General features: G+C 38.7%; 5 protein-coding genes across 10 annotated transcripts; 3 read left to right on the top strand and 2 right to left on the bottom strand.

Moving 5' to 3' along the window:
• Window positions 1-2,041: 2,041 nt before the first annotated feature.
• LOC120107223 (ATP12 protein-like protein) lies at window positions 2,042-26,968 on the top strand. Its single transcript, XM_039120409.3, has 4 exons — window positions 2,042-2,687; window positions 23,457-23,631; window positions 26,294-26,571; window positions 26,681-26,968. Exons 1-4 carry the CDS (start codon window positions 2,244-2,246, stop codon window positions 26,786-26,788), a joined length of 1,005 nt encoding a protein of 334 aa, XP_038976337.2. The 5' UTR covers window positions 2,042-2,243; the 3' UTR covers window positions 26,789-26,968.
• A 64,062-nt stretch (window positions 26,969-91,030) lies between these two features.
• LOC120107220 (glutathione transferase GST 23-like) lies at window positions 91,031-93,216 on the top strand. The gene is made up of 2 exons (XM_039120402.3): window positions 91,031-91,445; window positions 91,542-93,216. The coding sequence occupies exons 1-2, from the start codon at window positions 91,125-91,127 to the stop codon at window positions 92,016-92,018; spliced, it is 798 nt and encodes a 265-aa protein (XP_038976330.2). The 5' UTR covers window positions 91,031-91,124; the 3' UTR covers window positions 92,019-93,216.
• A 5,120-nt stretch (window positions 93,217-98,336) lies between these two features.
• LOC120107221 (glutathione S-transferase U7-like) lies at window positions 98,337-99,684 on the top strand. Its single transcript, XM_039120403.3, has 2 exons — window positions 98,337-98,711; window positions 99,159-99,684. The coding sequence occupies exons 1-2, from the start codon at window positions 98,397-98,399 to the stop codon at window positions 99,519-99,521; spliced, it is 678 nt and encodes a 225-aa protein (XP_038976331.2). The 5' UTR covers window positions 98,337-98,396; the 3' UTR covers window positions 99,522-99,684.
• A 2,341-nt stretch (window positions 99,685-102,025) lies between these two features.
• LOC103721794 (G2/mitotic-specific cyclin S13-7-like) lies at window positions 102,026-105,390 on the bottom strand. 2 transcript variants are annotated; one of them, XM_008812131.6, is made up of 10 exons: window positions 105,049-105,390; window positions 104,253-104,364; window positions 104,128-104,163; window positions 103,980-104,040; window positions 103,670-103,885; window positions 103,445-103,570; window positions 103,104-103,352; window positions 102,851-103,009; window positions 102,583-102,761; window positions 102,026-102,477 (listed from the first exon to the last, which is right to left on the bottom strand). In XM_008812131.6, exons 1-10 carry the CDS (start codon window positions 105,083-105,085, stop codon window positions 102,321-102,323), a joined length of 1,332 nt encoding a protein of 443 aa, XP_008810353.3. In that variant the 5' UTR covers window positions 105,086-105,390; the 3' UTR covers window positions 102,026-102,320. The 2 variants fall into 2 exon arrangements, with proteins under 2 accessions (XP_008810353.3, XP_089784282.1); XM_089928156.1 differs by having other exon boundaries at window positions 103,980-104,163; window positions 105,049-105,340.
• A 3,181-nt stretch (window positions 105,391-108,571) lies between these two features.
• On the bottom strand, window positions 108,572-131,142 carry LOC103721795 (stomatal closure-related actin-binding protein 1-like). Of its 5 annotated transcripts, none has more exons than XR_015974276.1 (13): window positions 130,829-131,142; window positions 130,005-130,296; window positions 129,634-129,756; window positions 128,756-128,848; window positions 124,169-124,309; window positions 120,456-120,527; window positions 120,123-120,206; window positions 118,082-118,262; window positions 115,069-115,185; window positions 114,273-114,331; window positions 113,826-113,960; window positions 109,649-109,812; window positions 108,572-109,036 (listed from the first exon to the last, which is right to left on the bottom strand). XR_015974276.1 is itself a non-coding variant. In XM_008812132.5 (13 exons), exons 2-13 carry the CDS (start codon window positions 130,275-130,277, stop codon window positions 108,992-108,994), a joined length of 1,473 nt encoding a protein of 490 aa, XP_008810354.1. In that variant the 5' UTR covers window positions 130,278-130,296; window positions 130,829-131,142; the 3' UTR covers window positions 108,572-108,991. The 5 variants fall into 5 exon arrangements, 4 of the variants coding, with proteins under 4 accessions (XP_008810354.1, XP_008810356.1, XP_088569287.1 ...); XM_008812132.5 differs by having other exon boundaries at window positions 109,649-109,798; XM_008812134.5 differs by having other exon boundaries at window positions 109,649-109,798; window positions 120,456-120,524.
• Between the last annotated feature and the right edge of the window lie 13,037 nt (window positions 131,143-144,179).

Genomic DNA, 144,179 nt, shown 5'->3' with positions numbered 1-144,179 from the left:
ATCCAAATAGCATTTTATATTGAAACGTAGACAGTTTTCTCTTACCGTGTGTTTTGCTATGGCTATTAATAAGAGTTAAGGTCAATCACTAAAATAAATTGGGATATACTTGCCAAGGCTGTATTTAGGCTCCGTTTGGGGGAGCTTTTGGAGGGCCAAAAAGCACTTCTGGCCCTCCAAAAGTACTTTTGGATGAAAAAAGGATATTTGGTAAAAATTTCGAGAAGATGTTTTAGTTTTTTCAGAAAGCTGAAAATAGATTTTTAGGAGAAGCTCCATTTTGGAGCTTTCTAACAAAGTTGTTTTCAGTTTTGTCGGAAAGCTTTTTTTACCAAAATATCCCTATTTAAAAGTCTCCCTTTTTTCCTCCCAAAACCCTCTATCCGACCGCCTCTTCCTTTCTCACCCTTCCCTCTCTCTCTTCCTCTCTATCTCCTTCTTCTTAACAATGCCGTCGGCTGTCTTTTTTTTTTTTTGGTGAACCCATGGCTTTTTTTGGTGAACCCATGGCTGCCCACAATGGCAGCCACTATGCCGGCCACCACTCTCTCTCTCTCCCTCTCTATCTCCTTCTTCTTCTCAACGCCGCCGGCAATTTCTTTGTTTTTTCTTGGTGAACCCATGGCTGCCCACGGTAGCAGCCACCACACCGACCACCACTCGTGGCCAGCGACCCCTCCGCAGGTCGTCGCGACGCCACCCGTGGCGCGCGGCCGGCCCATGGAGCGGCCGGGCTCGACCGTGGAGTGGCCAGGCCTCCACCAGCCACAGGACTGGAGAGGCGAGTCGCAGCGAAGCCCCCACGGTGGCCGGTCGTGGGGTGCTCTTTTGGGCGGTAGCGTCCGCCCGCGGCGACGTGTGCCCGTGGTGGAGCTGTGGGGCGGCAATGTCCGTTCATGGTGGGGGCGGGCAAGCTGCCTCGACTCTCTTCCACCGAGATTGCCGCTGGCCATGGCCCGACCCCCTCTCGCGGCCGCTGCGGCCTGGCCCCTTTCCGGCGCCGCCGACCTTGCGAGAGGAGAAGAAAGGAGAAGAAGGGAAGAGAGGAAGGAAGGAGAAGAAGGGAAGAAAAAAGAAAAGAAAAAAAAGAAAAAAAGAAGAAGAAAAAGAAAGAAAAAGAAGGAAAGGAAAGAAAAAAAAAGAGAAGAAACGAAAAAGAAAAAAAAAGAAAAAAATAAATAAAGGCATAAATAAGGGGAAGAAGAGAAGAGAAAAGAAAAGAAAAAAAAAAGAGTTTCTGGAAGTTTCTATTATGTTTGTTTCGACCAATGCTATTTAAACAATTTGACTTTATATTTCAATTGAGAATACTTAGTACCTCCAATTACACCTTATTTTCTTATTCAAACAAAATTTATAAATTTTATATTACGTGAATTGAGTAGTCTTTTATATCATGTTATCTTTCAATCTATAAATTTTTTAACAATAGATGCATGTGAGATTAAACAACAGAATTCCATTATGTACATTTTCCTCGAAAAAGAGTACTTAATTTGAAATATTTTATATACAATAAAATTAAAAAAAAGGAATACCCAGTGCATTGATATGCTAATTTCTTGATTTACTTTTAAAACTTCCTACCTGTAGTGTGGGTGCAGGAGGGAGCACTAGTGGCGTAAGTTTCATCATCAGAAACCATAAGGTCAGGTTGATAGCGGTCGGAGACCGGAGGATATTCGACACTTCTGTTCTTGGTGTTGAGATCAGAGCAGCATAGGAGGGAGTCACCTTTACAAGACGGATGCTGGAAGCGGACTGCATCCTCCTTGAGATGACTCATCCATGGTGGTCAAGTGGATCCGAAGCCGGAGTCGTGACGCCGGCTTCAGACCGCCACTACGGGACATTCACAGGCTCTTAGCTAAGTGTGAACCTTTAGAAGCTATACATGTCTATAGAGAGGCGAACAACGCGACTGACTAAGTGGCTTTATTCGCAACTTATTACACTAGATGCTTCATGTGGGCCGACCACGTGGCGGTGCCTCACGCTTGGTGTTATGTTTTACTTTGGTTTTGCTGGCTGCTCTCGTGCCCGACATATGTGGGCTGCGTTGAAAAAAAAAAAAAAAAAAAAAAAAGAGCTCTCTTCCGATCTTGATCGGGCCAGAGCGAAACCCTAACCAAACCGGCGTCTTGGCCCCAGCTGCTCTCCCTCCCTCCTCCTGCCTAAACCCCAGCTTTCTCGAACGTCTAATCGGAGAGCAGCCGCGGCAATCCCGAGAGCGACCGATCGAAATGGCTTCTTCCGCCAATCGAATCCTCACATCCCTCCACTCTCTTCTCTCCTGCCGACCGTCTATCTCCTCCTACCGTCTTCCCTCCGCCGCCCGCCGCCGCCTCGCCGCCGTTGCCGCACCGAATCCCGACCTGGAACGCCCCTCCTTCGCCTCGCCGGCGGAGGAAGAGAAGAAGAAGAAGGAAGACACCATATACTTGAAGAAGCCCAGCTCGGAGGCAGCCACCCGGGACGCGACCTCGGTGACGATGCCCATGTCCTTCGTGACGGGATCCATCGTGGGGAAGCGCTTCTACAAGGAGGTGACCACCCGGCTGGCCGATGACGGCAATGGTTGGACGGTGATGCTCGACTACAGGACCCTCAAGAGCCCTTCCAAGAGGCCCCTCAAGTTCCAGAACCTCGCCCTCGCCAAGGCCATCGCCGCGGAGTGGGAGTACCAGGTTCGCGTCGTCTCTGCTCCTTTGTTCTTTTGCCTTGCTTTTCTGAATTCTACGTTTCCGTTTTTCTTTTGTTCATTGGACCTCGTAAGATTGTTCAAAATGCCTTCTTTTTGGTCAATTTTGGTTATAAGTTAATTTAATTAATTTATTTATTTTTACTCAGAGAAGAATGATGACTAATTTTATTGGTACCTCGATATTTGTATTAAATGGGGGGAGGTGGCACTAATTTTGAGGTCTGATGTTTGTGGATCAATTCTAATATTCTAATTTGTTTGACATTTAAACCATTCCATTAGCTCATTATCCTTGCAGATTGTATTTTAGAAGAATTCTAATTGGAATGGTAATCAGAGATAGTTTTATGATGCATCTTCCATTAATCAAAATATGGTTTTGCTTACTTCTTGCTTGGCCAAATTATAGTCATATACATGACTTTGATGGTAAATGGCCTTTCAGGATGCCTGAGTGAGTGGGCAAATGCGTTGTTAGGATCATTAGCAGGTAGGGCTTCCTCATCATGTTTAAACTTTGTTTGGTTATATTCTGATCCTTAAGACAAAGATGCCTAGATGGGACAAGTTGTTGGTAATGTTTGATTGTTATAGAAAATAATTTACATGTGGTCATTTGACAGAGGGTGTAACCATTATATCATGCATTCAACGATAATGAATTAATATTTTGAACAAGTAACAATGCATCAAAATCTTATAGTGGTCAATAATTTTTGGTGCAAAAACCTCATGCATGTTGTGAGAATCAGTAGTTTTAAATAAAGGGGCTAGGGTGGCTAATTATTAGTAGTAGCACACTGCAACAACTTAGAGGTTTCTGACACCATTCTTTCAAAAATAAAAGGTGCTTATTGCACTTCGAATGAAAGACAAAACAAGCAATATTTTTTGAAGCTTGATTGCATGAAGAGCCACCCTAAATGGCAGAGAAACCAGCTTGAGAGATCCTTGTACTGTAATAACTTCATGATGTCTAATTAGTTCAACAGTGTGTTTAACTTCTTTCAGACGACTACCATTGGGTATTGGTAGGTGGAGGGACTAGATGATATGAGATCATTGTGCACAAAAGTACTTGATACTAAACTCTCTTCTCTAGGAATTTTCCAATAAGATATATCACGTTCCTATAACATAATGATTAGGATCTTACCCAAAAAGGGGTAGCCAAAAGTGTGGAGTGATTGATTATAACCCTATTTGATTTTGATGAGCTCAAAGCATTTGAGTATATCTTATGTTATACTAATGAATTCAATCTAGTGTTTCAGCCAAATATTTGTGAATTTATGCTTAATTGTCTCTAGCTTTGGTTCAATACATTTTGGCTAAGCATGGAACTCAGTTTGAACCAAAGTCTGGAACTCAAGTCGACTCCGGAAGATTTCGAGTCGACTCCAAGTGTTTCAGACGTTCTGGCACAGGCTCGAGTCGACTCCGGCACATTACGAGTCGACTCCGACTGAGAACAGACAGCAGGACAGAAAGATGAATCTCAGACCCTGTCACCGAGTCGACTCCTGAAGAATTCGAGTCGACTCCGATGCTTGCCGAGTCGACCCCCGATAGTTCCGAGTCGACTCCAAGGGGTAACAGACCGAAAGACAGAGAAGTTGTTTTGGACTCTGAGAACCGAGTCGACTCCAGAAGAACTCGAGTCGACTCCGACGGTTGGCGAGTCGACTCCTAAAGAAGCAAGAGTCGACTCTCAGAGGAATGCAAGCCTAAAAGTCAGAGAGCCAACTTCGGTGTCTGAGAGCTGAGTCGACTCCAGCAAAGTCCGAGTCGACTCTGAGGCAGTTCAACTCCAAAGACAGAAGACCAGTTCTTCGGTGTCTGAGAGCCGAGTCGACTCCAGCAAAGTGCGAGTCGACTCCGAGGCAGTTCAACTCCAAAGACAGAAAACCAGTTTTTCGGTGTCTGAGAGCCGAGTCGACTCCAGCAAAGTGCGAGTCGACTCCGAGGCAGTTCAACTCCAAAGACAGAAGACCAGTTTTTCTGGCTCTGAGAGCCGAGTCGACTCCAAGAGAATCCGAGTCGACTCGAGGAAGTAAACCCGAAAGAAAGATCTTTGGATTCCTGAAGAACGAGTCGTCTCCAGAAGGGAGAGTCATCTCCGGACATTGGCGAGTCGACTCCAGAACGGGACGGCACTTTATTTCAAATTTTGAACAGTGGGCGAGTCGTCTCTAGTAAAGCATGAGTCGACTCCAGCAACAGCCGAGTCGACTCCAGATCGAGCGAGTCGACTCCGATCCCGACGGACACTTTGTCAGGAGTTGCAGATTGTGCAGAACGGCTCTAAAAGTGTGTCTAACGGCTAGTTTTCGATGGGGATTGCTTAAATAGCCAGAGTGAACAGTAATAGTGGAAAAAAGAGAGACTCCATTCAAAGCAAAAGGGATTTCCACCTACCAAAGCCTCTCAAGAGTTAATACAAGAAAAAGAAGGAAGAAGTGAATTGAAGTCCATCCTCCAAACGTCTTCCTCACATTAAAGGCTCTCCTCTGACATCAGATCACAAGTGCATTCAAAGAGGAGATACAGAGTTCGAGAAGCCCCTTCTTCCTCTTCCAAAATCTGTTTGAGGGCTTCTAACTCTACATTATTTATATTGTTCATATGTGCTTGTTAAGAAGCTTTTCCTGTACTCTTTACAAACTGTTTTCTTGTTACTTGATTCAATCAGGGGATTGAATCAAGGTTGTAGAGGTTAGTTGGTGAGCCGAGGTTAAAACCAACGGTGTAAGGGTTCGATTGTGATCCCGGGAAAACAATCGGGTGGTTCTAGTCGGTGAGCCTGTGAAAACCGACCGAGTTCGTTGTAATCTCGTAAAACAAGTTGGGTTGTGAGCTTGTAAAACAACCGGCTGTAATCCGAGGGATTATAGTGAACTCCCAAGTGAAGCTTGGGGAGTGGACGTAGGAGCAAGGGTTAGCTCCGAACCACTATAAAATCACTTGTGTTTGTGATTGTTTAATTGTCTCTCCCATTCCCCTCATCCACTGCATATAGTAAACTAATTAATCCACTTGCAATAAAGTTTAATTAGTTACTCATTAAGTTTTTAATTTGCAACTATTACTTAAAACCCAATTGACCCCCCCTCTTGGGTTGTCTTCTTGGGCAACAAGTGGTATCAGAGCCGGAACTCTTCTACCAAAAGAGTAAAAGATCAAAATGACAACCCCATTTGGATCTTCTCATATTGAGGGGCAGTCCACCCATAGACCTCCATTCTTCAATGGAACCGACTACTCCTATTGGAAGGCTAGGATGAGGATATTTATCCAAGCTCAAGACTATGAGATTTGGACCACCATACTTAATGGACCATACATTCCATCAATTTTTGTAGAGGGTGTTACTATACCCAAACTTGAAAAAGATTGGGATGACAATGATATTAGGAAGGCACAACTAAATGCCAAAGCAATGAATGTGCTTTATTGTGCTTTAGACCGTAATGAATTCAATAGAGTCTCTACTTGCAATTCTGCAAAAGAGATATGGGATAGACTTGAAGTGACCCACGAGGGCACGAATTCTTCAATGGAACCGACTACTCCTATTGGAAGGCTAGGATGAGGATATTTATCCAAGCTCAAGACTATGAGATTTGGACCACCATACTTAATGGACCATACATTCCATCAATTTTTGTAGAGGGTGTTACTATACCCAAACTTGAAAAAGATTGGGATGACAATGATATTAGGAAGGCACAACTAAATGCCAAAGCAATGAATGTGCTTTATTGTGCTTTAGACCGTAATGAATTCAATAGAGTCTCTACTTGCAATTCTGCAAAAGAGATATGGGATAGACTTGAAGTGACCCACGAGGGCACGAATCAAGTAAAAGAATCTAAAATAAATATACTAGTTCATAAATATGAACTATTTAAGATGGAATCCAATGAAACTATCACTTGCATGTTTACTAGATTTACTGATATTGTCAATGACCTAAAAAGCCTTGGCAAAAATTATACTAACAGTGACCTTGTCAGGAAAATTCTTCGATGTTTACCAAGGTCATGGGAGGCCAAGGTAACGACAATCCAAGAAGCCAAGGACTTGAACAAGCTTCCACTTGAGGAGCTTCTTGGATCCCTAATGACGCACGAGCTTACAATGAAACAACACAGCGAAGAAGAATCCTCTCATAAGAAAAAGGTAATAGCCCTCAAATCTACTTCCTCTAACAAGGATTTATCTTGCAGTAGCAGCAGCGAAGAAGAAGATAATGAGGGAGATGATGATGAGGCTCTTCTCGTGCGAAAGTTCAGAAAGTTCATCAACCGGAAGAAGTCCTTTCATCAAAGGAGAGGTCCCTCAAGTTCCTACAACAAGGATAAAGGTAAGGAACGAGAAAATGAAGGAATCGGATGCTATGAATGCAAGAAGACGGGACATTTCAGAGTTGACTGTCCCTTGCTGAAGAAGGGCAGCAAATATAAGAAAAAGAAAGTCCTCGTCTCCACTCTGTCGGACTCCGATTCATCATCATCATCATCAGATGAGGAACAAGAGGAAAAGGCCAACTTCTGCTTCATAGCGAATGAAAATGAGGTAACATCTGAAACGCATTTAGATTTTACCTTTGATGAATTGTATGATGCGTTTAATGAACTAATGGATGAATATAAGACAATAAATCTTAAGAATAAAGAACTAAAACTAACTAATCAATCTCACTTCCATAAGTATGATAAATTAATTAAGGACAAGGATTTTATCATTAAAGAAAATTTAGAACTTAAAACAAGCAACCAAAAATTAATTCAAAAAACTAATACCTTAATTAAAGATAACGAAAAACTAACCAAGGAAATTTCAGAACTTAAAAACGGTAAACAAACTTTAAAAGATAATCTCACAAAAGACATAAACATACTAATAACAGAAAAACAAAAGCTAACACAAGAGCTTGAAAAATACAAACTTATTGTTGAAAAGTTTACATATGGTTCTGAAAAATTGGAAATGATACTTAACAATCAACGAGCTGTGTTTAATAGAGCTAGTTTAGGATACAAACCTAAGAATAAGCAAAAGCTCCTTAGTAACTTTTTTGTGAAAGCAGGGGAAAGTAAAATTAAGAATATAACCTGTTTTTGCTGTGGAAAGGTAGGACATAAAGCTAATGTGTGTGACCATAGGAAGATAGGAGCTAAAAGAAAAAATAAAAAGGTTTGGTTTCCAAAAGAAACCAACTTTACTAATCTTGAAGGACCCAAGAAAATTTGGGTACCTAAAATTATATGATTCCCTTTTGTAGGAGTGTCTTGCAGCCAAAGTCGACAAAAACTGTTGCTACTTGGATAGTGGCTGCTCAAGACACATGACGGGTGACAAGGAGCAATTCTTCACCCTAGAGCCTAAAAAGGGAGGTGCAGTGACATTTGGAGACAATAATCAAGGTCACATCATTGGTATAGGTAAAATACAAATCACCTCCTCAACCTTTGTTGATAATGTACGATTGGTAGATGGTCTTAAACATAACTTACTTAGCATAAGTCAATTATGTGATAAGGACTTTGATGTTCTGTTTAAACCATCCCTATGCATCATAACCAACTCAATTGACAATAGCTTAGTATTCAAAGGAATAAGACGTGGAAATGTCTATGTAGTAGATCTTGAAGATCTTGCTAAAAACAGTCCTTGCTTAGTAGCTAGTGATACTAAGGTTGATGATGCAAGTTAGTTATGGCACCGTAAATTAGGTCATGCAAGTATGGATACAATATCTAAGTTAGTTAAAAGAGATTCTGTAATAGGTTTGCCAAAACTAAAATTTGAGAAAAATAAAATTTGTGAAGCATGTCAATATGGCAAACAATCGAGGAGCTCTTTTAAATCCATAAATTGTGTCTCTACCTCTAGACCTCTTGAACTACTACACATGGATCTATTGGGACCAACTAGAACCACAAGTCTTGGTGGAAACAAATATGGTCTTGTTATTGTAGATGATTTTTCTAGATATACTTGGGTCATGTTCTTAGCTCATAAAGATGAAGCATTTTCTGTATATAAGAAATTTCATAAGGAAGTAACTAATGTAAGAAATGCTTCAGTCATAGCTATTAGAAGTGATCATGGAACGGAATTTGAAAATCATCTATTTGGTGAATTCTGTAGTAAAAAGGGGATAACTCATAATTTCTCTGCACCTAGGACACCACAACAAAATGGAGTTGTAGAAAGAAAGAATAGAACCCTAGAGGAAATGGCTAGAACCATGTTGTGTGAAAGTAACCTCCCTAAGTACTTTTGGGGAGAAGCCATTAATACATCATGTCATATACTAAATAGAGTTTTATTGAGACCCATTATAAAGAAAACACCTTATGAACTTTGGAGAAATAGAAAGCCCAAAGTAAACTATTTTCATGTGTTTGGATGTAGGTGTTTCATTCATAATAATGGCAAGGATAACTTAGGTAAATTTGATTCTAAATCTGATGAAGGTATCTTTTTGGGATATTCTACATCAAGTAAAGCTTATAGAGTATTTAACAAAAGAAACCTTGTTATTGAAGAGTCTATACATGTTGTTTTTGATGATACTAATGATATCTCTTCTAGCAAGAAAGTAGCTCTTGATGATGATGCAGAAATTCTTGAAGAAAAGATTGATGAGATGACATTACAAGAAGATGAACCAAAGCTAATTGGAGATGCATCAACAAGCCAAGAGGTAATTGTGGATCATGGGCTGACTAAGGCTTGGAGGTATGCTCATGGGCATCCTAAGGAATTAATAGATGATCCATCTCAACCTGTTAGAACTAGAGCATCTCTTAGGAACTTAAATAATCATCTAGCATTTGTCTCACACTTTGAATCTAAAAACATAGAAGAAGCTGAAAATGATGTAAATTGGATAAATGCAATGCAAGAAGAGCTAAACCAATTCACTAGAAACAAGGTATGGAACCTAGTTGAACGACCCACTGAATACTCAATAATAGGAACTAAATGGATATATAAAAATAAACTTGATGAAAATGGAATCGTGATTAGGAACAAGGCTAGACTAGTAGCAAAGGGCTATAATCAAGAAGAAGGTATAGACTTTGATGAAACTTTTGCTCCTGTAGCTAGACTTGAAGCAATTAGATTGTTACTAGCATTTGCATGCTCTAAAGATTTCAAATTATTTCAAATGGATGTAAAAAGTGCCTTTTTGAATGGGTATATTAATGAGGAGGTGTATGTAGAACAACCTCCTGGTTTTGAAAATCATCAATACCCCAATCATGTGTATAAATTAAACAAAGCACTTTATGGTTTGAAACAAGCTCCTAGAGCATGGTATGAAAGACTTAGCAAATTTCTGTTAGACCATGAATTCTCTAGAGGGAACGTTGATACAACATTGTTTTTAAAGAAGAAAAACAAAGATATGTTAATAGTTCAGATTTATGTAGATGATATTATTTTCGGTGCTACTAACAATCGCCTCTGCGAAGAATTTGCTGACCTAATGCAGAGTGAATTTGAAATGAGCATGATGGGAGAGCTGAACTATTTCCTCGGGCTCCAAATCAAACAATCTGAAGAAGGGATCTTCGTCAATCAAGCTAAATACATCAAGGAGATGCTTAAGAAGTTTGATATGGAAGGAAACAAGTCAATCAGCACACCCATGAGTTCATCATGCAAACTAGACCAAGATGAATCAGGTAAATCAGTAGATCAAAAGATGTATAGAGGTATGATAGGATCTTTATTATATCTCACTGCAAGTAGACCTGATATCATGTTTAGTGTATGCATGTGTGCTAGATATCAATCTAATCCTAAGGAATCACACTTAATTGCTGTTAAGAGAATCTTTAAATACCTAATAGGAACAAAAACCATAGGCTTATGGTACTCTAAAGATTCGAGCATAAACTTAATAGGGTACACTGATTCAGACTTCGCTGGTTGCAAACTTGATAGAAAAAGCACCAGCGGGTCATGTCAATTCTTAGGAGAAAACTTAATCTCTTGGTTTAGCAAGAAACAAAACTCAGTTGCACTATCTACGGCTGAAGCCGAATATGTTGCTGCAGGGAGTTGTTGTGCTCAAATCTTGTGGATTAAACAACAACTTGAAGATTATGGCATTAAACAAGATAAAATTCCCATTAACTGTGATAATACAAGTGCCATTAATCTAACTAAAAATCCAATTCAGCACTCAAGAACTAAACACATTGAGATAAGACATCACTTCATAAGAGATCATGTACTGAATGGTGATGTGACACTTCAATTTGTTTGTACTGATGATCAACTTGCTGATATCTTCACAAAACCTTTGAGTGAAGATCGATTTTGCATACTTAGAAGAGGGTTAGGAGTGTTTGATCCATTCTAGTGATACTCTCCTCTAGTTCATAGATTTTGAGGATTAGTTTATGTTGGACATAGGATTTCTTATCTATGATCATCAAATCAGGTCTTAAATCCTAGATAAGCTCATAACTCTCTCTTTTGGCACGAGAATAACAAAATTTTTGGTTGTGTGCCAGAGTTCGAGTCGACTCGGACATATCTTAGAGTCGGCTCATGGGGGAGTCGACTCGCGCATATTTGGGAGTCGGCTCATGGGGGAGTCGACTCGCGCATATTTGGGAGTCGACTCGGGACTTACCGGAGTCGACTCGAGGTCGGGAATCCGATTTTTAACCCTAATCGAAACGTTTATTCCTCACTTCTATTCACAGCCGACACTGTTCCAAAACCCTAGAGCCGTCTCCGAACTCGTCTCCGACCCAGTCTAGGTCTTCTCCGTCGAGTTTTTCCTCCTAGTTTCCGTGTCCTTCCCCGTCCTTAGGTCAAAATGCCTAGGAAGGTCATTGTACCGAGCCGAAAGAGACCCGTCTCCGCAAGCGGGGCCGAGCGACGGTCCAAGGCTCGGAACGAACCGGCGAGGCCAACACCTCCGGTTCCTTTCCCGCCTAGGCCGGTTCCCTCGCGCTCATGCGCCGGGAAGGTTGTCTCTACCGGGAGGCAAGTCAACTTTGACTTCCTCTCCCGGGAAGGGTTCAACCTAGGGCATCACCTTAGAGCCCAGGGTTTAGAGTTTTTCTGCACTCTTGACCTCCCTACCTATCCAGGGCTAGTTAGGGAGTTCTATGGTACAGTCGCACGGGTTAGCGGGGGTATCCAGGGAACTGTTATGGGTGTCCCTGTTTTCATCTCGGAGGACTTCATTGCTCGAGTCCTCCATCTCTCGAGTGAGGGGATTGTTCCCACACACCCCTCTGATAGGACAGAGGCCCTTACGGCCATCTTAGGGAGTCCACCCTTGTCCCCCATAGAGGAGGTGTTCGCAAATCAGCTTTCGGCTGAAATGCGGCTTCTCCTTAGTATCATCTCTAGGACTCTCTTCCCAAAGACTGGTAGGTTTGACTTCATTTTCGAGAGAGACCTGGCCTTGATGTTCTACCTCCTCCAAGACACTCCCATCAACTTTTCAAAACTCATCTACAAATACCTTTGTGAACCCCTAGATAAACCTAGGCTCAGCCTCCCTTATGGCATGTTATTCACCCTTATATTTAGGGAGTTAGAGGTCCCCATTCCTGAGGGGGAACCCTCTCGCTCACTGCGGTTTACAGATCGCATGGGTGAGGGGACCTTTCATAGGATGGGATTCCACAAGGTAGGGGGAGTCTGGGTTAGGAAATCATCCACATCTTCTGACCCTACCACTCATCACTCACCCAGTCCTGACCATGACCAGGACCACTATACAGATCCTCCCACCTATCCTTCCACCTCTGCTCCTACCTATACTGAGCCTTCCACCTCCACTGCCCCACCTTCTCAACAGCAGCCTCTGGAAATCCGTATATCTTCTGAGCAGCTCCGAGAGTTGCGGCAGGAGATAGTGAGGGATCTGAGAGATGACTTACTGAGGGAGCTCCGAGGTCCTTCGAGTGCTCCCTCCACCGAGCTAGTTCCCACCCTGGCAGCAGTAGCCGAGATGACTGCGCACTTGAGGGATGAGATATCCAATGTGCGCAGCCTGGTCCAAGCTCAATACTGGAACATGAGTGACGTCAAGGACGACACGAAGAAGATGCGAGACGGCATCAGACATGAGCTAGGGAGCCAGAGCCAGGGTGCAGAGAGACTAGCCCATGCACTGCTCTCCAGGTTGGACACCCTTCAGGCGAGTGTGACCGAGCTTACCACGACACAGTCTAGGGCTACCTCGGAGATCATCAAGCAACTAGGGAACGTCTCGGAGGGGATAAGCTTAGTCTTGCAAGTGACTAGGCTTAGAGGAGAAGCTTCATCCTCCACTGCAAAGAAACCCTAGTGTAGCTTTGTTTTCAATCTTATGATGTATTTGTTTTCTATACTTGTATTTTTTTTTACAATTGTACTCAATTCAGCATCAATACAATGAGTAGACACTTTTTTACAAACTGTGCAATACTTTTCTATGTTCTGCACTTCTTTTTGCTATGATGACAAAAAGGGGGAGAAAATATATTGAATTGAAATGTAAAGGAAATCACTAAAAAGAAAATTCTTAAAGCAAAAAGTAATTTGTTCTTAGTGGATTCGATACCTCGAGGCTCATTATCTCTCTGTTGGGGCTCCTAAAGGAGTAATCTCCAGAATCTATTCAAGGGATATTCGGAGATTAGTTGAATCATACTCAAGAACAAATTGTCAGATTTTCCCTCTAAAACAAAAATTTAAGCTCAAAAGCTTCAAGACATTAAAAGAAAATTCAGAGAATCTAAACAAAATTGAATGCATATGTTGAGGGGGAGAATCTGAAATTTTAAGAAAGCAAATTCATTAAACACATATAAGCCAAACAATTGATTGCATGACATGAAGGCTTATATAATTCCAAATGAAAGGGGGAGCTTTAACTTCAGGATTTACTGTTTCACACCTTTCAATTTTGGATAAATTAAATGACTAGACACTTGAATTCATTTCAAAACTTTATTATAAATCTCCTTTTGGTTGAGCAATTCACTTTACAAATACTCAATATTTTGTCATCATCAAAAAGGGGGAGATTGTGGAGTGATTGATTATAACCCTATTTGATTTTGATGAGCTCAAAGCATTTGAGTATATCTTATGTTATACTAATGAATTCAATCTGGTGTTTCAGCCAAATATTTGTGAATTTATGCTTAATTGTCTCTAGCTTTGGTTCAATACATTTTGGCTAAGCATGGAACTCAGTTTGAACCAAAGTCTGGAACTCGAGTCGACTTCGGAAGATTTCGAGTCGACTCCAAGTGTTTCAGACGTTCTGGCACAGGCTCGAGTCGACTCCGGCACATTACGAGTCGACTCCGACTGAGAACAGACAGCAGGACAGAAAGATGAATCTCAGACCCTGTCACCGAGTCGACTCCTGAAGAATTCGAGTCGACTCCGATGCTTGCCGAGTCGACCTCCGATAGTTCCGAGTTGACTCCAAGGGGTAACAGACAGAAAGACAGAGAAGTTGTTTTGGACTCTGAGAACCGAGTCGACTCCAGAAGAACTCGAGTCGACTCCGACGGTTGGCGAGTCGACTCCTAAAGAAGCAAGAGTCGACTCTCAGAGGAATGCAAGCCTAAAAGTCAGAGAGCCAACTTCGGTGTCTAAGAGCCGAGTCGACTCCAGCAAAGTGCGAGTCGACTCCGAGGCAGTTCAACTCCAAAGACAGAAGACCAGTTCTTCGGTGTCTGAGAGCCGAGTCGACTCCAGCAAAGTGCGAGTCGACTCCGAGGCAGTTCAACTCCAAAGACAGAAGACCAGTTTTTCGGTGTCTGAGAGCCGAGTCGACTCCAGCAAAGTGCGAGTCGACTCCGAGGCAGTTCAACTCCAAAGACAGAAGACCAGTTTTTCTGGCTTTGAGAGCCGAGTCGACTCCAAGAGAATCCGAGTCGACTCGAGGAAGTAAACCCGAAAGAAAGATCTTTGGATTCCTGAAGAACGAGTCGTCTCCAGAAGGGAGAGTCATTTCCGGACATTGCCGAGTCGACTCCAGGTTTAGCCGAGTCGACTCCAGAACGGGACGATATTTTATTTCAAATTTTGAACAGTGGGCGAGTCGTCTCCAGTAAAGCATGAGTCGACTCCAGCAACAGCCGAGTCGACTTCAGATCGAGCGAGTCGACTCCGATCCCAACGGACACTTTGTCAGGAGTTGCAGATTGTGCAGAACGGCTCTAAAAGTGTGTCTAACGGCTAGTTTTCGATGGGGATTGCTTAAATAGCCAGAGTGAACAGTAATAGTGGAAAAAAGAGAGACTCCATTCAAAGCAAAAGGGATTTCCACCTACCAAAGCCTCTCAAGAGTTAATACAAGAAAAAGAAGGAAGAAGTGAATTGAAGTCCATCCTCCAAACGTCTTCCTCACATTAAAGGCTCTCCTCTGACATCAGATCACAAGTGCATTCAAAGAGGAGACTCAGAGTTCGAGAAGCCCCTTCTTCCTCTTCTAAAATCTGTTTGAGGGCTTCTAACTCTACATTATTTATATTGTTCATATATGCTTGTTAAGAAGCTTTTCCTATACTCTTTACAAATTGTTTTCTTGTTACTTGATTCAATCAGGGGATTGAATCAAGGTTGTAGAGGTTAGTTGGTGAGCCGAGGTTAAAACCAACGGTGTAAGGGTTCGATTGTGATCCCGGAAAAACAATCGGGTGGTTCTAGTCGGTGAGCATGTGAAAACCGACCGAGTTCGTTGTGATCTCGTAAAACAACAAGTTGGGTTGTGAGCTTGTAAAACAACCGGCTGTAATCCGAGGGATTATAGTGAACTCCCAAGTAAAGCTTGGGGAGTGGACGTAGGAGTAAGGGTTAGCTCCGAACCACTATAAAATCACTTGTGTTTGTGATTGTTTAATTGTCTCTCCCATTCCCCTCATCCACTGCATATAGTAAACTAATTAATCCACTTGCAATAAAGTTTAATTAGTTACTCATTAAGTTTTTAATTTGCAACTATTACTTAAAACCCAATTCACCCCCCCCTCTTGGGTTGTCTTCTTGGGCAACAAAAAGGTTATAATTGGGCCCCCCTGCTGAAGTACCCAAGACCTTCCCAAAACACTCTTATTGGGGGATTCCACACACATGCCTATGCTAGTCCTCACATACTCCCCCTATGTTAGCTTTGATGCTATGGGAATATCTAATCACAAACACCACAAATGGCTTATGATTAGCCTCAAAAGGGCCTGTGTCGTGGTATCCCCTCGTCACATAAGCTATGGGCTGGGTCAGATCTTATACCATTTATAATGATCTAAGATCTTATCCAAAAAGACTAGATAGAAGGTCATTAATTGAGATTCCTGGACCTGCTTAAGTATTCAAGACCTCCCAACGCACACTTGATATGAGACTAAATACATACCTATGTGAGTTCTCATATACTCCACTCTTTTAAGCCTTGACATCTTCAGAGGAAAAGTCCAATACCAGTTCGTGGTCATCCCAAAAGGGCTCTTGATGTAGCACCCCTAGCCACATATGCCTTGGATGGGTCGTCTCTGATACCATTTGTAACAAGCTAGACCTAATCCAAACAAAGGCTATCCGAAAACAATATTACCCGAGATCTTTGGCTTTACATATATACCCAAGACTTTCCCAACCTATTAGATGTAGGATTCAATGCACCTGCAAGGATCAAGGTTCACCGTCTCGATACCGGACTATGTATTGATGTCGTACTAGCAGTGTCTGTATGGTATGATACAGAATTATTTTGGCGTATCGAGTGTCGGTATGTCACCTATACCGGGTACCGGTACTGAACTGGTACAGTATGGCCCGTACTATTCGGTTTGGGCCGGTACAACATACCTTGGCAAGGATCCTCCTTACTAACGAGCAGTACTAGTTTATGAAATTATGACTTTGGTTAAGTGTATCAAATTGGGGTGTCTATATACATTTATGCTAAACCTAATTTTTGAGGGAATATCTCAATCTACCATGATGAAGCTTGAGGTTTGGATAACCTTGTAGTTTGCCCCCTTCTTGAAAAGAAAGTTAGAGGAAGAGAGAGTGACAAACACATAGGAAGAAGACTTTGCTAAGTGGTGCACCAAGAAGCTTTAGAATCTTGGTTGTTAGACATGTATGATAGTTATTTGGGCTTGAGTTTTCTTAGGTGGTATAATCCTTGAATTTTCATAATCTGATCTTGCTTTTTATGTTGTTTATCATGCATTGATGCTTTATTGTTGGCAACAAAAATACGAAGTTTCCATTCTACTGCATTTGGTTTGTCTTCAACAGTAAACAAATAATGGTCTAAGAATAATTCAAATTTGAAAATAGGACACATTTTCCAATAGATCTTTTGGTTTTATTATATATTTGTAGTTTTTAGTAGATCTTATTTTCAGCTTTGGAGAATAGCTTTCAATGTTTTAAAAGGTGGTTGCGTTATGCAGGCAATCAAGAGACCGCATAGTGCACATAAGGTATGCGGGCTGCATATGTAGGTGCATATGCGATTACTATTTTTTACCTATTTAAAAGTAAATCTAATACATTAAATATAATAACAAGAACAATAATGACAGTATTATTGTACCTAATAGCACTAGCTATTACATTGTCAACATTTAACATTATCGATACCCATATAAGGCCCACCTAAAACCCACAGAAAACCTTCTTCAGCTTGAATATGCTTCATCTGCATGAGCGCATAAGAATTGGTTATTTATGTGGCTTGACATTGCTAAGAGGGCTCATATATGCTGTGGTACAATGCTAAGCAAGTTACATATGTGACTGTACAATGTTATGTGGGCTGCTTTTTTAATCCATGTGCAGTATGATTGCATATCATAACTGTATATAAGCATTCGGTGCAGTCAATGGACCATATCTGCATATGCAGGTACCTGTGCAGCCACATGCACAGCATTTTTTAAAGCACTGATAGATATGCATGGATCTATGCTTGTTACAATATGGGCATTTGGTTTGACTTCAACCAGTAGTGATATAATAATAATTTAGGTTTGGAAATAAGACATACTTTTGCAATAGATCTTTTGGTTTTGTTATATGTTTATAGTAGATCTGGTTTTGTGCTTTGGAATTTAGATATGCATGGATCTATCCTGGTTACCATATGGGCATTTGGTTTGGCTTCAACCAACAATGGTATGAGAATACTTTAGGTTTGGAAATAAGACATATTTTTCCAACTAGATCTTTTGGTTTTATTGTGGATTTGTACTTTGTAGTAGATCTGACTTTTGGCTTTGGAGTGTAGGTATGCATGGATCTATCCTCTTCACCTTTGAATTTGGTGGCAGCCCTACCATTATGGCTATTTTGAGTTTGGCTAGACCTAGCCTATCTACATGAATTTGATGACATGAGGAGGTATCTTGATGGGCTGAGTCTAGGTAAAACATATTTAAAATTTTGAATAGGCTCGTGGGTGAGCCCATTGATTCCTCTAAGTAATCATATTTGGATTTTGGGATTAGGATTAGGATTGAGAATGTGATGGATTATGGATTTTTTTTTTAAAAAAATTAATAGGTAAAATAATCTTATAATGGCCTCTAATTTAGTAGTGTTTCCAAACTAAATCATGAAAATCAACCACATGAATGGACCTTTGGTGGTTGACAGCTTATGAGGCTTTGCACATTTAAACAAAAGTGAAATTTACTGCACTTTTTAGGAGAAATAGAGGTTGCATGGATACTTTAGGGGAAAATAAAGGAAGCAATTAATGTTTGCAGGGGCCATCATATGTGGATTTTTTTAAAAATTCTAACCTCAAAACATATAAAATTAACTTTTATTTTTCTTTATAAGGAAAATGTACCAGGGGATAATTCCTACTACTTAAGGTACTGAAGTAGTTTACTAAGATATAAGAGCGTAAGCCAGGCTTAGACATGCAAAGGCCAGCTTAAACTTGGTTTGATTTTCAAAAAGGCTAGCCCGTGCTTGGCACAAGCTGACTATGTCAGGCACAAGTTTGTTCATTAACACTTGAACCAGCGCAAGCTTGGCTCGTTAAGCTTGGATCAGATGGCGATAGGAGTTAGAGAACCATGGTTTGATTGTGGTGAGTGGTGACTATGTGGGAGTGATGGTTGAGAGATTGTTGAGTTGGAGAAATAAACAAAGAAGCATATGGAGGGGCTGGCTTCAATGTTGAACAGGAGAGGCGAATGAGGGTGAACTGCAGAGTTACCAATGGTGCAGGTTGTTAAGATCAACAGCTGGAGCTGGAATTAGGGAGCACTATGTGGTGCAAGGGAGGGAGGAGGTGAACATGGATCTAATGATGGAGGTGGATGTCAAGATCGATCAATTAAGGCAGCAAAATTAAGGAGGATGCGATCTAGATACAGAGAAAGGTAGTGGAATCAAAGAGGATCACTACTTTAGAGGGGAGGAAAGACAATAGAGAAGGTTGGGGAGGCCACTTTGGTGAGGAGCAAGGGAGGACTTAGAGGAGTTCACTCCATAATTCTAAGAAGGATTATGATTGAAGGAGAAAAATATGTTTTATAAATAAATATAAGATTGACATGGTTATGTTTATCTTGAATTTAATTAAGTTGAATACGATTAAGCAAAGTGCAACTCATTATCCAGTCGTTTGTATTTGAAAATAAGAGTCATGGCTCAGGCTTGGCTATGTTTACTACTAGAGGAAGCCCATACTGAGCTGAATTTTGATGCAAAGTTGATTTGTTATAGCTAGTTCATTTGATTGCACCACTTGGCTATGGGGTTGAGGGGTTCCTATGGAATATTTGTAGAAGAAACATAATTTCCTTTTTCTAGTTTATTTTTGAATTCTTGGTGAAATTTTTCTAGGTCTAGGCCTAAAAATAGCTATCTACACCTTGTGGAATCAAACTTAGTTTTAAACTCTAGGATGCTATGTGTACAAACATGTATTATTTATGGCTATGCATTTGTATATATATACATATATATATATATGTGTATATATATCTGTATATATATATATGTATATATATATATGTGTATATATATATATATGTATATATATATATATATCTGTATATATATATATGTATATATATGTGTATATATATATATGTGTATATATATATATATATGTATATATATAGATATGTATATATGTATATATATGTGTATATATATATATATATATGTATATGTGTATATATATGTGTGTATATATATATATATGTATATGTGTATATATATGTGTGTATATATATATATATATATGTATATGTGTATCTATATGTGTGTATATATATATATATGTATATGTATATGTATATATGTATATATATATATATGTATATATGTATACATATATATATATATATATATATGTATGTATATATGTATATATACATACATATATATATATATATATATGTATGTATATATATATATATATATTACATGTAGTTGTGTTATTGGATGAAAAAAGAGAGTATTAAATGATTATTGGATCTTAGTGCCCACGAAAATACACTCACCTCCATGTTCTACTCCATCTACCATTTTCCCTCGTTTTGATGCACCTTCTTGCTGTACTTTCTCCTCACCCATACCCAATGCTTGAACCACTTACTGTATATGACTGCTGCCTTCTCTTGGCCCATCTCAACATCTTGGTTGAGGGGCAATTAGAAAGGACAATGGTTTGGAGGAAAGGGAACTAAGATGGAGAGATGGAGGGAAATGGGATGTTGGAGGGACTTAGGGGTGTTTCAGTGATTTATCCAACTCAATTTGACAATGGATGCAATCTTCCAATCTGGACTAATGAAATTCTCAACCAAAACAGGATTTTGGTTGGATCAGGTTAGATGAGATCAAAGTCGGGTTTTAATTTGAGGAAGGTTAAATTTGGTTCAATTAAGAAGTCTATCATTACTATGATTTTGGTTGGATCAGGTTAGATGAGATCAAAGTCGGGCTTTTCAAAACTCTTTGGGTTGTGGCAGTGGTGCTGCTGCTTGTGATGTATTTGTAGTGGGGTTCGTTTTCTGTCTGCCTGTGTGTCTGTGGGGCAGAATGGAGTGAGGGGAGGATAGGGGAAAACAAATGATGGCTGTGGCTATAACAAAAAGAAGCGAGGTGGAGAACAAAAACAAGGGCAAAGGAGGGTCTAGCTGCCAAGGTGGGCTACCTGTAGCGTGACTATGCCTTGTAAAAATTAGGCAAGGGGAGAAAGAGAGAAGAGAGAAGGGCATTCTATGGTGAAGGGCATCCTATGACTTTCTGGCTTTAGTTCTTGATCATTGGGTAGGTTGATTGTTAGTGCTGGGGTGGGTTGGCTGCATGGTTGGGTGGGGCTAACTGTTCAAGTGATAGGCAGCAAGAGAGGTGTGCAGCAAGGGGGCGGATGGCATGTAACATAGAGGAGGGTTGGGATGGAGCTTTTACAGTGCGATAAAGCCATGACGCAGCGAGAAAGGATGAAGGGAAATTTGATCGTTGGGATTTGACTTCGAAGACTAACATACAAATAGACGCAAATTGGATTGTAGAACCTTTTGTTTGGTGAAGGAAATTCTCTCAAAGAAATTTTATTAATATCTCAAAAGGCTACCCTATACAATGTATTATATGCATATATTTGGGACATGACCGCTAATCCTAATTTAGGTATTAAACCCAATATAGAATTATTCTTTAAATAGGCTTTAAATAGGACTCAGTAACAAGGAAACATCCTGGAATTATTCTACTACAAATATAGAATCCACTAGTTCCTCCGAAGCTTGGCATGGTCCCGCTAGTTATAGTACGTATTGGTTTCATCCTGTGCTGCATCAAGCCATCTCTAACTTTAAATATGAAATCCACTTACTTATTTGCGGTTAACAAGTGAGATCCTTGTTGAGTTGGTAGAACTTAAAAATTGGTGGATACTTTTATAGTCCTAAACTTAGCTGAGTCACTTGATTTGATCTAAGTTTCAAGTTATTTGATCAGTCACTCAATCTAGAAACAAACCTAGGGGTGAGTTTAACATAAACTAGGCAATGTTTCAGGTTGACTCGAAAACCTGCTAAATCAAGTTAACTAGGCTGAGTTTCGGTCGACTTTTTCTAGCTGCAAAGTTGATCCAAAACTAAATTTTTATTTCTGCTGAAACCTAAATAGCTAAATTATATTGCACTAGGGAAAAGCAAAACAAGCTAACATCTAAAATGCAATTTACCCCTGCTTATCCTCTTCAATGATTTTGCTAAGTTCAAGGGGAATAGCACTATTACAAGATATTTCTAATAATCCGTCTTTGGGCCAACCACTAGGGATTATCTTTGCAAGTAATTCAGATGCTCTGTTTCCTTCATGCCAATGTGAGCCTCTGAAGTCATCTAAAAAAATACAGGCATTCCAAATTCAAGAACAATTGCTTCAATGTTCCGAGATGGCCTAAACTTTTTTACCATCCATCCAATAAAAAATATTGACCTACTTCAACCAAATGTTAAGATTATGCCCCTGAGTTGGGTAAAAGGCCTGATATCAACTATAACACCTTTCAATTCAATGACTAATTTGATTATTCCATGAATGGGTACAGAGTAAGACAAAAGGGGACTGCAAAGGTTGTCTAAAAGTAATTTGCAGATTTGGATCCATCTGAATTAACTATTAGCCAATCCTCAAGCAGGTTTTCCCAAATCATCTTATTAGTTTCTGTTGCAGCTAAATTGATGCACCTCCCCAAATATCTGAAACCAAACTTTGGCACTGAGTAGATTTTTGAGGGGGTTTACCCAGAGTCAATTAGTTTTGGCTTATGATTTGGTTTTGATGAAAATTAAAACCATAGATGTCTTCTTTCGTGAAGAACTGAATGGTCAAATACGTGTCCAATATTTGCATGGGTTGGGTCTGAACATGGTTGTTTAGGCCTATGGTTCTTTCTGGACTTTAAGGCTTAACAAGTTGTGCTCTAGCTTTACTCCACAACACTTCTACAATCACTGATGTACTTCACTCATCCATAAAAAATGCAGCATGTTTAGGTGAGATAGAATTGATCTTATAATCTTTTTTTTTATTTATAAAGATTTATTTGAACATGCTTTGCAAATTTCTGAAGTAATAGGTTAGAAATCTTTGGGTTATTTAAGAAAAAAGTACTTCTTTGAAAGATACATGTCATTCTCAGCTTGTAAAGACAAGGAGAAAAAGAACGGAAAAAAACTAGAATGAGAGAGAAACTCTTCAGATATTTGGCCTAATGCTAGATAAACCATTCTCCTATATGCAGAGTGCAGGGTTTTGGTAACAGTTGTGTCCACTATTATAGCATCAGGGACGGAATGAAAGGCTATGCTATTGTTCACTTAAATAACTGTAGGTCTTATCTATGTTAGCTTTAGTTTTATGATCCTTGGAGCATTATTTGAATATCTATTATCACTTTTGGTTGGAAGCTTTGTTTGATGTTGTCAAAATTGAAGCCATTTCCATTGAAACAATCCCTACCTTAGTGACTGTTTGATGAGTAAAAATTTATTATTTAGTTGGAGGGTTTAGAACTTTAGAAACATTACAAATAGTATTTCATGTACTGATCTTGTAAAATTGTACTTGTTTCTATTATTTTCTCTCTTGAACTCGCTGTAACGTTAAGTTTTCCTGAAACCAGCTACAAATATTTTTCATTTTTTTCTCTTCTTAGTCTTCCTTATTATTCATAGATTCAGTTTTAATAAACTATTTATTTTTATAGCAAACAGATGGAATCCGACCTTTCACAATGCCTCTCATGAAGCTTGCTTGTACTGCATTGGAAAGAGTTCCATTAACACGTGTGAAAATTATTAAAAATTTAATGAAGAAGTTTCATCAAGATTTAGTATTTTGCCGTTTCCCGGGTGATAGTGATTTGACAAGAGGAGTTCTCAGTAAGTTTATTTCATTTTACTTGCTTTCTTTTACCTGCCATTATTTTTTTTAACTATGTTGGGGCAACTGTATTTTTTTCTTTTTTTTTTGAAGAATTTCATCATCACTCAGGCTTGAACTTGAGACCTCTTAGATGGGTGCCAACCAACTAAGATATTGGCTATTGGCAACTTATAAAAGATAATGCATAAAATACGAGAAAATCCTTCCATGTGAGATGGCAAATAGGTTCTAAACAGCAATTCATGGTAAGATTTTTTTAGAAGGGCTACCGAACCATCCTAAATTGGGTGGTTTGGGGTGTACCAAACCGAACCAGCTGGAAACTAGGATGGTTTGGCCACCTGAAATGGAATACCATGGAATTGGTTAGAACCAGACAAAATCGAGCCCAACTGACTAGTTCTGTCCTGTTTTGGATGGTTTTGAGCTGGTTCACCCATGCCAAACCGGCTCTTTTATAAATAAAATCTTGACAGCAAACCGAGTCTTTTATAAATAAAACATTGACCGCTTTCTTGTGTTTGATACTTCGATCTCTCTCTCTCTCTCTCTCTCGCTTATCTCCTTTTCAAACCCTAGCCATTGTTGAGATCTCTCGCTCTCTTCCCGATCCAGCTACATCACCATCCATCTAATCTCCTCTCTTCCAGAGACGTCATGGGGGACCTCGTATATGGCTCTTGCCTCGATCGACGACGTCCGACCCTGATCGACAATGTTTGGCTCTGATCAACGATGTCCGGCCTTGATCGATGACCTTCAGCCTCGGATCGACAACCTCCAAACCCAATCTATGAGATCCAGCTACAATTGATGGTCTCCAGCCTTCAATCAATGGCTCCCCTTCTTTTGTAGGATCTTCATCCCCTTCTCTGTCTCTGCCTTCTCTCTTTCTTCCTCGTTTGCTCTCACTAGTACTTGATCGGCACCAATGTGCGCACCATGTATAGTATAAGATGGTATGATGCCGACTTGGTACTTGATCGACATGAGTCACGATGCTAATTTTGTGAAACTTGTTTTTTAGTTTTCATATGCCATGATCAACATTTAAGTTACTATGTAATACTACATTAAAAGACATATAGGGCACAAACACATCTTTATTTAATTTAACTTCTTATTTAATATGCAATAATGTATTCTTATTGATGGTGTAAATTTGTAAATCAGCTTGGCTCCTTATGATATACACGTGTCGTTGTAGATATTTTCTAAGTGGACCCCATAAATTGGCTCCTTTTTCTATTAAGTTATCAAAGTAATACTTAAGATATAAAACATAAAAATTTGGAAAGAATGGGTATTATGGTTCGTAATGACTGAAAATCACAAAGAAATCTGTTTGAATTATACTATTCATAATTGAGCTGATCAAAAGAAAATGAATGCAATGCGCCTAGGAAAACGATAATCAAAGGGGCAGGGAATGATGAAGGGGATTAAACTGTCATGTAATGGGAACCCCAGTCTATTTGGTCTTTATCGATTTATGTAGGTAAAATGCTAATTTAAATTAAGTTGTTTTAATTAATGTTAAACTTTCAAGCCACTAAGAAAAGTAAAACATGTAGAAGATATAATTCTATATGACAACATACTATAAAATTTCAAGCATTTATTAAGTTATTTAACCTCTGAAAATATCATAGGCATGTACTTTCTATATACACCAAATAAGAAGCTAGTAGACGAAAACAAAGAAAATTAGTTGACGTGAAAAATGTCCATGATCTATAAAAACAAGTCAACGTTATAAAGCCAACTTGTTAATATTTATTATCTCTAAGGCTTGGCTACCTGTATCAAAAATTGGTGTCGGACGTGAATCTTCGAAAAGGGAAAGGACCTTAGTAAGCAGGTCTGGAGCAAGTTTTCAAAGAGGTTTCAAATGAGTGTAATCCCTAAGTGTAAGTTTCCTTAATGAAGTTCCAAAGTTCTAATAGGCTGCTGAAATCTACAAGCAGTTTGGTTATTGAACAGATCCTAGGCAGTATGCAGCTTCATAGGCCAATGAGTAGGTAGCTTGTCTTTGAGAATATTTAAAACTAAATAAAATTTATGAGAAGCTGAAATAGAAAATCAGGAAGAAATTAATAATATTTAGAAAAACTAAGAATTATTATAGAGAAAGTGGAGAAGGTGGAGAGGTGGAGAGCAACAAGAGGAGGGGAAGGAGGAGTAGAGGTGGGAAAAAATTATCTAGAATGGTGTCTGCTGCCATCTCTAGTCCAGTCTTCTAAATCTACATAACAGCTGCCACACACCCTTCGCTCAATTGGCACACGGCCTGATCCAGACCACTAAATTCACAAACTAGTCACCATGTGCAACCTGCATCCACCTGGGCATTTCTATGTTATACAACTACTTTTCTTATTTCTAATTTATATAACTTGAGAATAGATGCATCTTTAATTGTTTAAACGTGCATTGCACCAGTATCAGCTGTTTCTCTTCGGAAAATTATAGTATGCGGATGAGTTTTTCTTTATGATGTATTGATTTACTAAAAATGAATCCTGTAAAGTTCTGAATAATTGTTTTATCAGTGCTTCAGACGACAACTAGACAGGTCAGCATAAAATGTACTGAGATTAGTGAAGACTAATGATAATTCTGACCTTTTGACTCCTATTATTGCGAAATAATTTGCAGGAAGACAAGAAGAGAAAATTGACCCTATACTTGATTGGGTACAATCTGAATTTGGGTTTAAGCCAGTAGTATACTCCAGCTTTTTTGGGGGCAAGCAGGATGATGGTCTAACTAAGGCTATTAAAAACGTTCTGGAGAAAACAAGTGACTCTGAATTAGCAGCAATTGATGCAATGGCTGCTGCTGCACATTCTTTGATCATTCCTCTAGGAATTTTTTACGGAAGGCTGGGGATTGAGGAGGCCATTGAGTTGATCAGGCTTGAAGAAGACTTGCAGGTTTGCATTGAATATTGATTTCTCATGTTTTTTCTTGTGAGTGTGTAATCCATTTTTGTTCCTTGTCACTTGTCAGTTTTCACTTTTCCCATGTTGTTTATCTGTTCAGGTTGACAGATGGGGCCTGGTTGAAGGAGGTCATGATATTGATATTGCTGATCTGCATGTGCAAATGTCATCTGCTGCTGTGTTTCTTGGACTTTCACGGATACCATGATCTATCCCAAATTTTCTGTTGTAGTGCTGATTGATTTATCACTCTTGAATAGTTTCTTCATTTTGTTTCAAGCTTCATATGATGTTGGTAGCTGCTTATCATGGGTCCTTGCTACATGTCCTGATATCTGAGATAAATCAATATAAGCAAAATTTAAATGCCATGAGATTCCAAGTGAAAGTTCGAACTGTGTTATTTTGTGATTGATAATAAAATATAAGGTGTGCTTGATCTTCATCTACAGAATTAGATCTGTCCTAGTTATATATATGAGAAAATATCTGACAATGGTCCTCGGTAGCTTAAAATTATGGAAAAGTTTGAAACTTCAGTGACTTTGATACAAATGTAAAAATGAGGATCCATAGAGTGAATGCCAAATAGACAAATATAGGGGATAAAGATTGATAGTTATGATTATGTCCCTCCCATGGCTTCACTAGTTAAGATATCATAAGCTTATCATCTGATGATTATTTCAAGGATTGCATATTAACTTATTCTCTATCTTAACTCTTAAGCCTCCAAAATGCTTACCCATCAACTTGTAGCCTCTTTGGGTGGTCTCATACCCATGTCCGCGGAATAAGGTTCCCAAAGAGTTTAGGTTGTGAAGGTAAAGGTGCTGAAAGGAGTATCCCTTGCTCTTCACAATTTACACTTCACGTTGCTGCTATCGTCTCACTTAAAACCCAACCCATATTCTTTATTCCTAGAACAGAGCATGCAGTCATCCAAACAGGCCATTAATGTGCATGAAAAGTTGAATTAGAAGGCTACATATTGGCAACTTTTGTATCTGTCATTCAGGTAGTGATATGGATCAACAACAGGGACGACCCCCAAAATTTTCTGGTTCTCGGCTCTTGCTGGTTCTTTCCCAACGGTGATGAATTCTTTTTTCAATGTGTAAGATGTCCTCTTCTCTTATATCATGTGCGTATATAGCAACAAATACTTTTGTTTTCATCGAGAGCAGATTGTTAAAACAGATTCCAAACATGTTGATTTTTCTTGCATGTCATGGAAAACTTTATTAAACCAAAGTTTGTATGTATCAAATGAAAAAATTGGTAAATGCATAAAGAATTATATCTTTATGAAAGATTTTGTACATTTATAATTATTCATCGCATGACCATGATAATTTATTAAATTTCAAAAATAGTTTGCGGTATTATAATCACATATTTATAACAAAGAATACTTACTGTAAATTAGTAACATTTTATGTAACACTTAAATATTTGAAAAGAAAAGAAAACATAGATATTTGATATTTATGATGATGACAAGTTATCAGCTCGCCTATTCATCATATTGGGTTATCACAACTCTATATCATCAAGAAAGAAAAGCTACTTGGTGAGTTGAATAACCAACTTAGATAGCTAGCCATCGAAGGTCACTAATTATGCATGAGAAATCTTGCAACTTTGAACTGACAATAGATTACCTGTTCACCATGCTGAAAGAAAGCTAGCACATATAAATTGACGCAGAGAAAAAACAACAACGTTTTAGATATTTAAAATTTGTGCTGCACTCGTATTGTATTTGATAATTCGTCATCCTCACTTTTCCATCTTTTCTGGTAATTTACTTTCCAATCATCCCTGGGATGCTAAAGCTGGGGTTAGTTAATTGTAATTCTGGTCTTTCCAAGGCTTGGAAGTTTCTTCATTACTCTAGGCTTGCGATATTGTCATTGCACAACAAAGCATAGTCTGAAAGAGTTCTGTGATTCAAGAATATGTCTTACACTATAGTACCCAACAAGTTGACACTGTGCTCAGCAAAATTGTTCTCTTGCACAACTCAGTAATATCACATTGATGGGCATGAGGTCAAAAATTAGGTAAGTGCAGTGATTAATCACCTCAACCTTTTTAAACTATATATTTAGAACCAGATAATTTTCCTGTTAGTGGGAAAGTATGAAGGTGGGATCATATGCTATATTTTTGCATTTACTTCAATTGCTAAGGTTTATTACTGATTAGTTTCTTAAGTCAGGGATTGCTGAAATAGACCTTAGGCTATATGTGATCAATTTTACTGTATATAAAAGCATTCATGAACTTAATATCTGTACTGTTTTTGCTTTATGTTCACAAATACTTTTTTGTCTGCAATATTTATCTTTCTTCATTGACATGCCCATTGAAGTTGTTTTGTGTTGAGTTGTTTTCAACATGATATCTAGCAAAAATAAACTACCTGCAAACTATATGTTAACCAACCTCTCGTTCATCACGAAATCGCGTTGTACTTTTTATTCAGTCTCCAATTCTATCTGATAGATAAACTGTTGTATCGCTTGGCTTGTCCTGCAGTTATAAGCTTCAATTGTTCATAATACTTGAATCCTGACATGCCAAGAGAGTTGTTTACCCTAGTAAAGAGAAGATCTCGGGCATGTGATATGGATGTGAGCAGAAGAATGGATAGCTGTGAAAATTTTCAGTTGTTTATATAACCTGACAAATGCACTACTATTGCAATGCTCCTATTTCTCTTTTAAAAGGAGAAGAGAGTTCAAGCAAGACACGTACATCTAGCCAAAAAAGATTACAGAAGCACTGGGTAAAAGATGAGGATGGTGAAGTACCAGTTGGTTGACTGTCACTCGGGAGTTTGCTTTATATCGCATTTGAGATTTGAGATCCCGTGTACAACTACAGCATTTCTGCCACGTTTTCTCTAGCTGCCAATCCTGCCTAGAAGTTGCTAAGGCCGTCACCGAATAGGATTTGGAGAAGAGATGCAGATTTCATCATTTAATGGTATGTTTATAGGAGTTTTTTTTTGTGAAACCGGCCGGTTCGATGCCGACTTGGTACGAACTAGTTGGTTCGCACTGAGTCGACTCAGTTTCGAACTAGATTGACTATGGGCACTGGGGCATTATTGTTCTAACTGTACTGATTCTGGTTCGGTATCAAACCATACCGACCACCGATTGGTACGGATTCGCGGTTCGCGGTCCTTGGATACAAGTTAGTGGTGTATTAGATATCACATACTACTGCTGCATTGTTAGTTCGAGAACATCATTTATGTTCAAGAATTTATGTTGTCATATTTACATACATCTACGCATACCATAAAAGTTATATTACAAGTTATCTGGCTGTTGAGATTGAAATTATGGAGGAGAATTATTTAACACTCCCATTACGTTTACCAAGCTGTTATCTAGGTTTCTGTTACATTTTACTTGACCACATAATTTTCAGTGTCATAGTTTTCGGCTGTTTTCCAGCTTCATTCTTCTCTTCTCGTATACTCTTGGGGCATAGTTTTTGTCCTTTCGTATGCAGTAAGCTAACTTGGTGTTCAAGTCTTTGTGTTTTTTTTTTCCCCTAGGAGCTGCTGGCTTTTGGTCAAGGCTCAGTCTGTCCTGGATTCTGTCTCCCATGCAGCCAAAGGTCCAAATTCTGATGAATTAATAAAGGATATGGGATGGGGGGCCGATGGCATCTCTTTAGTCGAACAGTGTGCCGTGTCTGGCGGAGCACCGGCCTCCTGGCGTCCTTAAATTGAAGCACTACTATTCTGCCTGTCAACTTGGAGCCACACCCACCGCCCAGCACTGTTCAGCCTGTGCCCACTTGCTAATGATATAACAGAGGGAAGTGGCTAATTGCTAAGTGTGGATATTGATAGAGGGATGTCTTAAGGAAGCAGAATGATACCGCTTGGATCAATTTGCAATCCAATGGAAGTGGGAGAAAAGACAAGATAAATTTCTTGTGCAAGGAGGAAGATAACTTTCATTCAAATACTTGGATGCCTTCTCATTACAATTCATGACTATTTATAGGCAAGTCATGGGTAACATGAAAAGACAAAAGAAAATGAAAGATCAAAAGTCACCTTAATATGGGTAACTCACACAATAAAAGACATCAAACCCAACTAAATTCTCTTAGGGAATTTAAAAGGTCAAAAGACACCTGCCTCTTGAAATACCTATAACTTTCCAACCATAACTCGGATTTTAATGTTCTTAGGCTTGTTGGAAAGAAGAGAAAGAGACCTGAAATCTTTATGTTAATAACTTTTCTAAATTCGGCCATTTAATACTCTGAAAATGGCATGCAAGTTGTCTGACGTTCATGCACCTGCATCATACTCCCCCGGTTGAAGCTCAACTCGTCTTCGAGTTGTCCAATGCCTCTTCTTTATCATGATATGGAATTAGATCAGAAATATTGAAGGTAGCAGAAACTCCATAGTCACCAGGAAGTTCAATTTGATAGGCATTTTCTCCAATACGCTTAAGAACTCGAAATGGTCCATCAGCACGATCTTGTAATTTGCTATATCTTCCATGGGGGAATCGTTCTTTACGAAGATGAATCCATACAAGGTCGCCTTCTTTAAATGATGCCGAGCGTCGATACTTATCAGCTCTCTCCTTAAACTTTTGATTGTTCTTCTCAATCTTGGATCGAACTTGCTCATGCATCTTTTTGATTTCATTAGCTCTTGCTTCTGCATCACCGCTAAATCGAACAACATGAGGAAGGGGAGCTAGATCAAGGGGGCCATTAGGATTGCACCCATAGACGATCTCAAAAGGACTAGCACCGGTAGTAGAACTACTTGAGCGGTTGTATGCAAACTCCGCTTGAGGAAGAATTAAGTCCCATTGCTTCTTGTTATTGCCCAAATAACTTCGAATAAGATTGCCAAGGCTTCGATTCACCACTTCCGTTGGACCATCGGTTTGTGGATGATGAGAAGAACTGAACTGAAGTTTGGTGCCCAATTTCGCCCATAAAGTCCGCCAAAAGTGTCCTACAAATTTTGGATCTCGGTCCGAAGTGAAAGTCTTTGGAATGCCATGAAGTTTGACAATCTCTCGAAAATAAAGATCAGCAATTTTAGATGCATCATAGGTCTTCTCGCAAGGTACAAAATGTGCCATTTTAGAGAATCGATCAACAACCACCATGACCGAATCCTTTCCACGTTGAGTGCGAGGAAGACCAAGAACGAAATCAATACTTACATCCTCCCATGGAGCTTGAGGTATAGGAAGAGGAGTATAAAGGCCGGTGTTTTGAGCTCGGCTTTTGGCAATATGGCATGTTCGACATAAGTTGACATGTCTCTCTACATCCTTTCTCATCTTCGGCCAAAAGAAATTTTCTTTGACAAGGATTAAAGTCTTGTCTCGGCCAAAGTGTCCTCCAAGTCCTCCATTATGGGCTTCTTTGATGATTGCTTGGCGAAGAGAGCAATTAGGAATACATAATTGGTTACCTTTAAATAAGTAACCTTCTTGAATTGAATAATCTTCATGAGGAGCATCACTGCATCGAGCCCAAATCTCGCCAAAATAATCATCATTAGAATAGAGATCTTTGATGAAATCAAAACCGATTACCTTAATCTCCAAGGTTGACAACAAAGCATGTCTTCGACTAAGAGCATCCGCAACTTGATTGAGACTTCCGGCTTTATGACGGATGGTGAAGGTAAAAGATTGCAAAAATTCAATCCACTTGGCATGCCTTGCACTAAGCTTGTGTTGAGTATTGAGGAATCGCAAGGCTTCATGATCGGAGTAGAGAACAAATTCCTTAGTCACAAGATAGTGCCGCCAATGACGAAGAGCCTCAACAATAGCATAAAATTCTTTATCATATGTTGAATAGTTCTTTCGCCCATCTCCAAGTTTGGCACTAAAGAAGGCAATAGGGCGTCCTTCTTGACTAAGCACTGCGCCAATGCCCACATTAGAGGCATCACAATCCACCTCGAAAACTTTTTCAAAATCTGGCAAGGCAAGGATAGGGGCCGTTGTCATTAATACCTTAAGCTTCTCAAAACTTTTTTGAGCCTCCATAGTCCATTGATAGGATCCACCTTTCAAACAATTTGTGATGGGGGCCATAATAGAACTAAAATGTCGTATAAACCTTCGATAAAATGTGGCCAACCCATGAAAGCTCCGGATCTCGTGAATGGTACGAGGTACCGGCCAACTAGAGATAGCTTCAATCTTCTTAGGATCAACTTTGATGCCGTTGGCGGTGACCATATAACCCAAAAATATTAGGCTATCGGTCAAGAAGTCGCATTTGCGAAGGTTGACATAGAGCTTCTCCTTTCGCAACATCATAAAAATTTGTCTAAGATGCTCCAAGTGTTGCTCTTGATCCCTGCTATAGACCAAAATGTCGTCAAAGTAAACAACGACAAATTTACCTATATAAGGCTTGAAGATTTGATTCATGAGGCGCATGAATGTGCTTGGTGCATTAGAGAGCCCAAATGGCATCACAAGCCATTCATATAGTCCATCTCTTGTCTTGAATGCCGTCTTCCATTCGTCACCCGGTCTCATGCAAATTTGATGATAGCCACTTCGAAGATCAAGCTTGGAGAAGATGCAAGCGCCGGCAAGTTGATCTAACATGTCGTCTAGCCGAGGGATAGGAAAACGGTATTTGATGGTGATCTTGTTAACAGCTCGGCTATCAATACACATGCGCCATGTTCCATCCTTTTTGGGGACAAGTAAGGCAGGAACCGCACATGGACTCATGCTTTCACGTACCAAGCCTTTGGCCACCAACTCGTTCACTTGTCTTTGCAATTCTTCATGCTCCTTGGGACTCATTCTATATGCCGCCTTGTTTGGTAAAGTTGCACCTGGCATAAGATCAATGCAATGTTGAATTTCTCTCATTGGTGGAAGACCAGAAGGAATTTCATTGGGAGTCACATCTTGGAATTCCTGCAAAAAAGAAGTAATCTTGGGTGGCAATAAATTGCCCTCCGGATTAGATTCCACCACTATAAGAGCATATGCTTGGGAGGCTTCTCGAATTTCAACTTCAAACTCTGCCATGGACAAAAAGGTACTTCCCTCTCCCTTAATGGGTTTGGGTGTGTTGTCCATTTTTGAAGGCCCAAGGGTTATTTTGACACCATCCTTCAAGAATGCATAAGTATTTTTGTGTCCATCATGAACAACCCTTCTATCAAATAACCATGGCCTCCCCAAAAGTAAATGGCAAGCATCCATAGGAACCACGTCACACCATATTTCATCACGGTAATTTTTCCCAATTGAAAATTGAACAAGGCAACGTTGGGAAATTTTTACCTCATTTCCTTTCTTGAGCCAAGAAAGAGAATATGGGTGGTGGTGAGGTTTTGTCTTGAGTTTCAACTTTTCCACCATCTCCATTGAGACGCAATTCTCGCAACTTCCTCCATCGATAATAACATTGCAAATTTTGCCATGAGCCGTACATCGAGTATGAAAGATGTTGTGCCGGAGCCACATGTGATTATCTTCGCTTCGTATTGAATTCAGGGTTCGACAGACCACAAGAGCTTCACCATGATCACTATATGTGATGTCTCCTTCAATTTCATCATATATAGAATCTGACTCATTTTCTTCACTATCACCTTCTTCGGCAAGAGAAACCACTCTTCTATTTGGACACTCAGAAGCAATGTGCCCATAGCCAGAACACTTGAAACATTGAGGTCGAGATGATGTTGGCCGAGAAAAAGATGAAGCATCTTTTTTCACCATCGTGGTTGGCTTAGATGTAGAAGATGAATGAGATTGCGATGCACTCCCCCGGTTAGGAATGCCCTCACGCTTGAAATTTCGGCCTCCAGGAGCATTTGTTAAACCCTTTTCTCGCCGTTGTTGAAGTTGGCGTTCCACCTTAGTAGCAAGTTTAATAACATCATTAAGAGAAATAAAAGAATGGAGGTGTACCATATCATGAATGTCACGCCTCAATCCGCTAAGGTAACGAGCTATTGTTTGCTCTTCGGCCTCTGCTACACCACAACGAACCATAAGATTGTCGAACTCTTCAGTGTACTCCTCCACGGTTCGCATCCCTTGAGTGAATTGATACATAGTGAGAAATGCATCTTGAAGGTAATTTTCGGGAAGGTACTTTTTGCGAAGCTCTTTCTTCATTTTCTCCCAAGTACGAATCTTGGTTTTGCCCTCCTTTGCTCTTTGCAACTTGAGGCGCTCCCACCATATTGATGCATGCTTTCGAAGCTTGATGGCTACAATCTTCACTTTAAGCTCATCGGGGACCTCTTTGTAGTCAAAGATCCGCTCAACAGTGTTAAGCCAATCTAGAAAGATGTCGGGTTGCATTTTTTCTTCAAACTCAGGAATGTCTACCCTGATATCTGGAAATCGAAATTGATGACGATGTTGGTGAGATGAAGAAGAGTTGCTCCTCCTACCACGACGTAAACTTTGGTCACGGAAGGTGTTGCGATCTTCTTCAGTGGTGCCGCCCTCCTCTTCACTCGGGTTTTGCTCATAACGAGCCAACCTTTCGGTAAGATTTTGGACTTGCCGCCGCAACTCATCATTCTCTATGTCGCGAAGATCTCGCTCTCTATGAGGTTCTTCATCGCTAGAACGACTTTGGTTGCCTCGGCTTGCCATGGTTGGTTGAAGCTTGCGTCAACACCACCACGAGAAATGCGATAGGATTCCTCTCGAAACGTCAAGAGATGATAACCTCGCTCTGATACCACTTGATACCGCTTGGATCAATTTGCAATCCAATGGAAGTGGGAGAAAAGACAAGATAAATTTCTTGTCCAAGGAGGAAGATAACTTTCATTCAAATACTTGGATGCCTTCTCATTACAATTCATGACTATTTATAGGCAAGTCATGGGTAACATGAAAAGACAAAAGAAAATGAAAGATCAAAAGTCACCTTAATATGGGTAACTCACACAATAAAAGACATCAAAACCAACTAAATTCTCTTAGGGAATTTAAAAGGTCAAAAGACACCTGCCTCTTGAAATACCTATAACTTTCCAACCATAACTCGGATTTTAATGTTCTTAGGCTTGTTGGAAAGAAGAGAAAGAGACCTGAAATCTTTATGTTAATAACGTTTCTAAATTCGGCCATTTAATACTCTGAAAATGGCATGCAAGTTGTCTGACGTTCATGCACCTGCATCACAGAAGGTGGATTAGATTGTTAATTTAGGCCAGTTATTATGTATCTGATCCATTAGCTCTTGTTTCAACTATGATATGGAGCTAAAGATATCCCCTCTGAGAGGGGTATCAAAGCCCCTGCAATCTTAGTTGAGATTGCTTGACCTTAATTTATTTTTCAGGTATAGGATTGAGAGAGAGAGAGAGAGAGAGAATACAGAATCATATAAACTGGAAATAAAGCCAAACTGGCTAGCATTTTGACTGAAGTTAGCAAACCATGCTTGTGGAGCTTGCTTGAGACCATACAAAGCTCTTCGAAGTCGATGGACTTTGTTTAGAAAATGATCAAGACTAGAAGGAGACTGCATGTATAACTCTTCAGCAATACTGCTATTTAGAAAAGTGTTTTTTTATATCCATCTGATACAATTTTTATTTTCAGGTAGCCACTTTGCTGGCAAGCTTTGAATAAAAGTTAAACGAGTGACTAGTGCAAAGATATCTTCACAGTTAATATCATATTCTCATATAAAAGCTTTAAAGCTTTTGGCCACAAGATGGGCTTTGTACCGCTCTACATCCCCATCTAACCTTGTTTTGATTTTATAAATCTATCTGCAACCTATAGCAATCCTACCAGGAGGTAGATCAACTAGATCCCATATATGAGTTTTGTGTAAGGCCTACATTTCTTTTCACCATTGCTTACTACCAAATAGGATTAGTACTAGTCTCACAATACGATTGAGGCTCATGTAAGAAATTATGGATGGAAAAATAATGACAATCACAAAGATGAATATACAGTTCTCTTATTCAAGAAGAGCATCGAAATGATGGCGAGCATAACAAGATGGTGAAGATGACTCAGTATTGGAGGAAGGAAATCGTCGTCAGGATCAACCAACGGAGCTGGCAGCTTGGAAAAGCGTAGGAGTGATATGAATGAGCTTATTAAAAGAACTGTCAGGAGAATCTTTTAGAACCAACTTAACAGAAGAATTAGTAAGAAATTGAAGATGAGATGTAGGAGTCTGAAACTATGATGTCGTGGAGAATATTTTATGTTCCTAGAAAAGAATATGGCAAGAGATATGAAGCCAATTTGAAACGGGATCGTAACATATATACCCTTTGTGTTCAATTCCATACCCAAGGAAACAACATAACTGTGTATGAGGTTCTAGTTTAGTATATTTATGGGGTTGAAGAAGAACAAAACATGCATAACTAAACACTTTAAGGGTACTATAGTTAGGAGGGATACTGTGCAGATGTTCATATGGAGATTGGTTGTCAAGGATAGATGAGGGAAGACAGCTAATTGTATAAACAACAATAAGAGCTGCTTCACCACAGAAGCGTTCAGAACAAGAAGAGGATGCAAGCAATGCACGAATAGTCTCTAAGATATCTTTCGGTTTACACTCAGCATGCCTATTTTGTTGGGATGTTCAGCCTTGTTGATGAAGAAAATTAAGAAATTCTAGTTCCCTATACTTCATAGCATTATCTGAACAAAATCCCTTAATATGGCAAGAGAATTGAGTTGTAACCATTTGAGCAAAATTATAGTGAATTTTAAGTAACTTAGACATATGATGCTCGAGATATAGCCATGCAAAATGAGAATAATCATCAATAAATATTACAAAATATTTTACCCTCACATAGTAGCATGGGGTGAAGGTCCCTATACATCAGAATGGACCAAATCAAATAGTATAGAAGGAACAAAATCAAAATCACTATTATTAAAGAATGAAGCAGTTTGTTTAGCAAGTGGACAAGATAAACATCAAAATTTTCATGCTTAACAGACCCTAATAGACCAGTCGAGACTCATGTACGCAATTTATTTACAGAAATATGACCCAAATGAGAGTGTCAAAGACTCAAAGATAAATTAAACGAGGTGGAGGTAGCTGATTGAAAAGGAAATCAAAAAGATACCTGAGGCAAAATATGGAGATTAATGAGCTCAAACATGCGTCTAATCTTATGGCCGGTCCCAAGAAGTTACCTTGTCTGATGATACTGCACACAACAACTATTACTAGAAAAATGGACATCAAGACCAAGTTCACATAATTGATGACAGAAATAAGTTTTAAAATAAGTTTAGGAATCAAATAAGTGTTAGGTAGAGATAATGAAGAGATGGAAATATGACCTATATGACCAGCATGCATAATAGAACCATCCGTAGCAAGAATCGAGGGTGCAAGAGGATTGGGAGTTTTTGATGAAAAAGAAGTAGAATTTAAAGTTATGTGATTGAATCAAAATACCAGGAATTACCTGAAGTAACAAAAAGAGAACTCAAAGTGAAAGTATTAGATTTAGATAGAATTTGTTTGATTAGATTTTTGAGATCATTGATAGATAGGTCATTGATTGAGGTGGAAGGTATGGAAGAAGAGTTATCGGTATCAAAAACTTTAGCAACAACAGTAGCAGAACAAGAAGCGGGTCATGACTGATTGCCAGATTTAGATTGAGAACCCCTCAATTGACTGGATTTAGGTTTGCTTATTTTGATTTTGTGGATAGTTATTAAGGTAGTGGCCAGTCTTCTAACATATTTTATATTTTCTTTTTGGATAGTTGATCATGTAGTGACTAGGCCTATGATAATACTTGCAGACTATTTGATCTACAAACGCTTGAGAGGGTGTAATAAGAATAACCTCGGTGCATTGGGATTTGAGTAAGCAAATCATGTTTCTTCAGAGATAAGTTCAGAAACACTAGACTTAAGAGATGGTAAGATACCATGATGAAGAAGTGATACTCTTAGTGGTTTAAAATCATCTCGAAGAGTCATGGAAAACTGTATCAAGCACATGTGATCTCTATAAGAAGCAAATGTCTTAGCATCATTGTCATGGTCTCATTGAGGCTTAGGCCAAGTTAACTAATCACATATAGTATGCATATGAGAAAGAAACTCAAGGATAAACTACCTAGGTTTTTGCTTCATGTGATGTAGGTCAAACAACAGTTAATAGTGATGTGTGATATCTAAGGTGGAATACTATTTGACCAAGAAATCCCAAACCTCCTTAGCTATCCAAATTGACCAAATTGAAGATGAATAAAAGGAATCGAAGTATTCCTGAACCATGTAATGATTTGGTATTTTTTATTATCCCAATCTTTAAGCCAATTATAAAATTATTCCTCATCCTCATCCGATTTTTAAATAGGCTAATGGATATCTCCAACAACAAACCGTTAAAGTTTGCATCCTTTTAAGAAACTAGACATCCTTTGTACCTAAGAAATATAGTTGGGTCCATCTAACATAGTATAAATATATAGAGGGACATCAAATTTATCTATAATTGCAAGTATGCGATGATGAACTAATGAAAAATAAATGAAGCAGATGCAAAAAACCAATTGTGGAGGCCAAATTATGGCAAACAGAGGCCAAAACAGAAAAAGCATACTTGAAAATGTAGGGAACCAATCTAAACCGATTCAAAATTGGATCAAAATTGGGTGAATTAGATGATCAGAGAAACTAGATCTATCTGGTTGACACTAACTAAATCGATCAATAGCAAATGATAATGAAGCAAATCATGTGACATGGTAGATCAGATGTTGATATGTCAGACTGACATGTCAACTGATGTGTCGAGCTGACATGTCAGCTGACCTGATAGGCTGATGTGTCAATTGACATGGTTGTTAACATGGTACCTATCTAAACTAGGCCCTACTTGAGTTAATTGAATTCAGTCTTGAGTCAGATCCAGAAACTGGATTTGCTTGAGACGAGTCTGATCTTCTTGGGCATGGTCCTTCTTCTTCTTTGTGAAGAATTGGATCCAAGCCCTAATTGCAAGGCAACGGCAAGTCATGAGGCAACTGCAAAGAGAACCCCATTTAGAATCAGGGTGTCTAGGGCTCACTGAGGTTTGCCATGGTTTCGAGAGCTTGTCGAACTTTAATCATTGAACTCCTAGTGGGACCTCTAGGAAATAGGTCAGGAAAGGCTCAAGAGCCGTGGCCAAATCAACCGCAGTGATAGCGGTGGATGATACTGCCTCGAAGATGAGGACCGAGTGGGGCCTCCAAGAAGTAGATCAGGTTGGGCCCGAGGGCGGCGGTTGGATCAACCACAACGACAGCTATGGATGATGCTCCCTCAAAGACGAGGATGGAGTGGTGGGATGACAAGGCTCGATTGCTCTCACTGCAGAGTATAGGTTGGGGCACGCCCTTCTAGTCATAGGCATAATCACCAGACCTATTATTTAGTGATGGAGAGAGAGAGAGAGAGGAGATCAACAGGGGCTCCTACCTCAGGCGACTAGCAGGGGATAGTGAAGAGGGAGCAGACACTCCTATTTCAGGTGAGTAATAGAGGAGATCAACAGGTCCTTGATAGGGCTTTAGTGACCGTTGCCGAAAGTTGCAGAGATTGACACAGTCATGAAGAAGTGAGGCCTTCAAAGGATGAAGGGAGATGGGATTGCTCCATAACATTCGTTGTCTCTTAGGCGAATGCGGAGCCTCTCGGGCTACCCATGTGCTCAGAGAGGCCAACAGTGCGACGGATTGGGTGGCATCTTATGCTGCTCATTACTCCGAAAGTTTTATCTAGGAAAATCATACTTCTGTTTTAGCTCTATTGCAGTGTATTTTATTGTCTAACTTTTTGGACTGTACTCACACCCATTGTCTGTGAGCTGCCGATGTACCAAAAGAAAAAAAAGGCCTTCGAAGGTGGCTTGAATGATATGATGTAAGTGAGAGAGAATATATTTATTCTTTGTATTTAGTGTTCTAATTTCAATAATGTGTACATGAATATATAGCCCATCAATGTGGTCAGAAAGGAAAGTGTATCCAGAATAATAAGGAAACATCAATCATATTTGGACTAGTACAACAACAAGATAGCAAATATGCTTAACAAGGATGAAGATATAGTCTACATGATGCTAATGTATTGGCTAAAATATAGAGCTTGGTGCAACAATGTGATTCAATGAGTAGAATGTATCAATCCAAGTTAGTCAATGAGCGCCTTGGAGTGAGAGCTAATTATGAACTTGCCTAGTTAAGTTTTTACAATATTGGGGGTTACTAAAATAATAGAATAAATTAAAATAAAAATAAAAATTATGACCTAGAGAGATATAGAATGAAAAGATATCTAGGTTTTGTTGTCTTAGAACTGGTTCTTAGGTAGAGGGACTGCACAAAGGATAATATTTGACCCATTTTCGCAATCTGGACAACTCATGAATGGAGACAAAGATGGATAGGGGCTCGGTGTTTCTCCCTTAGCAATCAAATGCTTCACAATAAACAAAATACTAGTGAACTACAATGCTCCTATGTTTGTGTGTCGGCTAACATGTGGACGTGTCTCCAATTAGTGGTGCCATTTACAGAAAGTTTGTAGAGCTACATTAGCATAAGCACGCTCTCTATTAACAAAATGCCATGTTTGCGTGTGTAATTTAGCAAGAACAACTTTGCCCGCATAGACAAGAGGGGGAGGTGCTATGATCCTCTTTTATAGCTTTTTAATAAATAGGTGGGAGACATTTTGCCCTGCCATGCCCCCCAAGGCATAGGTGGTGGGCGGTGGCCAGGGGCGGCGATGGTGCTGGAGAGAGAGGGCGAGGATGAAGTAGTAGCAGTGTTGGTGAGGGAGGAGAGAAGGGAGTAGAGGTGGTGGAGGACGAAACAGGTGAGGATCTGCTTGTACATCAAGAAGCTAACGATCGTAAGGTCCTCATGCTGGAATTTCATTCAATTGAGCCCATCTGGATGTTGCCCACATTAACATATCGTAATTTGTTTTAGTTGTTTTAATTTTATCTAAACTCTGATTCAAGATAAGTCTCCGATATGGTGATGGGATATATTTTGTAGTGGTTGCGATAAAGTTAAATTCTACATAATCATAGGGGAGATGATATCCATCTTAGTCTCCATAACTAATTTTGATACTGATGGGTGAGGTACATTATAAAAAGAGACCATACAAATTTGGTGTCCAACTCATCCGAGAGTGCTTGTGAGGGTCATCCGTTAGAAATACTTGGAGATGGGTTTAGGAAATCAAGGTGCTACTCATGGGTGGCGAGAAGCACATTCGAATTACTTCTCATGATTACAGTCACACTGGTTTGAAAGATCAACACATTAATCACTTCGTCTTCATATAAGTTTTATTGCCTCATTTAATTAACATTGTTGTATCAGAGCCTAGGGTTATTAGGCTTGAAAGATTAAAGCCCTTTTTTTGTTAACTTTAATATTGAACATTAAGATCTCATGGATATAAATCTGTGACCAGTCGCCGTAGCCTCATAGTCCATCTAAGGAGCTCATCCAAGGAGCCTTACTCGGACCTCATGGCCATGGTGAAGAAGGCGTTTGATATTTTTTGTGTTTTTTGCATGTATACCCTCCTCAATATATAAAATTGCAAGAATACCCTCATAAAATTATTATTTGCATGTACATCCTTCTCTTTTTTCTTGTTTGCATATGTATCTGTACCATCTAATATCGTTAAAAAATAAATGGCTTAAAACTAAAATGACTGAAATATCCTTAAATAGTAATTTTACGAGGGTATTCATGCAATTTCTCATATTTAGAAGGGTATATATTAAAAAAATTTATTAGTTGAGTCTTTTATTATTCAGTTGGATCGACAAGTCAAAAAAAGATTAAGTCATATTATCAATTTTCTTTTTTAATATCATGACTTGGTCAGGTTGGAATATTAGGTGATCATTTTGGTAATACTATTCTCCATTTAATTATGTTATAATTATCATTATTGAATTTATGACATCTATATATTCTTCATTATTTTTAAAAGATTAAAACATACAAATTTAAATTAATTATAGATGCTTAGATTAGTAAAATATTTTTTTAGTGATTTGTAAATGTTGTATTATTGTTTGTTTTTGAAGCAAGAATTTTATAAAAGCAACATAATTCATTCTATAAGAGATGATATTAACATGAGAGCATGTGACATCATAATATTAATCTTTTTTTAATAAGAATAACTAGATTATCTTTACTAAAATTTGATCATTTTTTATTAGATTTTTTTAAGTATATACGCCCCTAAATATGCATAATTACATGAATACCCTTGCAACTTTAGATGGTATGGGTATATATATAAAAAAGAAAAAAAAAGTATGCATGCAAAATAAGTATTGATGAGGGTATACATGTAAATAGCAATTTTATAAGGATATCCATATAATTTTATATATGTTAGAGGGTATATATGAAAAAAAAAAAAAACCTACATTTTTCTAATGGGCCTAAATCATTATAAAATAAATAAATAAATAAATAAATAAATAGGCAAAGGGGAAGCGAGGACGGACGGCGGGAAGCCATCTAAGGAAGCGGCGCCCATGGATCTCCCATCATCAAGCCCCCCTCCTCCGATCAAGATGGCTGGGGACGGGCCTTCGTTCCGCCTCCAGCAGCCACCCAGGTAAGCCGGCGGCGTCCTCTTCCCAGCCGTCATGTGGCCTCTAAGATCCATGCCGATGGTGTGATCTCCCGATTCTTCTTGCCGGACGGTTCTCCCTCTTCTCCTTCGGTCGACCTCGTTTCGACTAGCGGTGAGATTGAACTCGAGGCACGTCGGCTGGCGGCGCCAGCTCCTAGGGAAGCACTTAAACCGATCCGCCTCCGGCTTCTTCGTTCCTCTTTTTCCTCCACCGATCTCCCATAGAACCTCCCGATCGTCGGCAAATTGGCGGTCCAGAGGACGATCCAGCGAGACGGCCGCCGGTTGAGGACCCAGCGGTGGGCCATCGGTAGAGATTAGGCGGCGCACGAGATGCCGGATCCCGCTGTAGCTCTAGATCGGAAAAGGGAAATTTGCAATTTAGTCTCTGCTGAAGTGTTTTAGTCCATAAAAAGCCCTGAAAATTCCATGTTGGTCCCTATAGAAAACTTTATTACATAAAGATTCCTAGATGAATATTTTGTCCCTGTAATAAAGTTTTATTATGTAGTGGTTCTCCGATAATTATGTTATCATTCCTGTAATATAGTTTTATTGCATAAAAGTCCTTAACTATGCATTGCAGATTTTCTAGTTATGGACTGAATAACAATGTGTTGTTTAATTTGTTTATGTGCAAATAAAGTGTTGTAAGTCGGATATCATGTTATTGGTGATCGATTATTTGTATATTCATCCCATATTTTGCATGTAAAATTGATTGCCACTATTTTTAAAGAATGAAAATTTTTTGGTTTAATTGCTTGGTGTGATTGCCAAAGTAACCTGGGCATGAAAAACAGAAATTTTCTATAATATATATATTTTAGATAAATAAAATTGATCCAATAAAATTTTAGTAGTGCCATAATTGCATGTAAGCTATTAAAATATTGAGCCTTTTCTAAAGAAGCATCTTTATGTTTGATGCTTAGACAGGTGAGATGACAGGAGTGTGCATTGGATCAAGTGCACTTTCATACCCAAAGTTATGATGTTTGCTTGTACCCGATGTACATGTTCTGCGAGGTTCACCAATAATGATGATATCTCACTAATTGGGTATAACCACTAGCATATTATTGCACTCACCCAAAGGAGAAACATAATGATACATCTAGTTGCCTGCCAAAGTTAAATATAAAGAAATTTAATTTACTTTGGATAAAGTTTAATTGCTATTTAGTATCATTATTATTTAGTATCATTGTTTGATGATAACGTAAGCATGTATTATTAGCAGCATTAATTTTCATAATTATTGATAGCGACGTAAGAAAATTTATTTTTCTTAATGGTTCAAATTTTTTGTAATAGAAAGAAACAATAATGCTCACATTAGAATATGTTGACCTTGACTTAGTGTTCCAAATGGATGAACTTTCATCACTTATATTTGAAAGTACACCCGAATAGAAGAGCTTTCCTAAGAAATGAGAGTGTTCCAATCGTCTCAGTTTGCTCCTAATGAAATCTAATATGTCTAGGCATATTCGTATATCCATGCCTTTATGTGATAAGGCAAGTGATTTCTTGGATGTTGTCGAGCAGCAATTTGTAAGCTCTAATAAGACTAAGGCCAATACCCTAATGACGAGATTAGCTCCATGAAAGTTGGTATATGCGAGCATATGATAGAGATGAGGGATATTACAGTGTAGTTAATGTCGGGTTACCCCCACATGCATTGCAACGATCGCAGCAGAAAAACATGTGTGGGGTCGTTCATCTCATGAACGTCCTAGGGAACATAGATTTCAAAAAAATTCTGAGTTCTCAAACTGAGAAGATTATAAAATCTAAGAAAATATTAAAATTAAAGATTAGATTAATTTCAGATCTACTATTCAGAATTATAAAGATTATATCTTTACCTTTGAGCGGGTAGATCTTCACCACCGTCTGATGAGCGTTGGATTTAGTTCGCTTGAAGCCGCACAAACGTCCGGCCTCTACAGGTATCCACATGAGGTACAGATCGCTCCAAGATCTCACCGGGGTGCTAGCTCTCTTGCAGAGATCATCTTTGATGGCTGATTTCCTCTCTCTTCAATTAACTCCTTTGATTGCTTTGAGAGGATGAAGAAGAAGGAGGAAGAGGAAGATGACGTTGGCCTTCTTCTCCCTTTGCTTGCTCACGCCTGGAAGGAGAAGGAGGAAGGGGGTGGGCGGCTGAAAGAGAGGAGTCTCCAATGCATCCAATGCTCTATAATGCCCCACGCCACCCCTCCTTTTATAAGCATCTCATGCCTAGCTAAACAAGAAATAATTTCAATGAGAAATCACTCCTTGATTCATCCCTCCAAATTCTACCACACTCCTTACTTAATTCTATTACACCCCTTACTTAAAAAGGATTGGAAAGAATCAATGGGCTCATATTGCGCCGTGTGGCAATCTGCGTAAAAGAGGAGGAAGAGGAGGGGAGGAGCGCCCCTCCTCTTGGCGTGTGGAACCAAAAAGGAAAGGAGGGGAGGACGCCCCTCCTTCCTTTGGGCGTGTGACAAGGAGGGGCGGACGCCCCTCCCTCTTTTCTTCTTTGCCTCACACGCATGAAGGAAGAAATTTTTTCCTTCCTTCCATGCTATGATTTCATGCATGGATATTCTAATCTAATTAGGAATTATATGGTCCCACTTGATTAATTGAATCCTAATCCAATTAGGACCCAATGTGTCTCCAAATTGATTCATATAAATCCTAATCCAATTAGGATCCAAATTAGACTTCATGAAGTCAGTTCCTTATCTAATAAGGAGTTCTAATTAATTAGGACTTCTCATCCTTATCCAATAAGGTTTAAGCCTAATTGATTAAGTCTAATTGAATCAATCAAATTGCAATCCAATTGCAAATCCTCCTTCTTTCTTAACTCACTAACTCTTAGTGGGTTAACCAATTGTCAATCAAATTGACAATCAAGATCTACAGCGATTCTAAATCACAATCCAACCATCGGAACAATCAAAATCTCTAATGTGTGTGACCCCATAAATTCTATTCTGTCTGGTAGTGAGGTATATTGGGATCTCCATTACAATATGTTGCCCAGATAGACAACCCAAGAGGGGGGGGGGGGGGGGTGAATTGGGTTTTGATGACCCAAAGATTGAGTTAAAGATTGATTTTGATGATCACAAAACCTTGAAGTATAATTACTAATGTTTGTGTTGCAAGAAGAAAGATAATTTATTTTGCAAGGAACATAGCAAGTTGGAAAAATACAAGAAGGCCTCAAAAGCTCTCAAAAAAGTTGGAAGAAAGCTTCACTTCATTGGCCCAAGTTTCAAGTTCAAAGGATTCAAGTTGAAGGAGCAAATTCAAAGAAAGATTCAAAAGAATAGTCCTCGAGTCGACTCCTGGAAGTTTAGAGTCGACTCTGGCACTCTAGAGTTTCAAGAAACAATGCTCGAGTCGACTCTGATACTCTACGAGTCGACTCCGACTGAGAACAAACAAAAAGACAGAGAGTTGATTTTCAGCGCTACAGTGATCTCGAGTCGACTCCAACTTCAGCGCTACAGTGCGGAGTCGACTCCCAGCTACGGTGCCGGCATACTACTATTCACGAGTCGACTCCTATTTCAGCCGAGTCGACTCCTGCTTCAGCCGAGTCGACTCTAGCACGCTGGGAGGCATAACGGCTAGTTTTTTCTTGACTCCAACGGCTCTATTTTTGTCTCTAACGGCTATATTTTTGTTTCCACGCTATCTAAAGCTATAAAATCAAGAGAAGAGCTAGGGAAGAAGGTATGGAAGTGGGAGAGAACATTTAGGAAAGAGATTTCAAAGAGATTACAAGAGAAATCTCCCAAAAGCACAAAAGGGCCATTCAAAGTAAAAGAGAGAGAAGAAGAGCATCCAAGTGAATCCCAAAGCTTCCTCACCAACTGTGTGCTGCCTCGGTGATCCTCTACTTCAAGCAAAATCAGAAGAGGGTCAAGTAAAGAAGAAGCCGAGTTCCTTCATCTACAAATTTGTTTGAGGGCTTCTTCTCTTTACTTTACTTGGTTATATTTGCTATATTTGCTTATTTGAGAAGCTTGTATTTGATTTAAACTCTTGCTCTATTATCTTGTAACTTGATTCAATCAAGGGATTGAATCAAGGGGTTAAGGTTTGTTGGTGAGCCAAAGGAAAAACCAACTTTGTAAGGTTGTGGTTGGTGAGCCTTTGGAAAAACCAACTGGGTTGATTGTGAACCCGGAAAACAATCGTTGTAAGGTTGTGGTTGGTGAGCCTTTGGGAAAATCAACTGGGTTGGATTGTGAGCCCGTGAAAACAATCGGTTGGTTCTAGTCGGTGAGCCTGTAAAAACCGACCGAGTTCGTTGTGATCTCGCAAAACAACAAGTTGGGTTGTGAGCTTGTAAAACAACCGACTGTAATCTGAGGGATTATAGTGAAATTCCCAAGAGGTCTTGGGGAGTGGATGTAGGTGCTGGGGTGCACCGAACCACTATACATTTTTGTGTTTGTGATGCCTTATCTCTTGTATTTCATGCCTTACATTCATGCTTGATTGTGTAATATCTCTAGCTTTGTTTTCTATAGAGTTATAAGTGATTGTTTAGAATTTGCTTAGCTTCCACTCCATTCTTACCATACACATAGATTAAAATTGATCATACAACTATAAGTTAATTTTAGATCAATTGTACCATAAAGCCATAGTATAATTGCTCTAGCTTAATTTTCCACTGCTTTACTTGTAATTGCCTAGAGCTTAAGTAAATAACATCTTATTATTCCGCTGCATTCTATTCAAAGTAAAAATTAGGGAACATAATTTTTAGAAAACCCAATTCACCCCCCTCTTGGGTTGTCACCTTGGGCAACAAGTGGTATCAGAGCAGGTGCTCTTCCATTAATTATAGTCTTAACCGACTAGAGCTAAAGATTATGACAACCCCACATAACATATTGTTTGCCGAGGGACTTTCCATAAACAGACCTCCACTGTTTGATGGAACTTACTATATTCAATGGAAAGTTAGAATGAAAATTTTTGTTCAATCACAAAACTATAAAATATGGAATATCATTATAAATGGACCTCACACACTCTCTCAAAATGTCAATGAGAAAGACTTAGCACAATTGAATGCTAATGCTATGAACTTTCTATATTGTGCTATCCATGAATCTATATTTCATAAGATTTCTGCATGCTTATCTGCTAAAGAAATCTGGGATACTTTAAGAAATATTTATGATAAATCACAGATTAGCTCACATGTGCTTCAATTGCATACTAACAATGAGACTGCAGAATCTTCCACATTAGCCGAGTCGACTCCCAGTTTGTCCGAGTCGACTCCTAGAGAAGAACAGTCTGAAAGGCAGAGACTCAGTCTTGAAGATCCTGTGAACGAGTCGACTCCCAAGTTAGCCGAGTCGACTCCAACAAGGCCCGAGTCGACTCCGAGGCAGAATAGTTCAAAAAACAGAGAATCATCTTTTAGGCCTCTGAGAATGAGACGTCTCCCGAAGATCTCGAGTCGACTCTCAAGTCAGTCGAGTCGACTCCAAGTAAACCCGAGTCGACTCGAGGAAGAAAGAACAACAAAAAAATTCAAAAGCTTCCTAAAGACAAAGAAGAAGAGGAAGCAAGAAGAAAGAAAGAAAGAGATAAAAAGGAAGAAAGTTTTGACCAAGGAAGAGTCAAGCAAGAAAATGAAAGTTAGGAGCAACAATGATGATATTAGCTCCAAAGAACTACAAGAGGTAACTAACTTTTGCTTTATGGCACAAGAAGATAAGGTAAAATCTGAATCTACTTTTACATCAAATGATTTTCAAGAAGAATTTTCTTATGATGAACTTTTAAATGCTTTTCATGATTTGTATGGTGAATGTAGAAAATTAGCTATGAAAAATAAAAATCTTAAAAAGCTAAATTTGGAAATTTCAAAAGAAAGAAATTCTATTGCTGAAATACAAGACAAACTAAATTCTGAAAATAAAAGCTTAAGGTTAAATTCAGAAGAATTGATTCAGAAAAATCATAGCTTAATCAAAACAAACCAAAACTTGAGTGAAGAAGTTGACCAACTGAAATCTCTTATTAACAAGTTCACTGTAAGTTCAGAAAGATTAAAAATGATGTTTGAAAATCAACATATTGTTTTTGATAAATCCAAACTTGGGTTAACTCCTTTGGTTAACAATAAATCTCTAGAGAAAAAGGCTATCAATGCATCAAGCAAACCATTAAATAAGATAACTTATTTCAAACATGAAAAGAATGGGCATAACAACTTTACCTATCGTTCTAACACAATTAAATCAAATGGTAAAGTTATTACTATTAAACAGATTTGGGTTCCAAAAGGAACCATATGTCCTAACTCTCAAGGACCCAAGCAAACTTGGGTACCCAAAATAAAAATATGAGGATGTAGATGTAGGTGTGCCAAGATACCCATGGAACAAATAGAACTTTCATACAAATGGGTGTTCTAGACACACGTTAAAGAGTGAAACTTAAAATATAATCAAAAAAAGTAATTAAAATAGAAGAAATAAATTCAAAGTCCTTCATCTTTCTATACTTTTCTATATTAAGGGATACTTTGTTAATGATTAATCAATTTTCTTAAATTATCTTTTTGAGTCCTCTATATGCTTGATTGAGAGTTCGTATCCAAGGCATTATCTTCTATTGATCATAGGCATAAGAATATGTACTTAATATGCTCTTAAAAAATTATGCATTATAAATACTAATATTAAAGAATTTTTTTTTTGGGGGCATATAAAATTAACTTATGCTAGTATGGACTTAATTTCAAAAGACCTTGCCATTGGCTTACTTAGATTATCTTCTGAAAGGTCAAAGTTTGCTATGCATGTTAACTAAGGAAACAAACAAAAATCAATCTCTAAATCTAAAGATGTTGTTTCCAACACTAAGTTTTCAAAAGCTTACATTGGCTTTGTTCTTGGCACGTAAATTGAAATATTTTCTGCATTGGCACAAACTCACAAAAAGGGATCAAATGAAAAAGGTTTGCAAACTAATGAAAGTAAAAGAAGTATCATGGCATAGTCTTGAAAATCAATTTCTTATTAAGTTGTGCACAGAAAATAATATTGAATACAATTGTTTCTGCACCAAGAACACCATAAGTAAAATAGGATTAATAGAATCCTTGAAGAAATGTAAAAGGCAATGTTGTATGATAGTCATCTACTTAAATGATTTTTTTTTTTGTTAAAAGCTATCATCATTGCTTGTCATATATATGGTTTCTATTAGATCTATTTTTGATGAAAACTCCATTTGATCTTCTGAAAAATAGAAAATGATCTATTGCATATCTTTCATATTTTTCAGTAGTATATGTTATGCTTGATATGGTCTTTTGAAAATAATGCCAAATCTGATAAAGATATTTCTATTTTTGGATATCATTCATCAAGCAATGCATATGGAACATTTAATGAAAAGACTATAGTTGTAGAAATATCAATTCATTTTATTCTTTATGAGACTAATGATTTATTATCAAGATACTAAAATCAAATTATATATGTATATGGTTAATCTTTTACATATAACAATCTGAAAACTTGTTAATAATTAGAACCAAATTGAGTTTTTCAGAAATGCACTTAATGAAGAAAAATTGATGACTACTAAAAGACTAAATCAAGAAAAGATGAAATAGATCTTGATGAGATTCTTGCATGATTAGAAGTAAAGATCACCATTATCATTTGCTTGCTTTATTAGCTTTATATTCTGTCAAATGAATGTGTAAAATGCACTCCTATGTGGTTATTTCATTAGAAAAGATCTATGTAAAATAACCACCTTATTTAAAAACACTCATTACATATATGATAAAGCAATATGTGATTTGGAACAAGCATCAAAAGCATGATATATAAAAGTTTGAGTAACTTTTTGATAAAAAGTAATAATGATAAATCTATACATTAAAAAGATGAATCTGTGATATCTTGCTTGCTTAAAGCATACATTGATGGCATCATTTTTGTTCTACTGATGAAGATTTATATGGAGATTTTACTAAGCTCATGCAAAGTGAGTTTGAAATATGTATAATGAATGAATTAACATTTTTTTCTCGAACTCCAAATTAAGACAAACAAGAAAGGGGATCTTCATTGACCAAAGTTAGTCCACAAGAAAACTCTTATAGGAGATTGGCATGAAGAAGGTATGTCTATGACCCCATCTTGTAGAATTTGAAAAGGATGAGCAAAGTAGATCTATTGTTTTAAAGCTGTATTGAAGCATGATAGAATAATTATTTTATCATACAGCTAGTAGACCAGATTGTATGCTCATTATGTGCCCTTGTGCAAGACTTCAATCTAACTCTAATGATTCATAATATGAATTTTGATAGAAACAACTGTTTAAGATAAATTGATTAAAACTTAGCTAACATGTCTTATTGATAATTATCTTAAGCAAATAGAATCTAAGCTAAATTGATTCTGAAAATAAAAAATTGATTTGACCTTGATAAATCTTCCTATTGCTTCACATGCTTGTCCTTGAACCTTCTTGGTTAATGAAACTATCTCTTAAATTCAAGTGACATGTGTTTGCTTATATTTAGGCAATCTCTTGAGTAAAGTGACTCAACATTCAATTGTTGTCATATCTTATGATTGAGTCACCTAGTTAAGAAATATGCTATATGAATGTTTTGTATCTTGAAAGAAACTAATGACTTTCCTTCAAGAAAGAAAAGAATTTTGTTTATAATGCAGGATCCTTGAGTAAGGGTGGCAAAATATGACCCGACCCGCCAACCCGACCCGTGTTCGACCCGCCATAAACAGGTTTGGGTTTGGCCTAAACAGGTTCGGATCATAAACAGGTTGACCCGTTTAACCTGTTTATTAATTGGGTCGGATACAGGTTTAAAATATCTGACACGTTTAACCTGCATAACACGTTTAATAACCTGTTTAATATATGGGTCGGATTGGATAGGGCCCTTATCCACAGTCCACAGCCCACAGCCCACAAGGAGTCAGGATCCGTTTAAAATAATCTCCCCACGGATCAGGGTACCGGTGCCCTTTTTTTTTTCTTGGTTCGACGCTTCGACCTCTCCGACTCTCCCTCTAGTCCACCTCCTTCCCCACCCTCGAGCCCGCCGCCTCCGACCCCTCCGACGGCGCCGACGACCTCTCCTGCCTCCCCGACCGCCTCTCCGCCCCCGCAAGCCGGCCCCCTCCCTCCCCTCCCGCCGATTCATCGCCGAGCCGGTCGCTGCCCGGTCCTGCTCCTTCGTCGGCACCCACAAGTACGTCGCCCACGAGGTCGCCGCCGGCCGCTCCCACAGTCCCATGGCAGCGCCGCGTCCTCCTCTACGAGCTTCTCGACGGCCGGATCCGAAGACTGAGAGGTATGAAGCTTCTCTACGACCGGTGAAGCTCCGGCGGCGACGCGGCAAGGAGGAGGCCACGGGCGGTGCGGGGTGGCGGCTCGGGCGCAGCCATGGCGTGGGAGGCCGATCGGGGAAGAAGATGAACAGGAATTTTTTTTTTTTTTGTCCTTTGCAGCTTTACCCTCCGGTCCCTCCCGCTTCTCTCTCTCTCTCTCTCTCTCTCGTCTTTTCCCCTCCCATCTCCCTAGCCGGCTAGCCCCCACCCTTTCCTTTCCTTAAACAGGTCGGGTCAGGTGACCTGTTTATTAAACAGGTCGGGTTCAGGTTGTAATTCCTGACCTGTTTAATAAACAGGTCGGGTTCAGATTTATAATTTTCTGACCCGATTTGTATCTGACCCGACCTGTTTATGCTTGACCCGACCCGATTGCCACCCCTATCCTTGAGCAAGAAAATGAGAGATTTCAACTTGAAGGATATCTCCATGTAAGATACAATAAACATTCACATGCAAACAAGAGAGAGGACCTTCTTCAGCCAAAAGTTCATACATAAGAAATCTAGTAGGTATTTGACTTGAAGAATGCAGAATGAATCGGTAATGTTAGATACCTCTCTCATAAATTAGCTAAGCAAAGTCAATAACTTAAATCTTATTGTGACATGATTAAAATCTTTAAATATTAATTTCTAGATATCATGACTATATATGCATTAATTGACTTATGCTTTTAAAAATTGTTTCATGGTTTGCTCAAACTAAAAATTTCTTTGCCTATATCATAACCATGAAATATACAAGTATATGCTTAAAATTTTGATTTAAAATAACTTGTGAGAAGTTATGAATCCTTGAGCACAATGAAAATGTTGTTTGCATGATATACATTTATATGATACATAAGATTATTTCTTTATTCTGCTCTTTCATGTAAATTACTTGAGAATAACAAAACGAGAGAGAGATAAAGAAAAGAAAATGGATATTATTCAAGAAATGTAAAAATCTAAGTAAAGGCAAATACTTCAATCTTAAGGAAAAGCAAAACAAGCATAATATATTCGGTACATTTGTGAGACTTGTGTGAGCATTTTTTTTTGGGAGATAAAATTCATAATCAATTACATTTAAACAGGAGGACTTTGAAGTAAATCTTTTAACCTTTCTATATTGCTCATCATAGGGATGGTGCCAATGGAGAGACTAGTGGTAGTACCCGGCACTATTTGACCCAACTATTCGGTGTAGGGTATATTAGGGACGGCACAAGAGGGAGGCTAGTGGTAGTACCTCGTGCCCCTTCCAACTCCACCGGATAGGGAACAAATAGAGTATAGAGCATAAGAAAGTAAAAATGAAAGACAAAGTAAATGACAATATAAGAAGAATCAAGTCAAATTTTTAATCACTTGAAAATACACTTTAAGGATGAAATCAGTGCAAGATTATATTTAAATAGGGGGAGTTTATTTGAAAAGAATTGATTTTGATTATTGACATGCTTGCTCTTAATATTTTAATGTATGACTTAACACATAATATATTTTGCATGTGGCATGATGTCTTGTATTATGGGTTCTCAATATTTTGTGATGCTCCATGCTTGGACAATTTGATTGAATGTTTGAAATACTACATAAAATTTTTGTTTGGTATTATTGAAAAGAAATTTCAGATTTGTCATTCACAATCATCGTTAAAATCTGATAGTTGAATAAATCTGTAAAAAGGAGAAGAGAAGTATATCTCTATATAGGCAAAATGAATTGAGTTTGTTTTATCCTTCAACTTGCCTAACCTTGGTATATAATGTTCTAATTTATACCAAAACTCAACATAAATACAAATATTCTGAATATGCTCTTATATGTTTGAAATATGTGTTTTCAATCGTAATGATTTAAGATGAGCTACAATGAAGAAGATACATATCTCAAATTATAATTTTGAAAGCCTTCTTGGAAATTCTTATGATAATTCAGAATCTGATTTTGTATAAAAGCTTAAACTTAACTTAAAAATGCTTATATCGTTACATCTTTGTAACCTTAGTTATATGCTTCAATGATCGCGTCATTTAGGAGAATAACTCAATATGATTCCTAAATGAAAATTTTAACATAAGAAAAACAGAATTAATTTTGACGCCTTGGTTGATTGTCTTGATACGCATCCGAAACATATCTTTTCTTATCGTTAAAGTGTACTAATATTGGTCTAAATGATGTGTCTTTCAATGATCTTGATTGCAAAAGATTTATTGTGCTTCATGTATACATTGCTGAAAAACTATGATTAAGAAATTGAGTTCTATAAAAGAGTGAATGATCTTAAGTCTAGAAACATTTCAGCTCACTCAAATGATTCTTAAAAGAAAGAAAATGTAAATGCTTTTAAAAGAAATTGAGCTTCAAATGAATCATTTTCTGATTAATATTTCAGTACATTTTCTCAAAGATTAAGAGGAAGCATAACTTGTTCTCGAAAGATTAAAAAGAGTGATTGCTATAAATTTTGAATAATTCTAGATCACTCTACATTCTTGATATCATAAAGTTTCAGCTTTATTCACGTTTATCATTAAAATCTGAAGTTCAACCAAAGAAAAGAATGATTGAAGAAGAATGCATCTTTTGAGGGGGAGCTTTAGATATTCAGTATCTTACCCTAAAAGTTACTTTAATTTGATGCATACCTTGATTTTTTTTATGGATTGATTTTGATGAACCTCCTTATATTGCAAGACTTGCTTTAATTATATAATAAGTTTATACCTTGAGGTGAGTTCTATAAAGGTTGTCTTATCTCAAACCTTGAGTCTTATGAAAATAAGCTGAAACTTATAGAAAATATATTTTCGAGATTGACAATTTTATTGAACATTATCTTCAAATTCTAAACTCTTAAGTGGAATGATCAATTAAGGGGGAGAAAGAAAATTTCAGAATGAGAGATCATATGGAACTTAATTGCATAAATCCATAACTAAAGGCAAGAGAAAGAATACTAAATGAGAAGTGATCCTAATACTCTCCAATATGTATCATTTGAAATTTAAATATAAAAATCTTTATGATACACCTTGAAGCTTGTTATTTGGTTAGTATATCTTATGCATCAATCATGAACCAAATTACAATTCAAACAGTTGATCTTAAGAGCCTCTAGTTTAATGAAAAAGAGGAAGAATAATGTGTTGAATTTTCTAAGGGAGAATAATGTTGAATTTTCTTGAGTATCTCTTGTGAACACAAATTTAAAAGTAGATTTATAGATTTTAAAATCAGAAAATCAGCTGCTTTGAAATTTTTTTTTTTTAAAAAAAAATTTCATCTGTCTCTATTAGAAAATCTATTTTGGAATTCACTAATGAGTCCTTATTGGCTTGCTCTTTAGAGTTTCAATCCTGTGCCAATTTATTTTTATATATATTAAAATGTGTTTCTCTCTAAAGGAATAAAAGAAAGTCTTTAAAAGAGCTCTAAGATGTATCAAAAATTGCATGAATCCATATTTTGGTATTTGTGCCCCAATGCTCTTATTATCATGAAAGAACTTTGAAGTCATTAAGAATTAATGATCCAACATGATGATATGTTTTTCGAGTATATAAGTTTTGATCTTATACTCTGAAAATTAATTAAATTGCTCTCATGTTGATAAAATACTTAATATATTGGGCAAAAGATCTTAAATGAACAAGCTTTCATACTTATTATTGAAGAGAGGTTAGATTTCCATTCGTGCCTTCTTTGAATATCAGTCTTGATACTCCTTGAATTAACTTGAAAAAGATTCCACCTACACTTGATTTGAAAACTATCCTTGGAATCACATTCGATGTGCTCTCATCATAATTTGCTCTGAAATCATCTTAATTGGCTCTGATCTATGCTAATTAATCTTATTCTAACATTATTGCCTTGAGTTATATGATTCATATTCTTGCAATAATTTGACATGCATTAACTGAAAATCAGAGTACTATAAAAAAAAAATTATTTGAGTACCATTATTTTTGTGCTTAATGTTTCATTATCTTACAACCTTTTTGATGTTGTCAAAAAGGGGGAGAAATATCTGAGTATATGCTCATAATGCTTTATGTGTTGATTATGTTAGGATTAAATCTAAAGCATTATCATGAAGTATGTTTTAAATATATATGTTTTCTACTTCATGCAACTTAGCTATGCATTAGTTCTAGAACACAATATATTTTATATTGCACATACTCCAAGTTTTGTCATCATCAAAAAGGGGGAGACTGATGACCCAAAGATTGAGTTAAAGATTGATTTTGATGATCACAAAACCTTGAAGTATAATTACTAATGTTTGTGTTGCAAGAAGAAAGATAATTTATTTTGCAAGGAACATAGCAAGTTGGAAAAATACAAGAAGGCCTCAAAAGCTCTCAAAAAAGTTGGAAGAAAGCTTCACTTCATTGACCCAAGTTTCAAGTTCAAAGGATTCAAGTTGAAGGAGCAAATTCAAAGAAAGATTCAAAAGAATAGTCCTCGAGTCGACTCCTGGAAGTTTAGAGTCGACTCTGGCACTCTAGAGTTTCAAGAAACAGTGCTCGAGTCGACTCCGATACTCTACGAGTCGACTTCGACTGAGAACAAACAAAAAGACAGAGAGTTGATTTTCAGCGCTACAGTGATCTCGAGTCGACTCCAACTTCAGCGCTACAGTGCGGAATCGACTCCCAGCTACAGTGCCGGCAGACTACTATTCACGAGTCGACTCCTATTTCAGCCGAGTCGACTCCTGCTTCAGCCGAGTCGACTCTAGCACGCTGGGAGGCATAACGGCTAGTTTTTTCTTGACTCCAACGGCTCTATTTTTGTCTCTAACGGCTATATTTTTGTTTCCACGCTATCTAAAGCTATAAAATCAAGAGGAGAGCTAGGGAAGAAGGTATGGAAGTGGGAGAGAATATTTAGGGAAGAGATTTCAAAGAGATTACAAGAGAAATCTCCCAAAAGCACAAAAGGGCCATTCAAAGTAAAAGAGAGAGAAGAAGAGCATCCAAGTGAATCCCAAAGCTTCCTCACCAACTGTGTGCTGCCTCGGTGATCCTCTACTTCAAGCAAAATCAGAAGAGGGTCAAGTAAAGAAGAAGCCGAGTTCCTTCATCTACAAATTTGTTTGAGGGCTTCTTCTCTTTACTTTACTTGGTTATATTTGCTATATTTGCTTATTTGAGAAGCTTGTATTTGATTTAAACTCTTGCTCTATTATCTTGTAACTTGATTCAATCAAGGGATTGAATCAAGGGGTTAAGGTTTGTTGGTGAGCCAAAGGAAAAACCAACTTTGTAAGGTTGTGGTTGGTGAGCCTTTGGGAAAACCAACTGGGTTGATTGTGAACCCGGAAAACAATCGTTGTAAGGTTGTGGTTGGTGAGCCTTTGGGAAAACCAACTGGGTTGGATTGTGAGCCCGTGAAAACAATCGGTTGGTTCTAATCGGTGAGCCTGTGAAAACCGACCGAGTTCGTTGTGATCTCGCAAAACAACAAGTTGGGTTGTGAGCTTGTAAAACAACCGACTGTAATCTGAGGGATTATAGTAAAATTCCCAAGAGGTCTTGGGGAGTAGATGTAGGTGCTGGGGTGCACCGAACCACTATACATCTTTGTGTTTGTGATGCCTTATCTCTTGTATTTCATGCCTTACATTCATGCTTGATTGTGTAATATCTCTAGCTTTGTTTTCTATAGAGTTATAAGTGATTGTTTAGAATTTGCTTAGCTTCCACTCCATTCTTACCATACACATAGATTAAAATTGATCATACAACTATAAGTTAATTTTAGATCAATTGTACCCTAAAGCCATAGTATAATTGCTCTAGCTTAATTTTCCACTGCTTTACTTGTAATTGCCTAGAGCTTAAGTAAATAACATCTTATTATTCCGCTGCATTCTATTCAAAGTAAAAATTAGGGAACATAATTTTTAGAAAACCCAATTCACCCCCCCTCTTGGGTTGTCACCTTGGGCAACAGGTTTTAAAATAATTATTGCAATTAAATGGTTTGTGAAATACTAATTAATACTTTTTGCTAGTTGATTAATTAGATGCTATGTGCAGTGAATGAAATGAAAGTGAGAGACACAAAGACAATCACAAACACAATGATTTTATAGTGGTTCGGAGCTAACCCTTGCTCCTACGTCCACTCCCCAAGCCTCACTTGGGAATTCACTATAACCCCTCGGATTACAGCCGGTTGTTTTACAAGCTCACAACCCAACTTGTTGTTTTACGAGGTCACAACGAACTCGGTCGGTTTTCCCTGGCTCACCGACTAGAACCACCCGATTGTTTTTCCGGGATCACAATCGAACCCTTACACGTTGGTTTCAACCTAGGCTCACCAACAAACCTTTACACCCTTGATTCAATCCCCTGATTGAATCAAGTAAAGGACAAATGGATAGAAGGAACAAAGAGAAAAATACAGCTTCTAAGAAAGCAGATATTCAGCAATATAGACAATAGAGAAGTTAAGAGCCCTCAAACTAGTTTATGACGATGTAGAGGAGGGCTTCTCGAACTCTGGGTCTCCTCTTGAATGTCTTGAAGACTTGAAGGCTGAAGGAGACTTCTTTAATGCTGGGAAGAGTTGGTTGAACGGAGTTAATGGCCCTCTTCCTTCTTTTTCGTTGAAATCAGTTTGCAGATGAAGATTTTTTGTTTTCTTAGAGTGGAATGTCACTTCTCTACCGTGCTACAGTTCTCTGTGGCTATTTAAGCCATTCCCCACGGAAACTAGCCGTTAGACACAATCTACTAGCCGTTCTGCACATTCTGCACATCCTGACAATGTGTCCGTTGGGATCGGAGTCGACTCGCGCGATCTGGAGTCGACTCGGCTGTAGCAGGAGTCGACTCATGCTTTTCTGGAGTCAGCTCGGCAACTGTTCCGGATTTGAATTAAAGTGGTTTTCTCGACTGGGAGTCGACTCGACTTAACCCGGAGTCGACTCCCCAAAATCTGGAGCTGACCTGGCACTTTTGGAGTCGACTCATTCCAAGGAATCCATAGAGGTATTCTTCAACTTCGCTCACTCGAGTCGACTCGGAAATTCTGAGAGTCGACTCGGCGCTCAGAGCCCGAACTCCCGATCTTCTGTCTTTTGGCTCGTGCAGTCTTGGAGTCGACTCGGACTGTTTCGGAGTCGACTCGGCTCTCAGTATCCGAAAAACAGTCTTCTGTCTTTTTGGGGTAGCGCTGCCTTGGAGTCGACTCGAACTATCTTGGAGTCGACTCGCGTCTCAGAGACAAAAATACTGTCTTCTGTCTTTTTAGGGTCGCGCTGTCTCGGAGTCGACTCGGGCTTTGCGGGAGTCGACTCGGCTCTCAGTGTCCGAAAGTTGCTCTCTGACTTTTGCCTTGTATAACACTGAGAGTCGACTCTCGCTTCCTTTGGAGTCGACCTGCCAACCATCGGAGTCGACTCGCGTTCCTCAGGAGTCGGCTCGGCTCTCAGGGTCCAAAATGACTTCTCTGTCTTTATGTCTGTAACTCCCTGGAGTCGACTCATACTACTCCGGAGTCGACTCGGCAAGCATCGGAGTCGACTCGCGCTCTTCAGGAGTCGACTCGCTGACAGGTTTTGAGTTGGGTCTTTCTGTTCGTCTGTCTGTTCTCAGTCGGAGTCGACTCATAATGTTCCGGAGTCGACTCGAGCCTGTGCCAGTGCTTCTGATACGCTTGGAGTCGACTCGTAAAATCCCGGAGTCGACTCGAGTCTCAGACTTTGGTTCAAATTGACTTCTTAACTTATCCAAAATGTCTTGAACCAAATCTAGAGACACTTAACCATAAATTTACAAGATTTTCACTGAAACACTAGATTGAATTCATTAGTAAACATAAGATATACTCAAATGCTTTGAGCTCATCAAAATCAAATAGGGTTATAATCAATCACTCCACAATCTCCCCCTTTTTGATGATGACAAAACATTGAATATATGTAAAGTGAATTGCTCAATAAACAAAGAAATTTATAATAAAATTTTAAAATAAATTCAAGTGTCTGGTTATTTAATTTATCCAAACTTGAAAGGTGTGAAACAATAAATTTTGAAGTTAAAGCTCCCCCTTTCATTTGGAATTATATAAGCCTTCATGTCATGCAATCAATTGTTTGGCTTATATATATTTAGTGATTTTGCTTTCTTAAAAATTCAGATTCTCCCCCTCAACACATGCATTCAACTTTGTTTTGATTCTCTGAAATTTCTTTTAGTGTATGAAAGCTTTTGAACTTAAATTTTTGGTTTTTAGAGAAAAAATCTGCCAATTTGTTCTTAAGTATGATTCAACTAATCTCCGAATATCCCTTGAATAGATTCTGGAGATTACTCCATTAGGAGCCCCAACAGAGAGATAATGAGCCTCGAGGTATCGAATCCACTAAGAACAAATTATTGTGTGTTTTAAAAGTTTTCTTTTTATTGATTTTCATTGATTCCCTTTACGTGTCTATTCAATATATTTCTCCCCCTTTTTGTCATCATAGCAAAAAGGAAGTAAGTAGAACACACAAGCAGTTAGAGATTAATTTGCACAGTATTGAAGAAAAGTGTCTACTCATTGTATTGATGTATGTGTAGGTACATTTGTGAATACAAAGAGTAAAGCAGTAAATACATGTCAAAATAAAAAAAATAAGCTAGGGCTTCTTCGAGGATGTGGCTCCTCTGCTCAGTCTTGATTGTTCCATTAGTAGACTGACCCCATCAGTGACGTTCCCTAGCTGGGTGATGATCGCCGAGGTGGCTCTACTGTGCATCGTGGAAAGCTCAGTCAGAGTCTCCTGGAGTGTATCCAACTTGGCGATCAACACATTCGCCAAGCGCTCGGCCCCCTGACTCTGAGTGCCCAAGTCATGTCGGATGTCATCTCGCATCTTCCGTGTGTTGCTTGTGACATCGCTCATGTTGGAGAATTGGGCCTGTATCAGGCTTCTGACATTGTAGATCTCCTCCCTCAGGTGAGCCGTCATCTCGGTCACGGCTGATAGTGAGGGAACCAATGCAGAAGAAGGGGCAGTGGCTGGACCTCGGAGCTCCCTCAGCAGATCTTCCCGAAGATCCCGTACAATCTCCTGTCGCAACTCCCGGAGCTGCTCAGGAGAAATCCGGACCTCTGTCGGCTGAGTGGGTGGAGCTGAAGAGGAGGGTCCGGCTGAGGTGGATGGAGCTGAGGTGGAGGGATAGGTGGGAAAGTCAGACTCAGGATCAGGACTGGGGGAGTGTCGAGTGGTAGGTGTGGAAGAGGATTTCCTGACCCAGACTCCCTCTACCTTATCAAAGCCCATCCTATGAAGGGTTCCCTCACCCATGCGATCTGTGTATCGCAGTGCGCGAGGGGGTTCCCCCTCAGGAATGGGGATCTCAGACTCCCTAAAAATCAAGGTAAACATCATCCCATATGGAAGGGTGAGCCTAGGTTTGTCTAGTGGCTCACATAAGTATTTGTAGATCATCTTGGGGAAGTTAATAGGGGTGTCTTGGAGAATGTAGTACATGAGGGCTAGGTCCCTCTCGGACACAAAGTCAAAACGTCCGGTTTTAGGAAATAGGGTCCTAGATATAATGCTCAGGAGGAGCCGCATCTCAACAGAGAGTGAACCAGCGGACACCTCATCTAGTGGGGACTGGGGTGGACTCCCTAAAATGGCCGTAAGGGCCTCAGTCCTATCCTCAGGGTGTGTAGGAAATACCCCAACTTGGGGAAGATGTAGGATTTGTGCTATGAAATCCTCAGAAATGAATAGAGGGACACCCGCTACGGTTCCCTGTATTCCACCATTTCCCCTATGCACTGTTCCATAGAACTCCCTAACTAGACCTGGGTATGTGGGGAGATCTAGTGAACAAAAGAACTCTAAACCTTGGGCCCTCAACCTATCCCCTATGGTGAAGCCCTCCCGGGAGAGATAGTCAAAGTTGACATATCTCCTGGTGGAGACCGCCTTCCCGGCGCACGGTCGCGAGGGAACCGGCCTCGGCGGGGAACGAACCGGAGGTTGTGGCCTCACGGGATCGTTTCGAGCCTTGGACCGTCGCTCGGCACCGCTCGCGGGTTGGGGCCTCTTCCGGCTTGGGACAACCATTTTCCGAGGCATTCTTGACCTAGAGATGGGGTAAAAGCCTAATGGATGGAAGAAGGTCGACGGAAAAGCCCTAACGACGGTCGGAGACGATGTCGGAGACGGCTCTAGGGTTTGTGAACAGTGGAGGCGGTGAATAGAAGTGTTGATTAAACGCTTGGATTAGGGTTAAAACCTCGGATCCCGACCGCGAGTCGACTCCAGTAAGTCGCGAGTCGACTCGACCTCGAGTAGACTCCAAAATATGCGCGAGTCGACTCCTCTAATGCTGTCATTGACCTCGAGTCGACTCCCGTCTATGTGCGAGTCGACTCCCCTTATGCGGCCATCGACCTCGAGTCGACTCCCGTCTATGTGCGAGTCGACTCCCCGTCATGAGCCGACTCTGAAACGTATCCGAGTCGACTCGAACTCTGGCACGCACCTAAAAATCATGCTATTTTCGTACCAAACAAGGGACAATCACTAAGTTATGATCTGATTTGATGATCATAGATGAGAAACTCTATATTTAACAAAATCTAATCATCAAAATCAATGAACTAGAAGAGATCATCACTAGGATGGATCAATCACTCCTAATCCTCTCCTAAGCACACTGAATCGCTCTTCACTCAAGGGTTTTGTGAAGATGTCTGCTAGTTGATCATCTGTGCAAATAAATTGAAGTGTAACATCACCATTCAATACATGATCTCTTATGAAGTGATATCTTATTTCAATGTGTTTGGTTCTTGAGTGCTGAATTGGATTCTTAGTTAAGTTAATAGCACTTGTGTTATCACAATTAATGGGAATTTTATCTTGTTTAATTCCATAATCTTCCAATTGTTGTTTGATCCACATGATTTGAGCACAACAACTCCCGGCAGCAACATATTCTGCTTCAGCAGTAGATAATGCAACCGAGTTTTGTTTCTTGCTAAACCATGAGATTAAATTTTCTCCTAAGAATTGACACGACCCGCTGGTGCTTTTTCTATCAAGTTTACAACCAGCAAAGTCTGAATCTGTGTATCCTATTAAGTTCAGGCTAGATTCTTTAGAATACCATAAACCTATATTTTTTGTTCCTATTAGGTATTTAAAGATTCTCTTGACTGCAATTAGATGAGATTCCTTAGGATTAGACTGATATCTAGCACACATGCATACACTAAACATGATATCAGGTCTACTTGCAGTGAGATATAATAAAGATCCTATCATACCTCTATACATCTTTTGATCTACAGATTTACCTGATTCATCTTGATCTAATTTGCATGATGAGCTCATGGGTGTGCTGATTGACTTGTTTCCCTCCATAACAAACTTCTTAAGCATCTCCTTGATGTATTTAGCTTGATTGATGAAGATTCCTTCTTTAGATTGTTTGATTTGAAGCCCGAGGAAATAGTTCAGTTCTCCCATCATGCTCATCTCAAACTCACTCTGCATCAAGTCAGCAAATTCTTCGCAGAGGCGATTGTTAGTAGCACCGAAAATAATATCATCAACATAAATCTGCACTACTAGCATATCTTTGTTTTTCTTCTTTAGAAATAGTGTTGTATCTACATTTCCCCTAGAGAACTCATGTTCTAGTAGAAATTTGCTAAGTCTTTCATACCATGCTCTAGGTGCTTGTTTCAAACCATAAAGTGCTTTGTTCAATTTATACACATGATTGGGGTATTGATGATTTTCAAAACCAGGAGGTTGTTCTATATATACCTCCTCATTAATATACCCATTCAAAAATGTACTTTTTACATCCATTTGAAATAATTTGAACTCCTTAGAGCATGCAAATGCTAGTAATAATCTAATTGCCTCAAGTCTAGCTACAGGAGCAAAGGTTTCATCAAAATCTATACCTTCTTCTTGATTATAGCCCTTTGCTACTAGTCTAGCCTTATTCCTAATTACAATTCCATTTCCATCAAGCTTATTTTTATATATCCATTTGGTACCTATAATTGAATATTCAGAGGGTCGTTCAACTAGGTTCCATACCTTGTTTCTAGTAAATTGGTTTAATTCCTCTTGCATTGCATTTATCCAATTTACATCTTTTTCAGCTTCTTCTACGTATTTGGGTTCAAAATGTGAGACAAAAGCTAAATGATTATTTAAGTTCCTAAGAGATGCTCTAGTCCTAACAGGTTGAGATGGATCATCTAAAATTAATTCCTTTGGATGCCCGTGAGCATACCTCCAAGCCTTAGTCAGCCCATGATCCACAATAGCCTCTTGGCTTGATGATGCATTTCCAATTAATTTTTGTTCATCATCTTGTAATGTCATCTCATCAATCTTTTCTTCAAGAATTTCAGCATCATCATCAAGATTAACTCTCTTGCTAGAAGAGATATCACTAGAATCATCAAAAACAACATGTATAGATTCTTCTATAACTAGGGTTCTTTTATTAAAAACTCTATAGGCTTTACTAGTTGTAGAGTACCCTAAAAATATACCCTCATCAGATTTAGAGTCAAATTTTCCTAGATTATCTTTTCCATTATTATGAACAAAACACCTACAACCAAAGACATGAAAATAGTTTACTTTTGGTTTTCTATTTTTCCAAAGTTCATAAGGTGTTTTCTTTATAATGGGTCTCAATAAAACTCTATTTAAAATATGACACGAGGTATTAATGGCTTCTCCCCAAAAGTACTTAGGGAGGTTACTTTCACATAACATGGTTCTAGCCATTTCCTCTAGAGTTCTATTTTTCCTTTCTACAACTCCATTTTGTTGTGGTGTCCTAGGTGCAGAAAAATTATGAGTTATCCCCTTTTTACTACAAAACTCATCAAATAAATGATTTTCAAATTCGGTTCCATGGTCACTCCTAATAGCTATGACTGAAGTATCTCTAGCATTTGTTACTTCCTTATGAAATTTCTTAAAAAACTGAAAATGTTTGATCTTTATGAGCTAAGAACATGACCCAAGTGTATCTAGAAAAATCATCTACAATAACTAGACCATATTTATTTCCACCTAGACTTGTGGTTCTAGTTGGTCCGAATAGATCCATGTGTAGTAGTTCTAGAGGTCTAGAGGTAGAGACACAATTTATGGATTTAAAGGAGTTCCTTGATTGTTTGCCATATTGACAAGCTTCACATATTTTATTCTTTTCAAACTTTAGTTTTGGCAAACCTATCACGGAATCTCTTTTAACTAGTTTTGATATTGTGTCCATGCTTGCATGACCTAACTTACGGTGCCATAACCAACTAGCATCATTATCCTTAGTTTCATTAACAACTAAACATGGGTTATGTTTGGCAAGATCCTCGAGGTCTACTACATACACATTCCCACGTCTTATTCCTTTAAAAACTAAACTATTGTCATTTGAGTTGGTTATGATGCATAGGGATGGTTTGAACAAAACATCAAAACCTCTATCACACAATTGACTAATGCTAAGTAGATTATGCTTAAGACCATCAACATATCGAACATTATCAATAAAAGTTGAAGGGGTAATTTGTACTTTACCTATACCAATGATGTGACCTTGGTTATTGTCTCCAAAAGTCACAGCACCTCCCTTCTTAGCTTCAAGGGTGAAGAATTGATCCTTGTCACCCGTCATGTGTCTTGAGCAGCCACTATCCAAGTACCAACAATTTTTGTCGACCTTGGCTGCAAGACACTCCTACACAAGCAAATCATACAATTTTAGGTACCCAAGTTTTCTTGGGTCCTTCATGGTTAGTAATGTTGGTTCCTTTTGGAACCCAAACCCTTTTAATTTTTTTTTTAGTTTTTCCTTTTCTATAATCACACACATTTGCTTTATGTCCTAATGTTCCACAGCAAAAACATGTTATTTTCTTAGTTTTACTTTCCCCTGCTTTAACAAAGAAATTACTAAGGAGTTTTTGCTTATTTTTAGGTTTATACCCTAAACCAGCTCTATTGAATACAGCTCGTTGACTATTAAGTATTATCTCTAATTTTTCTGAGCTATATGTAAATTTTTTTACAAAAGGCTTGTACTTTTCAAGTTCTAGTGTCAATTTTTGTTTTTCTGTTTTTAGATCATTTAAGTCTTTTGTGATACTCTCCTTTAAGATATGTTTATTATTTTTAAGTTCTAATATTTCTTTGTTCAGCCTTTCGTTATCTTTAGTTAAGGTATTAGTCTTTTGAATTAAGATTTGGTTGCTTGTCTTAAGTTCTAAATTTTCTTTAATAAAAACATCTTTATCCTTAACTAATGTATCATACTTACGGAGGTGAGTTTGGTTGGTTAGTTTTAATTCTTTGTTTTTAAGGTTTATTGTCTTATATTCGTCCATTAACTCATTGAAGGCATCATATAATTCATCGAAAGTAAAATCTAAATGTGTTCCGGATGTTACCTCATTGTCATTAGCCATAAAACACAGATTGGCCTTTTCTTCTTGTTCCTCATCCGATGATGATGATGATGTGTCGGAGTCCGATAGGGTGGAGACAAGGACTTTCTTTTTCTTGTACTTGCTCCCCTTCTTCAGCAAAGGACACTCAGCTCTGAAGTGCCCCGGCTACTTACACTCATAACATCCAATCCCCTCATTTTCTCTTTCCTTACCTTTATCCTTATGGTAGAAATTTGAGGGGCCTCTCCTTTGATGAGAGGACTTCTTTCGGTTGATGAATCTGCGGAATTTTCTTACAAGGAGAGCCTCATCATCATCTCCCTCATTATCTTCCTCTTCACTGCTACTGCTGCAAGACAAATCTTTGTTAGTAGACACAGATTTTAATGCTATTACCTTTTTCTTGTGAGAGGACTCTTCTTCATTGTGTTGTTTCATGGTTAGCTCATGCGTCATGAGAGATCCAAGTAGCTCCTCGAGTGGCAGCTTGTTTAAATCCTTAGCCTCTTGGATTGCTGTCACCTTGGCTTTCCATGACCTTGGTAAACACCGAAGAATCTTCCTGACAAGCTCACTGTTAGTATAATTTTTGCCAAGGCTTTTTAGGCCATTGACAATATCAGTAAATCTAGTGAACATGCAAGTGATTGTTTCATTAGAGTCCATTTTAAATAATTCATACTTATGTACTAATATATTTATTTTGGATTCTTTTACTTGATTTGTGCCCTCGTGGGTCACTTCAAGTCTATCCCAGATCTCTTTTGCAGAATTGCAAATAGAGACTCTATTGAATTCATTTCTATCTAATGCACAGTAAAGCACATTCATTGCTTTGGCATTGAGTTGTGCCTTCCTAATGTCATTGTCATCCCAATCCTTTTCAAGTTTGGATACAGTGACACCCTCTACATAAATGGATGGGATGTGTAGTCCATTTAGTATAATGGTCCACATCTCATAGTCTTGGGCTTGGATAAATATTCTCATCCTAGCCTTCCAATATGAGTAGTCGGATCCATTAAAGAATGGGGGTCTTTGGGTGGACTGGCCCTCAATGTGGGAAGATCCAAATGGGGGTGTCATTTTGATCTTTTACTCTTTGGGTAAAAGAGTTCCGGCTCTGATACCACTTGTTGCCCAGATAGACAACCCAAGAGGGGGGGGGGTGAATTGGGTTTTAAAATAATTATTGCAATTAAATGGTTTGTGAAATACTAATTAATACTTTTTGCTAGTTGATTAATTAGATGCTATGTGCAGTGAATGAAATGAAAGTGAGAGACACAAAGACAATCACAAACACAATGATTTTATAGTGGTTCGGAGCTAACCCTTGCTCCTACGTCCACTCCCCAAGCCTCACTTGGGAATTCACTATAACCCCTCGGATTACAGCCGGTTGTTTTACAAGCTCACAACCCAACTTGTTGTTTTACGAGGTCACAACGAACTCGGTCGGTTTTCCCTGGCTCACCGACTAGAACCACCCGATTGTTTTTCCGGGATCACAATCGAACCCTTACACGTTGGTTTCAACCTAGGCTCACCAACAAACCTTTACACCCTTGATTCAATCCCCTGATTGAATCAAGTAAAGGACAAATGGATAGAAGGAACAAAGAGAAAAATACAGCTTCTAAGAAAGCAGATATTCAGCAATATAGACAATACAGAAGTTAAGAGCCCTCAAACTAGTTTATGACGATGTAGAGGAGGGCTTCTCGAACTCTGGGTCTCCTCTTGAATGTCTTGAAGACTTGAAGGCTGAAGGAGACTTCTTTAATGCTGGGAAGAGTTGGTTGAATGGAGTTAATGGCCCTCTTCCTTCTTTTCCGTTGAAATCAGTTTGCAGATGAAGATTTTTTATTTTCTTAGAGTGGAATGTCACTTCTCTACCGTGCTACAGTTCTCTGTAGCTATTTAAGCCATTCCCCACGGAAACTAGCCGTTAGACACAATCTACTAGCCGTTCTGCACATTCTGCACATTCTGACAATGTGTCCGTTGGGATCGGAGTCGACTCGCGCGATCTGGAGTCGACTCGGCTGTAGCAGGAGTCGACTCATGCTTTTCTGGAGTCGGCTCGGCAACTGTTCCGGATTTGAATTAAAGTGGTCTTCTCGACTGGGAGTCGACTCGACTTAACCCGGAGTCGACTCCCCAAAATCTGGAGCTGATCTGGCACTTTTGGAGTCGACTCGAATCCATAGAGGTATTCTTCAACTTCGCTCACTCGAGTCGACTCGGAAATTCTGGGAGTCGACTCGGCGCTCAGAGCCCGAACTTCCGATCTTCTGTCTTTTGGCTCGTGCAGTCTTGGAGTCGACTCGGCTCTCAGTATCCGAAAAATAGTCTTCTGTCTTTTTGGGGTAGCGCTGCCTTGGAGTCGACTCGAACTGTCTTGGAGTCGACTCGCGTCTCAGAGACAAAAATACTGTCTTCTGTCTTTTTAGGGTCGCGCTGTCTCGGAGTCGACTCGGACTTTGCGGGAGTCGACTCGGCTCTCAGTGTCCGAAAGTTGCTCTCTGACTTTTGCCTTGTATAACACTGAGAGTCGACTCTCGCTTCCTTTGGAGTCGACCTGCCAACCATCGGAGTCGACTCGCATTCCTCAGGAGTCGGCTCGGCTCTCAGGGTCCAAAATGATTTCTCTGTCTTTCTGTCTGTAACTCCCTGGAGTCGACTCATACTACTCCGGAGTCGACTCGGCAAGCATCGGAGTCGACTCGCGCTCTTCAGGAGTCGACTCGCTGACAGGTTTTGAGATGGGTATTTCTGTTCGTCTGTCTGTTCTCAGTCGGAGTCGACTCATAATGTTCCGGAGTCGACTCGAGCCTGTGCCAGTGCTTCTGATACGCTTGGAGTCGACTCGTAAAATCCCGGAGTCGACTCGAGTCTCAGACTTTGGTTCAAATTGACTTCTTAACTTATCCAAAATGTCTTGAACCAAATCTAGAGACACTTAACCATAAATTTACAAGATTTTCACTGAAACACTAGATTGAATTCATTAGTAAACATAAGATATACTCAAATGCTTTGAGCTCATCAAAATCAAATAGGGTTATAATCAATCACTCCACACAATATCATTGAAACTTCTTTCAATGGGTTGAAACAATTTCAACTCTACTCTTCAGGATTTATTGATCATCAAGTGAATGCCTTCGAGTCCCACAATTCACTAGTGACACCTAGCAACATATAGTGGCAATCCAGCAGAATGGAATGGATGAACCTCTAGGTATAGTTAGTGTATAATACGGTATCTCTATCGTAGATTCCGACATGACTGAGGTTATGGATAACTCGTCAAACTCCATCGTCTGTCTTTTGTCAAATTTATTTGACTTTAAGTTCGAGATTGGAAAATTTTTTTTTTCAGAACTGCCTTGGCTAGGGTCTTTCGAACTTAGTCTTATAAATCATATAGGATCACTCCTAATCTATCAAGATCGATAGATCCTATCTAGATGCAACCATAATCCGACAGTGAACCTACTGCAGCCAATATGCACCACAAGAATCCTTAGGGCCCATGTTTATGTGCTCATCAAACTATGGCAACCTCACCGTGATTAGCTGAGGCATCACAGGTCTAAGTAATAGTCATACAACTGCAACATCAAGTAAGTCACTGACGAGTGGATAGGCATCCAAGTGACTTCTTGTTTTGGTCACACTCAGTACCCTTGTTCTCTAACAAGCACTTGCACAATCACTTCAGTGTCCCCACACTGTAAACTTAAGACTCGTCCATCAAGAAAAGTGATATGTGCACTAACTTCATCGGATCGATCACCGTCCTTCGTAATGATCCATCAATCAGAAGCAATTCAGGAATTAACTACCTAATGACACATGTCTTAAATTCTCAACTCTTGAGAATATTTATTATCTTCTTATTAATTCCTAGGACGATTCATGGACACATAATAACATGAATGAACAAAATGCCCAATTTTATTAATTAATAAAAAGATCAAGTACAAATTTTATGCCTCCAGAACAAATACAATGTGTCTGCCAAATTGGCTTCTAGGGCATACTTCTAATAGTTAAATGATATTAAAGTTTCCATATCTAATACATTATTAGTCTACTTTATTCTTACTTCTTTCTCATGCGAGTATGATCTCTTTAAGATCTCCTATAACATGCAATAAGGATTGGGCAGTTAATAAACTACTAACCAAATGTATGCAAGAGGAGGAGAGATTGGAGGAGAGAAGATAGAGAATATAAACTTTGCTTCATATCAAGTTAGTGGAGAGTAGGTAAAGAAAATGGAGCACCCAAAGCAAAATAGAAGAAAGCATTGCAAGAGGAAGAGAGATTAAGAGGAGAGAAGATACATAATATGAACTTTGCTTCATATCAAGTTAGTGGAGAGCATGTAAAGGAAATGGTGCACCCAAAGCAAAATGAAAGAAGCATTAGTTGTGGCATCAGGTGAAGCCAATAATAAGGTTATCAAATGCTTCTTCCGCAGAAAGAAGGGATATATAAAGAAAAACTGCATAAAGTATAAAAAATGGCTACGAAAATAGTTACTCTTTACTCTTCTATGTGTTCTGAGTCCAATTTAATAAATGTTTCAAATTCTATCTAGTGGATTGACTTTGGTACATCTGTATACATTGCTAATAACTTGTAGGGCTTCCAATCAAGAAGGCCTCCGACCAAAAGTAAACGATCCATTGTTGCTAGAAATTAGTCACATTCATATGTCAAGGCAGTTGGATACTACAGGATAGTCTTGGACTTTGGATTTATGTTAGGTTTAGATAGAAACTTTTATATTTCTTCTTTTTTCAAAAGTTTAGTTTTTGTTCCTACTTTGGACAAAATAACTTTTCTTATTTCTTTTGAAAACTCTAGATCTGATTTAATAAAGGAGTCTATAGTTGTTGGTTCTTGTTTGCTATGTGATGGTCTTTACAAACTTTTCTTGGATCTTGTTTGAGCAATCTTTCTTTGCAAACTCTTTTGTTGATAATAAAAGAGAGGTGAAATTAATGAAAACTCTTCTATGTCATGGCATCGGAGAGCATATCTCTAAAGAAAGAGCCAAAAGGTTAGTGAAGGATGGGGTCTTAGGATCATTAAACTTTACTAATTTTCTGACTAGTCTTGACTGCATAAGGAAAAGCAGACATACACATCTAAGAAAGTTGGTGAGAGTGAAGGAACTTTGGAAATTATTCACACTGATATATGTGGACCATTTTCCCTGTAAATAGGTGAAAAATATTTTATCACACTCATTGATGACTATTCATGGCATGTATATTTGCTTGATAAGGCTGATGTTTTTGAGGCCTTTTAGGAATTCAAAATAGAGGTCAAGAGACAATTAGGAAAAATGATTAAAGTGGTCAGATTGGATAGAGGTGGTGAATACTATGGTTCACACATAAAGATGGGACAAATGCTAAGACTATGTCACGACCCCCGCCCCATTCCGGCGGGCAGCCGTGACGGTCCTAGGGTGCGGGTAGGTATAAGGCCACCAGCCACCACGTAGAACCCTACTACCTATCAATCATCAATAAATTCTGAAAATTTTGGTATGATATATGCACAAAATGATCACCTTTTCTATATTGACCTGTCAGGATTATCTCAATACATACAACAACACTACCTGTCAGAGCAGCAATCACATAATCTGTCACATAATAAATCTGGATAATATATATCAATACATTATCACAGGCACACAACTGATCTGCACATATACATATATATATACCTGCTTCCCAATCCATCCATGGTCAACCCATATCCACAACAGGATCTATGACTGAAACTATACACTATATACAACAGAAGGTTTATATTACACCAAAATGTATAAACCTCTATCTACATTATACTATGGAGCGGTACAACCAGCAGGCAATCTCTAACCTTGCTCCTCTCTAAACGACATCTGTCCTGTGTTCGTCCGATTCCTGTCTACCTAAAAATACGCTAGACAGATCGTTGTTAGAACCGACAAACAAAGTTTAAATTTAATTTACTCTTACCTGTTCTACTCGAAGAATAGCGGTTGTAAGAGGTCGATCCACAGGGAGGCGATTGGAGTTGCATAAAAATTAGAACATTCACTCGGATTCAAAATCGACTTTTGAATGATGGAAGAAAAACATTATTTTGAGGATGTTGATGGATTCTCTAGTCTACCGGAGAATATTTTATTTTATTGAAATTAACTAAAAGACAGGTATTTAAATTCAAAAAGCATTTATTTAATTAATCAAAGAAGAGTTTTGGTATAAATTAAAATGGATAAAACTAAGAGGATTGAAGCAAACATAGATTTCATAAAAGAAGATTTAATGTATTGCATAAAAGAAATTAAAACATTGCTCAAAAGAAAAACTCTCCATCAAAATAAAATTCTCTAAATTTAAAACTTATGTATTTTATGTATTTCAGCATAAATAAAATCTCAAAAGAAAAACTCTCCATCAAAATAAAATTCTCTAAATTTAAAACTTAAAACATTGCTCTCAATTAAAATTCAGACTAAAAACAACACATTGCTCTTAATTAAACTTAAAATAAGAACAACATGATACTCAAAACAGAATTACTAAACACAAATTAAAAATATAACCTCTAAAAGAAAAACAACTAAAACAATAAAAAAAAAAACAAAAGAAATGTAATGCTCTGTTTTCAAATCTGAAAACAGAGCATTACTCTTCCGAATCGTCTTGGACCAAACCCCTGTTTCTTGGCACCAATCCCGCACCAAGCCGAGCTCCTCCCTCCTCTGTTCTTTGGAACAGCCCCAACCGAGCACTCCACTGCCGACTCCCCCCTTCCTCTTCCTCCTTCTCCTCTTATAGCCGCGGACGAACGCCTGATGCGGAAGGGAGGCGCGGAGTTTGCGGACGGCCTGGAATCGGAAGGTGGGGACGCGGGGAGGAGTCGATCACGGACGAGATCCGGGCGCTAGGATTTCGGGATGCTTCACGGCCGGCTGCGAGATCTCGGGAGGAGCCGATCTTGGCCTCGGTGGATGGTGGACCAGTCACGGAAGGAAGGAAGCGCGTGGGATGAGCTGGGATGAGCCGGTCACGGACGCGGTGCTTGGGGGTTGCTGAAAATCCGCTGCTGTGGCCGGAAGAGAGGGAGATGGATTCGGACGCTGGGATTCCGGGAGAGGCTGATCTGGATGCTTTGTGCTGTGATTCCGCTGAGGACGGACGGCTGCAAGGCGGGGATGATGCGGACGGCTGGCTGTGAACGCGTTGATGGCGTGGAGGATTTGGAAGGCGGGGACGCATGCGGAAGGTTGGACGCCATTCACGGACGCGTGATGCTGGGGCTGGCATTGAAAGCGGAAGGAGGAGACGCGCGCTGAGGAGGAGGGGCTGCAGTCTTGATCGTGGAAGAGCTGCGGGAGTGCATCACGGGATGGATCGCGGAGAATGTGGAAGGAGCAGGGACTCGGGAAGATTGATCCGGCTGGAAGCTGAGATCTTGGGGAGAGTCAGGCCACGGTGGAGGCTGGACCAGTCGCGGAAGGCAGCTGGGTGATGGGGCTCTCGAGCCCGAAGAGGGGGGCGTTGTGCGATCTTTGGCCCTCCTGATATGGGAACTGGGAGACACCAAGTTCAATCATATAGATAAAAAAATAAAAAAAACAAATAGTGTGATGTGAAATTTGGTTTGTAAACGGACGGACTCAGCTCATCACGGATCATTTGTTCTGACTGGAGGTCTATTGCAAGTCTTTCATTGGTCACCCATCACCTCATAGTTATGATATGGCCAAATTAGATTTGCCCCAAAATTATTTCCCAAAAGCACAAAAGAAATGGACCTGATTCGGATCCGAACCCGACTCGGACCCGACCCGATTTTCAACCGGGTCGGATCTGGGAAAGAATCCTTCTTTAGTCAAATTTGTACTCAATGTGCATTTTATCTCTAATTTATGAAAATCTGTGCCAAACCCAAATATAATATTAATCCAGTGAATTTATCATTATCGGTTAGCAATAATACTAATTTAGGTGACATGTAGGTCGCACTTTTGTGCTCTTATCACAACCCCCAACTAGCTTATTGCTAGTCTCTAGCAATTTAGTGCGAAAATGATAAAATAAGAGTGCAAAAGTGTTATTTATTATATAAATATACTAAGATAAATACTCACTTTCGTAGAGCATTACGATTGCACTTAGCACGTGCAACAAGCCTTTAAACCCCTAGGTTACCCTAGTGGACGAGTGTTGTCTCGTGAGGGTTTGCAGTGAAGTTACCCACAAACTTCAATCCCAAAATAAAATTTGGTTTGTGAAATGAAAATCTTATTTCAAGTACATAACTGATAAGAATTTCAAAAGCACACAAGGTTTTAATTACTTAATAGCCCAATTTCTAGGTTAGTATGCAATTTAAGTTGAAGTTATTAAGTTTTCCGTTAGGAAGTTGTAAGACTTATTTATACTTGAGTGCTCCGTGAAGTTTGGACCATGCACAAGCTAAGGTTTTGGATCTCCAAAATATCGCTAATATTAGTAGTTTCCAAGAATTGGTCGGACAAGACCTATTTGCTGATTCAAAATCATCTTTTCTGCGGGATTTCGAGAGTTGTGGATATTTACTTTAATACCTCATGGGCTTTATCTGTAATATTCCAGTTTACTCGAATTTTTACAACGACGGCTTTCACACTATTGTCTTTCTTAAGGTCAATATACAATTTTTTTTTTCATCATTTTTTTTTGTTTTTTTTGTTTTTTTTTTTCATTAAAGAGAAATGATAGTGTATATATTGTGCACTTTTACTCCTGTGATGATTCCTCCATGTAGCGAGCAATTAGTCGACAATTCTCACACCAGTTGGCATGAGGTGTCGGGCATCAAGACTCCCCTACGGACCTATGCTCGGATTCCTCATCACAAGCCCGCTGACCTTTGACAATAGGTAGCCCTTTTCGATGTACCTGACTAAATCCACCATTTTTTTTTCTTTTTTTTTGGATCAGAAAGAGATGGTTCATCAGGATTCGAGGTTGCTACCATATTCTCAACACAATGTCGAACCTATACCTTAGAAAATGCAGGCCAGATGTGTTGTGAAATTCAAAGCACTAATTAGCTTACAACTCACTAAAAGAAATTTAATAAAAAGAACTCACTTTGCACTACTTCCAACTAGTCATTGGGCTCTTAGATTTTATATACCTTGTGTGTTGTATATATATATTTTTTTTTTTCAAAAATTTTAACTAAAAACTTTTTTTTTTATATATATATAAAATTTCAAATGCGTAAAAATACCCCCAAACCTAAATCTAACATTGTCCTCAATGTTAAAGAAAATTTAAAGTAGTAAGAGGACAGAGGAGAAGTACCTGATATGGGTGGGTTAATTGAAAGTTGGGGCAAAATCCCCCAAACCTGCATGTTAGTAATTTTTTTTTTTATAGAAGATATTTATATGTTGGGTTGCCTCCCAAGAGCGCTAAGTTTTATGTCTTCAGCCAGACAAAATGTAAATCCCCATTTTTTTCAACCATTATCTAAGAATGGTTTTGGAAGAGTCCAAGGAAGAACAGTTGGCTGGTGACGATCTATGCTTATAAGAGGAACAGAACTAGGGGGTGCATGCTCGACCACTTCCTCAGAATGGGCAAGGTAAGCTTCTAAAGGGTCCTTATTATAAGTTTGTAAGAAAGTCTCCTGAACCAGACTTTCAATCATGTCAACTTCATTGATTTCTTTGTCGTCTGGTGGTTGTTTACTTATATTAAAGACATTAAGTTCGACTTTCATATTGCCAAAAGATAACTTCAACATCCCATTCCGACAATTGATCACAGCATTTGCTGTGGCTAAGAAGGGTCTACCTAAAATTATAGGTGTGTGATTGTCTGGATGTATTACAGGTTCGGTCTCAAGGATAACGAAGTCACAGGATAGTAAAACTCATTTACTTTCACTATTACATCCTCTACAATCCCCTTGGGGTACTTCACTGTCCTATCTGCTAAGGAAAGGGTAATATTTGTAGGCTTTAATTCCCCCAAACCTAACTTTTGGTACACATAGTACGGAAGTAGATTTACACTGGCTCCTAAATCTAATAGAGCTCTTTGGATGATCGTCTCTCCTATTTTTATTTCAATAGTTGGGCAACCAGGGTCTTTGAATTTCGGGGCAATCTGTTGTTGAATGAGGGATGAGGCTTGTGCAGCCATAACAGCTTGCCTAGGAATACTTGTTTTTCTTTTGACCGTGGTGAGGTCTTTCAAGAATTTTGTATAGGAGGAAATTTGTCTTATGGCATCGAGAAAAGGTATATTTATCCGAACAGTTTTAAAGACTTCCATGATTTCATCAAAGTTAGATTGTTTCTTGGAGTCCTGAAGTCTACTGGGAAAGGGAACCTTAGGTTTGTATGTTTCTATGGGTTCTTTCTTTTTGTCTGATTTATCCTGTTCTTGACCCTTCTTCTGAATAGGGTTCTTATCGGATTCAGTTTTATTTTCTTTTTCATGTTCAGGAAGTTGGACTTTATTGTCCACTTGCTTGCCAGACCTTAAAGTGGTAATTGCCTGGACTTCATAGGTCGGATTTCCATTAGAATTGATTTGATACTGACCTATCTGACCTTGATTTTGTTGTCTACTAGGGTTAGGCACTGGTTGACTAGGTAGTTCACCTTTCTTCCTATCCCCTAGAGAGTTAGCTATTTGGCTCAGACTAACCTCAAGTTTTGCAATTGCTTGCGCATTGAATTAATTAGTCTGGGTTAGGGCTGTATTGGTCTGTTGTTGTTGCTTGATAAAATCTTGTTGTTGTTTCATCATATTAGCCATCATGGTTTCTAATTGTGAAGGTTGCTGTGGGATAGGGGCATTATAAGGCGGTACAGATGGAACCAAAGGTTGGTTCATTTGTGGTGGACCTATCCTGGGGAAGTTGTTCTGAAAACCTGGTGGACCACTTTGATGCTGAATAGGTTCATTTTGCTTGTATGAGAAATTTGGATGGAACCTATTATCAGGGTGGTAGACTGGACTGAATGAATTGGGAGTGGGCTTTTTGAAGGCACTATATGAATTTAGAGCATTTGCTTGCTCGGCCTTTATGGTGGGTAAACTAGGACAACACTCCACTAGATGCTCAGAACTGTTACACAAGATACATAAACTTTGTAACTCATGATCCACTTTCATGTTGGGATTTAACTCTTTATATGAACTTGAGCTAGTGGAAACAGTGAAAGCATCAAACTTTTTGCTTAAGTTGTTCATTCCAGTCACCAGATTGGACATGACATTTTTGAGTTCTGGGTCTGCTTTCATTTCATAATTACTTAGTTTTCTAGACCCGAACTCATCTCTATTTACTTCCTCACCATAGCTACTCCAATTTTGGGCGTTCTCGGCTAAGTCAACAAGAAATTCATAGGCTTGATCCGGGGTTTGGTCCATGAACCTACCCTTGTGCATGGACTCAATCATGTTTCTATGTGCCGGAGGTAGTCCTTTGTAAAAGAAATGTACTAGATCAGCCTTATCAAGCCCATGGTGTGGGCATTTGACCAACAAGTCATGGAACCGTTCCCAAGTTTGGGAAAATTCCTCCTCAGATTTTCCTCTAAAAGTTCTGATGGCATCCTTAATTTTTTCAGTCTTTACTATAGGATAGAATTTAGCCATGAACTTCCTAGATAGTTGTTCCCATGATGTGATGGAATTTGAAGCTAGGGAATACAGCCATGCAGCAGCACGATCCTCTAAAGTCATGGGAAATAACCTTAATTTAATACCCTCTTCATCTAAGTTTTGATTTCTAAACGTTTGACATATTGTCAAAAATTTGTTTAGATGAATGTAGGGTTGTTCACTCTCGAACCCATGAAACTTGGGTAACATGTTTATTGTTGCAGCCCGAATCTCGAATTGGGTTGCATTATTAATTGGTAATACTATGCAAGTAGGGGGACTAGCGGATGCGGGTGCAAACAATTCATTTAGGGTTCTAATATGTTCACCCATTGTAGAGATCGACGGTTGGTTTACAGTTCGCAGGTTGTGATGAAAAGTTCTGTCAATCTCAGGATCAAATGGGGTTAACTTATCCCTTAATGACCTTCTACCATGCATACATTTTCCACAACTTAATTAGACTCGACTCCTACAATGAACGAAATCCTAAAAGAAGAGAAGGGCTAGACACAGATGACCACAACCAACACCACACAACAATTTGACCCTATTAGTCTTAGAACTAAGTGAGGTTTAGTAGCTTCTTAAATCTAGTTGCACAGAGATGTATCAGGTTAAAAAGTTCCTGAAATTCTCTCCTAGATTAGACAGCTCCTAATCTCCCTTTCAGATTAAGCTTGAGCTTACCAGTTAAGCAATCCAGTAATCAGTGACCAGGAAAGTCCCGGGGTGTGTGGTGGTGCCAGAAGGGATACACCGATACCACAATACCCGTAACAGTTCTCACTGTTGTAAAACTTTCCTAGACATCACCAATTACTAAATCCTCACTGGAGTGGCTTTCAGCCGCTTCTTTCCAAGAGCCTAATTGAGCTCGAAAACCCTAAGGCCAACGTCTAATTTGATTTTAATTTAATTCGGCTTAGGATAAGTATGCAAGGTGGTGATTTTTGGGCTAAGGACAGGTAATGACTTCCCGACCTTATCTTTTTAATGGGTTTTGCCCTTAAATTATTTTATGCAAATGCTTAATACTAAATGCAGCAAATAATCAATTTTTTTTTTTTTAAAGTTTATGCAATGTCATTAGGTTGTATTGATTAAATGAGCAAGCAAAATTTTTTTTTATTATTATTTTATTTTTTTTATAATTTTTTTTTATTTTTATTTTTTTTTATTATTATTATTTTTTATATAGCAATAACTTGAATGTAAACTAAACACAATTCTTATGCGTCAGTCAATCTCCGAATGCCCGTGGAATAAGCTCTGGAGATTACTCCGTCAGGAGTCCCAATAGAGGTATGATAACCTCGGAAAATTGCGCCTTATCAATTACTAGCAAAAATAATATAGATTTTTTTTTTGAAATTTTTTTTTTAATTTTTTTTTTGAATTTTTTTTATAATTTTTTTTTTAAATTTAAATTTAAATTTCAAATTTCGAATTTCAGAATTCAAATTTTGAATTTAAATTTTTGAATTTTTGAATTTTGAAATATTTTTTATATTTTATTTTTTTTGGAATTTTTTTTTTTTCGAATTTCAAATTTCAGAATTTAATAACTACGAAATTATTAACAGAAAATAATCAAAATAATAAAAATAAAAACTTACTACCGGAGTGCGTTCACTCCGGGCATCCAAAATCCAATTTGATCTTCGTGATCGTTCTTGCTTCTCGATTTGCCTCCCCGGCAACGGCGCCAAAATTTTGTTCGTCCGATTCCTGTCTACCTAAAAATATGCTAGACAGATCGTTGTTAGAACCGACAAACAAAGTTTAAATTTAATTTACTCTTACCTGTTCTACTCGAAGAATAGCAGTTGTAAGAGGTCGATCCACAGGGAGGCGATTGGAGTTGCATAAAAATTAGAACATTCACTCGGATTCAAAATCGACTTTTGAATGATGAAGAAAAACATTATTTTGAGGATGTTGATGGATTCTCTAGTCTACCGGAGAATGTTTTATTTTATTGAAATTAACTAAAAGACAGGTATTTAAATTCAAAAAGCATTTATTTAATTAATCAAAGAAGAGTTTTGGCATAAATTAAAATGGATAAAACTAAGAGGATTGAAGCAAACATAGATTTCATAAAAGAAGATTTAATGTATTGCATAAAAGAAATTTAAACATTGCTCAAAAGAAAAACTCTCCATCAAAATAAAATTCTCTAAATTTAAAACTTATGTATTTTATGTATTTCAGCATAAATAAAATCTCAAAAGAAAAACTCTCCATCAAAATAAAATTCTCTAAATTTAAAACTTAAAACATTGCTCTCAATTAAAATTCAGACTAAAAACAACACATTGCTCTTAATTAAACTTAAAATAAGAACAACATGATACTCAAAACAGAATTACTAAACACAAATTAAAAATATAACCTCTAAAAGAAAAACAACTAAAACAATAAAAAAAAAACAAAAGAAATGTAATGCTCTGTTTTCAAATCTGAAAACAGAGCATTACTCTTCCGAATCGTCTTGGACCAAACCCCTGTTTCTTGGCACCAATCCCGCACCAAGCCGAGCTCCTCCCTCCTCTGTTCTTTGGAACAGCCCCAACCGAGCACTCCACTGCCGACTCCCCCCTTCCTCTTCCTCCTTCTCCTCTTATAGCCGCGGACGGACGCCTGATGCGGAAGGGAGGCGCGGAGTTTGCGGACGGCCTGGAATCGGAAGGTGGGGATGCGGGGAGGAGCCGATCACGGACGAGATCCGGGCGCTGGGATTTCGGGATGCTTCACGGCCGGCTGCGAGATCTCGGGAGGAGCCGATCTTGGCCTCGGTGGATGGTGGACCAGTCACGGAAGGAAGGAAGCGCGTGGGATGAGCTGGGATGAGCCGGTCACGGACGCGGTGCTTGGGGGTTGCTGAAAATCCGCTGCTGTGGCCGGAAGAGAGGGAGATGGATTCGGACGCTGGGATTCCGGGAGAGGCTGATCTGGATGCTTTGTGCTGTGATTCCGCTGAGGACGGACGGCTGCAAGGCGGGGATGATGCGGACGGCTGGCTGTGAACGCGTTGATGGCGTGGAGGATTTGGAAGGCGGGGACGCATGCGGAAGGTTGGACGCCATTCACGGACGCGTGATGCTGGGGCTGGCGTTGAAAGCGGAAGGAGGAGACGCGCGCTGAGGAGGAGGGGCTGCAGTCTTGATCGTGGAAGAGCTGCGGGAGTGCATCACGGGATGGATCGCGGAGAATGTGGAAGGAGCAGGGACTCGGGAAGATTGATCCGGCTGGAAGCTGAGATCTTGGGGAGAGTCAGGCCACGGTGGAGGCTGGACCAGTCGCGGAAGGCAGCTGGGTGATGGGGCTCTCGAGTCCCGAAGAGGGGGGCGTTGTGCGATCTTTGGCCCTCCTGATATGGGAACTGGGAGACACCAAGTTCAGTCATATAGATAAAAAAAATAAAAAAAACAAATAGTGTGATGTGAAATTTGGTTTGTAAACGGACGGACTCAGCTCATCACGGATCATTTGTTCTGACTGGAGGTCTATTGCAAGTCTTTCATTGGTCACCCATCACCTCATAGTTATGATATGGCCAAATTAGATTTGCCCCAAAATTATTTCCCAAAAGCACAAAAGAAATGGACCTGATTCGGATCCGAACCCGACTCGGACCCGACCCGATTTTCAACCGGGTCGGATCTGGGAAAGAATCCTTCTTTAGTCAAATTTGTACTCAATGTGCATTTTATCTCTAATTTATGAAAATCTGTGCCAAACCCAAATATAATATTAATCCAGTGAATTTATCATTATCGGTTAGCAATAATACTAATTTAGGTGACATGTAGGTCGCACTTTTGTGCTCTTATCATCCTGCAACAAAAATATCAAACTAGGGAGCGAGTATATGAATGCTCAGTGAGTGGAGTAGTGAGTACTATGCACATGAGACAAGATATAATCATGGCTTGAGATGAAATCTCAAGAACATATGAGCAGTCATCAATAACAGGATACACATAACTCAACATAAGAAATATGGAGTAAATCATCACAGTATCACCACAATCACAATCAACTCATCTGGAGCATATATAAAATAATCAAATAAACATTAATGATACATCATGAATATGCTCAACAGATCATAACACTGAAATGTGTAAATCAGGGTGTCAATATGCGAAGTCATCACTAGACAGCAGTCGGGAGGTGGGTCTTACGCCTCAGGCAAACCACAATAACTTCCTACTATCACATGCATATGCAGAATAAGATACCACACTGATCATGTAAATGCTGGCCAGTATCCAGAACAGAAATCCATAAAAACCCATGAGAATCACCTCACAACTGAATACTATCAGCACCTCACGGAAATGCTACATCCACGGAAAGCCATACTGCACCTCGCGGGGTCTTACTATGCCCGGCGGCAAGCAGAATATAAGTCGTAGGACCGGCCGTGTCCCCCCTAGGAAGGGACTGGGCTCCACCCATCCAGAAGGCTACTATGTGCACACAGGCCGATGTCTAACCCCATCGACTATAAATGTCCTGTAGATACTACCAAGCCATGCATAAATGCTATAATGCACCCTCCCAATACTCTACTAAAAAGGAGTATAATCAAGACTACCACTCACTCAACCACGACCCAATCATAAACTAACATCAGGGTTAGCAGTGAGGGGTCAAGGAAGTGCAAGGCAACTCAATATACCACTGAAAAGGCTCTACAAATCTTTGAAATAGAGGAAATAAAATCAATTTACAAAAGAAGTCATTTCACAATTCGGAACCAATTTGACTACTCTTCTATCCCTTATAATTTCTCTCAATGTTCCCTCAAATGCATGCACAAGATAATCAAGCATGGAGAAACAAGATTATAGAGAAATCTACTACAATACCAATCAATATGCATAAGTGGAATTAATTCATACTTGGCGATATTCATGAAAATGAATTAAGAATGCTCATGGTGCAAAGTACATGACTTTCACTCACCTGTCAATCCAGCACGGTCCTGATATACCTTCAGAATCTACAGTAGGCAGTGGGGGACTTCCTCCTCTTGTTTTCTAGCTTCTTGCCCAACTGATACATACATTTACAATACATTTAGTCTTGTATCAAGGGCCATAATCTACGTGCCAATCATAAATATAGAAAATTTTAATTGATTCAACTCCCCCCTTTTCTAGATCCTTTCCTTTGTCCCTTTTTTTTATCAATTAATCTTTCCTTTATATGTATTATGATGCAAAAGCATCACATACACACCTTAGGCCACTGCTATAGGGTCAAGGTGCAACAAAGAGTCAAAATCCTCCTTCACTAAAAATTTCACTGAAGCGTGAGTCGACCCCAACCTCATGAGTCGACCCCACGTGAGTCGACCCCGACCACAGAACCGCAAAACTTCATTTTCTGGACTCTCAGAGAGAGTCGACCCCCAACCTCGTGAGTCGACCCCAATCTGCCCCGAGTCGACTCCAGTTGATCTCGAGTCGACTCCGGCGCGTTTTGAGGCGACTCCCATCATTTTTCTCACTTTCTTATCTCGGATGAACAGTAACCCGGACTGACAGCGGGTTACTTCATCCTGGTTTTGATCCACTTTCTAAACTCCAAATTTTATGAAATTTTTACCTAACATTTTACACTCATAAGGATTTCCAAAATGGTGACATGCATCACCATCAGAGGCTGATTGACCTTCGAAATAATTTACCAAAGTTGTGACTTCGACACAGTTTTTCCGTAGCCTCGAAAAAACTTGTTGAAATCCGATTTCCTCTTCTTTAACCACTTCTAACACTTCTATCTAACCTCTTTAGACCAAATCCACCCTTTGTATAGCCTAATTTCATTAGAAGACTAGGTAGGGATGGGTATTTACCTTTTTCTTTTCGAAAAATCGAGGTCTTTGCGTAGAGGGGAAGGAGACCTACGCTTTTTCCTTCAGCTGGCAGCACAATCGGAACTCCCTTCCACCTCAAATTCCCTCCCTCTTTCTTCTTTTTTCTTCTTCTTCTTCTGCTCTTTTTTTTTTCTTTCTCTCTGTTTGATTCCACCGCCTGAGACTCCCCTTCCTCTCTGTTTCAAATCCAACGCCTCAGCCACCAAACCCCCTAATTAAGTCACATCAAACACCAAAATTCCCATCTTGCCCCTAACACTTCAACATATCTACTATTATGCCATTAACTTTTGATTCCTTCCAATTTTACCCCTCATATCAATTTTAAAGGACTATTCTATCCTTTTTTATATATAAAAAAAATTTGGGGTTATTGCAAACTATTAGCAAAATTTCTAAAGGAACAGAGAATTCATTGTACCATAATACATAATGCCAAGCACACCAAATCAAAATGGTATAGCTGAAAGAAGGAATCGAATGCTTAAAGATATAGTTCAAGCTATGATAAACAAGGTTCCCACTAAGGTAGTTCAAAAGACTCCTTATAAGCTGTGGACTGGTAAGAAACCTAGTTTGGGATATATGCGTATATAGGGATGTCTAGCTAAAGTCAAGGTTTACAACCCCCAAGAAAAGGTATTAACTTTACAATGACTAACGGTTTTTTCCTTGGTTATTCAGATAGGTCAAAAGGATATAGATTCTACTATCCATCTTGTACATCGCAAATAGTAGAAACTAGCAAAGCTAGATTGCTAGAGGATGATATTTTAAGTGTAAGTGGAGAACCTCGAGACATTATCTTTAAAGAAATATAGGAAACAGTCTATTCACCTTAAAGTAAACTGAAGTGAGGATTCCTATTGCTATTCCTTGAGATTACATTCAAGAGGGATCACAACTTCATCATGATCCATCCTATGAGGCTCTTACTATTGAATAAGCAATTATCCAACCACCATCACGAGTGGATCAAAGAACGGCCCTCTGGAGATCTACTAGAATAAGTAAATTTGCTATACCTTCAAATTATGTAGTGTATTTGACTGACATGTATGAAAATGATGATGACTCTGAGATATTCCTACAAGCCATGAAAAGTGAGAACTCCTTATGATGGTTGGATGGCATGAACGAAGAGCTAAGCTTTATGGATTATAACTATATCTGTGATTTAGTTGACCTATCTGAAAGGGTACATCCAGTAGGTTGCAAATAGATCTATAAGACCAAAAGGAATGCTGATAGTAAGGTTGAACGGTATAAAGCCAAAATTGTGGCAAAGGAGTTCACACAAAAGGAAGACATGACTTTAAAGAGACCTATTCTCTAATTTCATCAAAGAACTTTTTTAGGATTGTCATAGTCTTAATTGCTCATTTTGATTTAGAGCTGAATCAAATGGATATGAGAATGGTCTTCCTCAATGGTGATCTAGAGGAAGAGGTTTACATGGCACAACCCAAGGTTTTTGTTATTAGTGGACACGGGCATATGATTTTCAGACTAAATAAATCCATTTATAGACTTAAACAGGCTTCTAGATAGTGGTATCTCAAATTTAATGGGATAATCACTTTCTTTGGGTTTGAAAAAAATATTATTGATCAATGTATATACCTAAAGGTCAGTGGGAGTAGGTTCATAATTTTGGTATTATATGTGGATAATATTCTGTTTGGCAGTAGTGATTTTGATCTACTTAAGGAAACCAAATAGTTTCTATCTGAAAATTTTGGGATGAAAGATATGGGTGGAGCCACTTATGTTATCGACATTAAGATTCACAAAGGTAGATCTTTAGGGTTACTTGGACTATTTCAAAGGACTTATATCTCTAGAGTATTAGAGAAATTTGGGATGGAAAATTGTTCCTTCAAGGTTGCTCCTATTGTAAATGGTGATAAACTTAATAAATTGTAATTTCCAAAAAATGAGATCGAGAGAGGGGAAATAAAGTCCAAACCCAATGCATCTATTGTTGGGAGTTTGAACTATGCTTAGGTTTATACACGCCCAAACATTGTCTTTTCTATATCAATGCTTGGGTGTTACCAACATGATTCGGAAATGGAGCCTTGAAAAGTTGCAAAGAAGGTCCCGCATTACCCATAGGGCATAAAAGACTACATGCTCGCAAATAGATAGGTAGATCGTCTTGAAGTTATTGGCTATTCGGATTCGGACTTTGTTGGATGCATCGATAGTAGGAAGTCTACCACTATATATATTTTGTTACTTATAGAAGGTGCTATATCATGGATGAGTGCAAAACAAAATCTTGTCACTACATCCACTATGAAAGCAGACTATGTAGCCTATTATGAGACTTCCTTACAAGCCATTTGGTTGCAAAATTTTATCACAGGACTTAGAGTTATTGACTCTATTAGCAGACCGATCAAGATATATTGTGATAATAATTCAACTGTAGGGTTCTCCAATAGTACGAAGAGTACAAGTGCCAGCAAATATATTAGTGTTAAATACTTTGCTCTTTGTGAGAGAATAAAATAGGATATAGTGTCTGTAGAACATATTAATACGACGCTGATGATTACAAATCCGCTGACTAAAGGACCCACGCCCGGGATTTTCAGAAATCATGTAGCTCACATGGGACTCATTAGCTCATTTTATGAATGATATGTATTGGACACTATGTAAAAAAATAATTACATTTGGTTTTATAATAAAGTTCCATTTATTCCATTTTATGCTAATTAGTAATTACCATGTGATAAAAAGACGAAGGAATAGACATAAGTTTTGTCTACTCACAAAGTAAAATTTCACATTAAGAACTTGATTATGAGGTGTCATTAGTGTTATTCAATCGACGGAGGATAAATCAAGTCATCTATGTTGAATCAGATGGCCAGGATAGAATAGCAGTAAGACGACTAAAGTACCTTTGGGAGTTCATAGAAAAACCCTAGAGGTAGGGATATGTGTATTGTCACGTGTCTTTAAGCGGTAAAAGTGCAAGGTGAGCATAGGAGTAAGACCAAACAATACCACATCCAACATGGCTAAACTTTTTTAGACAGCTACTGTTTGGACCTTGTGTGCCTTTGTGCCTTTATATGCATCCATGCGACTTTGCTCTAAAACTTGTGGAAAACTCCGTCTCCAGTTCTTCTTTGTGCAGCACAATGGAGAGATGCCATCATGCATTGCCTCAAAGAAAGCTCATAACAGTGTTGTGAGCGAACCATAGGAGACATACACATACCATGCATGCAAAGCCAGCAGGAAAAGGAATGCCTTCCTATAAAGTGTGTAAAGCTATGACCTATATAGAGCATCCATTTGTTGCCTGGGTCCTTTGCCTCTCCTTGAGCCCCGTGATCCCATGTGTTTCCTACACACCACATCTACTCTGAGATGCCCCCTCGGGCCTTTTATAAACATCTAATAACTATAATAATAATGGTTTGAATTCTCACTTGTACTGACTGCATATATAAATTTCTTTGTAGACCCTTAGACCATACGGATTCAAGCATGCACCGCACTGCAATATTTCGACCTCAAGCGGAATCCATCCGATTATATCAGTTCTGTGGAGGTCCTTTCAACTAGATGCAGCCAAGATTGAGGTAGGGTGAGGTACAGGATAGATTAAAGGTTTATTAACTTGTTTCTTGAACCACTTATAAATCCAAATTTGAACTAGATTATTTATTAGGGCTGTGAAACGAGCTAGCTGTTCTTGAGTGAGCTCATGTTTGGCTTGAAATTTGGTTTGACATCAAGTTGCTCAATTAACAAAAGAGTCGAACAAGAGTCGGACTTAGATTGCTTGAGCTCAGCTTGAATAAATTATGTAATATCAGTTTTTATATTAAATTTATTTGAAAATTAATTACTATTGTAAGCTAACATAATAGAAAGTTACTCGTAGTCAAAAGAGTTAGTTTATGACAAAAATTTTTAGGAAATGTCAAACTCTTTCTATATCTCTTATATAAACTGTTGAGCAACAACTTGAGTTTGACTTCAAATTAAACAAACTGGTTTGAGCTTGAATCGGTTATATGATAAGCGGAGCTTAAGCTAGATCTGGCTTGGTTGTGCTCGCCTGTTTACTCCCTACCAGTTTGTTCATAGTTACTCCAACAAATTACTGATGACATTCAGCCCTGACCATGCCCATACAAAATAAATGGCCTGTATCGTTCTCACAGAGCAGGTTGCACCTTTCATCTGGGAAGTCTCAAGAGAGAAGACCTCGCCAGGTCTTGTGCTGGGTAAAAATGTCTCATGGAGGTACACGAGCACTATGAGTGAGTGGCTCCAGTAAAAGTACTACCCTTTCTTTCTTCCCCCCCGCAAACCAAACTCTTTAATAGTTTCACACTGCCACAAAGTCATTAATGCAATGCAGAAGAAATGCCATGCATGCTCACAAATAACCTCAGAACTTCTCTGAAAGTCCTTCCACCGAGTAAACAGGGGGACCCACCAACGAGTGGTATACGTTACCATTTTATTTCCAAAAGTAGAATGCCTCTTTGCAAGCTTTCACATTTGTTTGAACCCAGTTGTTCATGTTTAAAATACCCTTTTACTTGTTCACTGGTATACGTTACCATTTCCTCAGGGAAATGAATAGTATGCCATATCCATTATGAATGGAAGAAGTGAGAAGACACGGGAGGGGACTCTTGGAAGGAGAGAATATCTGTACGGAAAGCTAGACATGGCCATGCTATTTGCTGTAGACGTGACCACCAATCCCTCTGTGCGTGGATTTTGCGTGGATTTGGGACCAAGGAGTCCACTTGAGTTTGCACCAAGACAAAGGGATGGTGACACCAGTCCCTACCCCATACCACCTTCATGTCGGGATTGTGCTAATGGAGTTGGGGGCCCATTAGATGGGAGCTTGTATTTGGTTTTCAGATCCATGTGTACCCGGAACTAATGTTTCTTCACCTCTTCTGCGTGTCTCCTTGTTGGAAAGCTGCTTAAATAGTGAAGGGAGAACGAGCATAATGCCATGCTTTGAAGAAGATTTCAATAAAATTTTGGGCTTGTTCCTGTTGGACGTATATAAATTCATAATAATTATGGTGACATATGTTGCTAAATGATGGAGAGTGGTTGGTCCATGAGGTTTACTGAGAGTGTCCCTTAATTGGTTCCTTTGGTCCTTAAGGTATAAATCATCACCAGTGGAATTCTTAATTATTATCTGGACCACTCCGCTGGCACTTGGCATCCATTATTGTTGTTGCTCTTCTATTGCAAGATTCGAGTTCTTTCTCTCTTTCAGAATCTAATCAGCCTTCTGACACAACTTGATTTGGTTAAATGCAGGATGCATGGTTCTCCAACTCCCCATTGAGCTATCCAAAGGGTGCTGTAATTGAAGCCAAGCCTCTGTAATTAAAGCAGCTGGTTCTTTTCCGAGAGAGAATCAAAGTTCAAGGCTAAGGGGACGCAGGCAAACAATGACCAAAACCAAGTCAGGAGCAAACGATGACCAATATTTTGCCGTTTGGGTAAGCATCCAATACATGACGTAATAAAAAGGAGATGGGGGACTTGGCTTCATGTGAACTACGTACAGACATACATTAGGGCCTTCCCAGCTCATGAGGCTGACCTCCACCGCACGGCTATGCCTTTGTCCTCCACCACTTCACCCTCTTCATGTGGTAAGCCTTTTTTTAATTCCTTCCACTAGCTTAGTCATCATCATATATTTACTTATTAATCTGTCTGTAACTTATCCCTCAAGGTTTTAATATTTCTACAATCTAGTTACAGAATCCCACCATGAATGGATTAGATTTTGATCATATTTTTCTGAATAAAATAATAACTGCAGACCAAAGGAACCATTCAAAAAAACAAATGTAAACTAAAGGAAGATTCCAGTAACTTTATGGAGTCATTTGATGTTTAACTTAAGGTGATTTCTTTGGAAACACTTTGTCCTAATTAGATAACAGCTGACTATTACATCCAAAGTAATGATCTACGTACCACGGCTGTTATTTAGATGCCTGGTATATTTATGTATATACGACAAGATGGGGGCCACACTGTCAGTAACTATGGCCATAATTTTTTTCACATGCCTTTCTTATTTAGTTACATTTGGTTATGTACTAATTAAGCTTTTGAAGTGAAAGCTAGAACTGACAAGAGTGGCTTGGTGAAGAAGCTTGTCATCCTTAGCAATCAACCTAGGGTTTCTATCCCTATGGCATGCACAAGCGCGTGAACCCCACTATTAGACCCTATTCATTAACCCCAAAGCTCACCTCAATCTTCTATATAAGCCTTGGCTTGCAAGCCACAAGAGAAGGCAACCAATCCTTCCTAAATACAAACCAGCCATGGAGCAGGCCCCCTCTGGTCTCAAACTCTTTGGCTCATGGGCGAGCTCCTACACCCATCGAGTGCAACTTGCCCTCAAGCTCAAGGGCCTGGACTTTGAGTACATGGAGGAAGACCTCAACAACAAGAGCCCCTCCCTCCTCCTCTACAACCCCGTCTACAAGAAGGTCCCCGTCCTCCTCCACCTCGACCGCCCCATCGTCGAGTCGGTCATCATCCTCCAGTACATCGACGAGACCTGGACCGACCGCCCGATCATGCCCGCCGATCCCTACGAGCGGGCCGTCGCCCGCTTCTGGTGCTACTTCGCCGACGATAAGGTTATCTTCTTGCCCATCTATTAGACTTGCTGTGCGATTAGCCTTTCCATTTCTCCTTATTTGGGATCATAGCCGAGGCTTTGGATGGCATTGCAGCTTGGCCCAGCAGTCGGCGCCGTGTTTGGATTGGCAGGCGAGGATCAGAAGGCCGCTGTGGCACATGTCCATGAGAATTTGAAGCTCATTGAGACCGAGCTCCGGGAGGGAGCCTTCAAGGGGAGGAGGTTCTTTGGAGGTGATAAGATCGGTATCTTGGACATTGTCCTCGGATGCGGTTCCTACTGGCTTGCAGTGTTTGATGAGGTCATGGAGGTGAAGCTCGTCGACCCCGAAGCTTTCCCTCTCTTCCATGCATGGCTCCGAGATTTTGAGGAGCAGGAGGAGGTGAAGGAGATCATTCCGGCCATTGATAGGTTGCTCGAGTACGCCAGAGGCATTCGTCAGATGATGCTTAGTCTCAAGGACACCCCCACCGCCGCTGCCCCCGCTGCCACCACCACCACCACCACCACCACCACCACCACCACCAACGACAATAGCAATGTAGCTGTTGAAAGTGGTAGTAGTGTTTAAAAGGGTACAAGTAGGGTCTTTCTAAGATTTGGGTTTGATTTTAGTATGGGAGCACAACAAGTCTAGCAGGCAGACTCTTTATATTATGGTCATAGTTTCTTGTGTTATGTCATGTGATTAGCTGCTTTAAATATGGTTTCTGGTAGTGTAGATCTAAGTTTTCTTATGTTGGTGGTTAGAGAATCTTCTGCTGGATGACATGGGCATGCGGGACTGCTTTGTTGAATTCAACGGTCTACAGCTCGTTTCTTATTATAAATGATTCAGATGCTTGCTAAAAAAATCTGTGCATCCGAAGTTGATGCCGAGGGTTTCTTAAATGCTTGCCCTAAGTTCCATATAAGCAGTTATTGGTGAACTGAAGAGTTTATTAGAAAATTATCTCCTTTCTCCAATGAAATAAATGCTCAAGTGGCAAGAGAAGAGGAACGCTGTGGTACCAAGAAAAATGACTCAAAAAAGTCACTCGGCTGTCTTCCACCATTTACATTGATTCTTCCTTTGGCATAATTCACAGTCAAATACAAAGCAAGCAAATGAGAAACCAAAATGCTTTAGAAACTGAAAAATATCACTTCACAAGTCACTTTCTAGTGTGGTGTAAGTCATTGGCATAAGGCACCTGGTGGACTTTTCTGAGTTAACCGGAACATTAATTTCTCTAGAAGAAAACAGCGGACCAGCTCAAGTGATTCTTTTGAGTTACACTTATGAGCTACTAAAGCATTTTGTTGTTGTTAGAGCTGTTGTCCAATTCTCTAGCCATCTCTAGTTATTGAGCTCCCATGGCTGGAACAACTATGGAGGAGGGTTGAAGACTTCGAGGATGGAGGAGAAGAGGGAGGGAGATACAAAGAGAAGACTATTGAAAGCTTTCTTCATATAAACTTACAAGAGATCATTACTTTTCTCCTTGTGGGCACTCATACAAACTCCTCTTTTAAGAGGTCTACCTGCCCAACTCCTTGAAGGCTGAAATCTGAACTCTGAGCTGATTTGAATTAGACTCTGGTGCAGATGTGCAGCAAGTCGCTAATTGAGTAAATAAAGGTAGGAAAAGCTGATATGAGAAGAAGTTAGGAGGGGCAGTGGTCGGTGAAAATTTTGGTAAGGTGGCAGCATGTATGGGTATTTATGGTAGTTCCTGATTATTCTTTTTGGACTTTTGAGAATTTATGATAAAGTATTATTTCTTTACTGCTTTGAACTTCGTAGTTAGACTTTAAAGCCAATTCACAAAAGTATGTGCTAACAGCTGGAGACCGACCAGACACCCAGGGAAAATCAGCTTTGCTTTTGAAATTTAGGCTATTTTTAGCTGTATTGCCAGTACACACGTGTGCATGGGCTTCTCTTAGCCCACATTATTAAGGGCTAGAAATGAGCTCGAGCCCAGCCGACTTCGGATCAGGCTATAAGCTAAGCTCGAAAAAGTTCAGATTGGATTTGGACTTAAGTGTAGAGCTCATTTATTTTTCGAATTGGACTTAGGTATGTTATTGGCCTGACCCGAGCCCAACGCGAGTCCAAACTTGAGCAAGGTCTGAATAAATTAGAATGGGTTTAGCTAAGAATGATGTATCATGTATCATTTACTTATGTTATAGTAGAGAGCCCGATTTTTGGCTAACACCTTTACTTGTGAAGCAGCAGTATAAAATATTAAACTTCAATTGATTCAGGCTAGACCTATTTTTGTCCCAAATGGATGATTTAGGCTGGTTCAATTGGGTTCGAGTTGGACTCGGGCCCGAGCTCGGGTTGGGCTCAAACCTGGATTATTTAAAAAATTTTCAGGCCTAAGCCTAGCTCAAAGCTCCAAAAAAATTTTCAGGCTAGGTTCGGCTAGAAGCATAGCCCGCCCCAGCCCGGCCCACTTCCAACCCTACCCATAATTGAAAATAATAGCTGTTTTAATGTTCAAGTGGCTTCTCTCAAGAAAATAATATGTTGGTTATTATAGCATTATATTCTAGAGAACCCCTCTTGGAAGAGAGCAAGGAAAGTAAAACATTTTTCTTTAAAAAGATTTTTTAAAAAATCACTACGGTTAAATAAAAAAAATATTATGATCCAATTTGGGGCTCGGAAATTAAAGCTCTCTTGGAGGACTTGGAGTCCAACTCTAAAATCTAATGACTGTTACTATCAATCTGTACTTTACATTTATTATTTTTAAAATTAATATTGAGAGCATCACCCATTAGGATTACTACTAAAATTTGAACTTAGATCTCTTTACCAAACCAAGGAGGGATATGTACAAAGGCATGCTGGTTGGTATAGATCGGACGCCTTGGTCTAACATTCAGAATAAACACCAAAAAAAAAAAAAACTAAAAAAATAAAATCGGCCTTGTGCAGGTCAAGTAATTAAGATTTCCAACTAGACTCTTGAACATAGTACGTAGGATCAATCTTTTTTGTATCACCATACTTCGTTAATTTTGTGCCACATTCCATTAGAATATTTACCGAATTGCAATCTTCCATCTTGAGAGCACGTGGAGGACAAGGAGATCGAGCTTGTACATATCAAATCTTAAGATCAAGCGGCGGATATACTCGCCGCATCTCAAAGTTGACACCTTCTAGAGATTAAAATTAAGCTTAGAATAATTGATGGAGGAGAAGAATTAAGTTTAAAAGCGGGGTGTTGGATAATAAACTTAATTCCTAAGATGATGTGGCATCCAACTAGCATTCTAGTTGGAGAGTCAAAGTCAAAGTCAAGCCAAGGTCAAAAAGGTAAAAAGCTAATGGTCACAAGAGTCATCATGAGTTGTAGAATGTGAAGAGTCATGAGTTATATGAGATTTAAGATTCATGGATCATGCGTATTTCAAGAGTCATGAGTTGTAGAATGTGAAGAGTCATGAGTTATATGAGATTTAAGATTCATGGATCATGCATATTTCAAGAGTCATGAGTTAGAAATATTAAGGGTCAAGAGTTATGAGTTATATGTAGAAATTTCTAGAATCACATTAAGTCTATATGAAGGGTTGTAAGCATTCATTTGTAGAGGGGTGAGTTGAATGAAAAATATCCCTCTTCAAACTTTGTTCTTTAGAGTTTCTACCATCTTCTTGAGTGTTCTTCCTCATTTTCTAACAAAGTGGGAGATGATGAAGTAGAATGTACAATAATCATATTTAGTTTCAAAAATGAGTTCAACGATGAGATAGGAACTTAGAACAACTTGGTGCATCTGGGGACAGCTCAAATCAACTAATTTTCGAATGAGATGCTTGGCTATAGCAGAAGAATAAGATGAGGCCTCTGAAGCAGGATATGTCAGTGGATAGCTAAACCTAAGCAAGCACAATATAAAAGGAGAAAGAAACCAAGTCAACACTTGGTAAGAAGTAAAAGTTGTTGTATATATTACTACTAGCATTCAATTAACTCGTGTCTGACAACACGGTCATTTGGTCATCGGGATTGACTTTGTTGACCTTTCAGGTATATGGCTTTCTGACAGCATACACTAAGCCATATACTTGAAAGGTTCAACAAAGTCAATCCCGATGACCAGAAGGCCATGCTGTCAGGCACGAGTTAATTGGATGCTAGTAGTAATATATACAACAACTTTTACTTCTTACCAAGTGTTGACTTGGTTTCTTTCTCCTTTTATGTAGTGCTTGCTTAGGTTCAGCTGTCCACTGACATATCCTGTTTCAGAGGCCTCATCCTGTTCTTCTGCTATGGCCGAGCATCTCATTCGAAAATTGGTTTATTTGATCTGTCCCTAGATGTACCAAGTTGTTCTGAGTCCCTATCTCATCGTTGCAACTCATTTTTGAAACTAAACATGATTATTGTACATTATACTTCATCATCTCGTGTAAACAATTTCAATCAATAACATCTGGGTGGCCAAGACTCCTACTTTCTCAAAAAAATGTTTTGCTTGCTTAGTTGGTAAAATGTCTTAGCTCCAAGATAATAAATATCTTTTTTTTTCTTCAATGACGTCCCTCCTCACAAGCTAGATTACTCTCGACTTGCAACTTTCACTAAAAGACAAAAATAAATTTTACTTCAACTAAAAAGCAAACTCAAATACATTATATCTAAGAATCAATTTAATTTAACATTGGTCCAAATTCTAAAATTATTAAAATTATAATAAAAATCCTAATAAGATGAGGACTTGACAATAAATGAATCTCGGCAGGATGTAATTAATGGGCTATAAAATCCATGACCTAAGTTATCAGACACCGCCAATAAATGCATCTTTATTTATATCTGAATTAAGTTTTTTTTCTTGACCATTTTCTTTTTCTCTATTATTTATTTAAGAGAAATGCTAGAACTAATTCAATTGCTTCCTTCCACCACCAAATTGGAGAGGCTCATCAATTTTTAATTTCGGAGAGAAAGAGAGGGAGGCCTACCCATACTATAATTACCTTAGTCCAAATATTTGTAAATACACTATCCAGGACTCAACCCAAAACCTCTGGATGCCAAGCAGATTGGGGTGAACATTAGGGCAAACCCTAGTCTATGTGCACAGCTTAAATTAGTCTTATAGGCCCAAGAACCAACCTAATGGACTTGGATCTTTGGATCACTGCTTACTCAAACTGATGGGTATGGCTTAAGGCTAATGGCATTGGCCTTCTAGCAATTGGTTTGTGCTCTAGAATGTCTTGATGGCTCCTATGAATAATTTTTTTAAAAAATAAAAGAAAACTAATGTTTGTATATAGAAGAAGTATCATGGATGTTTAATGATACTGGAGTTTAGAACTTATAGCTTCATAACTTTCAGGCGTCTATTACATGGGAATAAGAATTCTATATGGTAATTTTCGTATAGAAGACCATGCCACATCAAACCTTTAGCTCCTAGCAAGAAGTAGACTAGTATGAGGAGAAGCCTACTTCTAGTAGTGGTGAAAATGGTTTCTTTCTTTTCTCATTTTTAAACCCTTCATGCCCACACACTTGCACACAGCTAACACAAATGCATGCATGCACACACGAGCATAGAAGCATGTCTACAGAATGAGACCATTTCTTTGCCTTTATATTTTCTTTTGAGTTTGGATTTTCATCTATCAGTTCTTAATTTAGGCAAGCAAAATTTAAGTGAAATTAAAGAAACAGAAAACTTGGTCCATATCATTGAAACAATGAAAGAAAACACAAAAAAATAGAAGAGACAAAAAAAATATAAAGAAGTGAAGAGAGAAATTGGAGAAGTAAGGAGAGTGCAAGAAGGGGTTAAGGAGTGAGGAGCAAGTGATGTTTACTGAGAGTAAGTCTTCAGTGGCAGCAAGATCGATCCAACTTATGACGAAAAAATGATCATGGCTGTGAGCTCCAACCAGCCCTATGTTTTTTCTAGATCTTGATGCATTTATCTTTCCAAGAGGTCAAAAGTGAGAGAAGAAGAAATCTCAGGTTACCATGGGTACAAAGAGCTGATTTGAATTAATTCAAATTATCTTAGAATAGGTGCAATGAAGTCATAATATGGTACTATATACATAGCAATATTTCAGCTATATGCATGTGTCAAAAATTCACACAATTAATATAAGAATTTGGAAATGTTATTTTAGCTATAATTATATCTTTTTTAATCATATTACTTCTACCATAAAATACCATGTAATTGCGTTTGGCATCTCCCCTTCCTCCCTCCATAACCCAAAAAAATTGAAAGAAAAGAAAAACACCAACCCCTTCTTTCTTGATAAATAATGTTTGAAATTCTGACGAGAGAATACGTTCCAGAATTCTTAGCCACTCAGATTGCCAACTTGCTCTATATAACTAGGATGTGTAGCACACCCTTGGAATAATTGATTCTAAAATAAAGTATCCCAGTGTCACTTTCCCTTCTTCCCATAATCAAATATTTTATCAACAATTACTTAAATCCAATAACATAATATCGACAAAATTATCGAACACATAATGGAGATAGAATTAGCAAATTATTTTTATAATTCCATAAAGTTTTTCACAATTTTGTGAAGGATGCTAAATATCTTTAGGCTACGAAGTTTGTTGCCTTATCAACATGCCATGCCATGCAGTTTCTAATCTAGATGCACCATATTATCAAATAAAAATCTAATAAAATAAAACATTTAAAATTCATTATGTACTAGTTTGCCATTGATGACTTATCTTACTTGGTCCCCAAGCAACAAACTAGCCCAACCCAACCTTTGACCCTAAGAAGATAAGAACAAAATGTCACTTCTCCGGCTAGCATAAAATATTCAGCCATAATCCGAATGGTTGAATCTATTACATAAATGCATATAATATTCTGCATACCAAAACTCCATCCTTGATAAATTGGAAAGAGAGAGCAACGGTGGAGAAGTCCAGGAGAAGACCAAAGCCATGGAGGGAGCTCCTCTCAAGCTTCATGGCATGTGGGCGAGCTTTTATGTGCATCGCGTCCAACTGGTCCTCCATCTGAAGGGCGTGGAGTACGAGTACGTAGAGGAGGATCTTAGCAACAAGAGCCGTGCCCTCTTGCTCCAGAACCCTGTGCACAAGAAGGTCCCAGTCCTGCTCCATGGTGATCGTCCCATCGCCGAGTCCACCATCATCATCGAGTATATTGACGAATTCTGGAGGGAGAAGCCCATCCTGCCAACAGATCCTTATGAACGAGCTGTTGTGCGCTTCTGGTGCCATTTTGTTGATGACACAGTGAGTATTGTCTTGTTCTCTGTTAGTTTTTTGAGCTCTGATATGATATGATATATATATATATATATATATATATATATATATATATATATATATATATCAAGAGAGAGATTTTGGCATTTGGCAGCCTAGGCAAACAAAAGGGCTTTTAATTTCTTTTTGTTTTGGGATACGTTTTACATTTTGGTGCTTAGGATTCATGAGCATAGGCCATCGGTGCGTGGTCAACCTAATAAAGTATCCTCTACTTCATATAGACTATTTGCTGTATTCGCTTTGATATTATTTGTCACAATTGAAGGCCTCATCAAAAAGGTTAGGCGAAAAGTATCATTCGGGTTTTTTATGTAATCTATCTAATGCATCGCTAATATAGGACTAAATATATGTGTTCTCTTGTAAGCATGAGAGAGGCACTGAAAAGAAATTGCTTTCTTTACTTTGCAGCTACGTCCATCATTTGGAGCAATCCTTCGTTCCTCAGCAGAAGGACAAGGGGCAGCAGTTGACAATTTTCGCCAAAACCTAGAGTTTCTTGAAGCTGAGCTTCGTGATGGCTTTTGTAAGGGAAGAAAATTTTTTGGTGGCGAAAGAATTGGCCTTCTGGACATTGTTATGGGTTGTGGCTTATACTGGAATTCGGCATCTGAAGATGTATTAGGGCTAAAGATCATAGATCAAGAGTCCTTCCCTTTTTTCACATCCTGGTTTGAAAGTTTCAATGAAGCCAAGGAGGTGAAGGAAGTCATCCCACCAACTGAGAAATTGGTTGAGTATGTAAAAGGCTTGCTTCAGAAAATGTTCAATTAGAAGACTATTAGATCTCTTGATCAAGTAATCAATTCTGGATGTTTTCCTACTTCATTTGAATTGCATATTGGAGATTCTAATTTATATAGCAAAAAAGAACTTGGATATATTTCTGTATGATTTACTACTTTAATGAAAATCATTTCCTCTCCTTTTATGCCCTTTTCCATATCTTATTAAAGTTTAATATGCACATATTGTTAAGACTTGTTTTGTTATTTTATATGTTTCTTACTAAACAAGTTTTAGTGCTTTATTTTTTATTTTTATCACATTAATTTATCTTGACCCGTTTTTTTATCCTATTAGGATTTTCACTATTAGTCTCACATGCCCGAACCAACAGGTTCGGGTTGTATCTTTGAGGCAAAATAAGGATTCACCTTTTTTTGAGTGAGTCCATTGGATTGTGCTATAGTTGTTTCGAGATCTATGCAGGCAGAAAATGCGCAAAGCGCCATCTAACGGTTGACATCGTAAAAGAAGATCCTGAACGAAATTCTTGATGTGATGGGGAGTGGATATTGGGATGTTATAGTTTGAGCCTTTATATTTATCTCAACTCTGCCTTTCGGAAGAGTATAAACAGAAAAGGGCTATCAAGTTTCTATTTCTTGAGATGACTGTTATGCACACCACCTGGATCAACTTCCATTGATGGAGGGGGTTTCTTCTCTAAGAAAGTATTCATAGACGAACCCTTTTCCTTGATTGTTCTACACTAGGTTTATTTAAGTGTAATTTTTGTAACAATCTTAGAGAAGATCAATTAGCTTGTAGTATCTGTAGTAACCATTACTCGTAGATTTCATCTGATGACCCCGCCAAACTTGTAAAATTCCATGACCAAAATTTTAAGAGATGGCAAAGTATGATAGAAATATTGGCTTCATACCTTAAACCTTTTCCAAGTCATGTCTGAACCTGGAGGACCTGACCCTGACCAGGCTCTCAATATGGTGCTTTCTATCTAGGAAAAGATTTGAAAGAAAAAACTATGATTTTGTGGCAAAAATCTGATCATGCTTATTAAAAGGTTGTAGATGTCTACTTTTGTTATACTTCACCTAGAGGGCTTTTTTTTCTCTTTTTTTTTTTGGTACATCGGCGGCTCACACCTGACGAGTGTGAAGATGGCCAACAAAATCAGAAAACAAAATGCTGCGCAAAACCGTAGACACAGCCTCGTGGTCTATCCAAAAAAAGTCTTCTGAGTAATGAGCCACGAAGGAAGTAACCCAATCTGCAGCACCGTTCATCTAGAGAGCTTTAGGAAGCTCTTGATAAGGTCTATAGTGTGTAGGCACACAAAAAGACTGTTTTTTAATAAAAACTATCATGACTTCAAAATGATAAGTTGAAATGCTTTCTATCTAGGAAAAGATTTGATTGGAAAAATAATGATTGTGTGTGAAAAATTTGAAAATCCTTTGCTCCTTCACAGTAACACAAAAATGGAGAATTCTCCAATCAAAATAAAATATTATGTGGATGAAATGGCAAGGGGGTTTCAAGAAAGCGGTAAGAGCTAGTTGGAGACATGGACTTGATGCCATGGGGTGATCGGTTGAGGACGTTGTGCCATCCTTCTGTTGGGAGAAGTGAGATGGGTCCATGAATATTTTTAAGCCAAATAAGATAGCTTGCATGCGGTTGTGCAAAGGTTTTTTTCTTTTTTTTCCTTTATTCCTCCCCATCAGTGATCCACCCCTGATAATTTACTACTAGCTCCATCAATGGAGGATGTCATGCAGGGACAGCAATGATACTAAACCAAGGTTATGTTAAAATCTTTCAATTAAAAGGCTGTCTATTTATTTTTCTAGTACAAGGAGTTTGTCATCGGGTTGCTTACATCCTGCATTTGCAATTGGAGCACAATCAGGTGCTTTCTCTCATCTCCTCCTTGTGCAAGTCTTTGAGGACCCAATTAGAAAGCTTTCAGCTCTTTCTTTTCATTAAAGGACTGTCTCCCAAAATAAAATAAAACTTATTTAGAACCTCAAAACATTGAAGCTCAAGTTCATCTGTCAATCCAGTATGTGCATGCTGTTGATATCCATTTTCACATTCAACAGATTTTTCAGAGGATTAAATGCCGTATCTAGAAATTGTTACAATTTTTTTTTTGAAATTACTCAGTTCACAAGACAAGTTCCCAAATCAAATTTTAATCCAGTTCGTTAGAAAATAAAGAAGGCCATTAACTAGCAGTCCTTGATAAATTGGTTGTCTTAAAAGAAGCTACTGCATCAATGACTTGAACTTGAGTTCTGACAGTGACTGAAGTAAAAGCTTGTTAAAATTCCAAATATATCGCAAAATATTCTTCTCTTGAGCATCCCTTAAATAATGGACATAATTCTGATCTAGAAAACAAATTTTGAAACCAAATTAGAGCAGATTCTCTGCACTTATAAGGGACTCTTATAGGATTAATGTTTACTGTGTGCCAACAAATACGAGATGAAATAAGAGTGAGGTAATTTAATTCTAACAACAGGTAGTCTAACAAATTAGTACTATAAAAAAAACATAAGATATTACAAGACGTGGCAAAGCATCAGTTCACTCATAAGATTAGAGATATCAACACACTGTCATTAGTACTGAGAAAAGAGTGGGGACCCAAAAGCACAAAACGACAGATAATATCATCAATAAGATGATCTGCCTTCAGCCAATGCCCCTTTTCTCTCCATGTCCCTTCATAATCGTTGTGAAAAATTCAGAATGAAATAAAAATGAAAACAAGTCAGAAGTTAAATCCAACCCAACTCAGTTGTTGAACGGCTCCAGTCATGTCAAAGCTGCCTTTAGCTCATCGAGCAGTTTAGTAGCAGGAGGATGCAAGGCAACAGCACCACATTGAGGGCTGGAGTACTTCCTAAACACCACTTTCAACTTACTCTCTGCTGCCAAGGAATGAAAGCTTACTAGATGCTGTGCACATTCCCTGCGTCCAAACATGCAAACTTGGTTCAGGGATCAAGCTTACCAATTCAAATAAAATGCAACAAGTTCTGTAGATTTCTTAAAAGTTAAGGTAGTGGATACTAACAATAACTGCGGCTCTGAGAAGCCTGTGTGATGCTCGAGTGTTTTGCTCCAGAAAGGAGTCTTCTTGAGTGTGCAACGTGCCGCATAGACAGCAGAAGCAGCAATCAAGGATGGGCAGTACATTATCATTGAGTAATGCATCAAACCCAACTCAGCAAAGAAGAAGGTCATGTGCTCCATCTGTAAGTATAACCAAAAGAATAAAGACTATTGAACTGAAATTGGCACTTCCAAAGACTACCACAAGTCAAAGCATCTATTGCTCTCACCTCTTTATCCAACATGGCTGCTTTCAGAAAACGCACGAGGAACATGTAGGGCGTGGGAACAGTTAAGTTCCATTCAAGCTTGTTCAGAATTACTTTCTCCTTGCTCAATATCTGCTCTCTGCTATATGCACTGTCCGATATGCATATGAAGTCGCTGACCTGCTCTCAACCACAACCCAGTTTCCAATACTCAGTAACCATAATAATACTAAGGAAAAGATCATTTCTATCTGAAGAACATCATAATTAGTACCTCTGGAGCCCATATCTCCTCATACTTGCAGGCAATGAGCATTGCACTCACACCCACAAGCTGCAACTCCCTCCTTCGGACTGTTTCCATCGATAGGTACCGATCAATTATGTAAAATGCGAGATAGAGGGTCTCAGGCATCAGCTCAAACTTATGGTGTACTTCAATCAACCAGTCAGCCAGAATAGCTCTTATCTTTGCATTGATCTCAACCTGGGAGTCCATGTAGTCATTTGGTCGTCTAGAGTTCTGAATTAGCAAAAGGAACGAGCACTCGTCAGCTAAGATAGGTAAATTAAATGGATGTCAATGGATATTCAAATAGAGAAATTATATAATACCTCAGCAAGTTTGTAAAACTTGTAGATATCTTCTACATAATCCACAACAGCTAACTGATCGTTGGCATCCACAGCATCGATATCATGAACCAGATCTTTCGGTTTATCAATAATCCCAAGAGCAGCCTGAATTGACATTTGGATGCACATTAGAAATTTAAGCATTCATCTATGTTAATCACAGGTGTGCTAGTCTAGTAGTTTGAAAAAGATTGCAACCGTTACCTTGCTTCGTGCAGTCAGTACTGAACTGAAAGTGTGGACTTTCTTCCTTGAAGAGGTCTTCCTAAAATTTTGCTGGTTAACATGCCTCTGTTCTTCATCTGTGTCAGGACTGATTTCGATAATTTCCTCAGGCTTGGGCTTAACAGTAACTTTTGGCTTGACAGCCTTTGCACAGCCCTTTCCCACTGCTGCATCAGCAGCTACAACCACTGTCTTCTGAAAATTACAAAGGTGGCAGTCCATAACTAGATATTATGATACAAAAATGGGTTCATTGAGGAGAAAATATGATAAAGATCACCATTTATACCTTATCAGCAGTGGCAATAGCAGCTAATTGTGCATTTGCCAGAATCTGAGCACCCGAAATTCTAGAAAGAAAAGAATGTATTAGATGCTTTAGACCAATTAAAGCAGTGTTTTTGAAATAAATTAAAGACCCTAGAGCTTCAGCCAACCTAGCCACAGGGCGAGAGATCTGAGGCTGTAGTTTCCTGGAAACAAGGCAAAAGATTTAAATTAAAACAAAAAAGATCACAAAGTTTTTGTAACTTCTGAGTTATTGTAGCTGAAACATCCTTACCCCTCAACACCCCGGACCGTTACAAGATTGCCAATGTCTCCTAATGCTCGACGGATCTTTCCGTCTCCTCCGGCTGCTGCTTTCTGTTTGGCAATGGGAATAGGAACATCACCTAATGACACAGGACAAAAAAAAATCAGTAGAATTAACTTAGAGGAGAAAACAAATAAAAATTCTAAAGAAGGGGAAAGAAAGAAACAATAAAACAAGGTCCAAAACATGGTAAATTCATTATTTGAACCTTGCTTGTATGGCATGTAAAAGAGCAAGAGCCCTAACATGGAAGTCAGGAGAATTGGGAAAGACTAACTCGGTAAAAGCTGCTGAAATCCTCAAACCTTCAGAAGAAAGAAAGGCACATGCAAAGATCTTACTATCAAATTTAACATGAGAAACCCCAAATCAGATTGGCAAGAAGAAAGAAAGGCCAAAGAACCCATAAAGAGGGTTGGAGGGAGGAAGAGAAAGAAAAGAAAAGCTCTTTCCACAAAGAAACAAAAGAAAACCCTATAAACACCATCAAGATAGAAATGATTCAAGAGAGGGAGGGGGAGAGGGGAAGAGAAGGCAAAGAAAAGATCTTTCCAAAGAAACAAAAGAAAACCCTATAAACACCGTCAAGATAGATATGTTTCAAACTAAGAACAAAAAAAATAATAATAATTGTAATGATTCGCATGAGAAAAAGATCCAAAGAAAAGGGCTTTCTCTTACAAAACAATTCAAGAAACCCATCTAAGAGATTAAAAAACAAAAGGAAATGGATAAAGAAGGTGGGTTTCTAATTCTATCTCACCTCTCTGCTGCTGAGGAACTACGTGCGTCGATGCCATGGTTTGTTCCCCTCCTCCTCGTTCCTGGCTCTGCCGGAAGAGGCTTGACAGAACCAAAGAGAAGAACGAGTGGAGGCGCGCGGTCCGCGACTCCCCGTCGCTGCCCAGATTCGCCACCGTAGGCGAGATCCAAAGTCTCCAAAGCTGCAACAAAGAGAAGAAGAAGGGCAAGAGCCAAAAGAGAAAACCCTCGATATCCGCTCTCTTCTTCACTTCTTTCTCCTCTTTTCTTCTCTCTGTTTCTCGTCTCTGATTTCCTTCTGTGTTCTGTGGCTCTTCTAAAGGTTTTTAGGTTAAGCAAGAATAAGGGAAAGAGCAAGGGGTCCCCCTATTTTGGGCGAACAGATGCCTCCAACGGTCGAATTAATTTTAGATTTCAACGGTCCGATCTTGTGGAATTGGACGGCTCGGAGGGGGCCAGGGTCCTTTTCCGGATTGTAGCCGTTGGGGGCGAGCGTGGGGATTGAAAAAGAGGAATCATACCGAAGGCGGAGCGTGTAACGTGTTGGCGAAAAGTGTTACGTTCTGGTGGCCCTGCGGATCACGTAAGATAAGACACTCCCTACACAGGAATCAGATGGTGGTTTTTTTTTTTATTTTTTTATACAACAGTTACCCATTGTGTTAGTGCAACCAATAAAATTAAAAAAAAAAAAAAAAAAAGTACATAGACGAAAGGAGAAGAAACTGAGCCCTGATCTTTCCAAAAAAAAAAACTCTTCCGAATGATGTGCAGTATAGAAGCGATCCAGCTTACTGCACTGTTAGAGGTGGGCATTGGGCCGAGCCGCCCATGGCCCGGCACGGCCCGCTTGCTACAGTACCGGGCCGTGCTAGGCACGGCTCATAAAAGGAGGCCGGGCTGGGTTAGCCGGCACGGCCCATAAGGGCCTGGGCTGGCACGATTCGTGGGCCAAGCACGGCATGGGAGGGGTATTTATAGGACTCCAATTTTTTTCCCAAAATACCCCTCAAATTAGCCGTTTTATGGCTGTTGGGAGGGGCAAAATGGGTAAAAAGCCATAAATAGCTGTTATGGGCCAAAAAAATAGCCGTTATAGGCTACCCATAACGGCTATTTTTTTTTGGACAGACGGGCCATGTCTCGTGCCTGACACGGCCCGTGCCGGGCCCGGCATAGCCCGCCACCCCATGGGCCTAGGGTCGTGCCGGGCTTAGCCTTTAGGTTAAGCGGGCTGTGTCAGGCACGGCCCGTTTAGTAACAGGTCGGGCCAGGCACGGCCCGTTTAGTCTATGGCCCGATGGGCCTAGCCGGGCCCGGCACGGCCCGATGTCCATCTCTATGCACTGTTTGCCTTCCGATAGACCTGAGAGGCTCAAAAGGAGCCACACTGTCCTGCTAGCCCATGTACATCCCAAAAAAGTGGACAGGTGTGCTGCCCTCGGTTTCACTTAATCACTGTAGCCGAGTCTCCTTCTAGATAAATGCTATCAGCTTCGAGAACTTCATAGGAGGAAACTTCATGTTTTCATGGGCAATGGCTTATAATTTGCAAAGATTCAGTGTGGGATCTTCAACTTCAATGGGATTGAATTCATTGGATGATATGTGGAAGAAGAAAGAAAGTGTGAATTTATTAAATTATTGCAATTTTAGGTGTTAACCCATATTCATAAAAGTGTAATAATTTTATGTAACTGCAAAATAAGTAGCCTTGACCACATAGAGAAAGTAGTGGTGCTCTTCATTGAACAAGTGATACTCATGGATGTCCACATGAGGCATGGAGATGCGCCAAAGATGGCCTCGTTTAATAAGTTTATATCTCCATTCCCACCTCAAAGCAAGAAATTGTGGGTAACATGGACATTTGGACTTAAATGCGAGCATATGGGTCAGTTGCATTCTTCTTTCTTGAATTTCTCATTTCCAAAAAAAAATGATAATAAAGAATTATTGGGTTGGATGGAAAGAGCTTGCTCATTCTCTCTCTCTCATATGTTTTCCAACTAATGATTTCTCAAAATGGTGATTAAGGATGTCATCCGGTAATACTTGGTAGTTTGTTTGGATCATGTCTACTTACGCAACTTGTTTTGTATTGCAATTAAAATCTTTTCAAATAATTTTTTTCTCCAGGTGATGTTAACGGCATTCATGTTGGATCCGGAAGTAATATACAAAATAATTCTCTCGTGCAGGTAGCAAAAACTAAGTGCGAAGGTCTTACCCACCATTATTGGAGATAATGTTGCAGTAGATAACTAACCTTTGCCTATTTCCGTTAATTGCCATATACCAAGTGATGCAACCGATCTTTCCTAAGCTACTCGTATTTTCATTCTTTTTCTCATATATTTCTTCTTCCGGTTGATATTTGCCACCTTTTCTACAAGAAATTGATTTTGCAAGCTCTCGAGCCTATAAATCTTAAAATTTAATTTTGATGCATTCATATGTATGAAGATAAAACCATACATGATATAAATTTATTGGATTTAAAATTTTTATATTCATAATTTTCTGGTGTTTGTTAGAACCAAATTGCAAAACTACGTATTTTTTTAACTTAATAAATTGCTCAACCAAATTGCAAAACTATGTTTTTTTTTAACTTAATAAATTGCTCATAGGATTCTATTTTATGTTTTGGATCTTAAGTGACAGGTCACAATGCTGTCTTAAATCGATGTTTTGTTGAGAACGGAGCTATCAAAAAGAAGGACAGCTACCAACAACGATGTCCCGTATATAGCATGTATATTTGATAGATATTTATTTTTTGATGACGATCATCGAGTATTATACAATATTTTGTAGTGTAAACTATGCATAAAAAAAAAAATCATATTTCTTCGACAAATTTGTTACTTTCATTCAAAAAAATTAGGACTCCTCTTGTAAATGCTAGTACTTTTGAAAAACCATGATATTGGAATTGCTATTTTGAAAACCATATCATCCAGCATTTGTGATTAGCTAGAGTCCTCTTATATATTACACCAGTGATGTATACGGAACAAGGCTTTTGCTTCGGTTCTTCAAGCGGTTGATTTACCCACCAGCAAGCGGTTGTACTCAGTCATGTGCGTGGCTAATGCGGTAAGTATTTCGAATTTCAAGACCGTTTTTGAATTGAAAACGATGACCAGTGTGGTAAATATTTTCATGGTGTGGTAAATAGTTAGCAACTGAAAGTTAACTATCTTTAAATTGAGTTCAGATCAGGGCAAGGTTTATTCATTAAATGCCGTATTTTGAACTGCTCGGAATTGCCTCTCCAGATATAATTTGAGTTAATTAGCATTAGAATCAGGCATGTGCTCTGCACGTAAGCGAAGAAAGGAGGGACCAATGGGTAGAAGAACAACCAGGGAAGGGTAAAGTATTGGAAGTGGATTTGAACACTCAAGGTGGGGTTAAACACCGAGAGTTCGCATTATAATAGTAGAGATTATAACAGAGAATCAAGTAGCCGAAGTGTGCTTGGATTGTAGGGGTAGAAGAAGCTATCACAAATGAAGTAAAAAAGAAAAGGCTCTTAGAAATTATTGTGAAAGTATGGGAATGTCAATTCCATCTCTTTATACACTGAAATGTTGGTCTTTAACAGGCCACTATGCCAAAGACAAATCCAGTGGCATCTAGATTAAGAAAAGTAGATCTAGGAAACAAAAGGAAGAAGAATGGTTGAATTTTTTTTCTTCTGGCAGGCAAAGAATGATAATAAAAGCCAAAACAAATTGGTTACAACTTACAATCCACTCTTAAGGCAAAAAAAAGGATGCCTTGATGATGCTCACAATGATAAAAGAAAATCAAACCGCAGAAAAAATGACAAGATCCTAAGTACAATCTATTTTCCATAACTAGATATAATAATACATTTATAACTTTGGGCAAACCACTACTCACTAGGCTACTTAAAATAGTATAAAAGGTTATCAAGTTCCAGAAGAAGCCTGGTCATCTGGTCCAGCAAGTGTGATCTGGTGTGAAGCACACAAATGTAAGACACTAGAGTAATGAAAAAACAAATAATGATATGTATGTGATCTGGGAATCAATGGTAAAAACATGACATCAGATAGAGCTAAAAAGAAAGGCAAACTCTATAAGATTAAAGAAAATACATTCCGTATCAACAGAATCTAAGATTGACACCAACATGACACCTGCATGCTCAACAATAACAATGCAGTCATGGGTCTAACAATTATGATTAACAACAACCCCATACTGAATTGGTAGTTGCTGTTAGTCTTAGTGTGATTTATTTGCAGAAAGATTGGAAATGCCACCTTCCATGTTCAAAGTTGGAAGCCCTCCAGCTGAGGAGAGATGCCAACTAGAAGACCCAAGTCACATTGGAAGTTTTAACGTGGATTATAGATAATCCAGGCCGACAAATGTCAGCTTACCAAGTTGGTAAAATATTTGGTAGGCGTGCTAAGAGACTTGGGATCAAATCCTACCTTCACCAGGGTTTTGGGGTTTAGGAGTACTGGGAGAGGGTGACCCCCCATCATATAGACCATTGCCATCCATCAAAAAGGGCAAAAAAAAGGAGCAAGAAAACAATATCTAGAAGTAATACTTACATTACAATCAAAAGCAAATCTTCGAGCAAGCATCATCGCTGCATTTCTCTCTCTCTCTGATTGAAAGGCTAATGTGAAGGAAAGGCCTTTCTTAACTTGCCAAAAAAGTGTCTGTGCTGCAGCATTTCCGCCACCTCTAACCCCACATAGCTGAACATTAATCACTTAAGCGGCAGTTAGATATATTTTGTGCTATCCCACATGCTTAAAAGCAGTTATAGATACTATCGCCATTCCCAATGACATATAAAGTGCATTAGTTTTTATTTAGACTAATGTAATAAATATTTTACTCTAACATTTCAATTCTACCGGGTCTACAGTGAGAAAAAAAAATCACCTCTTATATATCTGAGTTTATGCGATACAGACCATGTATAATATGCACGCACAGGAATTGGCCTTGTGAAACAATATTTCACTCTGCCAGCATGTCTAGTAACAGGTTAAGCAATTGACAGACACCATGTATAATCAAAAAGCAAGGTTTCGATTCCAGCTAACTCGCTGTTTGCTAGCCAGTCCTTGGGTAATTGGGAAATAAATGCAGGAAAATGCAAATGGACACATCAATGTAAAGGCTAGCCAAGTTTCTGTACAATTACAAGATACATCTGAGGTCTGTACAATTACAAGATACATCTGAGGCTCTGTAGTCTCAACCATTTTTGAGCCTATAGAAGCACAGTAGTCTGATCAAATTTCTCAAACTCAGCGATGTGGGACCAAAATCCATAGCAGCTATTAGCAGGGACCTGATGATGCTGGACTTCAGCTGTTTCTAAGGATGATCCAGCACAACTTAATTTGCACTTCTAGCTGATCATTCATGAGAAGGATTTGGTATGGAATTCACACATGGGAAACGAGTGATGTAGCGTCAGAATTTTGTGAACCATTGATGAAATCCTGGTTCACTCCACTTTTTTTTATTTTCTTCATGTTGGAAAATGTGTTGAAGAAACAGGTGAAAACCAAGCATTAAAAAAATCTAGATAGCGAGAGAAGTAAAAAAATAAGGAAACAGAAATTGTATGCTTTTCAGGCACATTAATGTATCCACTGTCATTAAGACAAATTCCTGGCACTGCAATGGTGCAGATTTTAAATGTCTATCTAAAGAATGTCTATCTCAAGATCTAATGAAACCTCCTATCAGCAGTCTCACCTCACTCTGCTTCAAGCAGTAAGACCAGTGATGTGATCTCAAAATTTGCCAAGCGGAAACAGAAAGGAAAATACTTCAATAGGAGAAATAAGAACTTTAATGTGGAACTTCTCTCTTGTATGTCCATCACATGGAATGACCCAAATAAACAAGTCTTTCAGGACAATCATGTACGAACTGTTCGATAACCATGACATGTTCCCGATGCTGCCAAAATCTGAAGAGGTACAGCATGAAGATTGTGTTTTGATCACTAATGCTGTACCAAAATCTGAAGTAGGTTCAGCATGAAGATTGTGCTTTGATCAATAATGCTCAAAAGCTTCTCAAAACTTCGGAGAGATTTATCAAATTAAAAAGGAGTTTGACTTCACTTAAAAAAATTTAAGGAAATAGAGATTGCAAGATCTTAAAGAAAACACAAACACTAAATGGCACCAATGGTGGGTCTTGGCATGGTCAATTCCACCTAGCAGTCTTTGATAGTTAAGAGTCTGAGTGTAGCAAAGTATTGGGTTACCGGGTAGATGTGAGATGATGTGCATGTGTGAATGTTGATTAGCAGGTACATTATTAGGCTAGGGAATGAACATAAAAACGAATGCATGAGTTAGCTATACTAAAAAATGCATGTACAAGCCTGTATTTAGGGAATTGAAGCAAGGTGCATATGTGACTTTGTAAAGGACTAAGGTTTGGGTGTAAAAATAGATGCAAAGCATTAGTGTGGGAATTAGTAATGGGCATCCAAGGGTGTTTACAAGTAGGGGGTGTGCATGAGTCGGGTTGGACCGGTTTGAAGCTAAACCTGAAACCGAACCAATTTAAACTGGTTTTTCCTAAATCCGAAACGGATACCGAACTGAACATCTACAAAAACCGCTTAAGACCGACCTAAAAAATTCGATTCAGTTCGGTCTGGTTTATCAGGTTGATAGTCAATGGGTTGGGCTAAATGGGCCAAGCTAAGTCAAAATATAAAAAAATTCATTTTATATAGCACTGATATTCAATGGACTAGACTAAATGGGCTGGACTAACTCTAAACATAAAAAATTTATTTTATATATAAAAGAAAATATAAGAAAAAATTAAAACTTGAAATTTATATATATAGGCACATATGGTTCGGGTCGGGTCAAATCGGTTTTGAATATATATTTGTATATATGCACATGGGTTTGATTAGGTCGGGTCTAGTCAATTTGAATCAGTTTTCTAAAAACTCAAACTGAAACTGAATCGAATCTTTTTGGTTCAAAACTTTCTCAAAAGCCAAACCGAATTTTAAAAATAGCAATATAAAGCGAACGGAAGAGTCCAGCTCGGGTTGGGTTTGCAGTTTGGCCTGTCTTTTTTTTTTTTTTTTTTTTGCACAGTCCTATTTACAGGCACCATAATAGGTGTGTGTTGATGCACTAGCGAGTCTAGGTAATCCTTGGGTGTATATGGGTGTATCGGCGGATTTGTATGGATTCAGTAGTACGTGTAAAAAGGTGTTTAGTTGGGTGTGAGTTAGTGTAGATGAGGGTTGAGTTATGAGTGAAATTTTTTACATCTTGAGAGTCATTAGGATAAAATGGTGGCCTAACCCCTAATTAAAATGGTATTTTTTTTGCATTGAGAGTTTTAAGCAAGGTTCGCCGTGCTGGTGCTGGAGCACGTTATGGTTGGCCGGTGGCACAGTTTGGTACGCCCCTGTGTCTTTCCGTGTCGGGCCCGTACTGACACAGCAGAGAGGGTGAGGGAGAGGGAGAACAGGAGAGAGGAAAAGAGAGGGGGAGAGGGAGAGAGAAGAGGGGCTTCAGAGGCAGCTAGAGGACACCGAAGGGCCCCAAAGGGCTGGAGGAGGGGCTTCACCCACCGGACCCCTGTTTCGTTCAAAACAAGGGTCGATCGGGGCCCCTTGAAATTTTAAGTGAAGTCGGCAAGGGTATTGCCGACTTCACTTACAATTTGGGCTCCTTTTTATTTTAGAAATTTTAAGTGAAGACAGCAAAGGGGTTATTTTAGAACTTTATCTTAAGGCTCTACCATTAAAAAAAGCATATCCTTTAGGACTCCTCTCAGATTATCGGATAGCTTTTAATTCCTTTTAGGTCATTGAACTCTCAAGACCCTTCAACCTCAATGGCACAACTAAGATAGTAGAGTTTAATAAAAGATTAAACTGTCGTCCCCCCTCCTTATGATCTTATTCTTCATATGTGAGAGATCCAGAGAGAGGGAAAATATAATTCTCAACTTCAATGCTTGGGACATGGGTGCTCCTCATAAGTTCAAGGTGCTCTATTTCCTTCAATAGCTCAACCCTTGTTCTTTGACTCGTCAAGTCACCTACATTACTATGTTTTCTCAAATATAACTAGGAAGGCGAAGAGTGCTTTTTCACCTAATAGTTTTTTATCCAATATTTTGGACTGTACCACTTTATCTATATTTTATGCTCAATATTAGATATCAATGTCTAGATAAATTCCATCTTTTAGTGTTGAATAAAATGCTTCAAGCAGTGGTTAGTCATGATGGGAACTGTAACTCTGCCCCATAGACATAATCCTCACTCTGTCCTTGCAGGTGACAAATTAATTTGCAGACATGCCTCTGGCACTTACATTTTTTCATATCAATAGCTTCATTACCGAGAAACCAATGGTCGCTTAATTGCTAAATTGCCGGTATAAGCAATTCTCTTACCCACTAAGTCTAGACATTTTAGATTTTTTACATGCATGACAAATGGAAAGAGAATTTACTATAGATAAGGAGAGATCAGCATTCCTCATGAAATTATTCAATATCTGATGCAGTTAAAGTTTAAAGTTTTAGTAAGAAGATTTTAAATATAAAATTTCCCCAAGCAAGTAATCAATTTCTAATCAACAGGTTAAGTAATTGTAGATCTAACCAACAATGTGCTGGACAAATAAGAACCATATTTTCCATAATTTAGTTGGTCAATTATCTTCATACTGCACAAAATTACACAAATCTTAGATAGATCATTACCTGCATTGAAGAGGAATAAAATTCCCGAGCCAATATCGTCTTTCCTTTACTAAGTTTGATACTCAGCCTACCAACGTGAAACACATGAATAGAGTTTGAGGCATGATTTTCACCATTCATCCGAATAAGAACTACCTGCAACAAGCATCCAAAAGTTCAAATTTAATTAGAGGGCACCAAATGTAATTTCAGAATTCACAAGTGAAAGCATAAAAGCATATGCTGAAACGTCAATACCAAACTGATCATTCAATACCCTTCCTACATTTTACAAAAATTCAAAGACTATCAAGTTGCAAAAATTTAAAGATTATCAAGTTGTACCAGAATCAATTATCATAAATGCAATTAATTAGTTTGATTAGAAATGTCATGGTGTGATATCTGGTTAAATCACTAGCAAATATCTAAATATAAAGAAGTGTTAGAAACAAGATGAAGACATACATTGAACTCAGTTTCATGTTTTCGAAGCAGTGCCTCTACATAGCTTCCTAGTCCTGCAGCTGTTCAAGATACCAAATCAGCATAATTTTCATTTGGGTGATAAAAATTCACTATATCGGTAGTCATAAATGCTTAAATATTAACAAGTAAATTACCTAACTATTAACAAGTAAATTACCTAGTGAAGACTAAATCCTTAATCTTTAAACGAATAGATGAAAATGATGGATTATTAGATATCGTTCAGCATAACTGCTATATTCCACATGCATGGTGCAGTATTCACAGAAAGCTCAAACCTTCGTAAGCACTCTAACAAAGACATTATGTTTGATATGAGGCATTTACAAACATTAAAAAACATTCAGCTGTACCTTTATTTGCAGAATTCTTTTTCAGAAAAAGGGAAAAAAGATATAGTGCAGTTCTAGACCACCAATGTAACCAAACTACCTTCCCCGCAACACCCATTATTTAGAAAGATATAAAAGAAGGTTGCATACAATAAGTGCACATCCAGTTCTTCCAACATATGAAGAAAAACTCCGACATGCTCCAAGAATCAGAAAATAGCCTGACAACATCAGTTCCTTTAAGTCAATGTAGAATCTGACTTAATAACATTGTGCATCTAGATTTGACAGCACAACTTAACTTTTTGAATATTTAAGTTTTACACAGTATGATGCAAAGCTATAGCTATATGAATTGGATTTTTTTTTAACATAAAAAAAGAGCTTTAAACTTGAGCAAATAACAGCTGATATTGCTGAGTCATGAAAGAGAAGAACCAAACCAGGATCTATTGGACCAGTTGTTGCAATTGTTATGCTTTCAGCACCTAAAACAATTTCTGCTTGCAAGAGGCGCCCAACATCAAAAGGCTCTGGAGAGTACACTGATTTTGTTGCTCCTGCATGTTATATAATATTGAAATATCAAAGAAAAAATGACAATTGAAACATGAAAAAACAATTCAAAACAAATATGTTCTCCTAGCGGTAAAAGTTAAAATATAAGGAGAACAATAGGAACTTGTGCATTGTCAACAATAGTAACAGAATTTGCTGAGAAGAACTTGTAAATTATTTGTGTTGATAGTTTAACTGAATGATATATAATCAATCCCAAATGCATTGGAAATATATTATTAAATTTTTTATATTTTTGAATAAAACATGAATTTATGAATTATTGTTTCATTAATAGCCATTGCTTTGGAGGTTTTACGGCCATGTGAGGCGTTGACGTGAGCCATGGTCATAGAGGGACCAGGTTGGAAATGGGCTTTTACCTGGGAGTTAAAACATTATTTCTTTGAAAGGTAGCATTAAATACTACCACGGTCGGCGAAACCGTCCCGAATCGAAAAATTCGGGCCGTACTGAGCTGTATCGATAGCGAACCAGGATAGTTCCAACGAAAAGCCGTCGACGGAGAGGGAGAAGGAAAGAGAGGAAAAGAGAGAGAAAGCGAGCAAAGGAGAGAGGGAGAGGGAGAGGAAGAAAAAGAGAGGGAGGTGGAGGCTGGCCTCCGTCGGCCCTCCTTCCTCTCCCTCCCTCTCTCCCTTCTCTCTCTCTTTTGTGCTCTTCCGTTCTCCCTCGCCTCCTCTACTGTGTCGGTAGGAGCCCAGCACGAAACGGTATGGAGGCATACCAACCTATGCCGCTGGGCAACTGGTCTGGGCTCCGGTCTCGGTACAGCAAACCTTGAATACTACTCTAAAACTCTTTTTCCTTCTCTATTTTCTCTCCTCTACCGTTCTATGTTTTCTTCTCTTCTTCTTATCCTTCCATCCATCTACGATCCATAATTTCATCTCATCCTCCTCTTTTTTGCTTTAACAGTATCCTCTTCTATTTAAGTTTAGATTATATATATGATAATAAATGCTGAATTTTTATAAATATTCCTAATTTTTCCAAACTATTTCCAAATTTACTGGATTTTTTCCAAATTGTGAATTTCTTAGTCTCTTCGAATTGTTCTCAAACACTGAACTTGTGGCTATATTGTTAGCCATAAGAGGTAGAAGATTCCAAACAGTAAACACGGAAAGAAAATAAAATGTGCAAGGAGTAAATTAGTTGATAAACAACATTAATAGAATAAATTAGTTGGAGACTACAAAGATAGCATAATTCACCTATCTATGAAAGATGATGTAATTGATGCATTGCATAGAAGTGGGACATCAAAGAAAACTAATAGTGCAGCATAGTGGACCTCATATTGAAAGATGCCTTTAGGCAATTTTTACTTTAGAGAAACCAAATGATACTGTTGTCATATTACTATTGGCTACATTCATCATGTCTAATCATATATATGATCTAACATTAAAGAAAGTCAGAGAGGGAATCTCAGCAAATTAAAGTCCAAACGAAGAGGAGAACTCGTCACAAAATTGTAGGGAGAAAAGAATGTCTTAGAAGCTTTTACATAAAAATTCTGCATAATTGATTCTAGTAATATTTTCTCACTGTCTTTATTAGCAAGGTTTTGATCTCCCAAGTTCTTTTAAGGACCTATCAGTAAAGAATAAACAAATGTAATCCTATTTTTTCCTTTTTGCTAAGGATGATTTATATGGGGAGATTACAGTTGTAACTAGTGGTCCAAAATAAAGAAGGTTAAAAACATCCACGAGCAGGAGTAAAGCTGTTGCATAGAAACATGGCAGTAAAATCATCATTGTCTAGCAAAAGGGTCAATTCCTCTACTCATTCCCGAAATCGCTCAAACCCTAGAAAATCCCCAATCCACCAAACCCTAGATCCGCCCCCTTTTGCATCTATCCACAGATCCAAAAATCTCCTAATAAATGCACGAAGAGAGAGAAACCCTAACCCTGGACACGGTGGGGCGCCTCAATCAAGTGGCCTCGAGATTGGATGGATGGCGGATCGAATTGAAGGCGCAAGATGAGCGAGAGATCGAGCTTGAGGAGGAGGTGAGCTTGGTGGGGGAGGAGATGGAATCAGCAACATCAAGGGATTTTGAGAGAGATTTTGTTCACAGTTTCACGATCTAATGAATGAGAGAGATAGAGAGGAGATGGTCGCATAGTTGGTAGAGGAGGGTAGGCAAGAAGCCGGGAGGGGGGCTCTTGAACCATTGCGAGGTTGGAGGGGGAGCAAACCATCACGAGCCATTTTCATAACCACACAGGGGGTGGTTTTATGAGGTTTTATAACTAAACTGAAGAGAACCCCTAAACCATTACAACCTGGCATCGGTTCAGTTCAATACAGGCCAAACCACCCGATTTAGGTCAATTCGGCAATCATTGATCAAGAGGTTGAAGGAATTGTGCATTTGAAGAAGATCTAATCGCTTTATTCACCATAACTGTAGTCCCTTACAACTAAAAGTGCAGGCCAAGAGGTTAAATGAGTTGCTATTACAAATCAAGGGATACATTAGGTGATAAGATCAGAATTTCTTTAGATGCAAATAAGAGCGATCACAATAATGAGACATTGCAGAGTGGCGAACGCAATTGCTTGGACTTCTATAGTATAGAGATTGGAAGAGGATAAAAAAATAAAGAAAAATAAGTAAAACGATAATTGTATCCAGCACTAACACTAAATAAAAATAAGATAATCATTCAAATGTCCAAAATCATAGTTAGAAGGTTCTATAAATTCATTGTGATTTGCCATATTGAAGGCATAAAAATTTATATTTCAAAATTATGGAGCTATAAATGAAGTTGGGAAATTATATGGTTAAATTTCTATTGGTCTTACAAGAAGAGGAGTTTACATACAAAAGTGAAAAAGGAACAAATGTGAGATATATACCTGGAATTAATTCCTTTTTGTTTCCTTCTGATTGTATACGATACCACTGAATTGCGCAAGTTGAGATATCCGGAGCAGTATCTTCTCGGGGAATAATATGTAAAGATGAACCTAAACTTTCAAGACCTTCTAACTCATACAACTGGTTCATGTTTTCCTCAAGCCTTTTGTTCCTTGCCAGCTGCAGAAAAGCAATGGTAAACAACCAAAATGGTCAACAAAATGATGCCTTACTCAGTTGCATGTGTAGATATGCATTGTATCACCTGTTTGGTTATTTAAAATAAACTTTTCTTGACAGATTCACCACTAGGAATTTGTTTTATTAATTTCCACTTCAGAAGTTTATTATAAAATACAGATATGGGATGAAAAGTTTTGACAGCCTGAACTTATAGTTAGGAGCTAGTAGGATAATTTGAAGCTAACCACTACACTCAGATATTCAGCATATCTGACCAATTCAAGGTGGAAAGGGGGGTTTCTCCCTCAATAAAGCTTCGACAAAGTTGAGTCAAAATGTCCCTTTCAAGATAAATTCACAAGGGAGCCAACAATTGTTAGCTCAATTGTTGACAACTCCCCCCAAGGCTTGCCCTAGGAGAAGATCCAGGGTTCAAATCCTGTGTATTGCTCAAGAAATATAAATTCATAAGGAAGTGGTTTAGCATCTACTCCAGCACACATTGGTTAGTTAGTAAGATACATGGATTTGGTTTTCTGCCTAAGAAAGGGACCCAAGCTTCCTAGTAACTCAGCTAGCTGGTGATTCAACATAAATTCTACATTTTGGCAATAGGCCAACTTTGGGATGACAGCACGGAGATCTGTGTTTCTTTCTAGAGTAAACATCTAACAATTATAATAAGCAAAATGATATGACAGATGAGAAATCATGGAAATGGAAACAGCTTCAGACTGAAAATGGACAGCATAAAAGCACTACATGTGAATTGAACTAGGTCGACAATCATAGTAATAATGCAAGTTGTATTTGTAATCTTGGAACTACTTTAAAAAATGCCAGAAAGATAATAAACAGAAAAAAGTATCCAAAATCCCTTCCTATATATAATAGGAACCAAGGTCTGTAATTTCAATACTGGGCACCATACCAGTACATTACCGATTTGGTACAATATAATAGTGATATGGTAATAAATGCACCTATTGCTGAGATAGCTCCCAGCCCCTTCTTTCTCACTCTTTATCAAGGTACCTAGTAGAACTGGGCAGTTCCATGTGGTTCAGACTTGTACGGACCAGTTACCATACTGAATTGGTTTTGCACTGTTTCGGTTATGCCTCAAACCGAGCAATTCAGGTCGGTTTTGCAGTCCTTGATGGGAATTCTTGAACAACTGTTGGTCATTAAATCAACCACCTCATGTAATCAATGCAAGATAGGAAAGCATTTGAGACAAATCTAGAATGCCCATAAATACTTAGCACCAATTTTTCTCCCTTCTTATCATGTCTATTAAAATCCCAACACTTCACGTGCCTCTTTATTTTTAAGTCCCATTGGACATAGGCACATGCATGAAGAAAAGGATGAATTTTTCTACGTCTTGCTAGATGTAGATGCTTGATTTGATCTTATGAACAGCGAGATTGATCAGATTAAATAAGTGATGTAGATGCTTGATTTGATCTTATGAACAGCTATCCGTTATTAATGGAAAATCTCCCAAGCATTCATCTGTAGTACTACAATTTATTTATGCCCAACTATCAAGTGATTAGAGGGGACAAAAAAAAAGAAAAAAAAATCGTGCACAGTTAACAATCATCCATATTGTCCTCGCATGCATAGCACATGCTAATATCTAGTATGTTACAAGCAATGATGTGAATGTACTTTAACTTTTCAAGTGAATTGAGGCTTGTCCCAGTGGTCACACTCCCTTGCTTAGCAACCAAAGGTTCTGGGCTTGATTCATAGATAGTGCATCCCAGAAATCTCTCACTCTCAAAAAAAAAAGAATAGGAAATACCTAAGTCTACTACAACTAGAAGGATTTTTTGGTGAGGAATGTACCTCTTTCCTAAGCTGAACAGAAGACATAGACTTCTCAGCATACTGAATACGCAAAGCTTGAAGTTCATGTTCCATGTGCATAACCTACAACATGTGTCCAGTCATCTCATTAATATTTGCATGTATATTAATTGCAAGCTCAGGAAATTTGGTATTCCAATTCAATGCTATTAGAAAAACAAGAAGCTAACCACAAAAAGGATAACCATGTTAATATAATAAGTACACACTAGAGCAAACTAAAAATAATGGAATTTGGTGTTGGCTGAAATGTTTTAAAGAAAAAAGGGCTCCAGATTGTTATCTATATGTACAAGGACATGGAAAACTTACCCTGCTGGGCTGATGTAGCATTTTGATTCTTCGTGCCTCTTGAACTTCTCTCATCAACTGTTCGAAATCCTTCTGATTTTGATGAACAAAATATAAAAAATAAATAAAGACACCAAAATCATAGGTTGACTTGGAATAGCAACCAGCTGAAACAGTAGCAAGCAAAATCTGCTCCACAGCAACAGTTAGGCGATTGAAAGACCTGCATGATAATCCAAAGGATACTATATCTATCTCTGCTCTCTGACTTATTCTTTTGTCAATTATGAAATATATGAGAAAAGGTAAATCATAGTAACTACAGATCGATGAGTGTGGTATTTTTTGGGCTCTTTTCCAAAATTCATTACTTCAGCACAAAATTAGCTCCAAACTTGTTCAAATAACAGCACTAAATATATTTCATGAATGAACTTTAAGGTATTGAAGTAAAATTCCTCATAAATTTTAGGGTTTTTTAAATGTATACCCTCCTAAATATGCAAAATTGCATGAATACCCTCGAAAAGTTGCTATTTGCATGTATACCCTTATAAAACACTTATATTGCATATATATCCTTCTTTTTCTTTTTTTTTTACGTATATACCCATGCCATCTAATGCCGTTAAGAAATGAGCAGTTTAAATTTCAAAAGACTACAATACCCTTAATGGGTAGAAATACAAAAAAAAAAATTTATAAGGGTATATATGCAAATAGCAATTTTACGAGTGCATTCATGCAACTTCATATATTTAGGAGGGTATGCACTAGCAAAACTTATTAAAAATGATCAAAACTCATCTAAGACTTGCCAAGTCTTTTATGACTCGGTTGAACCGATAAATAAAAAACAGGTTAAGTCACATTTTTAATTTTTCTTTGTTTACGATCTTAACTCGATCAAGAATATTGGACAACCATTTTGATAATGCTATTCTCCCATTTGATGTTGATGTAATTATCATTATTGAGTCTATGATATCTATATATTCTTCATTAATTAGAAGATTGAGGCATATTGAATTTAAATTAATTATAGATGTCTAGATTAGTAAAATATTTTTAGTGATTCATAAATGGTGAGTTGTTGTTCCTTTGTTGATGCAACAATTTCAAGACTTACCATAAATGGTGGTAACATACCTAATATTGTATTCAGGATCAATTAATATTCAAAATAATATGCAAATGGCTTTTAGAAATACCAGACTCTAACAAGTATCTAGTTCCTGGCTTAATAGAAAATTTGAAATCAAACCATTTGTTAAACCTATGTCAGTAAGTTTTGTTTGAACCAAAAAATATTAAAGTTTTAAAGAAGTTGGAGATATCTAGTGAATAAGTAAATAATAAAGCGTAGGAAGCAGATAAAGGTCATGTACATCCTTTCGACATCAATGATTTACGTTAATATAGCATGACACATCAAGATTCTTCAGCACCCATGCCTTGCTTGTACGGAGACATGACAAGCTGAACATTATGGCAATTTAGAAGCTTGCCAAGGGTCTTCAAATATGAAAAATCATTGTAGTTTCTGCTAGCTGCTAGTTTGATAAAGGGAAATAGAAAATTTTATTTTTTTTCCAAAAACTCTTTTTATTTCAATATTCCACTCAACAGAACCATTGAAGTTGGTTCATTCCAAGACATGTTTCTTCCAAGCAAGCATCTAAAAGCAAGACCTTTTCTTTTCATAATTCATCAAAGTGCATTTCTTACAAGAGTAGATAAAAGTATTGAAATGATCAAGCAGTACTAAAGGAGCATATAGAAGTCAAGAGTGATCATGGAATTGATTGTTTATTAATGAGATAGTGTCAGAAACAAACTAAGATTGCCCTCTGCTTTTCGAGAGGCATCATCAAACTTGATTACAAAATCTACCCTATTACTCAATAACAAAATGTGGTCTCGGATAGGTATAATAAACATTTGATGGAAGTAGCTTTTGGTAAGAATATTTTAGATATTAGGTGGAATGTCTGCACACATTGGGGCGTATGACATCCATCTTGCAAAATCATGAATCTACTGCAGGAAATCTTCCACATACCTACATGCAGGAAGCCACTAATCAAGTGCTTGAACATTTCTAGATACGTTTGTTGGTACCAAAGGCAATGCAAAAAATCTAGAAGGCCAGAAATCTAAGTCATCCTGTTTTCTGTCATGAACAGAGAATCACAGAGATAATTGGCCTCACTTTAAGGATCTATATGTCACAAGAGGCATTTAGTAAATCATCATCATGGTGATTGATAGAGAAGTCACCATTTCCAGAACCCCAAGTTTGATAAAGAGACCACATACATGTTTGTTGCAGGAACAAGGGAAGATATGCACTTGATTTTTTGACACAAAATCCGCACCTCGCAATTCTAGACTGCAGAAAATATACCAGACCACACACCTCTCATAATTTTCAGCTTGTTCTGTAAATAAAAGCAACTAAGTATACAGGTCATAAAGCAAAATTAAATTTGAGGTGGAAAGGAAATAGATGAAAAAAAGTGAGAATGTGGGAAAAACGGAGTATATTTAGAGAGAAGAGTAGATAGAGGAAAACAGGTAGGAAGGGACATACACCCCTTCATTTTTTCTCTCTCTCACACTGAAATCTTAAAATATTGTGTCCACCATTCATGGATACTGAACTACAATATTACAGGATATCATCAAGAGCAAGAGTATTATGGGAGGCACAAAGGATCAAAGCTATGGTGGGATTTGATACCATGTCACCCATCAAGGCAAGAGAGTTGGATGGTTGTAGAATAACGTTCTATCTTCTTGCAAAAAATGAAAGAGAGTTTATATGCAAGGATTTACATTAACTTGGTGGTGAGGCAACCACCATAACAGTAAGGACATAAGTATCCATATATAGAACACTACATTTTCAGTCCTACTCCTTTTCAGTTTAGATGATGAAGATATCACACTATGTTTTACCCATTTCATCTCTACTTGGAGACATGTGCCAAACGAATTGACTGTATTATGAAATTTCACTTGTTCATTCTTTGTAAACTTAATTGCTTATGTGAAAGAAGATCGCCACAAGGTTCACTTAATCTTGAAAGAGTTGACGCCAAGGTTCACCATCTCGGTACTGGATCCCTTACCGGTACATGCTGGTACAGTGTCCTTACATCCATTATGGTGGTCAGTTCGGCATACTGAGACCCAACACACCCAAAATACCGAGTCTCAATTCAGTACTGCTATGGTACAGTACTTCCGGTAGGGGACAGTATGCACCAATATAGTGAACCATGCTTGACACAAAGGAAAGAGGAAAGATTTAGTACTAGATAATGCATTCATCTATGAGACAAAAATTATAGGCCAAAGAGCCAGAATGATAGAAGAAATCCAAACTGAAACACACTCCTCTTCGAGAAACATACACAAACCAGAAATAACATAAAAATAACATGAAAGATGAGAACATGTCCAATCATTGATTGAGTTAGCATATCCAAAACAGATGACTAGGGCCACAAAAAAGACAAATAGAAGCATGTCAAAGTGAGGAATATTTAATTAAAAAGCAAGCACAATAATATAGCCATTTGTTTTGCTCCATGGTACTAAATACTGCGATATTAGATCAGCTCCATTGAAGATCTGAATAAACAATCTAAAGATCATCTATAGAATAGATTATAAGTAGATAACAAAAGTAAGATCATTGACTACATTAGAAGACATTTTAGATGCACCTGCTTCTCTGTGCTTCTGGTTTTCATTTCATGTTCATGAAAAGCCTGTACAACTCTCTGCGCTGCTGCTCTAGCACTTTCAATTTTCACACGAGCACAAGCCCTTTCCTCTTCAACCACTTTTTTGGCATCTTCAGAAGCCTAGAAACAGTGTGAACTAATTAGATCCAGTAGAAACTCATCGTTAGAATATGATAAAGATAGCTCTGCTGGTAGTAATAAAATAGAAGAGCTTAATGACAGTGAAACAAAGAAACAACTTAAGGGTGCTGATTTGTCTTCAGTATAGTTATATGACTTAGCTGCTTCCGATGGATCTTTTTCTCTTAGTAAATAGGTTATGAGTATGAGGATCGGCTGCATTGTTGTGGGGTTTTTTCAGATGAATTTGTCCTTCCTTATTTATTGATTAAACTCATATTACCAAGGATTGAAATCCCAATATCAGTACTTAGTCTCATCCAGGTTCATTACAGTATTGGATGGGTTGAGATGGACTATAATGATCATTAGCAATAAAAATAAAGAGGAAACCGGGATGTCAAACTGTCTCATGCATTGGGACACAACTGTCCCAGTCAGTCTAGCAAATGATAACCAAGACAATTGGGAAGTTCTGGTTCATGAGCAAACATTATCTCGGAGGCGTCTGGGGTAAGTTCTCTTGTTGGAAAGGTACAGCTCCAGCATGATGCAATGTGGCATGAATCCTTGCATACCATTATGCATATTAGAACAATTAGAAGAGATTTTGACCATGTATAGTAGCATTAGCATGCATAAACAACACAAATTTACCTACTTTGTGTGCTAAGTGCAGAGCTACAACATATTACTGGTGCATCTATTAGGCTTGACCCCTCAATATACAATTATTTGCATCACGATAATGCAGAACTTGTTCCTTAGATTAGATGATAGCATAACATCAGATCAACATCCTAGGCATTGAAATAGCTCCATATTCCTGATAAGCTACATCATCTCATCCTTTGGCAGCTCCACTGTCATACTAAAGCATCAACCTATCCTCTTCTTGCTTACATTTTCACCAGAACCAATGACTTCACAAGATTTGATACAGGAGCTCAGTTACCTATCTTAGCTTGAAGAGGATAAAGAGTAGTTGAGGCATTTTGTTTTCAGTTATACTTCATTTTTGAGCTTATTACTTAGGCTATATTTTTTGCTAAGTTTTCTAGTCCTATTTTAAGAAGGATTCGTGCCTATGGATCCTATTTAGGTACAGGTTGGGTCAGAAATCTTTTCAGATCACCAAGATTGTATTTTGAGGTACTTTTGATGGTTCCATTTGGGGTTGAGCAGAATCTGCATTTTGCAATTGTTGGAAGTTTTGATTTCCATTTGTGTAGGAAGGACTTGAGGAATAAGATGTCTATAAAGGGGGAGGTTCACTTCTTCATCTAAACAATTTTATGAATTAATTGTTTTCTCACGTCTAATTTTACAATGGAAGTGTGAGGCTTTCAAAGCCTTCTACAAAGCCTAAGTTTCATAGTGGAGTGAGACTACCAGATATTATCTGCTTTTTTGTCCTTGCTAATTTTGCTTTTATTTTGACCTATCTTTCTTTTACTCATTCTTGACAATATATATATTTGTATGTGAAATGTATGTATATATACACATTGTTTTCCCAGTTCACATCAATTTTGGACCTATGTCCTTTGTTTCATATAAAAATCAGATGTTTTCTAGAAAATTCCAGCAGGCACTTGATTTTGGTTATTTCGTCTATAACCCTAAAACCCAATTTAGGCCCTAGAATCCTGAACCAAGGTAAAATAATAGTTTTCTAACACCTTGCCTAAGCGTTTCGGCTTGGATTCAAGCATAAGTTTTGGGTTCCTTGAGTAATGAATGAATGTTTTTGTCAATTGAACATCATGATTAGATCACCTCTACCTAGGAACATGCCATAGGAAGGTAATATTATCATCTTCCACCTTCTCTAAAGGGCCTCTCCAAACATCTCATTGATTGTAGAACATCATTCTCATACTCAACTATCTTTTTCACACCCAAAACAATCTTATTCAGTCCACGTTGCCTGGTTGTTGAGCATATTTTCCTCCTAACCTTTTCCCTTTTCTTGGAATCTCGCGCTTTCATGGAGGTGTACTTCTTTTACTTGTCTTAGGGCATTTGATCACTCTAGATGACTTCTAGTTCTTGCATTTTCATGGAGATCTTTATGCTTCTGAGGTACCAAATTTGAGATTTGACCTACTTGGCATACAACCGGTCTTGCAGCTATTTGAATATAACAACTCAGGACCTCATCCAAAAAGACTAGTCAGAAGGTGTTATTTAGGTTTCTTAGCCCTATATAAGTATCCAAGATCTACCCAATGTATAGCCAATGTGCGACTAAACACACGCACACACGGATCCTCACATACTCTCTCCGTTAAAGCTCTGGCATTCTTACCGAGCTAAAGATTCAAATCCATGCAAATCTAATCACAAACACCACGATTCGCCCATAGTCAGCCCCAATGAGCCCGTGCTGCAGTGCCCTCTAGCCCACATAGGCTATAGGTCGGGTCTGCTTTGATACCATTTGTCACAACCTAAGACCTCATCCAAAAAGGCTAGGCAAAAGATATTATTTTGGCTCCTTGGCTCTATATAAGTACCCAAGATCTACCCAGTGCATAGCCGATGTGGAACTAAACACAGGCTTGCACGGATCCTCACATGAACGTGGACTATCATAAATCCTAGTCTTCTTGCATCTTCTTTTAGCCTTCTTGCATCTTCTTGTAGAGTTCTCCTTTTAAAATTGAGGACCTAAGCCATTCATCATCCCTTTGCACACCAGCATATATTGTACTATACTAATGAGCATGTTTTGATCTGTTCTTATCACTTACAACACTCTAGGCCTCTACTAGGTAGTTCCATAAAGTTTTTATTCAACCAACCACAATCATACTCCTGGATTTGTTATTCATCATTGATAATGAGAAATATGCAAATATCTTCTCTGGAGGGGTATCTTCCCAGCAGATTAATTTGTTCCTTATACAAGCTCATAATGTTGCTTAACCAGCTGCTTTTGATAGTGTGATTAGAAAACCATAGAAAGTCGATATCCCTGATAGTACTGAATAGAGATGTATCACAGCTCATGACGTCTTGAGAAAAAGGAAAAATTTGAAAGAGGTATAGAATTAATATCTACTTTACTTTGAAACAATCATTTTTATCTACCACACAAATAAGTACATTCATCTCTCAAAGGTAACCTCTTAATGCATATTAACAAATGTTTCAAATCATGATGTTTTCTGACTTCATTCTCAATCTACAAATGCCACTAGTACCATATAGATATTGTAGCCCACCAAATAAACAACCAAACAACCATTTCAAAGGAAGCTGAAAATTTGTTAAGTAAAATATATTATAATACAAAGAAATTATTATTTGTTCAGAATCAGAACCACTTCAATCTTCGAATAGGTTTACCTATTTACTTATATTATGACTCCCAAAGAAAAAAGTTTTTGATAACAACCTGCAGTTTTAAGGTCCTCTACAATATTAGTAGAGAAGATATTAGAAGGGACCCTTTTTTAGTCTTTTTCCTTCCTGGTTCTGAAGAAAAATGACACAGTATTATAGCAATATGCAAATCCTTAAATCAACTTTTTCTACAGAAGAAAATTTTCCTATAGTATGTTGTCGGTAGCTTAATGTCTATTGGCGGCAATGTAATAACTGGTTCACAAGTCACAAACAATTTTCCTGAGCAATAGAGAAACAAATTCATTTGGTCTTTCCATTCCAATAAAGAAACAAGTTTGTCTGCATTATTTTATCCATAAGCCTCCGTGGACAGAAGCAACATTGTTTATGTTCAAGTGTAATTGAATATACATACCCAGGATGCAATAGATAGATCTTCCAAATGTTCTTTTATTTTGAATGTGTTATTCTTCAAGATCACATCAGGGCCTGTCTGGTTCCCTAATAACTTCGACACAAATATTTGAATAACCTTATTCAAGAAGGTACTTATTCCTTGTTAATCAAGTAAAAATATTCAAGCCCCCCCCCCCCCCCCCCCACACACACACACACACAAAACTCATCAAATAATTTTAACCTGGTTAGAGCCAAATAAGTACCACAAAGGTGGTTTTCCAATTTTCTGAATCCCAAAAGTACCCCTCATTATTGGAGCTTTATTCAGGCATGCAAAAAAGTCTTTCGCTGAATAAACCTGAATGAAGCTGAAAAAGGTGAACTTTATTCAGTTTATCTGGGAACAAACAGGACCTAAGTATGATGAGAATAGAGGGGCAGAGTAGGGAATGGGACTGTAGGTAGTTTAATAAACAATCCAAAGATCTCTTTTCCTTGGGATGGAATAGTAAAAGAAGAGAAAAGGGAAAATAGTTTGCTTACACAGTTATGTGCAATGGTAATCAGGCAGTATAGTTATCGAAGCTTAGATAGCAAAAACAAAGATTGAGTTGGTGAATGTTACACATTTCTAGATGCAAAGTTATAACCGACACAAGCATCAAATAGTACAAAAAAATTCTTCCATACTACCTTTTTAAGAAAGATCGCTAACTTTTTCACTTCTGATTTCTCCTGAAGCAACTCTCCTTCTCTTTGAGCCAGCTGAACTGCTAAAGTCTCCACCTACAAGAAGCACGCATGTCATAATCAAGTTGCATTTTACAGAAAAGAGCATAAATGGAAGCAAAGACAACAGATTATGGCTCATGCAATTGTAACAAATTAAGATATAGAATGATAGTGCAGCATGAATCCTTAGAAAATCACTTCCAGATATTTTGAAAAGGATTCTCCCATAGAAAAACATAAGAATAAAATGCAAATAAGCAATTTGTAGAAGAAATCTAGAAATTATTATTTCTAACATTATTTTGAAAAACTGTCTTCAAGTAATCTTGTTTAATAAATTCAAAATTTCTGTACAAGTAGATGATGTCAACATGGTTTTAAAACATGAGTGTACTCTGTCAATATCTCAGTTTAGTTTACATCACAAATAGAATATTCAAAAACTAAGCCATCAAATATGAATCTGATATCATCCTTCAGAGAATGAAGGACAACTGTCTTCTTCAGTTATATGCAACAACTGTAGTTAAATCAATAAATTTGAGAAATAAGGCATCAACTACAAGAAAAGAGTAGTTCCATCATGTGAAAACATGAGAGATTCTGAGACCAGATGAACATTTGGTGTTATGCTAGGCTTCGACCTTCATATGTTGATTTTGATATACTGTACATGGTCATAAAATATAGTGAATTGTTTACTTATGCACAGAAAAACTGTTTTTTCCACACACAAAAGAACTGAATTATGTTTTGTATAGCACAAGTGGAGATTAAATTCATACATGGTGATGTGATAAGAACAAGAAAGGATATAAGCAAGAATATAGAATACCAACCATAGAGATTGCCTCCTCAAATTCATCCTTATTTTGACCCACCATGCGACCCTTTAGTGATTCAAGTACAACCTTCAATTTCTTCAGAAGGACATGCCGGTCAGTCACTTCTCTCCACTTAGCCTAAAATCCCAAGCAAGATTACATGTAAGACTTAAATGGAATAGTAATTCGTTCACAATAAGAACAGTGACAAAAAACATGAAGAAGAAGACAGTATCAAGTTGAATGGTTGAGAAAGAAAGAGAATATCTGTTGCAAGTTGCATGGCATCTAAGCCAACAGGATTCAAGATTCATAATCTAGAAAATAAAAAACCTTACAAAGGCAACAATGAACATTCATGGATTTAAGATTCATTGTGGCAAAACCTCATTAGACAACTTCGTGGCAGTGTTCAGACCCTTCTCAAATTTCTTAGCCAGGTCACGAACAGAGAGACGCTGTTGCCGCTCTAGCAGCTCGGTAGTCTCTTTTGCAACAATCTCTTTAAGGGATGGTGCTTCAGGCCCTTTGTTCGGCTCGACAATTATACTGTCAGCTCTTATCTTGTAGTTTGAGAATTTTCTAGAAGCAAAGTTCACGTTGTATGTCACAAACCGAACTGCCTCATTCCGCATTTTCTCTCTATAATCAAGCGTCATTGCCCCTAAACCAAGCACTCTGTTTTGCAATCAGAAATCAACCATTTTCACAATAGAATCTATAAGCCAAAAAAAAAGAGTACTAATCCAAGAACACAATATTGAAATTTGAATCATAAGTCGCAATCAAAAAAAAAATCTTGAGTAAAAAGTTTATACATACCGAATTTAATGAATAAATAAATCCACATGTACATCTCTAGGTTAAGAGTGACCAAAAACTAAATAAAAAAATAATGTTGATGCTACTAAAGCACCATATACTACCATAAATCAAAGCAAAAAAGAAAAAAAAAAGTTTCACAATATTACAAAGAGAGAAACACCATACTTCGATGAATTTTGCTTTATCCATAGAAATGTAAATGCGCAAGTGATCTTTTCCAAATCAGAAGACCCCCCTCGCTTCCGAAAACTCAAAAACTAACAGTAAACTTGCAAGAAATTATCTCGATCACGGTGCAAACTTAAAATTAAGAAAACATTATGGCGACATTGAAATTAACGGCAAATCAAGAAATATCTATAGCCCGTTAAACCAGAAAACAAACCCTAGCTCGAGAATCTTCCAGCGCTCGACGCGATTTAGTACCCTTCCCGATCGGGCTATAGCTTCTTGAACTGATTCGCAATAGATTTCCTTCCCTAAATCCTCCTTTTCCTTCTTTCCTCTCTAGGATTTCTTTCTTCCAAGGTATAAAAAATATGGAGATTTTGGAGAGGATTCACACCGCAAGAAAAGGAACCTTTTTTCTTTTGAGCGAAAGGAGTACTGCTCTTTTTGAAAGACAGAGAGAGAGAAATGAGCACGCATGAAAGAAGCTTCGGCTCAAAAGCCCGACTGGATACTTGTGGCGTGGCCCACAGGGTCCAGTTCATGACCATGTCTTATTATTTTGGGCGCGGATCCCACACGAAAAAACATCCCCATGAATTGCGGAACTGCCACCGTCTCTTCTTCCGTCCGTAGCTTCTTGTAAGTTTGAACTCTGAAAGGCATTTTTAGGCGTACATAGTTGCCTTAACCGGAATAAATACTGCTCCAATAGCTGACATGTCCATAACATGGCGACAAGAAATGAAGAATAATTGGATATAAATGGTTCATTCCAACATTGGTTCGGCCGTACCATACCATACTATAAAGGACATTAGTATTTTTAGGAACCATTTTCGTTCCCTTCTAGGTTCGGAAATAGATCCAAATAGTCCGATGCAGAGCCAGTGCAAACTGTACAATGCAATATAATATAAAATATTAAAAAAATCAAATTAATATTTAAATTATTCAAAAAATTTATAAAAATATTATTAAATATCAAAAAATAAAAATAAAAATAAAAAATAAAAAAATGTCCGGTTCACAACCAGCATATCTAATTTTATTGAGTGTCAGTACGATGTCTAATTGGTATCATACAATACTAGTGTTGATTAGTAAAAAATTTAGTATGGATTCGGTCAACCTTAGTTTGTTATAGGACCAAAATAAAATTTATTAAGTATGAGGCACGTATTCTGGTTCGATCTATAAAATAGATTCAATCGATGGATGATTCATGGTTGCTGCGGCACAAATAATTTTTATTTTGAAAAAGTCAAATAAATATTTTTTATTTTAAGATTAATATAGAATTATATATTTATTATAATATATATATAACCATAAGAAAAAATTGTGTATGCTTTATGGAGACTAAATAGCACATGGAGTGAGGTGGAGGGCAAGTCCCATCCTTATACTTTGCTTTATGCATATAAGTAGTTGATTCTATTGAAATAGTAGTTGGCAGCACGTGTTTGGTAAAGTTTAATAATCCAGCTTTAATTGATTAGACTTTAGAGTCTTTCTAAATTTGCCGTGCAAGATATGCATAGAAACGTCCCAATCAAGAGTTCACACATATATTTCCTGTTGAAATTTGAGACGATGGATGCAAATTCTTATAATAAATTTAATTATAATTTAAAAATAAATAGATTGAATAAAAATAAATTTAGTAAGAAAATTTAGCTATAGAGGCTTACAGATAGCATTATTTTTAAAGATAGATTTCATATTTTCTGGAATTAATGACACCGCACGCTTTCAACTACAAAGATTTGATTGAATTACTTCCCGTTGCCTCTTGCTTCAAGAATCAATATATAATGGCATTTTGCAAAAAAGGGAAGAGAAAAATAGAGGGGGTGTTTTGCAAAAAAGAGCGAAAAAAGATTTTTTTAAAAAAATAAGACGGAAGAGAGATGTACGCGTAAGAAGAGAAGTTGCATATTTATAGAAAAGTCCTTTACGACTAGTTTAGTCAACCAAATAAAGGTAGCGATTGTTTAGTCAAATAATAGCAATTATTTGGATATCCAATAATAAAAAATTTAGGAGGACGCGCATGTAACGGCTAGTTTCAAATGGACACAAAAAAAGGCAGGTTGATGTATTTTTAAACACTCAAACAAAAAACAACCAATATTCCTTTTTCTTGCCCTTTTTTTCTTTATTTACTAATTAATACATATTTAATGAGGCATAAATGATAAAATTTAAATTGTTGATGTTAGGAAATGGCAATCTTAAGCGACTCAAATAAAAAAAAAGATAAAAAACCTGACTCCTACCAATAAACAACAGTTTATGTGTGAGGTACTTATAGATCGAATCCCATACAACAGTTTGAATCTCTAATCAGATAATGTCAAATTATTTTAGACGATGATGACATTTTTTTAATAATAGTTTGAATCTCTGATCAGATCATGTCAAATTATTTTAGACAATGATGACAATTTTTTATTAAGATTGCCCTTGCACATTTGCTAATGGAACTCATTATTAAAATCTGCTTTTGATGAATTGGTAAGGCAAGCAATGGTAAGAGAACTACTCTAATGAATAGTTATTATGAGAGTCCTAAGCCATCTAATCACCAAGGATATGAATATGTTAATGACCAATTTTGACACCAATATTCTAGTAGCATATGCATTGATCAAATCTTTTAGATCCATTTGTGACTTAAGTATAAAAACATTGTTCTCAAAACACCATCGCAACCACTAAGAAAAGATTAAATTCTAGCTCATTGAAGCTGGTAAAAACCACACAAAAAAAAAAAAGAAGAAGAAGAAAAGATCAAATTTAGAGTAGACTACAGAAGAATGCCTCTTGTTATAGCCCATAAGGCACAAATGGCACAAACTATTTTTCCTTTTCTAAGGAGAATGCACAGCACAACACTTCAAAGTTGTAACATTTTTGTGCCAATTCCTAATGCCATATTATGTAGGAAAGAATATAGCTTAAAATGAGGGGAATGTTCAAGTTGGATTATTCGAGTACTCGCACTCTGGGTAGTGCTTTGGTTGAATATCTAAACATGAAGGTCAAATATAAAACACAGATTAGTTATAACAAATGATAACTACTCATCTGCCTTTTGGCACCAACTAGTTTGAAATTGGATGCAAGGACTGGGACTGGGACCCCATGTCTGAACTGCCCCACTCATGGGTTAAGTAGGTTTAGCTAAGCCAGTATATGCAAATCTATCAAACCTGCCCCCATTAATTAATACAAATATAATGTAAGTAAACTCTAAAGACAAGTAATATAGTTAAACTGTTAAATGATAAAAAGTTGGCTGGCATAAACTAAAACAACTTCAAAGGTTGAATCCAGTTTTGTTCCTATCGACAACTCAGCTTTTCTTTCTATAATGGAAGAAGAAACCAAGAAACTTTGTGAGATATCAGCCACTTAATTAGCTGGATAATTATTTATAGGATTGAGCCCTTAAACCCTTAAAAGAGACGAATTCTTCTTCAACCTAATGGAATAGTGAACTTTCAGCATATCAAAAGCACTGCATCATCGTGTCGCGAATGAGGGATGATGACCCAATTGCAAAGAAAAGAGGAGATTACTTTCGAGATTCCATCTCGGTGTTCGGGTGCACAATGATGGCTGTTGGATGTAATTGAAAAGAAGCTAATGAATTTTGCAAGGTTGCATTGGAGTGTTGCGGTCCCAAGCAGTAGAGGATTCTTCTACCGACAGCCTGCATGCTTGTTTTCATGACTTGGAAATTGCTATTGGGGCCTGGTGTTCAATGGATAGAATTTGAGGCTTCAAGGGTACTCTTCAAGGTTGGTAATATTAGGAGAGGGGAACCACCTCAATCATGATTCAGGAGGTCATATCATCATTCCTAGTAACCTAACCTATGATTATAGTTACTTTGTACTAAATTTTGTGAGAGGTTGGAGGGTTGGTGAAAAAGGAAGCATTTGATTGGGGCAGCACTAGCATTATTGGCATGAGTGTTTATGATGTGTGACTTTTGTGAATGGTGGACCAAACATTGCCTTAGTAACCTCCATTCAATTAAGATAGTGAAATGGATGCTCCTTTATAGGCTGCCCCATTAAACCATCACCCCTGAAATAGATCAACTGCCAACATATTTGGGAACTTATAAAACAAGGCAAAGTGTACAAAATAATGAAGCTTCTATTAAAATGCAAAGATTGCCCAAGAAGTTTTAACATGGATCAATGGACATAACATTCCACAACAAAGAGCGTTCTAATGTGCAATGGAAGAAATATATTTGTGCAACTTCTATTCTGTTTGCTCTTCTAGACTTGTTAATCTCAGCAAATTTTAATTATATTAAGGTTTTGTATGATTATTTTATTAAGTGTGTGTAATATTTTTGAAAAATTTTAGTAAGCTAATGTCGAAAAATTGATTTCAAATTCCTACTTTAAGCTGAAGTCAAATCTATGTATAATAGAATTATAGATATGAAGAGTATGATATTTTTTTAAGATTATGATATTATCAATGTACGAATGAGTAATTTAATATATATAGAATGAAAGAGAGATAGAGGTAGCCGTAAATCACATAAAATGAAGTAGCTCTAAATATAGCTATAAATAAAGTGAAATGGAACAAAAGGATTCATATAGCCGATCTCAACTAGTTTGAGATTAAGATTTAGTTGAGTTGACCTATATTCTCTTAAGGTTAGTGATATTATCTCAAATATGCAATAAACTTTGTGATATTTTATGAATTAGTTTTTTTACGAATTTCATAGAGTTAGCTGTAAATATAGTATTTTTTTCCATAGGCGAGATTGTAGCATACACAAAAGAAGAGGAAGGCTATAAATTTGATCTTTGGAAACTTGATAGATCTGATGACATAATGTAAATCAATGATATTGATAATATATACATATGATGTTATCATCTCTCAACCATAGAGGAGGCTTTTCAAGTATAAAGAATTTCCCTTGAGAGCAACTTTTAGCTTCTCTAATACAAGCTGTTAATTTTGTACCACTTGCCACAAATCCATGGTTGCTTTCATCTGGTGCCTAGACATCACATTTTGTAGGCATATTAATCCAAAGCCACATAAAATGGTTATGTAACATCCAAATCAAAGCTCTATAAGTTAAAAAAAAAATGATAGGTGGAGAGTTGGTGCACATATTTGATCTTTATGCATATAAATGATAATAAAATCAAGCTCAAATAGTTGGTATTTATATTATAAAGTTAGTAGGTTTATCTTTAAGATGTAACTCAGCTATTCAAGGGTAGCTTATCAGAAGTAAAGGAATATTTCAATAATTTGAAAGTTTCAAACCTCTTTTTGATGGCATCAAGAATAGTAATAGTTGTTGGGATATAAACAACTCTCCAAGAGGAATGCTGACTTTTGGAATCAAAACAAGTAGCAGAAGTACGATATAATAGGTTGCAATCTTTGTTATGAAGAAAAATTGTAGAGCATGTGCAAGTGAAACTTCTTCCAAAATGATATCTTCTACACCACATTAAAAAAATTAAATACTATAAAACTCACAATTTCATTAGCAAAAAAAATCACAATTTTCTACATATTATCCCCTTACTCTGCATCTTAGAAAAATGCTTACCTTAAGTATGCTTGCTAATTGTGAGCATGGTATAGGTGCATAGGATCTGATGTCTCACCAATGACATAGGACACACTTTTCATATAAAAATAAAAGCAGCATGGGATCAAATAAATTTTAAATGTAAAATAACTTATTTTTTCACCATTTATAATATATATATAATATGAAAACCTCTTACATAGAGCTCATGTTTTGTAACTTACATAAGGCGACAAAATGATCTTTCACAAGCATCCATTTTTCTTAACCCTTTCCTTCTCTTTATAGCCCCTTTTATCTTTAAAAAATCCAATGTCTTACTCTCATTGGATTAAAAATATATTTATCAAGCCATATAAACAATAAAAAAAACTATGGTGACTGATGGCTAAGTGATCGCACATACAGTTGCAAAAAAAATAGTATTGAGATATATCGAAAATTTTATTGAGTTTACTAAAGTAGTTCAAAAAGAGAAAATTAATGATAGAACAATAATACAAAGGGAGATTAAGTACTTGCACATTATCTTACTAATATTTATAGTAATCAACAAAAAACTCATGCAATGCACAGTCACTTAATAAAACATATTGAATTTTTTGCATGAATACCCTCCTAAATATCGAATTTTGCACGAATATGCTCCCAAAATTAATATTTGCATGTACATCCTCGTAAAACACTTGTTTTACTATTATATCATTTTTTTTATTCTTATTTTTATATATGTACCCATGTCATCTAACACCGTTAGAAATAACGGTTTCAAATTAAAATGACTAAAATACCCTTAATGGGTAGATGTGCAAAAAACATTTATAAGGCAATCACGATGGGAGATAAAAAGGTACTTTCTAAATTTTATTTTATTTTTAATTAAAATAAATATGGTTTTTATTAATGGTGTTAGAAGAACCATTATATTAGGGGCATTTATGCAAAAATAGTATTTTATAAGGGTACAGAAATAAATATAAATTTTAAGAAGGTATTCATGTAAATTTGAATTTTTAGAAAGATATTCATGCAAAAAACTCAAAAATATTTTTATAATATTGCCTGAAAGATAAATAAGGTAAATATTATTGATAGTTAAAAAAATATAATTTGCTCAAGCTTAGGACTAGTGTAGCATGAATCAAGTAAAATAACAATATTAATGAATATTATCAACTAACGATAATCAAGTCCCATGATAGTAACATATGAATAATTTTTTAATGAAAATTAAGTAACTCGAATAATATAGTAATTAAAAATAATAATATTAATGAAAATTAAGGCTTGTAGATATACATTATACACTTGAATTAGAATAATATAGTATATTTAAAATGTCTAAAATGATTTTATCACATAGAAAAATGACCAATCAAGTTTAGTGGTCTACTGTGGCAGGTTAGTCCTTAATTGTATGTGAGGAATGATTTAAAGAAAATAAAAGAGTTGGAGCCTGTTACGGGGGAACTTAGCCACCATGCCCCACGTGACCGGCACGCGCGCCCAGGAAGACTACGGCAGCCCCTTGATCCAGCAATCCGACCCCGAGTCGGACATCTTCAGCTCCGCAGCCCGACCCCGAGTCGGCTGCCCCTTGATCCAGCAATCCGACCCCGAGTCGGACATCTTCGGCTCCGCAGCCCGACCCCGAGTCGGCTGCCCCTTGATCCAGCAATCCGACCCCGACTCGGACATCTTCGTCTCCGCAGCCCGACCCCAAATCGGACATCTCTCGACAACGACAGGCTATTCCCCAGAGGCACGCCGCGGCCCTCTGCTCCACTACACCCAGCAACGGTCGTATCCGGCGCTGCTCCACGATCCCCTGTAACAGCCGTACAAAGCGGAGCTCCACTACGCCCTGTCATGGCCGTACCCAGCGCTGCCCCACGACGCCCTGTAACGGCCATGTCAGTGGCAGCTCCATCGTGCTACACGATGACCAACCCCCCAAAAGGACCCCCCAGCCTGGTATATATGCGGCTGGGGGGAGAAGGGGGAGGGTAAGCAAGAACTTCCAGAGCATTCTCTTACTTGCTACTATTATCTCTCCTTCTCCTCCAATCTCCTCTGACTTGATCGTCGGAGGGCCCCCACTACCCCAGTGGTGGTGCGAGGCTTGCTTGCAGGTTTCCCAGTGGAAGGTGGAGCGCAATCAACATCAACCAAGGCAACTCAAACGGAACCCCGTTCACACCGCTGTGCCAATCGTTCTCGGTTTGGACCACCAGCAACAGTTGGCGCTAGAGGAAGGGCCCGAATCTTAGAGCGATCGTAATGGCACGGCGAGGTGGTCGTGGAGCTTCCAATGCCTCCGGTCGCGGGGCCTCTCGCGCCTCCGGCCGGGAGGCCGCTGCGTCTCCAACACATTCTCAGCAACACTCCACCGTTCCACCCCCCATTCAGATGGTCGAAGCCGCTCAGTTCGACCAGTTAGCCCAGCAGGTTCGCACCCTCGCGGAGGCAGTGCAGAACCTGCAGGGTGTGATGTCTCGGGCGCCGCAGCGGGCCCAGGAGCCGCCGCTCCCTGAGCGCTCACCTGTCCTCCTCAACCCGCGCTCCTTCCTCTCCCATGGGGAGGAGCGCCGGCGCGAGGAAGATTCTCGAGCACGGTCCATTCTGCCGGGACCTTCCCATCGGAGCTGCGCGGGGTACGAGAGGCGGGCCCGGGCGCGTTCCCAGACCCCCCAGTCCTCAAGGAACCCGCGCTCCAGTCGGTCCCCCTCTCGGTGCTCCTTGTCTCCCACCCATCGGTCGCGCTCCCTGGACCGGCGGGTGGACGATCTCCACCGACAACTCCAGGTCCTGAAGGGCCACTCCAAAGATCCCTTCGCCGACTTGGAGATCTCCTCCCAGCCGGCGCTTGCCTCGAGGATCCTGCGGACCCCGAATCCGCCGGGGTTTAAAATGCCGGCGATCGAGCCCTATGACGGGGCGGCGGACCCGCGGGATCACGTCGAGAGTTTCAGGACCCTTATGCTCCTCCACGGAGCATCAGATCCTCTCCTCTGCAAGGCCTTCCCGGCGACCCTCCGTGGCCCGGCAAGGGCGTGGTTCGCCGGCTTGGAGGCTAACTCAATCCAGTCTTTCGACCAGTTTACTCGCCTCTTCATCACCCATTTCGCCGTCAGTAGCCGGCGGCGACTGGTCTCCGACTCCCTCTTTGATGTCCGGCAAAACGAGGGAGAAAGCTTGCGGGATTATCTTACCCGCTTCAACAAGGCTACACTGGAAGTCCGGAACCTGAGCCAGGAAGTGGCTCTTTCAGCCCTGAAGCGTGGCTTCCGAAAGGGCAGACTCACCTTCTCCCTGGACAAACGCCTGCCGCGGAGCTTTCCGGAGCTGTTGTCCCGGGCGAACCAGTATGCGGACGCCGAGGAGGCGGCCGCCCACCGGAGCAAGGAGGCCGCCGAGATCCCTCCAAAGCTCGGGAAGAAAAGGCGAAAAGAGGCACGCCAGAGGAGGAGCCCGACGCCTCAACGTCGGCGCAGGAGCCTGTCGCCGGCGAGGAACCACGGCGCCCTACGCCCTCGTTCTCCGCCCCGACGTTTCAACCGGTACACTCCTCTCCTGACTCCCCGGGCCCAGATCCTCATGAAAATCAAGGGGCGGGAGGACCTCCCGGTCCCGAGACAGATGAAGAAGATTCCTGGGAGGAGGCCCTCTCGGGCGTACTGTGAGTACCACCGGGACCACGGCCACGACACCGAAGACTGCTTCCAGCTTCGGGACGAGATCGAGGCTCTCATCCGCCGAGGGCGTCTCGGTCGATATGTGAACGACCGACGTCCCCCCGCAGACCCGCGTCCGGCCGATCCGGCCCCTCAGGAGCCTCGGGAGCAGAATCGACCCGTCGCGGGCGTGATCCACACTATCACTGGGGGCTGCCCCCGGCCCGAGAGGAACGCAGGGGGCTCGACTGAAGCGTCAGGGGCAGCCGTCGCAAAGAGGCAGAGGGTCGGTAATGTAATCACTTTTTGTGATGAAGATGTAAAGGGGGTTCAGACCCCCCACGATGACGCCATGGTGATCTCCCTCACTATGGCAAACTATGATGTAAGGCGTGTTCTTGTGGATAGTGGAAGCTCAGCTGATATTTTGTTTTACGAGGCCTTCCAAAAGATGAGCTTGTCCAGACAATTGTTGCACAAAACATCCACCCCCCTCATAGGATTCACTGGTGACGCTATCTCGGCCGAAGGTGTCGTTGAGCTGCCTGTGACTGCGGGCGTTGCACCCGCAGAAGCCACGGTGCGGCTCGGGTTCTTGGTCGTCCGTGTTCCCTCGGCCTACAACGCTATCCTCGGACGACCCGGACTGAACGCCCTTCGCGCGGTGGTCTCTACGTACCACTTGCTCATGCGGTTCCCCACGGCGGCCGGGATTGGAGAGGTCCGAGGTGACCAACCGACCGCAAGGCAATGTTTCCTAGCAACTCTCAAAGGGAAGAAGCCCGTAGAAGCCTTAAGCGTCGAGTCCCTCGACGCCAGAGACGAGGTGGCCTTGCGGCACGGGGAGCCGGCCGAGGATGTGATCGAAGTTCCCCTCGAGGAAGGTCGCCCGGACAGGACGATCCGGGTCGGCGCTGTCACGACCCCCGCCCCATTTCCGGCGGGCCGCCGCGACGGTCCTAGGGTGCGGGTAGGCATAAGGCCACCAGCCACCGCGTAGAACCCTACTACCTATCAATCATCAATAAATCTTGAAAAATTTGGCATGATGCATGCACAAAATGATCACTTTTCCTATAGTGACCTGTCAGGATTATCTCAATACATACAACACACTACCTGTCAGAGCAGCAATCACATAATCTGTCACATAATAAACCTGGACAATATATAGCAATACATTATCACAGGCACACAACTCATCTGTATAAAAATCTGGTTCCCATTCCATCCATGGTCAAACCCATATCCACAACAGGATCTATGACTGTAACTATGCACTATATACAATAGAAGGTTTATAATACACCAAAAGGTATAAACCTCTATTTACATTATACTATACTATACTATGGAGCGGCACAGCTAGCAGGCAATCTCTAATCCTGCTCCTCTCTATACAATACCTGCCCTGCAATCAAAAACATCAAACTGGGGAGTGAGTATATAAATACTCAGTGAGTGGAGTAGAGAGTACTATGCACATGAGACAGAATATAATCATGACTCGAGATGAAATCTCAAGATCAATAACAACATGAACATGAACTCAACATAGAGAATATGGAATAAATCATCAATATTACCACAATCAATATCAACTCATCTGAAGCATATATGGAATAATCAAGCAAACATATATGCTACTCATGAATATGCTCAACAGATCATAATGCTGGAACATACAAATCAGGTGTCAATATGCTGAAATCATCACTAGACAGCTGTCGGGAGGTGGGTTTTACGCCCCAGGCGAACCAGCAACAACTCCCTACTGTCACATGCATATGCAGGATAAGACACCATACCGATAACATAAATGCTAGACAGCTGTCGGGAGGTGGGTTTTACGCCCCAGGCGAACCAGCAACAACTCCCTACTGTCACATGCATATGCAGGATAAGACACCATACCGATAACATAAATGGTAGACAGCTATCAGGAGGTGGGTTTTACGCCCCAGGCGAACCAGCAACAACTCCCTACTGTCACATGCATATGCAGGATAAGACACCACACTGATCATATAAATGCTGGCCAGTATCCAGAACAGAAATCCATCTCACATCTACATACTAAACGGCACCTCGCGGGAATTCTACATCCGCGGAAAGCCATACTGCACCTCGCGGGGTCTTACTATGCCCGGCGGCAAGCAGAATATAAGTCGTAGGACCGGCCGATCCTACGCCTAGGGCCGTGTCCCCCCCTAGGAAGGGACTGGGCTCCGCCCACCCAGAAGGCTACTATGTGCACAAAGGCCGATGTTCAACCCCATCGACTATAGGTGTCCTGCAGATACTGCCAAGCCATGCATAAATGCCATAATGCACCCTCTCAATACTCTACTAAAAAGGAGTATGATCAAGACTACCACTCACTCGATCATGACCCAATCATAAACTAACATCAGGGTTAGGAGTGAGGGTCAAGGAAGTGCAATACAACTCAATATACCACTAAGAAGGCTCTACAAATCTTTGAAATGGAGGAAATGAAATCAATTTACAAAAGAAGTTATTTCACAATTTGGAACCAATTTAATTACTCATAAAAGAGTATAATCAAGCTACGACTCACAAGTCTTTAAAATAGAGGAAATGAAATCAATTTACAAAAGAAATCATTTCACAATTCGGAATCAATTTGATTACTTATCAACCCCTCGTAATTCCTCTCAATGTTCCCTCAAATGCATGTACAGAATAATCAAGCATGGAGAATCAAGATTATAGAGGAATCTACTACAATATCAATCAATATGCTCAAGTGGAATCAATTCACACTTGGCGACATTCATGAAAATGAATTAAGGATGCTCATAGTGCAAAGTACATAACTCCCACTCACCTGTCAATCCGGCACAGCCCTGATACGCCTCCAAAAATCTACAGCAGGCAGTGGAGAACTTCTTCCTCTTGTTCCCTAGCTTCTTGCCCAACTGTGACATGCATTTACAATACATTTAGTCTTGTATCAAGGGCTATAATCTACGTGCCAATTATAACATAGGGAACTTTAATTGATTCAACTCCCCTGTTCCCTAAATCTTTTCTTTTCTTTCTTTTTTTCCTTTTTAATTAATTAACTCACCATTTATGTGTATTAGGGACTCCTTTGCATGAGTACAAGGTCCCTTTTAGCTTGATCTAGGCTTAATACTCTATTATAGCATGAAATCCCCTATTTTCCACCCGGATGAACAGTAACCCGAACTGACAGTGGGTTACTTCATCCCGGTTTTGATCCACTTTCAGGACTCCAAATTTGATGAAATTTTTACCTAACATTCTACACTCATAGAGGATTCCAAAGAGATAACATGCATCATCATCGGAGGCCGTTTGACCCCCTAAATAATTCGCCGAAGTTGGGACTTCGACACAGTTTTTCCGTAGTGCCGGAAAAATTTGTCAAAATCCGATTCTTCTTCTTTTAACCACCTCTACAACCCTTATCCGACCCCTCTAGACTATATCCACCCTTTGTATAGCCTAATGTCATCAAAAGACTAGATAGGGATGAATATTTACCTTTTTCTTTTTGGAAATCGAGGTCCTTGCGTAGAGGGGAAGGAGATCTACGTTTTTCCCTTCAGCTAGAAATGCAACCGGGATCTCCTTCCTCTTCCTTTCTTCCTTTCCTTTCCTCTTCCTTTCTTCCTTTCCTTTCCTCTCCTTCTTTTTCTTCCTCTCTGTCCGTCTGAGACTCCCCTGTGACTCTCTCTCGGTTTCCATCCAAAAGCCACAGCAAACCCCCCAATTAAATCACATCAAAACACTATTCACCCTTTGTTTAATATTATTAAATTCCCATTTTGCCCCTAACACTTCAACATATCTACCGTTATGCCATTAACTTTTGATTCCTTCCAATTTTACCCTTACCACTTCAATGCATCTACAACTATGCCATTATCTTTTGATTCTTTCCTATTTTATCCCTTATATTAATTGAAAAGGACTATTCTATCCCTTTTTATATAAAAAAAATATTTTGGGGTTATTACATCCTCCCCCCCTTATATAAAATTCGTCCTCGAATTTAAAAGAGTAAATTACCTGTCATAGCTGCATTCGATGTCTGTGCCTCCTGTGGATTTACCGTGAACACCCTTCCTTGCCCTCTGCCTACTGGAGCTGACAGTTGAGATGGTCCAGCACTCTGCTGTGATGTTTGTGCTTGACCTCTACCTCTGCCTACAGGCTCCCTACTACTAGGCCTGTCCATCTGCACAGAAGGATAGGATGCCAAAGGCACAAACTGCTGGGCGGCACCCTGCGGGCATTCTCTG

The sequence above is a fragment of the Phoenix dactylifera genome, chromosome 17, assembly GCF_051530095.1.
Source record: "Phoenix dactylifera cultivar Ajwa chromosome 17, Ajwa_hap1_PhDact_Kaust_v1.1, whole genome shotgun sequence".
Lineage (NCBI taxonomy): Eukaryota > Viridiplantae > Streptophyta > Magnoliopsida > Arecales > Arecaceae > Phoenix > Phoenix dactylifera.
The sequence above is the reverse complement of the archived record's forward strand: the minus strand, read 5'-3'. Positions and strand labels throughout refer to the sequence as shown.

Excerpts from the sequence above, each read along its gene's own strand:
- LOC120107223 (XM_039120409.3), top strand. The coding sequence starts at position 2,244 with ATGGCTTCTTCCGCCAATCGAATCCTCACATCCCTCCACTCTCTTCTC. Across the intron at positions 23,632-26,293 it reads TTTGACAAGAGGAGTTCTCA|GAAGACAAGAAGAGAAAATT; the intron begins GTAAGTTTATTT and ends AATAATTTGCAG. Across the intron at positions 26,572-26,680 it reads GGCTTGAAGAAGACTTGCAG|GTTGACAGATGGGGCCTGGT; the intron begins GTTTGCATTGAA and ends TTATCTGTTCAG.
- LOC120107220 (XM_039120402.3), top strand. The coding sequence starts at position 91,125 with ATGGAGCAGGCCCCCTCTGGTCTCAAACTCTTTGGCTCATGGGCGAGC. Across the intron at positions 91,446-91,541 it reads GCTACTTCGCCGACGATAAG|CTTGGCCCAGCAGTCGGCGC; the intron begins GTTATCTTCTTG and ends ATGGCATTGCAG.
- LOC120107221 (XM_039120403.3), top strand. The coding sequence starts at position 98,397 with ATGGAGGGAGCTCCTCTCAAGCTTCATGGCATGTGGGCGAGCTTTTAT. Across the intron at positions 98,712-99,158 it reads GCCATTTTGTTGATGACACA|CTACGTCCATCATTTGGAGC; the intron begins GTGAGTATTGTC and ends TTTACTTTGCAG.
- LOC103721794 (XM_089928156.1), bottom strand. The coding sequence starts at position 105,085 with ATGGCATCGACGCACGTAGTTCCTCAGCAGCAGAGAG. Across the intron at positions 103,571-103,669 it reads TACTGACTGCACGAAGCAAG|GCTGCTCTTGGGATTATTGA; the intron begins GTAACGGTTGCA and ends ATGTCAATTCAG. Across the intron at positions 102,762-102,850 it reads CAGCCATGTTGGATAAAGAG|ATGGAGCACATGACCTTCTT; the intron begins GTGAGAGCAATA and ends TTATACTTACAG.
- LOC103721795 (XM_008812132.5), bottom strand. The coding sequence starts at position 130,277 with ATGACGCTTGATTATAGAGAGAAAATGCGGAATGAGGCAGTTCGGTTT. Across the intron at positions 118,263-120,122 it reads CTGTTCAGCTTAGGAAAGAG|CTGGCAAGGAACAAAAGGCT; the intron begins GTACATTCCTCA and ends GCTTTTCTGCAG. Across the intron at positions 109,037-109,648 it reads GATTTGCTTTTGATTGTAAT|ATCACACTTGCTGGACCAGA; the intron begins GTAAGTATTACT and ends GCTTCACACCAG.